Source organism: Anguilla rostrata, chromosome 19 (assembly GCF_018555375.3).
Source record: "Anguilla rostrata isolate EN2019 chromosome 19, ASM1855537v3, whole genome shotgun sequence".
Taxonomy (NCBI): domain Eukaryota; kingdom Metazoa; phylum Chordata; class Actinopteri; order Anguilliformes; family Anguillidae; genus Anguilla; species Anguilla rostrata.
In genome coordinates this window covers 4,468,148-4,610,790 of record NC_057951.1, presented here as the reverse complement: position 1 = coordinate 4,610,790, position 142,643 = coordinate 4,468,148, and the positions used below count along the sequence as shown (strand labels likewise).

Sequence of the window (142,643 nt, the reverse complement as noted above, 5' to 3'; positions counted from 1 at the left end):
ACCGCGAACCAGAAGCTCTCGCGCCGCCGCGCGCCCTTCAGCTGAATGTTAATCAGATGCGTCCTCCCCCTCTCTTAATAGGTTAACGCCGCGTCGAAATTCAGGTCGGCACGGGAACATCACGCCGCCGCGGCGACGGCGTTCGGTCCCCGGACAACAAAGGCTGCTCTCCAAAACCCCCCCCCCCACCCCGGGTGCGGGGACGAGCGGACGCGGTTGTTTACCTTCATGAATATGCAACGAGCGGTGCCCTCTCTCTCTCTCTCTCTCGAACCGGATTAAACCGCCCCCCCGCCCCGCCCACCCCCCCACCCCCGTGTGTACCCGGACGACGGGGGAGAACCGAACGGGGAGCGGCCCCGTCCCTAATCGCGGCTAAATTGCGCCTCAGGTGTTGCCGTCACGCCTGAGACGGTCGGCTAACGAGTCGATGAGCGCGCGCACACGCTAACGTGCTAACGCGGCGCGACGGTCGCCGCTCGTTCGGCGCCGATCGTGCGCGTTCTTTTCGGACGCGGGAAGCGCGACGGCGCTCCCCTCCGTCACGGGAACGTGGAGTCGAACCCGGGCGCGGTGTCATCGATGCGTTTGGGCAGGCATTGGAGGGTCAAAGTGTACCGCTTGATGCTTTATGCGATGCATTGAGACATGTTGATGACTGGGGATAAGATTGGGGGAAGAAAGTGATTGATTGGGGCAGACACTACATTTCCCAGAGTTCCATCTTCACACAACAGGGAGAATGTCCTTTTTTATGCCCCTGCCCTTGAAAGTCCACACGCACCTGTGCCAGCTGGAATATTCATGTATTCGCTGTCATTGAACAGGGTGGCAACCAGGTCCCTGCTCCTGATAGGTTGGGCTTATCATTCTGGTCAGTCGGCCTGGACCTGTAGATTCTAACTGTGTGAACCCTTGGTTGTGTCCTCTCCTGGACCATGAATGCCAGACAGACAGCGTGCCCTCATTACGATTATGTTACATTACATTACATCGCATTACCTTCGGTGTTTTTATCCAGAGTGGCTTACTGTGTAAGGGAGCGTGAATGCCACTTAATTTAATTGCATTGCATTACGGTCACTTGCTCTCATCCAGAGTGAAGTACGGTAGTGGAGAACAGTATTACTCTCAAAAAAAATAAATCACAACAGAGGCCCATGTAATCGCTATGCGTCACGCGAACCTGACAAACAACAACTTCTGTCGTAACGGTTGTACGGTCATTGCTCTTATCCCGTCCGCGGGGGGCTGTCGCGGGGCTCGCGCCGAGGACCTCGGGTGCTGGGCGTATCCGGGGTGTGACCTTTGCTCGGGGCGCTCATGGGAAATTGAGTTCGCGCGCGTTCTCGGAGGGCCACGCGCGAAGCCCTGCTTCCTCCGTTGCCAAGAGGTGCCACGGCTCCCTCCCAGGCCCACGGGGCCGTCGTCATGGCGCCGCTGACCAGCTGTCAATCATTCCGCAAGCCTCCCTGCAAAAATAAAAGGAAAAGCAAATGGAGGCACTAACTGAGCAAATTAATAGCAAATTAGACAAAACTGCTTAAAGGATAGGATATACTAGGTCAGTTACCTTTAAGATGACAGAAAGAGCTGCTCTTCATTCGAGTTTCGTTTGATTTAGTGTTTATTTAGCAGAGGCGACGCAATTAAAATAAAACGACACCCTGTTAGCTTCAAGCTAATTTGCTTCTGCGGTCCCAGGACAGGCAGTTCAATCCAATACAGCACAGCACAGCGATATAACACCTCACAATGCAACAAATTACAATTCTGCAAATATTTAGAAGCAGAAAAATTTTGAATTAAGATAGTAATACAGAAATATGTCCCTTAAAAGCAATTAACGCACCAACTGAACAAATGCATTTTGTCGTAGTTTGTAGTCGAGTTAATTTTTTGTGCAATGTGTAGACACACATATGTATATGCGCAGGTGATTGGGGAAAAAAATCCCATAAGAGGGAAGTTGACCACCTTTAAAAGATTACATTGTTTTGTGTAAATATTTCTTTCCGTAACTATTTCTTTCTTGCCAAGTACATCTGACTGTATCCGAATGTGGGAGGGGCGGGGTTGGATTTTGACGGGCGGGGGTTTAGGATCCAGCCCCGCCCATTAACGTGCGCAGGTGGCTTAAAAACTCCGCCTCCTTTCTAAGCTCCGGGCATGGACGAGGGAATTTGTACGGTAAAGGGGCGGGGTTTGACATCAAGCCCCGCCCCCCTCCCCCCCTTGCAGTCACATGTCTCTCGCTACCGAATGAATGGCGCCTGTCGCGAGAAGGATACAGGAAGTGGCTGAGGGGAAATGGGCTTAACCGGACGGCCCCTTCTCGGGTGCACCGGGACCGTCCCCGCCGAGTTGCGTAACGCACATTAACAGATGAGCCGCGCGTCCCCCCCCCCCCCCGGGCCTCGACGGCGTCCCGGCCTCTAATCCGCCCAAAAAAAAAAACCGGGGTACGCGCGGTGCCGCTGGAAGCACTCGGCTGATTGGTGTTAATCTGACGCGCCGCCTGAGGAGTAAGCACGCCGTCACTCCCCCTCGTGCCTTTTCATTCGCCGGCCCGAAACGTCGCACGGGTGCAGAGAGGTTTCCTCTGATTTGTAAAAAGCGAAAAAAAAAACAAAGAAAAAAACAAAGATTCGGTAACTCCCCGAGAAAGTAGCCTGTCTCGAGAGTAACAAGAGCAGATTGCCCCAGCAGTCACTCTGGATTATTCTTCTTTTATTTTTTGTTATTCTTAGCAGCTGTCCTTCTCTACGGTGGCTCACATAGCTTGCTTTTTTTACACATTAGAAACAAGCGGTCAGATATTTGCTGCGGTATTCGGGCGCGAAGGCTCAGGAGTTCCTTGCGGAAGTAGAGGGGAGCGATGTACACGGGCCATTCAGCCATATTGGGTGAGTACTGTTGCCTTTAGCACTGGATTGAGTATGTGTGAAGAGCGGTCTAGGTCAGTGGTGCACAGTCTAGGTCAGTGGTGCACAGTCTAGGTCAGTGGTGCAGAGTCCAGGTCAGTGGCACACAGTCTAGGTCAGTGGTGCACAGTCTAGCTCAGTGGTGCACAGTCTAGGTCAGTGGTGCAGAGTCCAGGTCAGTGGCGCACAGTCTAGGTCAGTGGTGCACAGTCTAGGTCAGTGGTGCACAGTCTAGGTCAGTGGTGCACAGTCTAGCTCAGTGGTGCAGAGTCCAGGTCAGTGGCGCACAGTCTAGTCAGTGGTGCAGTCGTCAGTGGCACAGTCTAGCTCAGTGGTGCACAGTCTAGCTCAGTGGTGCACAGTCTAGGTCAGTGGTGCACAGTCTAGGTCAGTGGTGCACAGTCCAGGTCAGTGGTGCAGAGTCCAGGTCAGTGGTGCACAGTCTAGGTCAGTGGTGCACAGTCTAGGTCAGTGGCGCACAGTCTAGGTCAGTGGTGCACAGTCTAGGTCAGTGGTGCACAGTCAAGTTTAGTGGTACACAGTCTAGGTCAGTGGTGCACACTCAAGTTCAGTGGTGCACAGTCTAGGTCAGTGGTGCACACTCAAGTTCAGTGGTGCACAGTCTAGGTCAGTGGCGCACAGTCTAGGTCAGTGGCGCAGAGTCCAGGTCAGTGGCGCACAGTCTAGGTCAGTGGTGCAGAGTCCAGGTCAGTGGTGCACAGTGTAGGTCAGTGGTGCAGAGTCCAGGTCAGTGGTGCACAGTCTAGGTCAGTGGTGCAGAGTCCAGGTCAGTGGTGCACAGTCTAGGTCAGTAGTGCACAGTCTAGGTCAGTGGTGCACAGTCAAGTTCAGTGGTGCACAGTCCAGGTGGTGACAGCTCAGGGGGATGTGAAAGAGTTGTCATTCTGTGGTTTTTGTGTTAATATTTTTACGAATACTGTCTTGTGCTCGGACGGCTGTTAGCTCAGACTGCAGTGACAACTCAGTTCGTTGGGTAATCACAAATAAGATGACATTAGATTAAATTACATATTTTCTGGTTGTTGCCAGTTGGGTGTGTGTGTGTGTGTGTGCGCGTGTGTGTGTCTGTCTGTGTGTGTGTGTGTGTGTGCACGCGTGCATGCGTGCGTGTGCGTAATATATTCGTTACAAAAGTGTTGTCGAATGGAGCTGGGAAAGATTTATCAGATAGGTGAGAAATGATCTGGATTTAGTCAATATGAATAAATAATCACACAAATGTGTTTCAGCACATTTATCATGCAAATGGTATTTCACTGAAAATCACCCAGAACCGGTTTACAGAGGGCAGCGCTCTTCTGAACAGAGTGAAAAGTCATTTTTCTGGTTTGACTGATCAGCGTCGGCGCGTCCCATCGCAGAACGGCGCTCTTCAGAAAGAGAAGGATGATGTGAACGACGGAGAGAGGGAATATAGGGGGAGAGAGAGAGAGAGAGAAAAAGAGCTGGAGGAACAGCTGGTCTGTCTTGTCGGAGGGTGGCGACGGGATCGCCCCCGTGAGCGTTTCCTCTCCTTCGGGCCTGCGATTTTCTTCAGAGCTGTTGCCGGGCAGATTAGGGCGAGAGGAAGCCGGTCGAGCGGCACGCGGGCGCCCGTGACCTGATTCGGTCGCGTTAATGCGGTCGGAGCGGACGATGGGAACGCGGCGTCGTCTCTCTCCGGAGAGAGAGCTGGCGGGGACGAATCCGGGGATCTCTCCCCCGCCAGAGGGCCCGGATTCCAAAATTAGGCCGGCTTAAGCCTCAGCCAGGCAGTTTGACCATGTTTTTTTCCCCCAGAACGGAGCTCCCAGGTCATAGGCTGATTTGAACAGAGCCAGTAAAACGGGTCTGTTGCCTTTAACTGTGCACAGGATATATCTGTGCGTGGGACTGAGTGAGCATTAATTGTGTGGCCTTTGACCTTTAACCTCTTCAAAGGCTTTTAACTCTTTAAAGAATAGGTATTGGGAATTTGTTTTCAATTTCTAAGTCAGTGTTCTAGAACCCCATAGCTTTCAGTTACCAGTAGTGATTGTGACATCAGCATTTTAGAATGTTCAGTTCAGAACATTCTAATCGCATGCTTGTGACCTCACACCTTGAAGGGTTAATTGTGGGCGCACCTTAATTGCACCTGCGGGCTGTGTGTGTAGCGTTTTAATGTTGTACGGCACGTGACTGTTTGCGGTGTTTAAATGGACGAGCGAGCGAACTTTAATTACGTTTGCAGGCTTCACCTGTGTGTAAAGGCGTTAATTGTGTGTGCGCGTTTATATAGCGCATACAGGATGTAAGGTGTTCCATTGTTTAACCGTGTGAACACTCGCAGCATGTGTAGTCCTTCAGCGAATTAAAAGCTGCTTTGTGATTCAAATGATGGCCTCTCACCTTAAGACACCATTACCTGGATTTTAAAATGATAAATGAAGGAGAAAGCCCTCTGCGGTTTGATTGAACCTAGCCCTGGGTGTGTTTCATTGAGGCTTTTTTTCTTCGTTGGCAGAGTGCCCGTTGGGGCAGCTGCGTCGTACCACCACAAATGACCCGTCGGGCTATAAAATTAGCCTTTGATAAAATACCTATTTTACCTATTTACTGTTGCTGACGCCTCTTGGCCAGGTCATCATTGTAAATGAGAATTGGTTCTCAACTGATTTTACCTGGTTAAATAAAGGTCAAATAAAATAAATAAATAAAATAAAAAATAGGGCTGGATTCAGGGATTTCGTTTTCTTTCGGTTTTCTTAAAAAAAACACAATTGCATTGGAATATTTCTGGGCTGTCAGGAACACGGAGGAGGAGGAGGCGCACACAATTCGCGAATGCCGCTTTATTTAACTGGCTGGCTTTTCTGTTACGCGGCTTGAGATGTGAGGGTTGGTCGCTCCTTGGAATAGCAAGGCCGGGTGTTTCGTTTCTAAGCCGTGTTTGAGGCAGTTCTCTCAGGTCACGCAGGACCTTATCTGGATACAGCAGCGTGCTCGGGTAATGTCAGAGCTTCCCGAGATTGGAGGCACGGACGACGGTAGAATGCTACACTGCGGAAGGCAGCGTGGTGTAATGGGTAAAGGAGCTGGTCTTGTGACCCGAAGGTCACGGGTTCGATTCCCAGGTAAGACGCTGCCGTTGTACCCTTGAGCAAGGTACTTAACCTGCATTGCTCCAGTGTATATACAGCTGTGTAAATGGATGCAATGCAATGCAAGTGCCCCCCCACCCCCCCCCCCCCTCCTCGGTCTATTCACGCAGAAGGACACGCCCGAGATACCTGGTGGAGGGCGTGGCCACCGTGCCAGGTGGCAAATGGGCGTACAAAACGCCAAGTGACTGAAATGGACAACGGCCAATCGCCTCTTCTCCTAGAATGAGTAACAAAGTCAAACTCTAAACACTATTTTTTTTTTTTTTAAACCCAACAAAAACCAATGAAGGGCCTAACAAGGGAAACTGGAAATGTGTGGGTTAATAATCAGCCTCGGGTGTGCGTCCCACGGCGATTAAACAGCCTCAGGCGTGCCTGTCTATTGGCAAGTCATAAAACGTATCCGCGTCACAAATCCTTCTCCTCTGATTTACCGTCGTGACACGATTCCCGTGAAGGATTTCACCGACATCTCATCGCGGACAAAAGGCTTTATAATTAACTGTCGGAGCCGGAGGGCCAGGGCAACGTCGGGGCGCTATCTGTCAGTACAGACAGAGACGCACCTGGCAGCTCGGCCCTCTGGGAAAGCGGGACAGGCGTGATGTTGCCGCACGGGCCGTACATGTAATAGAGTCGCGCCTGAGCTGAGAGACAGACGCTTAGGCTCCTGCGCCAAGACCCATCCTGTAGTACCCGCAAAATGGACACCCAAAATGGCTCCCTACCGTTCTCTCTTGTTGGCACGTGCTCAGTAACTTGATTTAGTCGTATTGTTTTTGACACACTTTTCACCTTCTCCCGGCGAAGTGGCCAGTAAAATGTTTTAACGGGATTTTGCGAAACGACGTCGACGTCGTTTGATCGCTGATAGAGGCGCGAGGGTGATCTGCCTCTAAAAGTGCAGCGTTTCCTCCTCATGGGGGGGCGGGGGGGCCTGTGGGGGGGGGGGGGCGCCACGACAAGCTGCTGTCCTGCAATGATGGTATTTTTGAATGTCCGGCGAAGATTATGTCAGTCCTTTCTCAAGTACAAGTATGGAGATGGTGTTGATGATCACTGTCACTGATGGTGGCTGCTTCTTAATGTCATGGTTTTTGGGAGAGATAGTGAGAGGGGGGGGGGTTGGTGGCGGGGGGGGGATTTGGTTTGTTCTCTGATTCACAGTGAATGATGATGAACATGTCAATATCGCTTCTTGATATTTCGTTTTATTTAATTGAATTATCGGGAAAGAATGATGGTGGACATGATAGGAACAGGATGGGGAAAGTAGAGAGAGAGAAAGAGAGAGAGAGAGAGAGACAGTGAGTGAGAGAGAGAGAGGGATAGAGAGAGACAGAGAGAGAGCGAGAGGGGAGAGAGAGAGAGAGGGACATAGAGAGAGAGTGACAGTGAGTGAGAGAGAGAGCGAGAGGGAGAGGGAGGGAGAGATAGATAGAGAGAGAGAGACAGTGAGTGAGAGAGAGAGAGAGAGGGGGACATAGAGAGAGAGGGAGAGGGAGGGAGAGATAGATAGAGAGAGAGAGACAGTGAGTGAGAGAGAGAGAGAGAGAGAGCCAGAGAGAGAGAGACAGTGAGTGAGAGAGAGAGAGAGAGCCAGAGAGAGAGAGACAGTGAGTGAGAGAGAGAGAGAGAGAGAGCCAGAGAGAGAGAGACAGTGAGTGAGAGAGAGAGAGAGAGAGCTGCTGTGACCTCAATCCCAGCATGCTGAGGGCGGTTCAGCGCAGAAGGATCTCCCCCCGCCGCGTTAAGGGCTCCTCAACGGAGGCTTTAATCAACGCCGATTCAGTCAGGTCCCCCGGCTCGGCGGGGCTGCGGGGAGGCGCATTATACCGCCCCCCCATCCCCCCCCCCCCAGAGCTCCGCTTCCTGCGCGTTACATCCCAGCTGCGTACGGCAGGGGGGGTGGGGGGGGGGGGGGCGCCACCCTAGGGCGCCGTATTTCGGTTCTGTTGTCGGAAGCTTTCTTACTCGCCCAGAGGTGGAAAATCCAGGTTCAGAAAGTAAAAGTCCTCCCCGGTATTTTCTTCCAACCGCCCGGATTTGCTAGTTGGCACGATTCTTCGGCCAGGTGGTTGGAGCTAAGCCGTGAAATCGGCCGGCTGGAGTTCATGGGTGGAAGAGAAACACGCGGCAGGACTTTTACTCTCTGACCCCTGGACTTTTCCACCGCTGGTTTATGAGTCAGTGTGCCTGTAATAGTGTCTCTGCAGTAGCACCAGTAAACAAAGTTTAAATCCCTGGCAGTAGAGGGCAGAATGTTTAGGCCACCTCATCATAACCCCCCTCCCACCAGTTCTACACGTCTCATATACCTTATGATGATTAATGGTATTAATATCTTTTTTTTTTTTTGGCTTTATGCCGGACCCTTTAACCTGGGAGCTTCATAGCGGGTGGTGTACAGTTCTTTCGTACGTGTGCATTAAAACTGTCCCCCATTTACCTGTATTTGCTTAACGCACTTGACATTCAAAACGGGTCCGTTGGGGTGCGGTCAACAGGGCGACGACGCTACGAATGTGAAGCGACCCCCGAGCCGCGGGACCGCTCAGACCGTTAGCGATGCTAACCGCGCTCCGTTGCCGTGGCGAAGGTCAACGGAGCTGCTTCTGGGCAGCGCGTCAGTGCTTCTGGGCCTGGTGGCATCGCAGAGCGGTTTGTTTTTCGCTGTTTAATTCAGCTGCTGGAGGAAAGCTTGTGAAATTTCTAATCAGAGGAAGAGTGCGCTCTCTATCTCTCTCTCTCTCGCTCCCTCTCTCCCTCTCTCCGTTTCTCTCCGTCCTCTCTCTCCTGTTCCGTCGCCCACCCTGTATGGAAATATAATTATGAAACATACACTCGTGGACCGCGTCGCGTATGAGTCTGACTAATTTGCCTGAGATCGGAGCTGGAGCGGTACGCAACGGTACGATGTTTTAGCGTCGCCGGGGTCGGCGATGCTAATTCGCTAATATTTATAGCGGGAGCGATGTGCGCCGTGGACTTTCCTGCAGCTGTTCACTGGCCAGATTCCTCTGCAGTTCTACCGCGTAATTTTTCCATACAATTTCACATGTGAATCTCATTGTTTCGTGCATTTTTGAATTAGAGATTCGTTTGAAAGATCGACGGGGGCCAGACAGTTGGCCCCTTCGAACCCGTACACCCGACTAGTCGCGTTTCTCGGTGTTGCGCTTTCCCGCCTTTTTTGAGCGCTAACCGGTCTTCGCCGGCTTTTCGGAGGGCGGTCGGCGAACGGCCCGTCGTTGCCCGGGGAGACGCTTCCGGCCAGCACATCTGGGAGGCCTGCGGGGGGGACGCCAACACCGATCGGCCGGGAGACGAGAGCCCAAACGCGGCTGCCGTGGCGACTGCGCTTTGTGGGCGGGGCTGTGATTAATGCGCCGTTGCCATCGGCCGTCTGAACCTGGGGGCGGGGCTGCGGGGGGGCGGGGGGGAGAGTGGGCGGGGCTACATCGGTCATAAACGACCATGCGATGCACTCATTCTCATTCTTCACACAGACATATTTACACTGTTTACAACTTAAACCACCCTCTCTTTATATCGACTTACGTACCCCGTAGAAGCCTGTATGCACACTCAGTCTCCGTATAGACAGATTTAAGCTGGAGTGGTTTATACGCGCTCTCAGTCCTCATATATACAGCGTTATACTGTATAATCCTGTCTAAACACGCTCACTCCTCAAAGGGATGGATTTGCACTGTGTGTGCAACCTACACACTCCCACTTCTCCTCGCTTTAATGGGAAATAAGAGTCCTGCGTGACTTTTGATGTCAAAGGCTCGTGGGCAACACGGTCCCTGCGCTTTTATTTTGAAAGTTTTTTTTGGGGGGGGGGGGGGGGAAGCCGACGCGTCGACGCCCCCGCGGCCTCCAGATCCGCGGCGAACTCGAGCCCCCCCCGCGGCGAAGCGTGCGGCTTCGTCCGTTTGCGAACCCGAGCTCGAAACGCTCTCCTCTCGCCGGGAGACGTTCGCCTTTCCGGGTTTCGACCGCGACCGCGACCGCGAAAGGCTCGACGGCCTCGACCGCGCCGCGATAAGGTCCGCGGTCGAGTCACGTTTCGGAACCCCTGCAAAAAAATTCCCTCTCTCTCCTCTCCGGGCGTCCGGCGTTCGTTTCGTCTCTTACATAAACGCGGTGAGAGCCCTTACAGCTCGCAAGTCAAGGTCTGCTTATAGCGAGAGAGAGATGAGGCTCGCCGCTGCGCTCTCTTCCCACAATCCTTTGCGGTCCTGCCGGCGCCCGGTGCCCGGCGGAGTTTGCCGACGGTTTGCGCGGCAGCGAGGGAGAGAGAGAGAGAGTCGGCGGGGAAGGTGAGCGGACGAACGACCCCGGGGCCTTCCTCGCCTGTGACGAACCTCCGCTCTGTCTCTACCTCTATCCCAGCAGGCACTGCTCTCTCTCTCTCTCTCTCTTTCTCTCTCTCTCCCTCTCTCTCTCTCCCTCTCTCTCCCTCTCTCTCTCTCTCCCTCTCTCCCTCCCTCTCTCTCTCTCTTTCTCTCTCTTTCTCTCTCTCTCTCCATGTCTACTACTGTTCAATGATTTATTGCTTTGAGGGGCCTCCTGCTTATCTACCCTTAGGTGACTTAGGTGCATTAACTGTCTTAACGACTGCTTGTATTTTTTTTCCATAGATTGCGTTGTTGCCGTTCTCGTTGTGTTAGTGTTAATCAGTTTAACCTTCAGGGTCCAAGTTGAACTATGCGGTTGTTCCCTGTACTTGGACCGGTACTTCTCTCTAGGGGTTTCATCATACTTGTTCCTAGTTATGATTATACACTTTGTTGTACGTCGCTCTGGATAAGAGCGTCTGCCAAATGCCTGTAATGTAATGTAATGTAATGTAATGCAATGTAACCCTAACCCCCAAAATGTGCTTGTCGAATGTCCTCTTCTCCTCACCTGTCCTCACAAAGGTGGTACGGAATCAGTAGTGTGTTTTTCCGCCATTGTCTCCGCGGCGGTCTTACTCACGCTGGCGCGCTGCAGACGGGCGGCCCGCGGGGGTCCGGCCGGCCCCGGGTTCGCGCCGCGGCGGAGCTGCGATGGACAGATTGTGCGGCTGAGTCACGCGGGGGGCGGGGGGGGGGGGGGCCGGGGGGGCGGGATGTTGAACTAGCGCCGTGACAATGGGAGGAGTGTGCCGCTCGGAGTCATCGCCGGCGGCACGGAGGACCTCGCGCCCTGCGGTCGGATAACGAAAAAGTCGACGCGCGTGCGCGTGTGTGAGACGTACGTGTGCCATGAGTGTTCGGGTGTTTGTGTACGTGTGTGTGTGTGTGTGTGTGTGTGTGAGAGACGTATGTGTGTGTCGTGAATGTGTGTTGGTGTCTGCGTAATGTGTGTGCCGTGTATTTGTCTGTTTGTGTATGTACGTGTGTGTGTGTGTGTGAGAGAGAGAGCGAGAGACGTGTGTGTGTCATGAATGTATGTTTCTGTCTGTGTGTGTGCATGTGTGACATGTATGTGTGTGTCTGTGTGTGTGTGTGCATGTGTGACATGTATGTGTGTGCCTGTGTGTGTGTGCATGTGTGACATGTATGTGTGTGCCTGTGTGTGTGTGTGCATGTGTGACGTGTGTGTGTGCATGTGTGACATGTATGTGTGTGTCTGTGTGTGTGCATGTGTGTGCATGTGTGACATGTATGTGTGTGTCTGTGTGTGTACGTGTGTGTGTGTGTGTGTGAGAGAGACGTATGTATGTCCTGAATGTATGTTTCTGTTTGTGTGTGTGTGTGCATGTGTGACATGTATGTGTGTGCCTGTGTGTGTGTGCATGTGTGACATGTATGTGTGTGTCTGTGTGTGTGTGTGTATGCAAGCATGCGCACACATGTGCAGCCTCCTAGGGGGCAGTGTGGAGTGCTTCCCAACCAGCAGGCCATTCACTGCATACAGACACAGGGGGTAGCACTGGCCCAGTTAAAGACGAAACATTTGGGCCGGTTTCGAGCGAACCCCGCTCGCGAGCGGCCAGCGAGGGACAAAAGGAGCCGTTTTTTTTCCGATAATTATCGCAGAACACCGCCCGCTCAGCTGGAGGACGGCGGCCGCGCGGACCGAGCGTTTCCATGGGAACGACACCTTCCCCCCCCCACCCCCCACCCCCCTCCCACGACGGCATCTGTGGAAGTTGAGTTTGCTCAAAACAAACAAAAAAATCTGCCGCCGGGCGCGCTGGCACCCCCGCGTAGTGCGAGATTATCGCCGCTCGCCGTGTTCCGACGCCGAAGTTTCGGAGAGGCGCGGAGAAACGCGATGTCGGGAAAACGCCAGAGCCTCCGACTCAGTGGGCACATGGAATATATCGGAAATATATTGAAAATATATTGAAAAATATATGTTATCGATACATTAATCTGCAATATAGTTTAACGAAATTATAGCTTGTTAACGTTTTCAGATATTGCAATTGTTTTATATTACATTACATTACATTACAGGCATTTAGCAGACGCTCTTATCCAGAGCGACTTACACAACTTATATATGTATATCTTTTCATCCACTGCTGTGAAATATATTTTTAATTTTAAAAACATGAAATATATTTTGGAACATTTCGATCAAACCGCAGTGTATTCGGATTCCATTAGGGTTCCTGTGTTTGCGTTTAGATAGGATCTGCTGGAAAGTGTGACGGTGGGGGGGGGGCTGTGTGGTTTACGATGCATTGTTCTGCTCCTGGCTGTTTCCGCGGCAGGGGTCGGAGGGGCAGGGTACCTCCTCCCGCGGCGCGTGTTTTAAAAGCCGTCTCCGCTCCCCCCCGCGCTTGCCTTTCCAGTCACACGCCCCCGCGTGCGTTTCAGCTGTCCCCCCCCTCGTCCCCCGTGGCGAGCGTTTGTCCAGCCCTCGTCCGCCGGTCCCGCGCGGTAAAAGGACCTTTGATCAGGAGCTGAAAAGCAAGCCGGCGGGGGGGGGGGGGGGCTCTCCCCCTCAATGCCTCCCCTCCTCAGGGGGGGGATTTTGTCACTTATCCAGAGACTGCCGTTCAGGGCTTTTTTCACGACATGTGTTTTTTATTTGGGTGGAGGTTTGGCAAAGCAGCTTGGGGGTCGTTGGGTACTGTCGAGGCTGTGCCCTTCCTTTCTGGGATTCGAACCCGGAGCCCGCTGTGCACGTGCAGATCTCTGACCTCTGAGCAGCGTTGTGTGGTCTGACCAGGACACACCTGCGTGCTGATGTGTGTTTTTATGTGTGTCTGTGAACACTAGGCTTGTGGGGACAAATGTGTGTGTGTGTGTGTGTGTGTGTGTGTATTTGTGTCTGTAAACACTAGCTTGTGGGGACAAGTGTGTATGTGTCTGTGTGTGTTTGTGTCCGTAAACACTAGGCTTGTGTGGACGTATGTGTGCCTGAGCACACGTGTGCGTTTGCGTGCATGGATGTACGTGCGTGGGTGCGTATGTAAGTGTGAGTCACCAGGAGTCACGCATTGACTCAGTGTACTTCCTGTGTTTTGTAGTCGTTCCGATGACCACGAATGACCGCTTTCGTACGTCGCGTTGGATAAAAGCGTCTGCTGAATAAATGTAATGTAATGTAATGTACTAGTACTAGGTAGAGATAGTACAGATAGTTTGGGCATCTTGTTTTCCTTGTAGCGGGACATCTCTTTCATGGAGGGCAGTGTAGTGGTGAGACCTCCCAGGTCCATACTTTCCCTATTCGACACGGCACCGCCACCCGGGGGCCAGCATGACTTGTTCTTTCTCCGCAGGTGTGTGCAGGTGTGAGATGCCCCTTTGCGGTTATTTTGGGTGATCGGAGCCGTAATGACGTCGATCCGGTCTGACCCGGCCTGCCCCGGCGTGACCCGCGCTGCCCCCGTCTGTCGCCGCGGCTGATTAAGCCAGCGCCAGCCGGAGCCCGGGCTCCCTTCCCCTGCTCTGTCGCCCGGGAAACAGATGGGCCTGATGTTCCATGTATCACGTACGGACACACACACGCACACACACACAGACACAGACACAGACATACACACACACACACACACACAGACACACACAGACACACACGCACACACACACAGACATACACACACACACAGACACACACGCACACACACAGACACACACGCACAGACACAGACACACACACACACACACACAGACACACACACACACACACACACACACACACACAGACACACACGCACAGAGACACACACACAGACCCACACGCACACACACAGACACAGACCCGCACACACACACACGCACACAGACCCGCACACACACAGAGTGTGAAGTAGAGTATGAGGGGTTGGAATTGATTAAAAATGCACTCACCATGTCCAAGGACAGCTTTGTGTAAAGTCTTCTGTGACTCTGGAAACGGTGACCACACAGCGTTAGCGCTCTATCACAGCCCTGTAGCAGCGCACAGCGTTAGCGCTCTATCACAGCCCTGTAGCAGCGCACAGCGTTAGCGCTCTATCACAGCCCTGTAGCAACGCACAGCGTTAGCGCTCTATCACAGCCCTGTAGCAGCGCACAGCGTTAGCGCTCTATCACAGCCCTGTAGCAGCGCACAGCGTTAGCGCTCTATCACAGCCCTGTAGCAGCGTTAGCGCTCTATCACAGCCCTGTAGCAGCGCACAGCGTTAGCGCTCTATCACAGCCCTGTAGCAGCGCACAGCGTTAGCGCTCTATCACAGCCTTGTAGCAGCGCACAGCGTTAGCGCTCTATCACAGCCCTGTAGCAGCGCACAGCGTTAGCGCTCTATCACAGCCCTGTAGCAGCGCACAGCGTTAGCGCTCTATCACAGCCCTGTAGCAGCGCACAGCGTTAGCGCTCTATCACAGCCCTGTAGCAGCGCACAGCGTTAGCGCTCTATCACAGCCCTGTAGCAGCGCACAGCGTTAGCGCTCTATCACAGCCCTGTAGCAGCGCACAGCGTTAGCGCTCTATCACAGCCCTGTAGCAGCGCACAGCGTTAGCGCTCTATCACAGCCCTGTAGCAGCGCACAGCGTTAGCGCTCTATCACAGCCCTGTAGCAGCGCACAGCGTTAGCGCTCTATCACAGCCCTGTAGCAGCGCACAGCGTTAGCGCTCTATCACAGCCCTGTAGCAGCGCACAGCGTTAGTGCTCTATCACAGCCCTGTAGCAGCGCACAGCGTTAGCGCTCTATCAGAGCCCTGTAGCAGCGCACAGCGTTAGCGCTCTATCACAGCCCTGTAGCAGCGCACAGCGTTAGCGCTCTATCACAGCCCTGTAGCAGCGCACAGCGTTAGCGCTCTATCACAGCCCTGTAGCAGCTCACAGCGTTAGCGCTTTATCACAGCCCTGTAGCAGCGCACAGCGTTAGCGCTCTATCACAGCCCTATAGCAGCTCACAGCGTTAGCGCTTTATCACAGCCCTGTAGCAGCGCACAGCGTTAGCGCTCTATCACAGCCCTGTAGCAGCGCACAGCGTTGGCGCTCTATCACAGCCCTGTAGCAGCGCACAGCGTTAGCGCTCTATCACAGCCCTGTAGCAGCGCACAGCGTTAGCGCTGTATCACAGCCCTGTAGCGGCGCACAGCGTTAGCGCTCTATCACAGCCCTGTAGCAGCGCACAGCGTTAGCGCTCTATCACAGCCCTGTAGCAGCGCACAGCGTTAGCGCTGTATCACAGCCCTGTAGCAGCGCATAGCGTTAGCGCTCTATCACAGCCCTATAGCGGCGCACAGCGTTAGCGCTCTATCACAGCCCTGTAGCAGCGCACAGCGTTAGCGCTCTATCACAGCCCTGTAGCAGCGCACAGCGTTAGCGCTGTATCACAGCCCTGTAGCAGCACACAGCGTTAGCGCTCTATCACAGCCCTGTAGCAGCGCACAGCGTTAGCGCTCTATCACAGCCCTGTAGCAGCGTTAGCACTCTATCACAGCCCTGTAGCAGCGTTAGCGCTCTATCACAGCCCTGTAGCAGCGTTAGCGCTCTATCACAGCCCTGTAGCAGCGCACAGCGTTAGCGCTCTATCACAGCCCTGTAGCAGCGTTAGCGCTCTATCACAGCCCTGTAGCAGCGCACAGCGTTAGCGCTCTATCACAGCCCTGTAGCAGCGCACAGCGTTAGCGCTCTATCACAGCCCTGTAGCAGCGCACAGCGTTAGCGCTCTATCACAGCCCTGTAGCAGCGCACAGCGTTAGCGCTCTATCACAGCCCTGTAGCAGCGTTAGCGCTCTATCACAGCCCTATAGCAGCGCACAGTATGTATGGAGCTATGCACATGTGTGGTGTGTGTTCTGGTAGATAAGGGATTGCAAGTACATGTGCAGACACAGACTGATAGCCAGTGCTCCTTTGCCAACTCGATTTGTTCTCCTCCTCCCCGGACTCCCTCCCCGCCCCACACCCCCCATCCCCCTGTGTAGCCCGCTGTCTGCACCACTCACTCTTGACACCATCCCTCTGCCTCCCCCCTGCCCGCCCCCCACCCCTTTCCCCCCAAAACTCACAAATGCATCTCAGCGACCCGGCCTGTCGAGCGCCCGATCGATTTTGAATAGAGGGCGCTCCCTGCGGTCCGGAGAGGTCTCCCCGCGGCGAGTCCCGCCCCTGTCACTCAAAGCTCGCAGCGATTGGCCGGTGGGTCTCTCCTCCCTGCTGGAGCCAGGGCCAGCCGGGCTCCAGCGCCTTTAACCCACGGGAGGGGTATTTTTAGCAGCTGTCCGTCACGCGGGCCGCGAGGGATTGGACGGAGCCGCCCCGAGCGAATAGAAAAGGTTCGGTTTCGTGTTTTTGGCTCTTTTGTGTTTTCGTCCCGACGCGCTTCCAAAACGGAATCGGCATCGATCTTTCGACGGTGTTTATCTTTCTCAGATAATATTTCATGTCGCTCACAATGAGCTCAGTATTTGTATGCGGGTTTGGGTCTGTGAGTACTCTCTCTTTCTAACACACACACACACACACATACACACACACGTGTACACACACAAGCGGGGTGGGGTGGGGGGGGGCTTATTGGTGGCAGAGGATACATGCCATCCATTAGTGTATGAAATTCCCTCAGAAGTGCCCCCAGGGTCAGGAATCCTGGGAAATGTGTGACACGCCTGAGGCTCTGATTGGATGGCGGGGTGAAGAGGGCACCTGTAACTGGTCCTCACTTTCTCTTTTTTTCATCCTCCTTCGTTCCTCCTTCTCTTTCGATGGCCCCCTCCCCCAATCGGCACTTCTCCTCGAGGTCTCAGTTCTTTCATCACAGACCTCCTATTCCCTGTTTTAATCACAGACCTGTTCTAGACTCAGTGCTGTTCAGTTCTTTAATCACAGCGTCTAGATAATGCTGTTCTCTTACAAGCTATTCTAGAGAGTGGTCAGTTCTATCACAGACTATCAGACTCAGTGTTCAGTTTTTAATCACAGACCTATCAGACTCTGTGTCAGTTCTTTACAGACCTTCTGATCAGTGCTTTTCATCTTAACGACTTCTAGATAAGTGTGTCATCATAATCACAGACCTGTTCTAGACTCAGTGCTGTTCAGTTCTTTAATCACAGACCTGTTCTAGAGTCAGTGCTGTTCAGTTCTTTAATCACAGACCTGTTCTAGAGTCAGTGCTGTTCAGTTATTTAATCACAGACCTGTTCTGGACTCAGTGCTGTTCAGTTATTTAATCACAGACCTGTTCTAGCTGCTGTCAGTTCTTATCACAGACGTTCTAGAGTCTGTGTCAGTTATTTACACAGACCGTTCTAGGTCGTGCTGTTCAGATTATAAAGCCTGTTCTGGACTCAGTGCTTCAGTTATAATCACAGACTGTCTCGGACCAGTCTGTTCGTTATTATCCAGACTGACTGATCCCAATCGGCACGGAGATCTGATCAGTGTTGGAACTGAGCTGCTCAAGTAGCAGCGATAGGTTTCGTGCCGTGCGGTCGAAGAGCCTGTCAATCTTTACCGCAATGCACTCTGGGAGAAATCGCGGAGCAGCGCGGGCCTGGCGGGTAATTTGTTTACCTAATTTGCCTGGCCTGAAACTGTCACACGGCTCCGTCTCTCCCGCACCTCGCTCAGACGCATAATAAGGATCCCCCGTTTCTGAGGTGGGAAATTATGCCGGCGGAGACGGCGGCAGCCGCTCGCGTCCCGCTGGGTCTCCCCCGAAAAGGCGAGCTGTGGGGAGACCGGGGGGGAGGGGCGCCGTCGCGGACTCCGTCGAAAAAAAGGCCGGCGGGCGCGAAACCCCTCTCAGCCTGGCGACGCGGCGGGGGGAGAAGCGCCGGGGTCGAAGGTCGGGTCTCGGGCGCGGCCGCTTTGGGAAAAAAAGGCGACGGGTGCGTTTGGCGCCGCGCGCTGCCGCCGGGGATCTCTCGGCCCTGACCTTTGACCCCCCCCGTGGACGGTAAACGCCCCCCCTCTTTGCCAGGGGGGGGACGCGGTGAAAAACGTACCGCGCGTCTTCGTTCTGCTGCTGGTCTTTGACAGAGCAGGAGACACTGCATTAAAAACCGAAAAGGAGCTTCGTCTTAACAAGTGTTAATCTTCAAGTGTGTGTGTGTGTGTGTGTGTGTGTGTATGTGCTTGCTCATGTATGTCTTTGAGTGCATGTGCATTTGTAGGTCTGTGTGCATATAGATGGATTTTAGCATTAGTGTGTGTGTGTGTGTGTGTGTGAGTGTGTGTGTGCTTGCTCATATATGTCTTAGAGTATGCTTTGTAGGATCTGTGTCATATAGGATTTCACGCATAGTGTGTGTGTGTGTGTGTGTTTGTGCGCATGCACATATATGTCTTTGAGTGCATGTGCATTTGTAGGTCTGTGTGCATATAGATGGATTTTAGCATTAGTGTGTGTGTGTGTGTGTTTGTGCACGTGCACATATATGTCTTTGAGTGCATGTGCATTTGTAGGTCTGTGTGCATATAGATGGATTTTAGCATCAGTGTGTGTGTGCGTGTGTTTGTGCGCGTGCGTGCGTCTGTGCGTCTCTGAGTATCTCTGTTTACATGCACTTTTTTCACACCATCCGCGCACTCTTCACGGAGCAGCGTGTAGCCGCGCTGTTTTTAGCACGAGGCGCTGTCGCTTTCTGAGGTTCCCCCCCTCGTGAAAACGCTTCACACAGTCTGCTCCTTACAGGAAGCGTGAAGACAACCTGCTCTTCGCTCTTCGCACCACACGCAGACGCATACGCACACACGCACACTCGTGTACAAATACACACGCGTGCACGTGCAAATGCTGAATCCTGATCCCGCTCAGACATTCATAATCTTATATAAGCCTCATGTAAGTTTGACAATACAGTAATCGGGATTCCCTCAGTTAAATCACGAAAATGTGGGTGTGCGGTTGTAACATTTAATTCAGTGTGCAAGTGTGAGAACTTGTGGAATTCCCTTAATATGTTCATTTGGAAAGGGGTTTAATGAAGAACAGTCAAAAGTCTGATGCCCTGTTATCACGCTCGATTATATGGTTTCTCTCCCCCTCCGTGGTTGCAGACAGTGACTAGACTAGAGCAAACGATCAAATCCAACGTGTTCAGTTCGATGCATCAGGCAACCCATTTAGTCCCTCGTCATTTACGAAGTGACACATAAATGCTCCTTGTTTCCGACCAATCAGTTCACTAGTATTTTTTATGAGCTCAACTCTTTGGGTGTCTTTAAAAGAGCCTGACAGAAATTAGACCAGAAGGATTCTGGGATACTTTCTGTTACCGACTCTAAGGGTTACTTGAACATGCTGTTTTATCTTTCTGCGTATCTGTCATTCTTCAAAATTCTCTGACAGGTGGGATTTGTCTTTGTATAGATCCAGGTATGGCAGGTCTGTCTTACGAGATGTACAGCGGTTGGAACAATTTTAATTATGGCGGAAAAGGTACCTCATAAATGCATGACAAGCTAGCAACAATGAGTTAAACAGAAGGCAATCTGCATGATAATCAGCACAGGAGGGTAATCTCCTGCAGGTTTGGGGTTATTATCATATTAATGCCTCCCTGGCCCCGTTTGGTGAAAAGAAAAATAAATTCTGAAAATTCCTTCCCATGGTTCCTTGTTGGGATTTGAGACAAGAGCACACAGACACACAGACTTACACACATGGATACACAGACACACACACACTTACACACATGGATACACAGACACCACTTACACAACTCATCCCTAACAACCAAAGCTCGGCAACACACACACACACACACACACACTCACACAGCCACCCATCACACACAACACACACACAACCTACACACGGCACACACACACACACTTACACCCCACACACACACTCACTTTCACCACACACACACACGGTGCCACTCTCCAGCAGGTGCAGCACATTAAGCGCTCCACACACTGTTATCAGGAGCTCCTTCTGAAATCAAGACCGTCTGAACTGTACCGGCGTGTGCAGCTAAAGGAGTCACATGATATCTGCGGGGCCGAGTGGGCTGGTCCGCACGGTCAGCAGCGCAGGTGATCAGTCAGCGCGCCAGACGCATCAGAACTGCATTGCTTGTACTGACCCAGATCAGTGGCTTCAGACTCCATTCAGAAACTGCATCTGCTCTGTAACTGATCCAGGATCAGCGCGCTTCGGGTGCCATTCAGAAACTGCATCTGCTCTGTAACTGATCCAGGATCAGTGCGCTTCAGACTCCATTCAGAGACTGCACCTGCTCACAGCAGAGCTGCTACCTGGATACTACAGTAACATCTGCTCTATAACTGATCCAGGGTCAGCTGTATCGGCATATTCCGCGGCATTTGTAAGCCCTAGCCTAGGTGTGCTTGTGTGAGTGTGTGTGTGTGTGTGTTTCTGTAAAGACAGACAGAAATGTATTTATTTCTATATTTTAATAGATTTTTGGACAAATTGTACATATTTGTGTTCTGGCCTCACATCCCGACAATAGAGCAATTTTTTTTTCAGATGACAACAACTAAATGAATAAAAAAGACACCGTCCTTGTTTCTGATTTGTTGTTTTCTTGTTCCGATGGCGATTTATGTTTATTTCTTTTTCACCTAAAATGCATGTAGAATTTTTCAACTTGTTTTTTATTTATTTTTATTTGTTATGTATGACTTTTTGTAGTCGAACATATAACCTTCAGCTTGTTCAAATGAACAGCACCGTCGCTCTGACTCACCGTCGCACTGTGAGAGACGTAAATTTAGGCAATGCTGACGCTTAGTGGCGAAGAATAGTGCAACCTGGTTGTTCCGAAATAATTTGTTCATGCAAGCTGAATATTTATAATATTTTTTTTAATGAGAAAAACGAACGCATTTGTGTTAAGATGTGTCATAAATGTGTCATAAATTATCGGCATGTTTTTATAAAGCCGTGCTTGTTGTCTATCACTTTCTTCGCACATCTACATTACTTTTGCCGGCGAATAGTTTCACCCATGTCATTCAGTAAATCCGCGGCATCACATAGTAAAGTTTCTCTGATAAATATGTCCAGTTCTTTCACTTTTTATGAGGTTAAGCTGGCCTGGCCAGTTCGAATTTCTGTTACACCTCATTTGCATGATTTCCCCCCTGCCTTTCAGAACTTAGAAGGGGATGTTCAGAAACCCGAAGAAAACACAAAACTGCATTTTGTGTTTTATTGTTACATGCTGCTTGTTTAAACAGCGTTTGAATTTGAGCGACCGAGTTCCACGAATTTTCCATGGTCATTCCATACTAATTTTATCCCCATCGTGGAGGAATTTGAGGCCGTTGACCATTGTTCAAAGGGCAATACAAAGGAATATAAACACATACTAAATAATAGATTACTTCTTCACTAAGAAATACGATTCAATTCAATTTTGATATTTAATCGGATCGTGTGCTGATTTTAGTAACACAAACACTTAATTAGTTCAACCGACAAATTCACCAGTCATGCTCAATTGTACCGCTAGAGGGCATGATAACCACAGAAATGCTGAACGTAACTGTTTTGACAGTACATTTCTAAATAGTGTGTGGCTGGACGGACATACAGTAGCCTATGTGGCGCTCTTGAGTTTGAAATGGAAGAGAAAACGCAATCATGAGCGAAACCAATCATGGTCACAACCGTTTAAAAAAAAAAAACTATTTTGTTTGATAAAATACGTCATTAAATAATTTATGGGAAGTCATAGGGAATGTAAATTATTATACTACATTTAAATTTGTAAAATCAATTTTAAAAAATACGCTTGATTTAAAGAAGGAAACACCATAGTTGGGCTGTATTATTGGCCTATAGTACTTAATTGCATAGCACAATAAAGCCAATATATTGCTATCACACATATCCAACAGAACTTTTTTGGACTCAAATGGTCAGGGGGACGTGGATGATTTGTACTAGTCAGTTTTAATATAAAAATCTCTCGAAATTCACAGGACGAATGTTCCATGTAAAATGCGTAAAATGGATAAATGCGCATTCTTTGGAATGATTCAACGAAAGATATATGGCATTGAATTGAATTCCGCCTTTAAGGTGCATTCTCCATTATGAGATGAAAACGGCTCTTTTGTCCTTGCGTCCTACGCCATCATATACAAAATACACGTGTCTTATAATATTGCTGCAAAAAAACAAACAACTAATTTCATCTCTGCGCCACGTTGGAATTTAAAACCATTTCTGACGGACAAATATATAGCTATTTAATCACAGTGTGCTAGTGTTCAGCCGCTTCACTGCATTGAATAATTCATTAATAATTAACCCGTGTTATATAAATAGCCTGTCTGCAGCGTTCAAAGGCGTTAAAAGGATATTTTTGAACTTAACTTTTATATGCACACGGGCAACTACTGTGGTCAAGTGGTAGAACAAAACACCGTTAAATTGAGCGTCGACTTCTGGCGTATCCACCTCGCAGTGTTCACTTGGACTACCGTATTGTCTAAGTGTGTCAGAACGTTCCGGGCAGAATGGGAGTCTTTATTCAGCAATAGCTCCGCGAGTGGAAAGGTTCCCTGTTGCTTACTGTCATCCGCGGGCCCTTTAAGGATGCGGTCGCTGACATTGACGAAATTTCCTGGTTCTGAATCGTTGTGGACCTCCCCGAAAATCAACAATCAACGCACACGGGTTTCTCGCATGGAGGTGCACTTGCGTGTGACCCAAAGCTCTGGAGAATTGACCATCGTTTCGGACAACTGAAGGGAGGACGAGATCTTTTATGGAGACGACCGTCCAGGTCTGGGCGTGGGGAGTAAGGAGTCTTTGCGTGATTTCTTAGTGCGCTTACTGTAGCGTTGCCAAGGCGAACCTCGGAATCAATTGCGAAATCCAGTTGTTAATGAAACTTCCCTACCATTTATGTGCAAGGTACGAAACATGTATTTTTTTTGTTACCTTTTCCGATGTTATAACTAGCAGCCGGTGAACGACCGGCAGTGTGACACCAGCTTTTGTTAGTTCGCGGCTCCAAGTACATTTGCTGGTCGATTGGAACGTGCGCGGCGTATTCTTAAACACACCCTGCTCTACCGATTCCACGCCGCTAAGAAAATAGGGAAAATGTCATTCTGCACAACGTGTTTACTTTCTTGCTTGTACTTTAATAGCAGAATACTCTTTTCTCAGAATCCGTAAAAAGATGCTTGGCTGTTAACTGTGCACTCATTTGGTTACATTGTGTCACTGCCAACACAATACTGTTGCACCCGCTTAGTGAATGAGCCGCCCATCTACAGTAGGAGACCGGTGAACTGCAGCTAGCATCAATACCAATAAACGCATTTTAATGCGTAGCCTATATGTTTCTGACAGTTTATCATACTTTCAGAGCGAAATCTGTAAGGACGGACTGTAAATGCGTTTTCTGTCACGTTTCTCCATGCCGGCTTCAAGATAGTTCATGTTCATTCATGTTGCGTGGAGCGAAAAGAATCTAGGGACAAGGCCTTGGAGGCGTATTTCTGTGGTTTCTGACAGTTAACGCAGATTTGGCCAGTCTCAGGTGTTCCTTAATTACGGACATTTTTCGGAAGTCAAGCGGACAGGTGCTTCGTTTTTAGTTTTTAAATAAACGAGTGCGCTTTCTGTGTTTAAATTGTCGATTCGTGTTACAGTTTTCACCGTTTGCTAAACAATGACTTCATTGTTAATAAACTCGTTTCACTTCAAAGATAAGCACAAACAGCCCTAGTAACTCACGCAAGATAGCGAATCCGCCCACGCCCCCGTTTTTACAGATGGACTTTGATAAGGGATGTGGCTCCATGTAGGTCTAAATTGCTGTGCAAGGGTGTTATCTCTTGCAGGGGAGATCTAATAACGGCGGATCGGAGGTCTTAAAGCAAGGTAAAATGCTTAGCCAGCACGACTGATTCATTTACAGCGATATTGTATTACATTTGACTTGCAGTTTGATGTGAAACCGCTCCTCGGAGTCATACAGAGGAAGAAAGCCAGTACATAAATGTGCATTCTTTATGCGCCTTGTCTTTAATACATACAGTATTTATGAAGTGATATAAGTATATGAAGTCATATATAGTCTCAGTTTTGACATTTCCGATCATATTGCGGCCAGTTGAGGATTTAGGTCTTCAGATGTAGAAATGAAGGCTGGCAAAGTGACAGCCATTATTGAGTTGTCACTGTTGAGGCATTTGTTACAAACATAAAACTTACACATAAAACCCACCCAAAAGCCTAATGTGTTCTGTTTTCAGGAAACATGAATTTACACAAGGGGAAAACATTTCCTTGTGAAGCATACTTTCCCATATGTTTATAGACCTTTTGGTGACTTCCTGCAACTTTCTGCACCGTTGGAGTCTTGGGAGTTCGGAACGTTTTCCTCCTTCCTAATTTCCAGACAGCTTAGCAAATAGTTAATTGTCAAACATTTCATGTTGGCTATAGCTGTTAGCCTCAAAAGTGTATTGGGACGTCACAGTGACTTGGGAAAGCACCCTGATAGGGTAGAGGTTAGAGGTCGGAGGTCAGATGTAATAGTAGCTGCACGGTGGGCCGGACACCTGCTGCTGTCCTGGAAATAACTTGGGCTGTGAAAACCCGACAGTTCTCACCCGTGCATTTGAGAACACCCTTGCTTAAATATATGTCCTGGTGTCAACAGTCCAAAATATATAAATAGTCCAAAATGAATAAACCTAAAATGTGATTGAACTTTATTTTCACCGTGAGTAGTTTTACTTAATAGCAAAGAGGACTACAGAATGTTTGGAAGATGACTGTGCACGTTAGCCTGCTGTGCAGTTTTCCCTTTTGAATTCTCCACCCAGCTAGGCTAACATGCATCCTCAGGTGCACATTGAGGCCCTGCTCTGCAGCCGTTAGATCCTTACGTTGACGCAACGTTTACTCAACGTTTGGAGAACTTTTGGAGGGTTTACGCGCAGTTGCGGGCAGCACTGGAAGTGTGGACACGCACACATCAGTTGGACAGAGGAATTAAACACTAATCTTAGCCTTCAGGTTAGTATAGATTAATCATATTATTCAGGGTATTCAGAATAAAAAGCCACGGAGAGTTTATTCTGTAAAGAACAGAGAAAGGAATTGATCACATGGTTCATGGTTCGACCAACCACCTGCATCCCTCTAGGAGCCAGGGAGCCGCAGATTGGTTTTCAGATATTTATCGGATTTTTCCGGAAACGTTTAAGTGACCTTCGATTTCCTGTAAAGCCGGAGTGACATAAGAAAAGGAAGAGAAAAACTGCTGGTCATTTTCACCTTTGCCCCTCCTCCCACACCCTTGCGCGTGGGACTGAGAGACCCTGTGCCTGATGCACCTCCGATGGCTAGTTTATTACTGTCAGATGCCGCGTTCCCTAATGACACATGGCCTGCACTGTAGAAAATGCTGAGATCCTGTCCTACCTGGCCGTCGCTAATCAATCATCAGTGTGGCGTCGTATGTAATCGTTTGTGGCCAATCTGTAGTAAGGAAATGTGTGTGCGTATGTGTGTGTGTGAGAGCAGGTATGAGACTGTGTCGGGTGTGAGTGTGTGTGCGTATGCTTGTGTGTGTGTGTGTTTGTGCGTGTGCTTGTGTGTGTGTGCTAGTGTGTGCGAATGTGTGACTTAGCGTTGTCTGTGTCCCCGTGGGTTATGCTGGCTTGATGCTTTTCTGGTGCTGCTGTGCGGGGAGGTGGGCACGCCTTCCTGCCTCTCAGCGAATAGCCACGGGTTTGAGAAGGGGGGGGGGGGGGGTTTGGGGGGAGCTCTGCTCTGTCATGCAGCAGGTAGCATCAGGGCCTGTACCGTTCATCTGCCCAAAAAGACTGGGCTGAGCCGTGGTTCTCTCCTTAGTATTCATAAATTCATCGATTGATCCCAGGTGTGTGTGTCTCTGTGGTTGTGTGTGTCTGTGTGTGTGGTTGTTTGTGTGTGTGTGTGTGTGTGTGTGTGTGTGTGTGTGTGTGTGTGTGAATGTGTGTGTGTGCAGAATCCAGAATCGCTTGTGTCCTGCAGCAGTCCGCTCAGCGTGAAATTTTACAGGGTTCGGCATTTCTGTGCTTGAGAGGCGGGGCTTCGGGGCCTTCGCGTTTTGATTGGATCTCGTGAGCGTCCGGCCCAGCTGGCACAGCGGGGCCTTTTATTACCATTCAGAGGCCACCTGCTGCCTCTACCTGTGCCGGAGGAGGTGAGAGTGACAGGCTGAAAGGACGTGCGTGATTGGCCTACACAGTGTGCACATCCTTACCATCAGCCAATCAGCACGCACGTCCTCAAACTCTGAAAAGATACAAAACTGCTTTTCATTAGGGCTTTTATATGCTGTATATACACACAGCTTTATACTACAGTATTTACTGCATTAACAAGGGTGTTTCAGATGCTAATTACCAGGGAAACAAAAAAACAAAAAACAAAATGGCAGTTAGATGAATGTTTTCTCCCCCCCTTCCAGAGCAGAGCATCTGTTGAATAAGCAACACGCTAAACCGAAAGTGTAAATCAGCGTAAGTGCGTCTGCTGAGCCGGCGAGGTGCGTGATGCGCTGGAAGCTAAATCTGTTCCTGTTGCAGCCTTCCCTGAGCACCGTCGGAAGCGCGCGGAGTGCCTGTCAGTTATCTGGGGTGTCGCTGGCTGCAGTTATCGGGGTTTTAACTGGCTGCAGTTATCAGGGTTTTAACTGGCTATAGTTATCAGGGTTTTAACTGCAGTTATCAGGGTTTTAACTGGCTGTAGTTATCAGGGTTTTAACTGCAGTTATCAGGGTTTTAACTGGCTGCAGTTATCAGGGCTTTAACTGGCTGTAGTTATCAGGGTTTTAACTGCAGTTATCAGGGTTTTAACTGGCTGTAGTTATCAGGGTTTTAACTGCAGTTATCAGGGTTTTAACTGGCTGCAGTTATCAGGGTTTTAACTGGCTGTAGTCATCAGGGTTTTAACTGGTTGTAGTTATCAGGGTTTTAACTGGCTGCAGTTATCAGGGTTTTAACTGCAGTTATCAGGGTTTTAACTGGCTGTAGTTATCAGGGTTTTAGCTGGCTGCAGTTATCAGGGTTTTAACTGGCTGCAGTTATCAGGGTTTTAACTGGCTGCAGTTATCAGGGCTGTAACTGACTGTAGTTATCAGTGCTTTAACTGGCTGTAGTTATCCAGGGGTGAGGCGGTCGAACCTGGCCCGGTTAGTGTGGCAGTGGGCTGAGTTTATGAGGCTGAGTCAGTGGGGACTGAGCCGAAGCACAGAGCTGTTTGCTGGGCCTACAGACTGTAGGCAGCGGAAATAGAAAACGTTAGGCCAGAAAAGTTCTCTGCATCAACCCATTAAACAGCATTAAAAAGCATTTAGACCAGTATTCAGTAATCAGTTTAATTTTTCACCCATCGTATCTGCTTTGGCTCGAATTTCATTATTATTATTATTGCTATTAATTATAGTATCAATAATAATAATCTGAAATATTACATTTCTATTTCCAAACAATCCCTGTAGAAAGTTTGTCACTGTGAGAAAAAAGACTGTACACTTAACTGCCCTGTGGCAATGGCTTGGACTGAATTTGACCCGAGTCTACTTTACTGCAACCTTCATTAACCCTTTGAAGAGGAGGTTCTTTGGAATGGCGTGTTCTAGAACTCCACTGCTTTCAGTTACCAGTAGCCATTGTGACATCAGCATTAGAATGTTCAGTTAAGAGCCGCTGCTCATCTCACCCAGGGCCACCGGCCGTTCGCCTCTCCCCCCCTCCACCCCCTGGCCCACTCGCAAAAGGACTGCCCTGCGTGCCTGAGAGAGAGCGAGAGAGAGAGAGAGAGAGAAAGGCGCAGCCCAAGAGCGCTTTTATCTAACGGAATTATTTATCAGGCCGGGGCCAGGAGGACGCGTAACAGGTGGAGGAAGCGTCTCTCTAAACCGGGCTCGAGCTCTCCGCCCTGACGGACGAGCTCCGGCGGCTATTCATTAGCGCTCGGACTTTCCATTAGCGCGCGCGAGAGCCGCGCCTCCGTCTGACGGGCGGCCTCAGATAACGCTGGATTACGACGATGAGGATGATTACAATAATATTAACAGTGCTGCCGTTACTGTTATTAAAGGGAATCACCAGCACCACCATCATCATCATCATAAGAACTTTCTTGGCTGCCGTTCGTCCCTCTGGAGCATCAGTGTGGTGTCTTTTTCCGGAGACCAGTTGATCATATCGGGCCATCACCGGGGCCGCGTTACTGCGGAAACGCTCATCGCTAGGGAAACAATTTCAAAAAAGCTGGCCGGCACTCTTTTCAGTTGAGCGTAGTAGAGGCGGCGAGCGGGAATCGGGACGCGACGGCGGGGGGTTCTGGTGCTTCCGCAACGATGCGGAGTGCATTTTTCTGGTCGCCGCGCGGGTTCCTTGCCAGGCAGGGTTAATCGGTACAGAGCGATCGTCCGTGTCGTGCACCGTATACTAAAGCTTTTCTGAAGAGGGGCGGGTTAGGAGATGACGATGCTCTGGTCCACTGAGCACGATTCCTGAATGACCCCTGAGGTGGCATTTATCACACAGATAAACCAAGCGTGAGCTGATGACCTTTCTCGTAGAAGACTGGCGTGGTGTTCCTCCTTGTGGAATTCCGGGCACTGGTAGGCTCTGTGTCGCAGCTCACGGGGGCGGCATTGCCCCATTGTTTGTGGCCCGAAAACCTGTCAAGCGACTTTACTTTCGGGTTTCCAGTTTTTTCACTTCCTGCACCATGCAGTACAAGTCTACGATGAATGCTTTGGAATTGCCTTCCTGTGTGTGTGTGGGTCTGCATGTGTGTGTGTGTGTGTGTGTGTGCATGTGTGTGTGTGTTACACATCCTTCCTCAGGCTGTAGTATGCGGGAAAATGCAGACAAGCGCCACACGCTCTCCTCTGAATCGCGCGACCTTGCCAGCTGCTTCTTTTTCGTCCAGGCGGGCGGCGTTGTGATCCTCGTCCTTTTTGTCCCCCCAGGGTTGCCGTTCGCCATGCTGAGCTGAAGCGGAGGGACGCCGTTGAACATGCTAAAGCGCTTGGACAAGATCCGTTTCAGAGGTCAGAAGCGAGACGAGTTCCTGGATCTATCCGAGTCTCCCAACGCGTCGGACAATGAGTGCGGCGACGAAATCCTCCTGAAGCCCCGCCCCTCCGGCCGAGACACGGAGGACCTCCGGGACCCCGTGAGTGCCCTGCTTCCTGTGATGTCATCGGCGTAGACTTCCTGTTTGTTACTGCTCTCATCTCTGTGATGTCATGAGCGTAGACTTCCTGTTTGTTACTGCTCTCCTCTCTGTGATGGCATGAGCGTAGACTGACTTTCAGTTGGTACTCCATCCCTTAGATTTCATCAGCACAGACTTCCGATCAAGTACAGTCCTCTCTGTGATGTCATCTATATAGACTTGTTTGTGATTGTTAGTGTTCTCCTCTCTGTGATGTCCTCAGCGTAGACTTCTTGTTTGTTAGTGCTCTCCTCTCTGTCATGTCATCAGCATAGATTTCCTGTTTGTTAGTGCTCTCCTCTCTGGGATGTCATCTGCGTAGACTTCTTGTTAGTGCTCTCACTGTGATGCCATCAGCAAAGATTTACTTGCACTCAGAACTCTCATCTGTATGATTTAATCAGCATAGATTTCCAAACTGTCCTCTCTGTTATGTCATTCATTCAGGTGTCCTGCTTTCATTCACTACGTCACAAAAACATTCAACTGTGACATTACCAGCCAATCACAGGAATCTGAGAAAATGATGTAAACATACAGAATTGTATTGCTTCTCTTGAATATTACTCAGAGTAAGCCTAAAAATCCTACTCATATACTGCACCTTGGTAAAGATTCTTAACATGTGGAAGAAGTCAGATTAGATTACTTGAATACCTGAGTGTACGAGCCAATTCAATTAACAAATTAATCAAAGTGCTCTTTAACACTGCTGGGGTGTGCCAAAAGCAGTGTATTTTACACTGTGTATTTCTTAGGGGGAAAATTTCTTAGATGTAAATTTATTGGTTTTCGTCCCTGCATTGTTTAGCTTAAAAAGTTTTGTCTGTTCTACATTCTGTCAAGTTCCTGACAGTCCTCTTACATCTCATTTTGGTCCACAGCTCTCCTATTTAATGTTGTTCTGGTCTTTATCTGTACCTGGTGTCTCTTTGCAGTTAGAAGATTCTATTTGCGAGACGCTGTCTGAGGAGTTTTAGCCAAAATTCCTTTCTGATCTGTGAAGTTGCTGTTTATTCGGTCTGTTCCTGTTGATCTTGTCTTGGACAGCTGTCTTGGACAACAATCGAAGGAATGTTGTCCAAGACAAGATCAGTGTTCCGGACAGCCAGCTGTGTTTAGTATGGTAGGAATTCAGCCCTGTTCAGTGTACCACAGTTGGTCTGGTACTGTAGTTTGCTTTTGACTGATGCAGATGGATGTTAGAGAATTGGGCATGTTACTTAGAGGTTGCAAGTTCAGTTCCCTGGTGGAGCATTGCCATTCTACACTTGAGCAAATTGCCCTGAATTGCTTCAGTAGTTGTACATATCCAGCTGTAAAATAAATGGATTGTATATAAAAAGAAATTAAAGCAGTGTAAGTGCTCTGGAGAAGAGCGTGTGGTAAATGCCAAACTATGATGTCATGTTTCCTTAAGGTTTTCAGATTAGTTACCTTGTTCAAGGGTACAGCCCCAAAATGCTCTGTTCACAAGCCACGCCCCCCCAGTCCCTGCATCACACTGTCACCATGAAACAAGTGAAACCACGGTAACAGAGGGAGGGGCCCAGAGATAAAGTCAGCCCCTGGGCCTGCGTCGTCTCTGTTGCCAGAACGTTGTCAGAAAGTCATGTGACACCTCTTGGAATCTTGGAATAGCGACAGCGTTGCGCTAAGCCGGAGAAAACCATTAAACCTTTCAACACCAATCCACTGGCCGCAGACCAGCAGGAGAGCACACCTGCTTAGCATAGCATAGCATCACATAGCATAGCATAGCATAACATAGCATCACATAGCATAGCATAGCATCACATAGCATAGCATAGCATCACATAGCATAGCATAGCATAACATAGCATCACATAGCATAGCATAACGTAGCATCACATAGCATAGCATAACATAGCATCACATGGTATAACACATGGGCCACTTTTGTCAGGCATGGGTTCAACCTAGTCCTGACCTAGACTAAAAGGAAAAATTCTAGAAAGATTCAATGGAAAAAAAAAAAAAAAGTTTTTTAGTCAACAACTGAGATTGATCCAGGCCTGAGAAACCAGCCAAACATACTGTATATTTCAAATGTAATATGTAAGAACAGGTCTGTCGCAATATTCTTTGAAAGCCTCGGGGTCGGCTGAGGATATGGATGAGGTGATCTCAGATTAATTTCCCAGCATGCCCTGCTCTGTGACAGAGCCGCCCTCCCCCCGCCCGCCCCGCATCCACTCCCACTTTTATACTTGTTAAACATTTGGGTCGGTTCCCATGGAAACAGCAGAGGGGGGTTAGGGAGAGCGCTGCGAGCGGATTCCGGCGCCGCCTGAACCCCATCAAGAGGACAAAGCAGGGAGGGTCGTCTGAAATTTCTCCATCGATCCCTTGTGCGGGGGGCCTGCGGGGGCCTGCGGGGGGGGCCTGCGGGGGGGGGCCTGCCGGGGCTCGCCTCTGCTCCACATCGCGCGAAACGCGTCTGAAATTCAACAAATCGATTCCTCTGGTTTTTTTTTGTCCTCTTGCACGCACGCAGAGAACAGGAAGGTCTTTCCGTTGATTTACTACCGACTCGCCTGCGGGGTTCCCTCTCAGGTTCTGATCTCAGGAGGCAGTTCAGACCAGGCCGCTTTTAACTCATCTGAAGGCCTGCTGTTCTTTGTGCAGGAGCTTTTATCAAGGGCCCTGTTTTTGATGGCACCAGATATTGGTAAAATAGTATTTTCATTGAAAATGACATTATTCCAGATAAAACATTTATTTGTCGTAGAAAAGATGCCTGTTGCAGCAATGTTGCTGTTTTTATGCTGGTTTTTGTTAGTCCCTGCACTGAGGGGCTGGATTGGTCATTTGGGGGTGTGGATTTGGGCTGAAGCCGGGTGCAGTGGTATTTGGGCTGAATAATCTGTGAAAAAAGGACAAATTACTGTTGTTTTCACTACATTGAATAGCTTAATACTACTTTTAAAGATTTAATGTGTGTGTGTGTGTGTGTGTGTGTGTGTGTGTGTGTGTGTGTGTGTGTGTGTGTGTGTGTGTGTGTGTGTGTGTGTGTGTGTTGGAAACGCACACGCCAGTACAAGGTCCTGATCAAACAACCCATTGTCCAGATGCCCTGATTGTACCTCACTGAAAACCCCTAAATGTCATCGCTGGACAACTTGCACAATGGTTTATGCTGTGTTGAACATTATATTTATTGAGATGAACAGGAGATAAACGGAGCTCGCCGTATGTTAATCGACAATTAAGCGGCTGTTGTGTCATCGGCCGATTCGTTTTCCCCTCCCTCTGCAATTAGTCGCTCGTTCATGCGTAGCCATTAGCTCGCGGATGAGCGCTTCTTAAGAAGAGCGTTCTCAAACCGCGGGGCTTCGCGACAACTGCGGGTGACACAGCTGTGACTCCAATAGTTATCTATGATTATAAAAGAGCAGAAGATATTATTTACATATGCACGTTGGCAAGCCCCTATGCTAAGCTTCGCTTTAAGCCTGCAGCCCCAATTTTAAGGTTGCAACGCAACTGGTCCTAGGTTAGCTTAGCTCTGATTTGGAGCGGAGTTTAACATCTAATTTTTCTTAAAGTCCAGGAGGCAGTCTGCAGGTTAGCCGCAAACTAAAGTAAATGAAACGTGTTGGAAGCTAGCCCAGGGCTACAGTTCGCCCCTCCAACCCCAAGAAAGGAAGTTTTAAGATGTCAGCCGTTAATGCCGAACTCTCGTTATATGCAGATATTTTGCAGATAAAAATATATAACTTAATTCAGGAGCACACCCAAGACGCATAGAAAGGAATTCTTTTTTTCCCCTAGACACAGCCACTCATTTAAACGGAATGTGGAAATCGTTATTATTTGGCGGGTACACGGCCACACCTGTGCTACCGTTTTTACAATCGTTAGAGCAGTGGTTCTCAAACACGGTCCTGGGGGAACCACTGTGTGTGCTGGTTTTCATTCCAACCTCAACTGCAATCCCAGAATTTTAACAAGCTGTTCATTTTTTTCTTACTGAGGTGCTTTTCATGTTTCAGAGCTGGGGTCCCCAGTCTGACCCAGAAAGGGCCAGTGTGGGTGCGCACACCTGGTTCTGCTAATCAAGGTGCTTAGCAACGGCTCTGATCGATTAGTAGAATCAGGTGTGTGCACCCACACTGGCCCAAATGAGAACCGCAAAATTAGAGGCTTTCTTTGCCCAGTTTCTGCTTTGTTTAAATTATTTTTCATAACTTACTACATAACAATGCATTTGCACATTTTCAAAAAGGTTCCTGAATATGATTACAGTGCAGTCTGTAAGTATTTGGGCAGTGACACAATTTTTGTTGTGTGCTAATTTTTTTTAAAAATTGCTGGATATTAATCAAATCCATTCAGAATTAGGCTTTTTTTTTTTTTTTGAACATAAGACCTTTAGGTTTGAAGGCCCTATCCCTACGTGATCTTTAGGCTCAGTGGGAGAAAAAACAACTTGTCGTCTTAGTGTTAGTCAGTCTGCACACTGGCCAAACTGGTTCATCTCCTCCAGTGAGTTAGGCTTTATCTTTCTGTGCTTGACTGTGGACCTTAATCCCTTTTCACAGGGCAGAGTTTACCTGTTTTGATGTTTTAAAAAAAATGCTTTTTCTGTCTTTTTTGTTTTTATGTTCCCTTCTGGAAATTTCCTATCCTGTTCAACCCTTCTTCTCGATCAGTCTTTGCCACTGTGTACCTGGTTCTGTCTCTACCTGTAGCCCAGGATTTTTGCCGTGAGATCACATGACCTTCACACCACCCCTCTGCTTTCTACTGAACTTCTCCAAGACTTTTTTTTGTATTAAGTCGGTTCTGTTCTGTGCATGGAAAGCTGACCCAACGTCGGTTTTGTCGTTCGTACAAACCACCGCCCTGATAAATAAATAAAAATCAAGAAATGTAAGTTTCACATCACTCACTGCGAATCAGAGCCCTCCCTCTCCTCCCCCCCTCCCTCTCCTCCCCCTTTTCTCTTCCTGTATGAATCATATCACTCCTTGTGCAAGAAGCTCTCTCTCTCTCTCTAAATGTGCCCCTGCATGTGTGTGGCTAACGCTCGTCTGCTCCTCGTCTGCCCGTCTGTCTCCCGCACGCCCAGGCCAGCCCGGCTTCCCTCGCCATGGCCGCCGCCATCCAGGACCTCCAGAGGACCGAGTCGGACCGCCTCACCGAGGTCAAAGGTCACCTGGAGGTCGCCTTGCTGGAGAAGCACTTTTTACGTGAGTGTGAAAACCATTTCTGCTTCAGAGCGCTCCAGCTGTGTGTGGAACGATTCTCCGAAGGGGTGTGGGGGGGTGGAGGAGGGGGGGGGGTTGAGGGGCGGGGCAATATTAGTGAATTTGTGCCAGCAGATATATAATGTGGGCCGCTTTACTGAAAAATTTCCGGAAAGTTCCTCTGTGCTTTTTTTCTGTGCTGTCTTGATAATGGAATGGAATGGAAAAACCTCACCTACAAGGTAATACAAATATTGTCAAAACTTTGTCTTTGCAAAGTGATACAAATATGATCAAAGCAGGTTGACGGAAGCACACATCTGTGGCTTGGACAGGGTTGTTGTGTTCAAAAAAAAAAAGACTTACTTACATCACCAAACCCTCCTCACCCCCAGCTATAAATATCCTGGCTTAGCTCGTAGCTGTCTCACACACAGGAAGTAGCAGGCATATTGTAAATGAAATAAACTCTGAAGCCAATGGTGTGACCCCCTTCACGAGAGCCTGTGTCTGCCACAGTCTATAGTTAGCAGTGAGCAGCCCGAGACATGCGAAGCCCCTGATTGGGTGAAAGTGGCAGCCCAGGCTATCCGAGGCCTGTGATTGGACAGAAGCAGGAGTGGTGTCCTGAGCCAAGATGTGTTCCTGGGCTCACTTTAAGTGGCTGGGCCCATGCCAGCGTCCGCATCAAGAGCCTCGCACCAGTTCTCCCACTCCGCCCCGCCCACTCGTACAAGTTCAACAATCTTAATTGAGCCAGAAGTTGGCGGTAACAAATGCCAGCACACCCTGCCCCCCCCCCAGGACCTAACGGCACCTCTGGCCAGACGGCTCACTCGCTGGAACAGAGAGGTCATAGGTCGAGGGGAGGCTCTCCTACACGCGCTAGTGGCTTTTAGCGAACCGTTAGCACGCTAAAGCCCTTCGTAATGGGCTCGGCTACGAGCCAACTTTAGCTTTTTTGGTCCCAGCTGCCCCGTGATTTAAGCGGAGGTTCCCCAGCCTCCCCGTCATTACCATGCTAATCCCTCTCCGAAACGACTTCCCGGTTCCCCCCCCCTAACTGTACCGCTGAGCGCCTGCATCTCATCCAGGACACGGCTGCATGACTAGCACGTTCCCAAGCGTGCTCACCTAACAACCCCCCTCCTCATCTCTCTCCGCAATTAGCATTATGGTTTCCGGTTAGCATAGTTAGCATACATTTAGCGCGTGTGCTAAATGTATGCTAACTTAACTGAGAAAACTTAACTTAACTTAACTGAGAAAAAGGTCATCAGTTTTGTCAGGGAAATGAATTACAGCCATTAAAATTACTGTGTTTGTTCCCAGTTCCAAAATACTATTATGTGTGCACTTCTGATTGTTAGATGGGTTATGGAAGCTCTATGATCACGGACCACTCTAGTGCACAGACTGTGGTAGCTCTGTAACCACGGCCCCATATAGTAGAAGAATTACGGTAGCTCTGTGACCATGGCCCACTCTAGTAGCAGAATTATGGTAGCTCTGCAGTCGTGGCTGTCTCTGGTGGAGGCAGCAGATAGGCAGTTCTTTTCGTAAATATTTGATTTCCGTGCAGGCCTGAGGTCATGGCTTGGCACCCTGTTCGTGCTCCACCTTACTGCCAAAACAGAGACTGTGTTGAAGTGTAAGATGGAGCACCAAATGGCTGTGAGCCCCCAGAAACACAAGCTCAGAAACCTACTGAACTACAAAATCAGGATCATTGAACAGGTCTGTTTTGAGACATGGGAAGCATAAAGGTATTTGATATTTTTGTGCCGTTTATCTGAGGAAGAGGCAGGTCCAGGCTGAGGGTTCTTGAATCCTGCTGGTGTCGGGGTTAGTGTTCTGTCATTGTCAGTCACGCCTGGAACTCGCTGTGAGGTCACTTCCTGTCTGAATTATGACCTGGAGAGATCGATAAGGAAATGAGGCTGAAGAGTCGTTAGCAGACTGTTTCAGCAACTGTAACTGTTTTACCGCAGCCTTGTACCCCACCCCCACCCCACCCCCACCCCCCACAAACACACACACCATTGCCGATAAAGAGTCTCTCACCTTAGGGAGCTGATGTCACACCTCTCCTGACCCCGAGGAGTGGCATCAGCTTATCTCCCTGGCGATGGTGATGACATCATGCCCAGAGGAGACAAGGATCATAAATGGCATCAGTGCCAGGGTCCTTGTCTTTGAGTTCTGACAGGAAATGACGTGGTGTCATCCCACCAACCGGTCTGGCTGTGTCTAACATGCGTAATAAACACTGGATAGGAAACACCATGACCCCTAACCTAATCCAACGTTCTCTAGATCGTAAACATGCTTTAAATCAGCAAATCCTCATTTATTTTTTTTCAAAACGCACGTTTTGAGAGTCCAAGGGAACGTGGAGTCAGGCACGGTTCCACCCTGGTACGGCAAGGGGGAGGATGAAGGGAGGGCAAAGGTCATCCTTTTGGACTCCTGGGAATGTGTGAGAGAGATAGAGAGAGAGAGAGAGAGGAAGAGAGAGTGAGAAACACACATTCACGCGTACGGGCAGTATTTTCTAACTCCTCGTTTTCTAAATCCGTGCCGAGTTCGCCCGGCGATGTCATCAATCACATTTCACATCAATCACATTTCCAGATCAAACCCCTTTTAACGTTTGTGAATGAACCGTAGACGCTGTTCTGGCAGTCTGATCAGAGTGGACGTGATTGCAGCTGTTGCATCTTCATTTATTCGAGAGAAAGAAGACCGCACGCGCTCTGTTTGCCTCAGTTTACCGAACGAAACTCCGCCAACGTTTTGTTTTTGTGCGCCTTTGTCAGTGTTGCGATTAAAATGCCGAACCCCTGTTTGAAAAATAAAGAACAACGTAAACGAAAGCAGCCGGCTCAGAGGTCCGACAAAAAAAGCAAGAGGCAGCTTTGTTTGGCATTAAAAGTTTGCGACGTACTGTGCCGCTCTGCTTCCTGCCGAATGTACAGATGTCGACAAGCTCGCGCTGTTTTCCGGACCGCCAAGGAATCGTCGGGATTCCGAGATTGAGCGGCTTTTTGAACAGGGGGCTTTAATCCCCCCCCCCCCCGCGTTTGGAGGCCGGCTCCCCGCGGTACGTCTCCTCCAGCTTGATTCTTAAAGGATTTCAGTTCCTCTGCGCCCCGCGTCGCGGTCGGAGTCTCCGCCAATTTCGGAAAGGGGCGCTCCGGCTCGGGCGCGTCGCTCCGTTCGCGGGAGGTTCCGCCCCCGCCTTCCTTCGCCGTAACCGCGGAAACCGTCTCCGCGGCGATCATGAAGCCGCACCAGCGAGCTCGCCGGGGGTGCGCGCGGGGGGGACACGGGGGCGGCGGATTGGACCTGGAGGTCCTCTACCTGAGAGTCGCCGACAGGATCAGGAGTTTCAAGAGCAGCTTGAACCTCAGTAAGTCCCACATCCCCGTCGTGATATTCTAATATCTTTCGACTCCTAACAAATAATATTTTTAGAGTAGTCTTAGTCTTATTCTTATTTTCATTCTTAGTCTTGTTCTTGTTGTTAGTCAAGTCTCCTGAACTAGTTGGAAATGCTACCTGTCATGTTTACTCAGAAATCAGGGTCTTAATTTACCAGTCCACGGTTGACACCTGTTACACAGGCGTGTGTACAGACCTGTCAGAATCGGTTCGTTTTGAAAGCAGGGGTTAGCTCAGTTCTCAGCGTTTTGCCTCGTGACTGTCAGACCACTGCATTCAGCCTGAGCTGTTTGTAATAGGTTTACCTGCATTGTTTTGCCATAGGGGGCTAAAGAAGCATGGAGCTAAAATCTGCTTAGTTTCATTCTTAGGGTTGGAAGGCCCCCCCCTCTCCACCTTGCTGTCCTTTGATTTGCCTGAGCGATTCCCACACCTGGCACATAGATGAGCTTTTTAAACCTGCCAATCAGTCACCACAGTTGAATATCAATGGGATAGATTGGAGATACTCAGGACCAGTAGTGCTGCTGGTCTTCATTCCTCCCGTCCAATCAGGGACCGAGTTAATCCTGACGCACCAGGTGAGTGTAATTTCTGTCCGAGTGTCGTTATTGGACTGTGGACGACCGGGCAGTCGAGGGAACCTTCAGTACTACCGGCCCCTGGGGGCCAGGTTTGGGTATCCCTTTCTGAGACCTTGGAACCTTCTGAGTTCTCCAACTTTAGCCGCAGAAGACCCACAGCAAAATGGAAGTATCATTTTCATGTTCCTTTTTAGGAACGTTTTGTACATATGCTCAAATTTCATGAATGATTGACATGTATATGTAGACATTATCAGACAATCCTGTCTGGAGTGCAGAATTAAACGACTGGATTCCGGTAACTTCCGTCCGTTGTGTACTTGGCTGTCTATAGCGGCAGTGTCAGGCTGTCTTAACGTGTCACGTCAGACATTCCTCTCGTTCCCCAAACTCGCCCGGCCGTCTGCCCTGCGACGTCACCAACGTCGGCCGTTCCCGTGGCGACAGGCGACGTGGAAACGGGGTCCCCCGCTCGGTCGAACGGTCCCACGGGGACGACGGTGTCATCGTGTTTGTCCTGGGCCGTGCCCGGCAGCTGGAGCGAAGATGCGATTTTCGTTTTGACTGACGGGTTTATTGAGACGGCTGTGGATCCGTGTGTAGTCTCAGTCTTGAACCACGCAGGGAGGGATGATCGCAATGTAAATATCGGACGACAAACAACCCTCTGGCGAAAAGTCGAACTTCCTTGTCGCTAAGGCACATTTTGTCCTCCTGGAAAAAAAAGTCTAAAACAGGCGCAGACACGACAGGCTGTCGTTCTTAAAACCGTGTCGTAAGTGTTGTGTTAAATTAACCAGAGCTTAAATCAAAGCCCTTTTCTGAGTGTTTACGAGCAGAGCTTTCTGAGAATGCGACGAATTGTCATGAGCGATGTCATGTCGGAATGAAAAAGAAAAACAAACGTCCAGCGCCATTACCGAGGCTAACCTCCTCCCGTGGCACTGGGCTGTGAGAATCAAAAGGTTCAAACAATCAGTCACGCTATTGGGCTGCCCCAAGGTCACCTGACCTGCTGAGTGATTCAGCAGCCAATGAGATGAAAGCCACTGGAGGTAAAATGATTTCCTTGTCCACACTCCAAATGAGCCAAATGATCAAAAAGATGAAAAGCAAATGTTGGCTTCACTCCAGAAGTGAGCTGGCTGGTGTCATATGAGGACAATTGCTTAGCAAATGCAGCCTCTTCTTTTGCACAGTGGAGAATGGAGAAAGAGTTCAATGTTGAACTAATTTAGGACTGAATCTATGTACGTTGATTTGTATTTAGCAGAAAATGGGATAATTAATTTTCTGATAGCTTTTTTTGTGTAATGTAATTACAATTTGTTCATTAATTATTACACAGTTGCTCATGTGTCAGTTTCCCTTCATCTGCTGGATAGTTCTATGCATCTTTTCATGTTTAGTTTTTTTTTTTCAGTCCCCAGCTGTTCCCAAGCTAATAGTAATACATCTATATTTTATATGTACTTTTTATATCCAAATATGTAATTGAACTAAAAAAAAAAAAACACTGCAGGGAAGATATGCGGTAGTCGGTCGAAATTTACACTTTAAAGGGAATAGAGAATGAGAATGTCACGGCAGTGCAGCTACATCGCAGAGCATTCAGTCGGTTTGTTATAGCTCCCATTGTAGCGTTGTGGAATGAAGGCAATCGGAAGGGGCGCACTGTCAGAATGGGCGGGGCTTAATGCGTTTACACAGTTACATAAGATGGACTTACTGCATTCCTGTGTTAAATCTGTATTTAGCAAACAAGGATGCTGCTGTGTTTCAATGAGAATTGAGCAAGCAGCAAAGGTGTAAAATTTCTCTTAAATCATTTTTTAGAAGTTTTTTTGGAGAACGTACGGCGTCTCTCGAAACGTCGTCTGACGTGGCGGCGCGTTGTGTTTTCAGAGGAGGAGCTGCGAAAGATTCGGGAAGAGACAAACATCGAGGGCCTGAAGCAGGAGCTGGAGAAGGAGCGGGGGAAGCGGCTCGACCTGGAACAGAAGATGAACGAGGTGCTCAAAACCAGGTGAGAGAGAGAGAGAGAGAGAGAGCCCCTCTGCTACTGCCCTGCTTCAGTGTCTGCTGCACCCCGCATTACAGACCAAACCGATAACAGACCCTAGGGGCCCATCCACACACTGGGACAGAGCCTTAACAGATACTAGACCATGGGGCCCATCCACACACTGGAACAGAGCCTTAACAGATACCAGACCATGGGGCCCACCCACACACTGGAACAGATACCAGACCATGGGGCCCATCCACACACTGGAACAGAGCCTTAACAGATACCAGACCATGGGGCCCATCCACACACTGGAACAGAGCCTTAACAGATACCAGACCCTGGGGCCCACCCACACACTGGAACAGATACCAGACCATGGGGCCCATCCACACACTGGAGCAGAGCCTTAACAGATACCAGACCATGGGGCCCATCCACACACTGGAGCAGAGCCTTATAACAGATACCAGACCATGGGGCCCATCCACACACTGGAGCAGAGCCTTATAACAGATACCAGACCATGGGGCCCATCCACACACTGGAACAGAGCCTTAACAGATACCAGACCATGGGGCCCATCCACACACTGGAACAGAGCCTTAACAGATACCAGACCATGGGGCCCATCCACACACTGGAACAGAGCCTTAACAGATACCAGACCATGGGGCCCATCCACACACTGTTAACTTCATTTCCAACATGTTCGATCTCTGTTCCTCTTAGACTGGAAGACTCGCCGCCCCAGGCCCCTAAATCACCAGCTGCCAACGGGACAGGTAACGAGGAACGCCGTCGTCACAGGAGCACGTGGGGTCACCTCAAACCCCCGTCAAAGCGCTCACCTCACTCAACAGCCAGAGCATGGCTGCCCAACCCTGTTCCTGGAGATATACCCTCCTGTGTGCCAAATTAAGGTTGAAATGAAAACCTACAGGTCGGTACATGCAAATCTCCAGGAACAGGTTTGGGAACCCCTGCTGTAGTGTTTTAACTGTCAGTTTTCCACTTGGTGCGGTTTAGTTTCAGAATTGCATATTTATAGACACAAACACACACACAAATATATAGAAAATTACTTTAGATTGACAGTTTTTTTTTGTTGTTTTTAAAAAAATTTTTTTTGCTTTTCTTGCTCATCATACTTTTCAGCCGTCAGCCCAAGATGTTGTATGAGTACCAGAAGTGCACATCGCTTTGGATGAAAGCGTCTGCTAAATAAATGTAATGTAATGTAATGTAGAAGTCCCCCCTGGCTCAGAAGCGTGACTCGGTGGTCGAGGTCTTTGTGGTGGGCGGGGGGCGGTGCCGGGGCCTCAGCAGAGGCGGCTCTGGAGGCCCCTGAATGCCGTGTGTGTGTGTCCTGCAGCGGACGCCCAGCGCGACACGTTCTGCTCGCGCACGCTGAAGTGGCTGCGCGACAAGCTGGGCGCCTACCTGGAGGACTTCCGCTTCCAGCCAGAAGAGAGCGCCGTGGAGCCGGACGAGCCGCTCAGCGCTAAGCGGTAAGAGAGGGGTCGGCGCGGGTGACGTCTTTCACCGCAGAATGCTCACGCTGAATCGCCATGGCGTTTTTGTGGTGCCGCTATTGTGAGAAGGTTGTAGGAAATGCCCGTAACTTGCGCAGAAGCATTGTGAAAAGTGCAGCTACCATAGAGGTTTTTTTTTTCTAGAAAAGTTCAACGTGAGGGAGAATTGGGATGGCGTCCAAATGCAAGTGGGAGGTTATGGAGAAATTACTGGACTTTGAACTTTTTTTTTTTCTCCCAATCTTTTCAATTTATTCCTTCAACATCCCATAACGTTTACCTGTGTAACGTAATTATACGAAAGGAGTGCGATTCTGCCTTCATTTGAAATGATTCAACCTGAATATAAAATGCAAGTCGACAATAGCTAGAAAATACAATTTGGAACAATTCTACAAAATGATTCTTCCTGCCATTATCGTTGCTAATTGTCTGCTTTCTCGATGAGTGGAGCATTATGGGAAATGGATGGAGTGTCAGGCTTGTTACCTTGTTTGGTTCTCAAACTCTGTCCTGGAGACCCCTGTGTACACTGGCTTTTGCTACAGCCAGTCTGTTGCTCAATTAAGGTTAAGTTCTTTCATAATTTCTTCCTTAAATGTGTTGACACAATGCAGGTTTGTCTCGTTGCCGTTTACTTTTTTTTAAATTCTTCATTATCTGTCATGGTTAGTTTCAGTGGCCAGGTGTCCACACTTCCACCAATTAGTAGCCTGTTGAGTCACCTCAGTCTTTAATTTGATCAGTTAAAAATGTTGTACCTCTTTCTACGTAGCACACAGTGACTATGGGACTTTTATTCTTCATGCCACGTGTGCCTAGTTTGGACATAATGCGGTTTAAGAGGGTAGACAATCCCTCAAAACATGAAAAGAGTAATTAAGAAAAATTCTGGGATTGCAGTTGTGGTTGGAACAGAAACCAGCCGACACAGGAGTACTTCAGGACCGAGTCTGACAACCACTTGTTTAGAGCAACCTATCTAGTGTAATTCTGAAGTCATTTCCCAATGTATAAATTAGCATCAGGGCGCGCTGCACTTACATACCCATTATCTGTTTCTTGCTTTCGTTTGTAAGTGTCCTATTTATCCAGGACTGAAAGCCCCATTTAACTCTCTTCTTAAAGTGGGCCTTGGCCAACAGAACAGCGTACAGGAGTACATATAGACCAGACTAAACCAGCCGCTATTAAAAATGACGTTGCAGATCAATGCAAACTATTTTAGTGCCTGTGCGTTTTAGTGCTCGTCTGGTCAAAGCTCTCGCCGGGTCGCCGCGGTGCCCTGCGGCTACCTCATCGCGGGACGGTGACGGCCAACGGCCAGCGGCCTGCCCACTTAAACCGTAAACCATTTTATGGTCGACATAAAAGCGAGCTAATCATCCCCCCTTTCCTCTGCGCTTCCTGTAGCGTTAGCTTAACGCCTTGGCCGTAGAAGTCGTCGCACTTGGGCTCTGGTGTGTTTTATGCTCGTAACCGACGTGGAGGGAGGGGTTTTAAAACTGGACCGTCTTTAATGGCGTTCGCGTACGACCGCAAATTTTTTACGGGACGTAAAACAAACGGTGGAGTCACACCAGGACGGGGTGGAGGGGGGGGTAAAGAGAGAGAGTCGATTTGCCCCGAAACCTCCGGGTTGGATGAGTTCACAGAAGCGCTGAGGGCATGATCTAGGCTACGGTCTTATTGGCCCGTTCGCACCGAGACTGAGAGGGAAGTCACGTCAATCGCCGCTCGAGGCTGTGCAGTTCATGCGCCGGGGGCGAGTCTGCCCCCTGGTGGCAGTTTGCAAACACAGCAGATGAAGCCAGCCCGGGTGCTGCATTTTCCAGTTTAGTGACTTGGTAGATGCTTTAGCCAAACATCTCACAAAAGTGCACTTCCTCACTGCATCTGACGTCCCGGTTTCTTGACTGTTGAGGCCCAACCCCTTGGAATCATGGGTAACGAGATTTGAAAAGGCAATGTGGGTTCAGGAAAGGACTTACAGTATCTAATTTACACAGTCAGGACAGCAAAGCTGAGCTGTTAGCTTTAGCGAGTCTGTGCCACAGGCCCTTTTCTGTTCAGGTTCGCCCACAGGTCAGGCCTCCTGGCAGCCAGCGCCACTCAAACGCTAGCTGCCTCCATCGCTATTTTGACAGGAGGCTACCGACGGTTAGCCCGCCCTTGACCGTGACCCTTTACCCCGACTGGCCCATTGACGACCGAGGGTAGCCCAGAGTCGTAGGCGCGACGCGTTGAGAAAACCCCAGGAAAAGCAATGCTAGCCAGGCATTAGCGTGGCTAATGCTAACGAGAGGGAGAAACGGACTTCGCCGCCTCCTCGCCGCGGCTCGAGGCCTCCCTCCGCCTCCGAGAATAACACCGCCCTCTGCTTTTCCTTTCAGGCTAACGGAGAACATGCGACGACTCAGTGAGTACTGCCCAGCCGTACGCTTAGCGTTACACACAAAACTGCACTGTCGCTCAGTGATGACACTCACTCCTCTCCATTTCCTTGTCAGCGACGACGCTTTGTGACATCACAGTTGGTGTGTGAGGTCACTGGGCGTGGTTAATCCTCATTGAAGCTAATACTGTTCATTAAATTACATTACATTACAGGCATTTAGCAGACGCTCTTATCCAGAGCGACTTACACAACTTTTTTACATAGCACTTTTACATTGTATCCATTTATACAGCTGGATATATACTGAAGCAATGCAGGTTAAGTACCTTGCTCAAGGGTACAACGGCAGTGTCCTTACCCGGGAATCGAACCTGCGACCTTTCGGTTACAAGCGCAGTTCCTTACCCACTGTGCCACACTCCGTCCTTACAGAGACTGGTCCACCCTTAATGCTTCCGTGGTAACCGTTAATGGAGTGGCTCGTGCTTAAATTGGTTTGTCAGATGTGAGTGCAATGGGGGAGTGTGGGTTAGGCGCATACTTCTGCTCGTGTCTGTTTGCAGAGAGAGGCGTCAAGCCCGTCACAAGCTTCCTAAGGAACCTCTCTGCCTTATCGAGCTGGCACTCTGTGTACACGTCAGCGATCGCCTTCATAGTGAGTATGCTGCGCGCACACACACACACACACACACACACACACACAGCCTTATTTTCGATGTAATTGTTCATTCATTGGAAGTAAAGAGAGTGGACACTGTCTAATTATGTTGTTGTGTTGAGGGTGATTATGAGTGCTGTATCTCTCTGTCTCAGACCGCAGACATACACTAATTAGAGTGCTGTTTCTCGCTCTCAGATCTACACTAATTAGACTGCTGTATCTCTCTCTCAGGTCTACACTATTTAGGGTGCTATATCTCTTTTTCAGATCTGCACCAATTTCAGTGTCATATCTCTCTCTCAGATGTACACTAACTAGAGTGCTGCATCTCTGTTTCTCAGATCTACACTAACTAGGGTGCTGTACCTCTCTCTCTCAGGTCTACATGAACGCTGCTTGGCATGGATGGGCCATCCCTTTGTTCTTGTCCCTCGCCATTCTGAGGTTGTCCTTAAATTACCTCATCTCAAGGTAAACCCCCCGAGCCCGGCACGTTCCGGCACGTTCCGGCGCAGCCCGGGGGCATCCCGGATCACGTTCCCGCAGTCCTCCGATTGGCCAGTATTATAACGGTACTTTATTTGTGGATTTGCTTGCCAAAAAAAAAAAAAAAGGATACTTTTTTTGGCCTCATTTTGAAACTTGGGTGTCTGGGAAGGTGAAGCAATTAAAAATGGAAAAGTTTTATTTAGAAGTGTCTGTGGAATTTGCTGAAAAGTCTTGCGAAAGCCATCGCCAGCAACCCCAACCGCTGCGTATGATAATCGTAGGTGTTGCTGTTGTTGTGTGTGTGTGTGTGCGTTTGCATCGCACGCGACTCCATCTTGTGACTGCTCTCTTCCTAGGGGCTGGAGGATCCAGTGGAGTATTGTGCCTGAAGTCTCGGAGCCTGTGGTAAGGCCTGTCCTGCATCATGTGACTTCCTCTTTGGGTCACGTGACTTCCTGCACACGCCTGCCCGGACAGGAAGTGACCTCTATCCACCGTTTTCATTGGTCGATTCTTGTTTTGCTCTTTTTTGTTTTGCGCAGGAACCACCAAAAGAAGAACTCACCGTGTCGGAGAAGTTCCAGTTAGTCCTGGACGTTGCGCAGAAAGCACAGGTAGCTCAACTCAACCACTGTTTTCACTACTTTTGGGTCTGAAGACAGTGATTTCAAGATGGCGTCTTCTCTGAGCTGTTTCTGAAAGGCTGTGAGCCCTAAACAGTGCTGAGTCGCTGCTTAACGCCGATGCTGTTGCGTTTGCGTCCTCATTCGCTCTGACCTGAGCACGTTGTTTCGACGCTAATGGAAATGCCATCCTGTGGTAACGGATCAGAAACAGCGCCATGGCGTCGATTTTACGCGCAGGAAACGCGGTTCTGAAGTAAAGCGAGAAATCAACACGGAGATCCGTACATTTTTATTCCATTTCTTGTCCTTTAAATCAATTTCTACACCCCCTCTTCTTGTTGTCCTAATCTCGTGAAGCACTTTGAGGTGAGCTCCTTGGAATCGCACCGTGTGAAATAAAGCTGAACGTTATTACTGTTTATTTGGAGGCAGTTTGTGTCCTGAAGTGGGTTGTGATGCTGCTGTAGAACGAAACACAAGCTCCACGCGCTCGCTGCAGGATCCGTGTTTGCTTTGGCGTTGTTTTTATGACTTGTCCTTACGCGTGCGACGCTTCTCCTTCGCAGAACCTTTTTGGCAAGATGGCCGACGTGCTGGAGAAGATTAAGAAGTGAGTGCTTCTTTCAGTGGTTCAGCGATTCTCCTCCCGAGGGTAGGGGTTTATTTCCGGTTCAGCTGTGGGCGAGTGTAACACAGTGGTGAACGACTTGTACGAGGTTGCGGTTGTCCGGTAGGAATGCCGTTGTACTTGAGCAGGTACTTACGGTTGTTCGTATTATCCCCTGATAATGGATACAATGTAAAGCGTGTGTTGTGTAGTCGGGATAAGAGCGTCTGCTAATACCTGTAATAGATATGGCTGTGGGTACAAGTATGGCCTTTTGACGTACCGATCTAGAGTGTCTTTTCCGTGTGTCGTGCGTGTGTGTGTGTGTGTGTGTTTCAGCCTCTTCATGTGGGTGCACCCTGAGATCACGCAGAAGCTGTACGTCGCTCTGTGGCTGGCCTTCATCGCGTCCTGCTTCCTCCCCTACAAGCTCGTGGGCTTCATGATTGGTGAGAGAGCGCAGAGCGCAACGTCCTCTCCTTCGCTCTTATTGGTCGAAACTCGGAGCAGCCGAGTCATTCATAAATCAGCTGTGTTAGAGTTTGGTGAATGTCCTCTGGGCTCTTCCGGTAAGTTCCAGAGAGCCTCTAGTTATTTTTTTTGGCTGAAATACAGATTGGACAGTAATTGCATTGCCAAGGGCCAAAAAGAGAGCGACAGTTCCCCTCCTAGCATGGGGGGGTGACGGGCGACGGGCTGAGCATGGCCGCTCCCTGACCACGCCCCCCCCCCCCCCGATTCGTGTGTCCCGCCCTCAGGGATCTACGCCGGCATCAAGTTCTTCATCATCGACTTCATCTTCAAGAGCTGCCGCAAGCTGCGGGAGAAGTACGACACGCCCTACATCGTGTGGACCCACCTGCCCACCGACCCGCAGCTGAAGGAGCGCTCCAACGCCAACCTGTCCAGACGGGTGAGGAACCCCCCCCCCACCCCACCCCACCCCCAAACACGCAACCCGCCCACCCCAGACCGAGCACCACTTCTGTCTTCGTTTTTAATGTTAATTTAATGACATATGACACAGTTCACCACGGGGACAGACCACCGGGTGGCTTTGGGTTAAAAAAAAGGCATCGCTGCTGTTTGACCCCTACAGGCTCCTCCCCGTCACGGTCAGGGCCAATCAGCTTTCTTCCTTTCCCTTTCAGCTCCAGCCAGTGACGTCGCGCAGCGCCCTGGCGGCCAGCGCTCCCTGCAGCATCGGCCGCGAGGAGGAGGGCGGCCGACTTTACAGCACCAAGAAGGGCGCCTTCCACGAAGTGTTCAACCTGTCGGAGAGCGAGCGCCCCCTACCGGGTGAGTGGAGGAAGCGCAGAAAGGTTTCCTTTTTTAAAATTTTTTTATTCCTTTTTCTGCAGTTTGTGGGATTGATGCGTATATTTGCCAGTGAGAGGACAGTGAGGGTTCATGAACCCCAAAATGGGCGGGGCTAATGTGGAGCCAAAGTGTCGGTCACTCTCTTGAGACGATCGAAATGATTTGCCCTCCACATCAAAATGAAACGATTGGCCCCGCATCCGTGAGCATTGTCATTGGTCTTCAGCGGTGCGCTAGTGTGATTCATCGCTAAGCGGCTGTGTGTGTGTTCTGTGCCCGCAGTGTGTGAGAACGGGTGGCGGTGCTGTCTGATAAACAGAGACAGGAAGATGCCCACCGACTACATCCGCAACGGCGTGCTCTACGTCACGGAGAAGTGAGTCCGCCACACCGCCGATGTCCAGCACTTATACCGGAAGCTGCTGTGTTGGTGTGTTGTAACACAAGTGAACAGTTTCATTGGCGTTTTAAGATGCCCTAGTGTTGCCCTGCTAAACTTTGGGCCAGTGTATTGTCAGTAGGGCCACAAGCAGCCCTAGCGTTAGCCTGCTAAACTTTGGGCCAGTGGGGCCTCACACAGCTCTAGTGTTAGCCTGCTAAACTTTGGGCCAGCGGGGCCACGCGCTGCGCTAGCGTTAGCCTGCTAAACTTTGGGCCAGTGGGGCCTCACACAGCCCTAGCGTTAGCCTGCTAAACTTTGGGCCAGTGGGGCCTCACACAGCTCTAGTGTTAGCCTGCTAAACTTTGGGCCAGCGGGGCCACGCGCTGCGCTAGCGTTAGCCTGCTAAACTTTGGGCCAGTGGGGCCTCACACAGCTCTAGCGTTAGCCTGCTAAACTCTGGGCCAGCAGGGCCACGCGCAGCCCTAGCGTTAGCCTGCTAAACTTTGGGCCAGCAGGGCCACGCACAGCGCTAGCGTTAGCCTGCTAAACTTTGGGCCAGTAGGGCCAGGCACAGCCCTAGCGTTAGCCTGCTAAACTTTGGGCCAGCAGGGGCCTCACACAGCTCTAGCGTTAGCCTGCTAAACTTTGGGCCAGTCTATTGTCAGTAGGGCCACACGCAGCCCTAGCGTTAGCCTGCTAGACTTGGGGCCAGTACGGCCACGCGCAGCGCTAGCGTTAGCCTGCTAAACTTTGGACCACTGGGGCCTCACACAGCTCTAGCGTTAGCCTGCTAAACTTTGGGCCAGTGTATTGTCAGTAGGGCCACACGCAGCCCTAGCGTTAGCCTGCTAAACTTTGGGCCAGCAGCACCACGCGCAGCGCTAGTGTTAGCCTGCTGAACTTTGGGGCGAGCGGGGCCACGCGCAGCGCTAGCGTTAGCCCGCGGAGGCTCACTTCTCCCTCTGTCCTCCCGTCATCCAGTTACCTCTGCTTCGAGAGCTCCAGCTCGCGGTCGAGCTCCTACAAGAAGAACAAAGTCATCAAGCTGGAGGACATCACGGACATTCAGAAGGTTTGGTCTTCGGCCCGTTCCCCCCCCCCCCCAAGCCTCCCGAAACGCCATCTTGGCCCCGTCTGTGTGCCGTGACGCTTGGCCTGTGTCCCGTTTGTCTTTCCCTCAGTACAAGGTCCTGTCCGTGCTGCCGGGATCCGGAATGGGGATTTCCGTAGCCACGCCCTCCACCCAGAAGGTAAGCAAACCGAGGGCGCGGGGACTCGACTGTGTTGTCGTGACTCTTGTTCGTGCCAAAGCGGCTTTATTCATTATTCAGAAGGCTGGCGGTATTTATGGGAAACGCTCCGCTCGTAATGGTGTGATGAAAGCTATCGGGGTTTTATGATCTCACCAGGATATTACTGCAGGAGAGCGTTTGGGTGACAGACTCTCTCTCTCCCTCCCTCTCTCTCTCTCTCCCTCCCTTTCTCTCCCTCTCACCCCCCGCTTCCCAGCCTATGGTGTTCGGAGCCATGATCCACAGGGACGAGGCCTTCGAGGCCATCTACACGCAGTACTTAAAAATCCTGCCCGTGGTGGCCAACCCGGAGACCTAGCGTCCAGCAGGGGGCGCTCTCCCCCCCCCTCCTGAGTCCTCACCGCAAGCCGGGAGGGGGCCAGGGGGGTGGGACGGCAGGTTTACACACCCACCATTTACGGGAGGCACACGCCTCTCGTTCGCTACAGTTGGAGGACTCATTTCAACCGATGTTTCTGTTGTGGGGAGGGAAGAGGAGGGGGGGTGGTCTGAGAGAACACTGTTATATACTGGATCGTGGTGGGGGGGTGGGGGGGGGGGCTGGATCTACTCCCCAACCCGGCGGTGCCATCCTTCCTTCCACAGGGATGCGTGATACTCAGACACGTCCGCCAGAAACGCTTCTTTCTTTTTTTTTTTTTTCGCGGTAAGCCTTCGTCAGGTACCCTCGGTGCGCGAGGCGGACCGGAGGCGGAGCCGAGCCCAAAACCGACCCGAAGCCTTTTTCTTGATTCAAGGCCCCGCCTCGAAGCTGACATTGCCGTTGCCGCGGGCGACGAACTCGCCGCGTCGGAGAAAGCCGGGGCTTGTTTTTTTACAGGGTTGGCGGAGTGCTTCCCGGTGGCGGGGTTTTTAAAGCGCTGAGCTATTTTAAGCAGCGGCTGATTTTCGTAACGGACGTCGACCAATCGAACGAGCCGATTGCGGAATCAGCTGAAAGCGTTGGCGACAGCGTGGAGCGGCGGCGTCTGTTATCAGTGTCAAAGCTCATTTAGCGGGGAACACATTATCGACCTAAATATAACCTGCTTCTGACGGACTCATGAAATAGCACCTGATAGCATAGCATAGGGAAAGTGTAGAAATCCTTAATCAGCCTGCCATAGGCTACTTAGCACTGTACACAGGTTTCCCCGTACAAAAGTGAAATATACTGCCATATATTGTACACTCGTGGACTTTTTTTTGAAAAATATAACAGCAGATATATTTCGCAGCGGTACGTTTCTTTCGAGAAGACGCATTTCAAATATCTGAAAATGGCAGCTTATTTACCCGTGTGTTTTCAAGTGGAGCGTTCTCTCGATACATTTCATTTCAAAACGACACTCAGCATTGATCTTGTGGCCAGGGCTGTGTGTGTAGACCCTATAGCCATATCGGTTCGTCCCAGTACTGACGCCAGGGTGTGTAAGCTCTAGGGCTCCATCCTGAGTCACTTGCGACATAAGGTTTGGGCTGCTCTTATACGTCGGGACGGGTACCCCAAAGTCCTGTTTGTCGACGAAGGGAAATAAGATTGTTTTTCCTTAAAAATCGCTATGTGTGTTATAAATGTTTGTTCTGGCAATGCTAACCAAATGGCCTTTATTCTGGGCAGGTCAACACAGTGAATCGCCATCCTCGCTAAAGGCTCAATGTTTCCTTTAGGTAAAAAGTTAATCATTTTCTTTCAGGAAAGTTCCATGTTTTAAATCGCAATTCCAAATCACAAACTCCGTCACTCCTATTATGACTTATATGGTCAGATTGTATGTACCATTTTCTCTAGACATTTTTGTCATCTGTTTCTATTTGTCTTGCACACACACACTAAGTACCCACATACAATAGAATTATAAGGCTGGAGATCCCTCATATAAAGCATTGATCTGTGAAGTTGTGCCTATATTGAACAAGTAGGAGCTATTTTGAGTTAATTGGGGGTGCCTGTATTGGGGTTTAGTTGCTTAATTTTTGGGTCTATACATTCAGGGTGCCATTTTCAGATAGGACTGTTAAATTCACCTCATGTATCATTATTCTGTCAGATCTAGTCATTCATCAATTCATATATCAATGTGGTTGTCTCTGTGATGATATGTGATTGGCTGTTGTGGGTCACATGGTCATGTCAGCTTTGTCAGCCTGTCTGTGTCCTAGTCCGAATGCACTGCACGGACAGCTCTTCACACGCACACTCATCACTCGCTTGCTTAATTCCAAAAAAGGCCCAGGATCACGTCCCCTGTCATGTGACAGTTGTTTTTTTTATCATCTGATGCCCTTGACAAACATATAGAAAAAGTCTGTGGTAAAGCCAGCTCCTGATTGGCCAATTAGTGGGGACCTCGTCACACTGTGAAGCAGGCACCTGGTATCAGCTTTTGTTTTCTCTCAAGACCTTACACAAGTACTGCTTTTTATTTATTTTTTTGTTTTCAGCTGCAAGTTTTCATTTTTTTAATAAAAATGCTTTCCTCAAACATTTTTTGTTTGGTGTAACCGGGACTACCGACCTTAACATGGATGCCTTTACTTGAAGCTTTTTGTCGTCTTCTTTTTTGGTTTGTTTTAACCTCGGACTTGGAAAGAGTCTGAGCTACCCGCTGCAGTGGTCCGCTGACCAGTCTACAGAAGCACAGAGTGTATCGTGTGAGAAGTTCTAGTTTTTTTTCCCCTAGATGTTTTTGTCTTCCTTTCACAAACCGGTCCTGTTTCCCGGCTGAGCCCGTGTCTGCAAGAGCTCGGCCCCAGCGCAAGCGTCGAAAGACCGGCCAGTCAGAACTCTCTGGAACGGAGCGAGTGGACAGGAAGACTGCACCGCTGCGTTTTTGTGAGCACGGACTTGTGCGTGTCCTCGGAGCCGAAGCGGTCACATGACAACCTCTGGCCACCTTTTTCCAGGCCGTGGTTGGCGAGGCGAAATCGAATTTGAGCAGTGTGGTATTTTTGCCTTTCATATTATATGAGCACAAGCTTGAGCTCGACTTTCAATGTCAGATCTCTTCCCGAAAGTCGGTTTTGTTTTTTGACTGGACGACGCAACTGGCTTCAGTTGGGGTGACTATCAAAATACCAAAGCTGAGATTAGCTGGCCTTTCTCCAGAGGAACTGTGATACATGGTAAGTGTAATACAGGCAACACGTGAACATGGTTGTTCATAATGAGGCTTGATTTCTATTTGACCCTAGGCGGGGGGTTGTGGAGGGGACACCCCAAGGTCTGTTTTATACTACACTGCATTCCATCGCACGTCTGTCCAATGGCGAAACAGGAAGCCGTGCTGCCCTCTGACCTCTTGTGTCCATGGAAACCAGCTGATGTTCCGGTACATAGTCTGAATGGATTTCCCAATAAAGTAAATAAACAAATTGATATTTTTCAGATTTATTGCACACAGCGACACTTGGTTCTTACTGCTGCACTTGCAACCAGAGGGTTGTGGATTCAGGTCCTTGTTTAGAGGTACTTAACCTCAACTGCTTTGGTACATATACAGCGGTACAAATGGATGACATGTGAAATGTAAGATAGTTCTGTACCGCATTGGAAAAGGGTGTGAGCCAATCATAAACATTCATGATTGGTTTTTGAGAAGTTTGTCGTGGCCAATCAGAGAGATGCACATTGAGTGTTACTGTATAATTGTGTGGTAATTGATGTTAAAAAAAAAACATTCTTTCTGATTGTCTGCTAATGTCTGGTAAATGTTTTCAGTGTATTCTCAATCAGTATGTAACTATAAGAACACTAACTGAGGCCACTGGAAAAGTTGTGAATACTTATTTGTAATCCACACCACTGGTGTCTGGAGATGATGAACAATGAGACAGGAATTTATATATAAAATGTAAAGTAAAAAAAAAAATAAAAATCACTGTAAAGTTTTTAAAGAGGATGATGTCTATTGAAAAAATGTGATGTACATTTTTTTAATTTAAGTAAATTAATTTAAAATAATTGTGGTTATTTGTTCTGTACCATCATCAAGCACGGTTTTTAAGATAATTTTCCTAGTTTTCTTTTTGACTCTGTGTTTTGCAGTCCATGCATATGCACTCCTCTGATGCAGGAATGTGTTACACTGCTAGCCATCCGGTGACTGTTGTACACCCACTTGCACAAAATTCAGGAGCCTGGTTATTAATTGCATTTGCTAAATTGTAACAGCAGAGAAACGGTGGAACGGTTGGGGTGCTAACCTCACTCTGACGGGTAGAGCTATAAATAAATGCTGCCATATTTCATCATGGAGAAGCGCTAGCGCGTGTCCAGCCTAGTCACAGTGACCCTGCAGGACTGTGGAATTTAAAAATTGTATATTGATGCCACTTAAGGTATGGGAATGCAGCTTTACCTAATTAGTTAATTTCAGACGCCTCTCAAGGGCAAGTCATTCAGTGAAAGATGCTGACCAAAAAAAAAAAAAAAAATCCAACGGTGATTTAAAAAAAAAAAAAAAAACAGGTACATTTAACATTTACTAGATATTTGCATGCACAGCTGTTACTCGTTTCACCAGCTCAAAGCCATTGGCTAAATCAACGCATATGGGGGCGCTCCCGAGCACCAAATATGAATTAACGAACGAATGAATGATGAATACAATTCACTATTCTAACGGACATATTTATTTTGCATCCTCACATCAGGAACTCACATTCTGCCACGTGCATAAATGAACAGGAGTTAAGGAGTGCTAAATTCAAGGCAGTAAATTCAAAAAACAATATACATTTTAAAAAGGTTTTTGTGCATTGCATTTAATTTCAGCACGTTTTATTTTCAAATTTGAAACTATTAAAATGAACGAAGCTAAACAACCGAAGCTAAACAACAAGGGATTGTCAGCAGATTAAACTTGTATGGCAACACGAAGCGCTATGCACTACGTTTCTAGTGGAACTTTTTTTGTCGACGGACCGTCAAACATGGCGCTCTCCTTGAGGGAACGTGAAGCTTTGTTACTTTTACCTGATTAATGTTTGATATATTTCTTTCTTTGTTTTCAGAATTGTATGAACCGTCATGGGCGTCGTAAGACACGTTGTCTGTGCGATGTCAGGCGGCGTCGACAGCTCTGTCGCTGCTCTTCTGCTCAAACGGCGAGGTAATATTTGTACTGCATGTGGAACGGTATGGATTGTTCGTTTAGAAACGCCCAGCTCACATTGCTGGGTTATTATCAAATATAGGAGCTGTTATTTTGTATACTTACATATTGTTTTGTTTTAGCTAGCTAACAAACAATGGAATGTGCTTTTTTGTGTATAAATAATTATACTAGGTGACGTTACAAGACATAGACTCCTGTAGCAAAAGTTACACCTGTGGTTCTCAAAGTATGTGTGTTTTAAGTCATTCAAGGAAAAGGATGGTATTCGTGTTCAACAGCCCTGCATATAACTTATTTTGAGACTAACAAAAAACCATGTGCTAAAGTGTACTGGGTGTTGGCCGGGAATGTGTTTATCTACAGCCGCGTTAAGCCTGTGCTTCCTGTACAACAGAGGTGGGCAACGTTTTTAGGTTTTCATGCCAACTTCTAGCCTTAATTACTTGACGTGATTTTTAAAGTGCCTGGAAATATTTGATAAACAATAATTTATATGTACATGTCCTACAGTATTATCTGGACACTTCAGGGGGGAAAATGGCAATCGCTTTACTAGCATACTGCCCAAACTTAATTGCAAATAGATCAGCCCCTAGTAACCCACACAGCTGAAATGGACCCGCAATTAGGCACACCTGGGACATTCCAATCAATCAGTTACCTGCGAGACGCTATGCACAGTTAATCCAACAGTCAGTTCATGAAAATGGTGATTATTATACAGAGATACTATTCGTACGTAGGCAGCTGGTTCCCTCTACTGGTTAACAATAGTATATAGCCTAAATTTGCGAAGTAGAAGACCCTTGGTAAGAACCTTATGTCGTTTCATTGTTGTTAAGTTGTCATAAGACCGTTAAATAGTTTCATTTTTAAAATAAGACGATTGATGCTAATGGCTATGCTTTTCTTTCTTTGTTAGACTTGAGAGATATATGGCTGTAAGTAGTATGGTTAATAAGTTGATTGTTAAATTTAAGAAAAATAATATCCGCTGTTTAATGTGTATTAATGTTGAGAAATTAGAAGGTGCATCGTTCTTACAATCTCCCGACCTCTGCAAGTCTGTCTGAATGCTAGTAATAATATGCTAATTCCGATATGGCCTATACATTACATTTATTAGGCAGACGCTTTTATCCAAGGGGACCTACCACAAGCGTTGGTGCATACAGCCAATAAGCTCATTTGTCTGAAGTACTTTGGTTATCTGGGGTAATTGATGTACTGGAGAGGTGGACGACAAAACTTACAATTGAAAGTCAAACGTTCAAATCTGTTTTGAAGGTTATCACGTGACGGGCGTGTTCATGAGGAACTGGGACTCGCTGGACGAGCAGGGCGTGTGCAACGGGGAGCGGGACTGCGAAGACGCGTACAGGGTGTGCCAGATGATCGACCTGCCTTTTCACCAAGTGTCCTACGTCAAAGAGTACTGGCACGAAGTCTTCAGGTAACTAATTATCTCTCCAGGCACGCTGGACAGTGCGTATTAACAACAGTGGAAAAATACTGGACTTAATACCTTTGCCTTTACAGTGCACAAAATTCACTGTCCTGACCGTGACTTTGTATGATGAGTTCTTCTCAACCACTTTGCACCATTTTATTGTTACAATTTTATTGGGTGGACATTACATTACAGACATTTAGCAGACTCTCCTTTCCAGAGCGACTTGCACAACTTTTTTTTACATAGCATAAAAATGAGAGCTTAGGGTAGAATGTGTTATTCCTAAAATTAAATCCGGGCAGTGCATTTAGATACTGCATTATATTTCATGCTGCACCACACAGATGTCAAGATATTATATTTTACACCAGATGCTATACACAACAAGCTGGATAACCGATGCATTGACGCTCTCTCGTAATCTTTCCTTTTTGCAGTAATCTGTTGAAGGAATATCAGAAGGGGAGGACGCCCAATCCCGACATCATGTGCAACAAGCACATCAAATTCAAGCACTTCTTTCAGTACGCCGTGAGCACACTGGGTAGGTGTCAGCATGCGGCCTAGCGCTAGTTTTCTGTGTTAAGTACGGAGTGCTTATTGGTACAGAGGAAAATTACATTCCTGCCAGGTCGCACACAATTTTCTAATTGGCTGAATGCATTTATGATAGTTTAACCGTATTGTCACAAGGCTGGCCGATTCCTCGGACAACCAAAGGTTTATTTTTTATTTTTTTTATTACCAAAGCTCAAAAATATATAAGACAGTTTATTTACACACAAGCCAGAAATGCAGGCAGTGATACTTTACATAGTTGTAGGACATTCACATCTAAATTATTTGGACACTTCAGGGGGGAAAAAAAATTGACAAAAGCTTTACTTGCATACTGCCCAAACTTAGTTGCAAAAAGAACACCTCCTCTGTTGCTCCACACAGCTGAAATAGGCCCACAATTAGGCACACCTGGACACATTCCAGTCAATCAGTCACCTGCTAGACACTATGCACACTTAAAACCAACAGCCAGTTCATGAAAATGGGGATTAAAGCTTATCATACAGACAGGTTTTCTCCAGATATATTTTCATTTTAAAACTAACACGGTTTGTGTCTGCAGTGAAGGTTGCTCCTTCACACATACATTGGACCAATTCAATTTTATTTTTATTGTGCTTTTTACAGAGAAATGTCACACAGACACTTTACAGAGTAGCAAAAAAAACAGTGCAAACTCCAGGCCTGAATAGCAAGCACATGAGGTGAAAAACTCCCAGTGGGAAGAACCCTCAAACAGTTGACCACAATTAATACATTTATTGTTGGGAGTAACACAATAAGATTTAAGAAAAGTATTTAAGGTGAAAGTGTCACATGCTAAAATATAGCACTCAAATAGGCACACAATTATAACTTGATTTAGCAAACGTTTTGCACAATTCCTTGTCCACTGTTTGCGTCGTCTTGGTCCGGGCCTGTTGTGATCGGTTAATAATTGATTTTGTTTTGTGTTTTTTTGCGCCCGTTGCCAGGCGCTGACGCCGTGGCGACCGGACACTACGCCAGGACGTCCCAGGAGGACGAGGAGGTGTTCCAGCAGCGGCACGTCCCGTCTCCGAGGACGCTCTTCCGGGATCGGTTCGAGATCAGAAACCGTAAGACTGATCCCTCAAATTCTTGCTCCATCATTTGATTTTTTTTTTTCCCTGAGTTACTGTGAATGAGCTCATTTTTTGTCGTCATGTTCTGAGGAATGGATATACATGAGAGTACAGCTGTGTGAGGTTCAGACACGGTGTGCTCGGTCTCTGTTTCCTGTAGCGTTAGCCTTTGTTTTTACAAATCCATAAAATACGGCAAAGGTGAGTTAATTCTCTTCATTTTTAGCCCCTCTAAACCTAGCCTGACCATTTTGTTGTTTGAAAAAGTGAATCAGATCAGACTCATCGGTATTTTTACTGGCAATTAATGAGCTTCTAGAGCCAGTTTGCCCAATCCTGTTCCTGGAGATCTACCGTCCTGCAGGTTTTCACTCCAGCCCTAACAAAGCGCACCTCATTTAACAGCTGGGGATATCGTTGAGCTGCTAATTGGTAGAATCAGGTGTGCCGAATTAGGGTTGGAGTGAAAACCTGCAGGACGGTAGCTCTCCGGGAGCAGGGCTGGGCGGCCCTGTTCTGTGTGGGGCCGTTGCTTGGTTTTGACCCTGCGTTGCTTGGTAAATGGTAAATGGACTGCATTTATATAGCGCTTTTATCCAAATTGATGCCTCTCATTCGCCAGAGCGGTTAGGGTTTAGGTGTCTTGCTCAAGGACACTTCGACATGCCCAGGGCGGGGTTTGAACTGGCAACCCTCCGACTGCCAGACAATCGGTCTTACCTCCTGAGCTGTGTGCTTCCGTTCGAAGCGGCCAGACTGCATCAGGGAGCCGACCGCTTCAAGGACCAGACCTTCTTCCTCAGCCAGATCTCCCAGAATGCACTGCGGCGGACGATCTTCCCGTTGGCGGGCCTGACCAAGGGCTTCGTGAAGAAGATGGCCGCCGAGGCGGGCTTCCAGCACGTCCTGAAGAAGAAGGAGGTAACAGCACTGACCTAGGATCAGTTAGCCCCCTGTCCAGGTCCTAACCTCGTCCATTATGAGCTCAAACCCAAAACTGATCTCAGATCAGTTGGGCTCTGTCTCACTTGATTTATATCACACTCCTGTTGCTCTATCCTGAAAAACGTCTATGGTTTTGTCCGCAAAAGAGCTTCATTTGATTCGCTGTCCCACTGAAGCTCTCATCTGCACACTTTAGGGCTGTGCTGCACTATTAGAGTGTGCTGTTTGACTGTGCTATTGGACTGTGTTGTAGAAGTGGGCCTGTGTTCTACAACACCAGGGGTGGTTCTCTATATTAGTGAGTGCTTGCCCTGTATGTTGTAATGTATTGTACCAAGCGTTTCTTAAACTGGTCTGTTAACACTGGGGTCCAGTTTGAAATACCAACAGATTACAGATGTTTGTGTTATTTTAAGATCCAGCAGCATACACAAGTTAATGGTCGAACCAAAGCAATAAAAAAAAAGTTTGAGGGATATTTTTAATGAGGATTGAGAAAAGGTTCTGTGTTTTAATGAGTGTTTCCTGTTTGGCAGAGCATGGGGATCTGTTTCATTGGGGAGAGGAACTTTGAGGAGTTCATACTAGAGGTACGGTTACCCACGCCCTCTCTGTGAAGTGCAGATCAAGAGGAATTAAAGGCGCTATATGGGTCTGATCTTCTGTCCTTTCACACCATTGGAACTATATAATGCCTCATTGCCTTGATGTTGTAGCTTGCTATGCCTCCTAGTTTGATTTAGCATAGGCCAAGTCAGAGAGTAATGTTTAATAATTTGTGAACTGGACTTAATGTGTTCATGGCTATGAATAACTTTTACAAAATGAGTACTGTACCTTATCGGACCTGTGTTTTTGTAGTCTTTCCAATGACCTTCGGTATGCACTTATTGTACGTCGCTTAAAGCGTGGATAAAAGCGTCTGCCAAATAAATGTAATGTAATAGTGGTTTCATCATTGGGACTTTTATTTTGAAAATATAATGTAATGATGCTTTGCTTGTTTGCGGCGACTCTTTGAAACAGTATTTGGAGCCGCAGCCTGGGAATCTGGTCTCGGTTGAAGACGGGAGGATCATGGGAGAACACAAAGGTAAACACTCTCACGCTGATATTTAATAGGAGTCTAATTTGGAGTACCAGTCTAAAGTACAGGGTTTCCTGTATTTAAAAAGGCCCCTATGGTGTTTCAATAAGAAAACCCAGTAAAAGTTTGGTTGTGTAAGTCACTCTGGATAAGAGTGTCTGCTAAATGCCTGTAATGTAGTGTAATATAATGTAGTGTGATGCAGTGTAGTGTAATATGTGATGTAATGTGAAATGTTGTGTAATGTAATGTACTGTAGAATAATATAATGTAGTGTGGTGTGATGCAATGGCTGGGCAGTGCCTGATGGCTTATTTGGGCCGGCTGCGTCCCCAGGCTGGTTCACCTTCACGCTGGGGCAGAGGGCCCGGATCGGGGGGCAGAGGGACGCCTGGTTCGTGGTGGACAAGGACGTGACCACCGGGGAGGTGTTTGTGGTAAGGGAGGGGCGCGGCCGCCGTCTCCTCCGACCCCGCGGCAACGGGACGAGCCTTTGGCCCAGACCGGCCATCTTCCGACACGGACCGGAGCCCCGCCTCTTTAGTCTGCCACTCGGCTCCTCGGCCCCGCCCCCCTCTAGCACTCTTACCAGCCCTAGCGCCTGGTGAAGCGCAACTTCCTTTTTGTTCTCCGAGCCTGTGGTCCTTGGCTGTTATATTATCCATTCAGTGTAGTTTAATGCTCCATAGGATAGTTGCCGAGCTGTCAGTCGAGGGCATTTCTTGCACTTGATGTCTTTATTAGGAATATTGGGACTATTCTTCTGGGTAGTTACTGTGCTTTTATCCCCGATCTTTGGGTGTGTGCGTTTGCTTTCTAAATTGCTCTGGATAAGAGCGTCTGCTAAATGCCACTTTAATTGTGTTGACCTTTGAACCCTGACCCCCACCCCACCCTCTCCCAGCTGTAATCCTGCAGTGGCTGATCATAGTTTGTGTCGGTGGCCATTCTTTTAGCTGCTTTCCGGAAAGATCCGCTTTCTGCGTCTTTAGCCAAGATCGGGTAAAGAACGTTTATTTAAACCAGAAGTGTTATAACGAGAGAGAGAGGAGGTCCGGTTCTGTTTAGAACACGACCGTTCTCGTTCCCGCTCAAAAGACCCTGGCGGGGCGCGACCGCGGCCAAACCGCTCTGAACCGCTCCCCCCCCCTTCCCCAGGCCCCGACCACCAACCACCCGGCGCTGTACCGCGACACCCTGCGGACGGACCGCTTCCACTGGCTGGCGGACGAGCCGCCGGCTGAGCTGGCGCGCCGCAGCATGATGGAGTGCCTCTTCCGCTTCCAGCACCAGATGCCCCTCTGTGAGTCGCCTGACCCGCCTGTGACCTCACCAGCAGGCGCGGTGCTAACTCGCACCATTTTTTTAAAAAGTCTCCAGTGTTAATTCAACTCTTAACAGATGGCATTTGTTTAACGGATCAAATTTTATCTGTGGGGAGTTGAATTGACACTGTCGGGAGTTGAATTGACACTGTCGGGAGTTGAATTGACACTGTCGGGAGTTGAATTGACACTGTCGGGAGTTGAATTGACACTGTCGGGTGTTGAATGAACACTGTTGGGTGTTGAATGAACACTGGACATTTTACTGTGTACGCCAGGGTTCAGTGGTTCATTTGTAGAATTTGAAAACGCAGTTTGGTGAATTGAGTGATCGTCAAAAGTGGCTCTGCGAACAGCGAAACGTGCCCTGATTGGCTCTAGTTTTGGATACTTATGAAAGGTGACGGGTGACTCCAACTTGGTCTCGGTTTTTTATTTATTTTTTTATTTTTTATTTTTATTTTTTTAAATGTCTTATTGAGCCAGCAACAAATCTTACGATCTTAATCTTCTGCACCATTGGTACTGTTCATTCTAATGCAGTATACCTTCACAGATACCAGTATAGGTATGTCTGTCTATTTGACTAATCCCTGGGACTGTGTAGGTGTAGTATAACTAGAATATTGTACTTGTATTACAGCTCCCTGCACTGTGACGCTGAACGCTGACGGATCTGTTTGGGTCACGATGGCTCGGCCAATCAGAGCATTGACACCAGGACAGGTGGGGTTTTTTTTTACAGCAGATAGGGCCATGTCAGTATACTATTATTGAATAAGCTTAAAGGTAGCGTGGAGCCAGAAGCTGAACGTAGCCGTGCCACCGCTACGGTTGCCGAACTACTTGTCACGCTGAGTTTGCTGGCTTCTTGTTCATTTCGTCATGCAATGGCGGAAACGGTGCGAGGCGCTGACCTTGGTGCTGAAAGCAGGGATGTTTAATTAAGGTCCCCCAGGATATAGAATTCCGAGGCGCCATTGACGCGCTTTATAAGATGAAGCAGTGCTTTTATAGCATTGCATTCTGTCCGAATTTTGTGTGCAATAGACCGTACACGTGTTACGATGATAACCCCCATATCGATGAACGTCCCTACAAAAACGGGAAGCATTTTGGCTCGGATATGGTCTTTGTCTTCGATCCCAGCGGTATTTATTTTCCATCTTCATTTGGCAGGAATGAAACGGAGTTGCTGCAATACGGCCAAGTGATCGTTCTCCTTCACAGAGATCTGTTGTTCTTCGGACAACTTTAGCTTCCATTTACGCTCTTCGTTAAATTGCGGTTTCTTCACACGCCCAAAATGTTGCTTTAAATTATCTGGTGCTGCTATTCAAATTGACAAGTGCTCATTTACGTAATTAGCATTAATAAGCTCTAAATAACTAAAAAGATACAAAAAACACCTTTGGCATCCCTGACTGACATTGAAGGATGATTATTGAATGTCTGTGTTGCAGTACGCTGTGTTGTATAAGGGCGATGAGTGTCTTGGCAGCGGGAAGATCGTCCGTCTGGGTCCCACTGAATTCACCCTACAGCAGGGCCGCGACCGCCTGAGAGGCACTCCCTCCGACCCCAACTGCACCCCTGAGCCTACTACCTGAAGGACTCGCGGTCGCTTCCGTTTCCGCTCGCCCGCGTGAGGCGACTGACGGCACTCTCAAACCGGGTCAGCTGACGGGCAGCAGTGACCGAACGCTGGTCGATCTCAAGTAATATCTATCAGTGCCCTCGGGTGAAAACAAACAAGTGCACGGGTTTCTAATTTCTATGATGTGAATTACACCTGTCATTTATTTTGACAGTGACGATATTGCTTCATGGGAAGCAATAGGTAGTTTATCGTGGCATATTTAACATTTTCGCCAATTTATTGTTGTAATTCATCTGATGAATGACTGTGTCCTGTTGGTATCTAAGATACTAATTATGGAAGAGAAATGGAAGTTATTTACAGTAGTAACTGGAACATTAACTGTCCCGAAAACGCATGGTATTTATACAATTTACAATTAATGTAGTTTTGAGTTGGTTCAGTTGGTTCATAAGTACAGGGAAACTATGCAGACAATCTACCTTTGAACTTTAAAAAACACATGAGCGCGAAGGTGTTTGTTTTTTAAAAATGTGAATTTATGACGAAGGTAGACGTCAGTATTTCTGAAGTGCTGCGGTACATGTGCAACATTTTCCATTTTAAGCTCTTACTCTCTTAGGTATTTTTCGTAAAAAAAAATCAAGATTCAAGATTTCTTTGTCAGTTTTGTGTACTTGCATACATAAAAACGAAATGTTGTTCCTCCCCGTCCAAAACAGTGCAAACGAAAAAGACAATATGCCTAGAATAATATGTACAAAAGAAAATAATTATGCTCATTGTATTAATATCCCATAGTCACTTGTAAAGGAGGAATTACGTTGCCGCTGTAGCAAAAGACGCTTACAGAAAAGGAGGCACGCCAATTGCTTTTTCTGATCGTCAGAAACGCCTAAAACTGAATTTTAAGGACGTTGTGTTCCAGTAGGCTTCAGTAAGAGCGTCAACCAGGGCTATAGGCTACGTCTTGGTGGGAAGTGATTAGCCTTTTTCTGGTTGTGTATATGCCTGCGCTCGTCATAATATTTTGGTTTGCATTGACAGGAATTACGGTTGTCCTGAATAAACTGTCTTCCCGACTATTTTATTAAATCAGGCGTCTTGGTGTGAGCACTCTTCATTAATGTGTAGCATTCAGTCTTGTCCACAAGAGGGCGCAAAGCGACAAGTTTCTAATTGTGACAGTTGTGGTGGAATACTGGGTTTACACAGAGACAATTTCATTATTAACTTGGAAGTTTTGTCCTACAATCGCCACTTGCTGGACACAGGTAATGACACTGTGCATTTAACACATGGATTTAGATGAGACGATGAACATAATAGCGTATACGTTTAGCCTATAAAACCCAACCAATGGTGGCCACGTAACTAGAATAAATCATTTTAAAACTGATTTCATATAAATAGCTGGCTTTACGAGCTAAAGAACGTTTTGACAATGTATGGTTCCTTTAAAGAGAGAAAAATACAGGCTCAGACACGGTAAACTGAAAAAAAATTGTTCATTTTGAAATTCTATACCTACGTCGTCATCCGGAGACAATCAAATCGTTGGCCCATCTTTGCAGTCCGAAGTGCTGATTTTAGAGATTCAATCTAGTGCGCATCCATGACTAGGCGATTAGAAACTTTTCATAATGTGTATGGTTATGCAAACGTATTTAATACAGCACACACGTTTACGCGCCTAATCGAATTGTATTCTGTAGCCTAGGTCTATTAAATCGTGCAGGCTATTAGTCTAACAAATGAAAATTTCCTTAAGGAAACCATTTGCCATGCTTCAAGAATATATTAAATGCCCTGCACAAACCGATGACACCGCGGACATAAGAGAGTGCTAATGTGAATATTTAGCCCTTGCATGCAGTTAGTACAACTGGGCCTGCTCCCGTGTGTGTGTGTGTGCAAAACACTTTCTGGTCGTCTCGTTTTAAATGAGGCATTTAAACAGTTCAAATATTAAGTTAAATTAGTTGGAATATTTTAACACTGTCAACGCTTAATTGCTGCATTAACGTCCCAGCTGTAGAATAATCTGTGCGTTAAAATGAAAATGAAATCATTGACACCAGGCTATACAGTAAGAACGGCAGTTTCATTTCACGCTGTATTATCCTGAAATTAAAATAACGTGCTTAAGTTGAACATCCATATATTGCACTGTAGAAACTTCCAAAATCACCGTTGCAACATATTTGTGTAAGTCAATTATTACTGGTAATTTAAATACTAATGAGATAAAAAATGCATGTTTTGAAATGTTGAGTGGATCTACTGACACTTAAATTCGAAGCCAACGTCATTGCAACTTCAATTAGTTACTTTGTCCAGTCATGTACCAACTTTTATTTTATATCTCAAGAAATGTGCACGAGATTTGGCGGTGGTAAAGTAGAGGGAGCTTCCAGAAGCACTTTGTAATGACAGAATACATTTTAAACACAATACATGTTAACAAACTGCCCCCGCAACCCACTGAAGCGTACCGCAATTCTAATATCGAATAGCTTTGCGAATTTCCATGAGAAAGCCCTCTGCGAAAGTTCGCCGTGGGACAAACGCCACAGGTTTATGCTAATCACTTGCAGAGGAGGGGCGCGGCGGAGCCATTTTGTAGTCATTTTAAACTTAACGTGAAATAATGAGACACCGCACCACGGATAAAACGCTGAGGTGATTTTTCAACCTTTAAACCATCCGATGGAAGATAAAACTAAAACGATGAATGGGGACAAGGTGGGTTAAATTCTCTTACGAGGTGTTTAGCCCACGCGGACCAGTGTGGATGCATGGAGTTTTAAACTATGGAATTACAAATGAACTGGATATGGGTTGGTTTTCTGTTCCACGTTCCCTTGATGGGATGTTTCGATTTACACCTTTCGGAAACATCACACCCAGGGGCCGTTGTGGCGAATTTATCACAAGGACCCGGTTGGATTTATAGTATCGACAGAACTTTAACTCCGCAATTAATTCAGGACTTTGTCCGAATAGACAACCAAGACGGACTCCTGGTGCTTTCCAGAAAAGTGGTCTGTGCGCGCTTATCCAGGAACCCCGTGCCACTTCACATCATTGTCAGATCTTCGACTTCTGGGGATTTTATTTTAACGCATTTTAACGTTTATGTGCACGGCCAGGACTGCTTTATTAAATATAAGAGGAAGAACTTCGCAGGTAAGCACGATGTCTTTATAAATTACTTTCTAAGTGCGGGGACAACTTCCTGCTTTTCTGCAGGTCGTGCGCTCGTGAATGTAAAGGAACATTTACCCGTCTTCCTTCGGAATGTACCCTTTTCCAATGGGTCTTGTGCAAAAAATGACTTGAAAGTATTTTTTAATAATGGAAGTTTGACACTGAGAAAAGACCTCTGCTTGCAGTCCGGGCGGCGCGAGGTGGATTTACTTTGCACTCTGCACGCCTCGTTCACAAACCGCGTCTCCCTGCGTGTGAAATTGCGGCTCCCCACAGAACCAAGACGGGGATTGTTTACAGACTCCGGGAAACCGAATGCTTGGAGGATTAGAAGGAAAAGAAACGTGAACACGGCTCCTCAATTTCAGCTGCCCAGCTATCAGGTGTCCGTCCCGGAGAACGAGCCGGCGGGAACCCGAGTCATTACGCTCAAGGCTATCGATTCGGACGATGGGGAGTTCGGCAGACTTGAATACGTCATGGAGGCTCTGTTCGACAGCAGGTCCAACGATTATTTTCAAATCGACCCGCAGACCGGCGGCATCACGACGCTACAGCCCTTGGACAGGGAGCTCAAGGACACGCACGTCTTCAAAGTTACGGCGACCGACGGCGGCGCACCCCCGAGGTCGGCCACCGCTTACCTCACGGTCACCGTCAGCGACAAGAACGACCACGGGCCCGTGTTCGAGCAGACGCAGTACCGCGTCAGCATCCGGGAGAACGTGGAGGTCGGGTTCGAAGTCCTCACGATCAGGGCGACGGACGCCGACGCGCCCTCCAACGCCAACACGATTTACAAGATCGTGAACGACGGAGGGGCGAACTCGGGTTTCGAAATCGACCCGCGCAACGGCCTGGTGAAGATCAGGGTCAGCCCGGACAGGGAGACGCTGTCCCAGTACGAGCTCATAGTGGAGGCCAACGACCAAGGCAAGGATCCCGGACCCCGCAGCGCCACGGCGACCGTGCACGTGACCGTGGAGGACGAGAACGACAACTACCCGCAGTTCGGCAAGAGGCGCTACGTGGTGCGGGTCCCGGAGAACGTGCCGCTCAACAGCCAGGTGGCCCAGGTGGAGGCCACTGACCGCGACCAGGGCAGCAACGCCCGGGTGCACTACAGCATCGTCAGCGGCAACCTGCGCGGCCAGTTCCACATCCACTCGGCCACGGGCGCCATCGACGTCGTCAACCCGCTCAACTACGAGGACATCCGGGAGTACAACCTGCGCGTGAAGGCGCAGGACGGCGGGCGGCCCCCCCTCGTCAACGCGACGGGCGCGGTGGTGGTCCAGGTGGTGGACGTCAACGACAACGCCCCCATGTTCGTCAGCACCCCCTTCCAGGCCAGCGTGCTGGAGAGCGTCGCCGTGGGCCACTCGGTCCTCCACGTCCAGGCCGTCGACTCGGACTCGGGCGACAACGCCCGCCTGGCCTACCGGCTGGTGGGCACCGCGCCGGGCTTCCCGTTCGCCATCGACAACCGGACCGGGTGGGTCGCCGTGGCGGCGGAGCTGGACCGGGAGACGACGGAGTCCTACGCCTTCGGCGTGGAGGCGCGGGACCACGGCGTCCCCCCGATGACGTCCTCGGCCAGCGTCAGCGTCACGGTCCTGGACGTGAACGACAACGTCCCGGCCTTCACGCAGAAGGCGTACGAGCTGAGGGTGAGCGAGGACGCGGCGGTCGGGAGCAGCGTGCTGGCGGTCACCGCCGTCGACCGGGACGCCAACAGCGCGGTGACGTACCAGATCGCCAGCGGCAACACGCGCAACCGCTTCGCCATCGCCAGCCAGAGCGCCGGCGGGCTCATCACGCTGGCGCTGCCGCTCGACTACAAGCAGGAGCGGCAGTACGTGCTGACGGTCACCGCCTCGGACGGCTTGCGCTACGACACCGCCCAGGTGTGCGTCAACGTGACCGACGCCAACACCCACCGGCCCGTCTTCCAGAACGCCAACTACCAGGCCACCATCGGCGAGGACCGGCCCGCGGGCTCCACGGTGGTGACGATCGTCGCCACGGACGAGGACGCCGGCGAGAACGCCCGGGTCACCTACGCCCTGGAGGACAACGTGCCCCAGTTCCGGATCGACCCGGACACGGGCACCATCACCACCCGCACCGAGATCGACTACGAGGACCAGGCCTCCTACACGCTGGCCGTGGTCGCCCGCGACAACGGCGACCCCCAGAAGTCGGACACCGCGTACGTGGAGGTCGTCGTCCTGGACGCCAACGACAACGCGCCGCAGTTCCTCCAGGGCGCGTACCGGGCGAGCGTGCCCGAGGACGCCGAGGTCCACACCAGCGTGGTCCAGGTCGCCGCCTCCGACCGCGACTCGGGCTCCAACGGCCGGGTGAGCTACACCTTCCAGGGCGGGGACGACGGCGACGGCGACTTCTTCGTCGAGCCGTACTCCGGGATCGTCCGCACGGCGCGGAGGCTGGACCGGGAGAACGTCCCGGCCTACAGGCTCAGGGCCTTCGCGGTGGACCGCGGCGTCCCCCCTCTCCGGGCGGCGGTGGACGTCCAGGTGTCGGTGCTGGACGTCAACGACAACGCGCCGGCGTTCGAGAGGGACCGGCTGGACGTCTTCGTGGAGGAGAACAGCCCCGTTGGGTCCGTGGTGGCCCAGATCGCGGCGTCGGACCCGGACGAGGGGAGCAACGCCCAGATCATGTACCAGATCGTGGAGGGCAACGTCCCCGAGGTCTTCCAGCTGGACGTCTTCACGGGGGACCTGGTCCCCCTGGCGGACCTGGACTTCGAGTCCAGGGCGGAGTACGTGATCGTCGTCCAGGCGACCTCGGCGCCGCTGGTCAGCCGGGCCACCGTCCGTGTGCGCCTGGTGGACGTCAACGACAACGAGCCCGTCCTGAAGGACTTCGAGATCGTCTTCAACAACTACGTCACCAACAAGTCCAGCAGCTTCCCCGCGGGGGTCATCGGGAAGGTCCCCGCCCGCGACCCGGATGCTTCCGATAAGCTCCGCTACGCCTTCGTGGAGGGGAACGAGCTGAGCCTCCTGCTCCTGAACCCGGACACGGGCGACCTGCGGCTCAGCAAGGACCTGGACAACAACCGAGCCCTGGAGGCCGCCATGAAGGTGTCCGTCACGGGTGAGCCCCGCCCACGTCCCGCCCCACCGCCCCTCAGGTGGACGCGGTTGTGTCTTTGTCAACGGGTGCCTTCTGGCTCCTGTTTGTAGGTGTGTTGTATAGCATGAGTACCGCAGAAATGCAGCTTTTTTTTTTTTTACCTGTTGTTGTCAAGCGCATTTTAAAAGGAGGCATGAGCACGTGCTGTTTTGTGTGTGTCTGTGTCTGGGTGTGCTTTCGAGTGATTGAGTGTGTGTGCGCTCGTGCACTCATGAATGAGGGTGTGCTCCTGAGTGACTGAGTGTGTGTGTGAGTGCGTGTGTCTGCGTGTGTGTCTGTGTCTGTGTGTGTGTTTGCGCTTCAGGCTGTGGCAAGATCTGGTTAGGCTGCTTTTTTCTCTCTCTCCGTCTTATTGCGTGCTCGTGTTGGTCTGCGCAGGCTGTGCTTTTTTAATCCGTTGCCCTTCTTCATCAGCCTGCGGAGGCTTCACGGCAGATAAATCAGTCAGGCGCACTTGTCTTCGGCGCCTTTGAGTTCAGAGTTTTTTTTATGCGAGCCTCAAGGTGCCTTCGGTTCCGCGAGAATCTTATTTCAAAGACACAAAGCGGTTATAAAACGCTCTATCTATTATATCGCGGAGAATTGTTAGCGTTCACTGATCGCTGCTCGTCATCTGTCAATCTGGGGGTGGGGTGGGGGGGGGCGAGGAGTGCACACTCTTTGCCAATTCAGCGTCTGTCACCGGCTGACATAGGAGTTTCAGCTTTTTTTTTTTAAGTCATCATTTTCCCAAATGCTGCTGTTTCCACGGATCAATAGATGTGGTAAGCTCAAAGCACAGAGGGCCATCAAAAGCAGTGCTATCAGGTTCACTGACGCAGGCTGAGCTAGCGCTGTAGCCGCACGGGGCCGTACGGTGCGCCTTACGCAGCGCTTGCCTCCAGCGCTGCCCTGCTTGTTACTGATGAGATGATGGCTGTCATCAGAGGGCCCAGCCACAGACTTCAGGAGCTTGCGCTCCGGCAATCAGCCGCCCGAGCGTCCGACATGCGGCACGGCTAGCCTGCCTCCGTCTTCTCCTCCCTTTCTGTCTCTCTCTCGCCCTCCGTCTCTCCCTCTTCTTTCCCTCCCTCTCCCTTTCTCTCTCTCTCTCCCTCTTTCCCTCTCTCTTCTCTCTCTTCTCCTCTCATCCTCCCTCTCTCTTTCCCTCCTCTCCTTTCATCCTCTCTCTCCCTCTTTCCTCCCTCTCCCTTCTCTCTCATCTCTCCTCTTTCCTCCCTCTCCTCTCTTCTCCTCTTCCCCCTCTCTCTTCTCAATCCCCCTGCGGCAGGTTTTTTCTGCTTCTCATCCGGAGCCAAGTTTAGTCCCTGGACTGCGTGGGATATTTTTGAGCGCTTCTCGCTCGCCCTGGCGCTCGCTCTCCTGTGCAGGCGCGGTCGGGCCGCTCGGTCTCGCACGCTCGTTTGCGGCGGTAACCCGGCAACCCGCTGTGGAAATAAAGAGACTCTGCAATCAAAACCCTCTCTCTTTAAAAGTTATATTACACATTGAGAACCAAAGAAAACTAAACCGAACACTAGCAGAATATTAAGCCTGTTTTATTCAGTTGAGGTATTAAACTTTTGATTGTATTATCCTGAAATCAATAAGTCTAGATTCTAATACTGCGCACTGCAGGAAAATGAGGTATTGATTATCTGGAAGCTGTGTTTTCTGTGCAGTTAATGCGGTGTTTACATTTTAACCAATCAGCGGCGAGATCGTTTAGAGGGCTGCCAGTTAGGTGTCTTGCTCAGGGGACACTTCGACACGCCCCAGGGCGGGGGATCGAACCGGCAACCCTCCGACTGCCAGACAAACCGCTCTTACCTCCTGAGCTATGTCACCCCGTACACAAATACGTTAATCCGCATGTTCAGCTGGCTCCATCAGCAAGATGCAAACTCTGTCGTTTGGCTAGCAACCGCAGTTAAAAGCTTGCGAGCAGCAGACAGTTTGAGTAGTTGTTTCTCGACTTGGACATAAATGCGTGTTATTTTTGAACGGGTCTACGCGGGTTACGGGGAACGGGGGAGGGAGGGAGGGTTAGGGAGGGGAGTGCATTAGAGATACCCTTGGGAGGGAGAGGAAGTGTGAGGTTATAGATACCATAAGGTTTTAGCTTCTTCTCTTCACTTGTGCAGTTGCTAATTCCAGCTTGCCTTTTCAGAGAACGCTTTACTCATGTTTTGTATCGAGTGAGATTTCTGGCAAATAGGGAATACACAGAGTCTTTGTCCAGTGGCGTGTCGCTTGGTTTGGGTTTGTCTGATTGCTTCCATATCCACATAATTTATGTATTTCATACACTTGGCTTTGCCCTCATGCCAAAAAGCTGCATCTTTTTAAGCGCATGATGTGGAACGATATGATTGTGAGGCAGGGGGTACTGTAAGGGGGGAAGTTAGGATGATTCCAAGGGACCTGACTAACAGGGGCCCTCAAAAAATATTTGAACATAGGATTTTCTGGAGTGGTGGGGCCCAAAGTGAGATTTTTCATGGGGCCCAAAATCCCTGGTGGCCCCCCATTTGTATTTGTGTGTGGTGCTGGTTGGCAGCGAGCATACGACTCTGTTAGCGTGTTAGCATAACTTTGAGTGACACCGGGGAAAGCCTTTGCGATCAGGATGTCATAACAAAGGATCTGCTGTTGATCCGCACGACCTCTGACCTCTGACATCACAGAAGCACGAGCGCGCTCCCATGTGTCCCCACCTGCTCGGGATTACTGCTCCAGGTGTGTGCCAGGCAAGGATTAGCCACTCGGGGCTTCCTCAGAAGTAGGCTTTGGGCTTGATTAAAAGACAGCATACAGCAAACAGCTGAATAAAGGGTGATGATGTCATACCCAGACCAGCCAGAGTTCATCCATCGGACCCGTGCAGTTTTGGCCAGAAGTTGTTAGATTATCCACATTTCCAGCAAGGCAAGGATCTCTGGACCAGGCGTGCCAAACTGAATCCCAAGGGGGCCGCAGTGCCTGTGGGTTTTTGTGGTTTCCCTTCAATCAGCTGCTAATTAATTAATTGGCTTTGCGTGTTCATCACTGGGCCTTCACCAGAGAGCAGTCTCAGCCTTAAAGGGATGGAGTCTTAAAGGGATGGATCTTCCTTTGGAATTTCTTTCTGCAGTTATTGAAATGTTTCTGATGGAATTGAAAATTACATTACAGGCATTTATCCAGAGCCACTTACACAACTTTTTACACAGCATTTCCGTCGCATCCATTTGTACAGCCGGACGTATACTGAAGCGCAATGCAGGTTAAGCGCCTCGCTCCTGGGTACAACGGCAGTGTCTTACCCAGGAATCGAACCTGCGACCTTCAGGTTACAAGACCAACTCCTTACCCATTATGCCACACTGCTGCCCGCATAAGTACACAGAGCCCCCACAGACAGCCATTCCCTTTCGGCTTTGAGATTCTCAGCTTCTTCATGTTCAGTAAAGTCCCTCCTCTGTGGGATGTAGCAGATTGTGTGTGTGGATGGGTGTTGGGGCGAAAGGCGATACCGTCTTTGTTTGGGCCCCGAGGGCCCGGTCCCGCCCCAAGCGTGGCCGGGGTGGTTTGTTCGGGATTAGGGGGGAGCTGCTCGCTCGTGTTCGGGTCCCGCGTTCGCTCCGGGCCCAGGATTTAGACGCTCGTGGAGAAAGTGGGAGTTCTTAAACGCATTCTTCTCTGACAGTTCACACCCCCCCACCTACACACACACACACACACACACACATTGACAGTCCACCCCCCCTCACCTACACACACACACACACACACACATTGACAGTCCACCCCCCCTCACCTACACACACACACACACACACACACATTGACAGTCCACCCCCCTCCTCACCTACACACACACACACACACGATGACGGACAGCCGCCGTGAGCGCAGATACCTTTGTCAGACCCAAAAGTGGGGGAGAAAACATAATCGCGAAGGCACGAATGTAGCGGCCTGGTGCGTGAGAACCTGTCAATGCGCTGTCTCCGGTGAGTTCCGGAACGTTCCGTGACTTACTGGACGCCCGTCCCTTCAGAGGCGGCTCCAGAACCTTCCGCTCCGACCCGTTCGCGGACTGGAGACCCTACGCAAGTCACCGGCCGTGGGTTTGGAGGGGGGGGTGACTCACGGGGATCGGATTGGTGGTGGGTGGGGGGGGGAACCTGTTGCCATGTAACGCGACACACATAAAGCCCTCTCCGTCCTCTCTCTCTCTCTCGCTCCCTCTCTCCCCCGTGCGTACAAAAGGCCTTTGTCTGAGTATCGGGGGCAGAGAAAGTGTGAGATTACACGAGATCAACGGCGAGAATGTTAATAAAGCGCAGCGTTAAAGCCGCTCGGCGCGGACAGGGCGAGAATGCGTTCTGCGACCAAGTGCATCATGGTGATTGGAGTTTCAGCTCATGAGGCGTTACTGGTCCGCATTGAAAAGCCTCAGGCTCACAGCCAGTGAGATGCAAGTAACGCGATATCGCTGTAATTAGCTGCATGCTAACATAATATCCTGTAATTACATGATGGCAAAAATCCCATTAAGTTCAGTTCTAGGAACTGGCAATGTCGGTTAAAAATGGGGTCGCCATGAAACTTCACTCTGTGACGCCTATAGGCAAGCCCAAAGAAAAGATTTTTACGTCTGTCATTTTGAAAGCAATGTTTCTGATGGTTAAAATGGGTAAGTTAACGTTGGTATAGTCTGTGCGATTTTTTTCAGTTATCTTCTGTCAGGTGATATCCTGAAGGTACGTGTTGAATCAGTTTGACAAGTTGAGTCTGGGACACGCCAGTGAGTTTTAAAACAAAAGTGATCTGATGACGTCATGGTCAGAACTCGGCTTATTGATTGGTGGAGGACCGGTGTTGTTCATGCCACATGCTAGGTGGTGCTGTGCTGTGGCGGTCGACCCCGTAGTTCATATTGCTTCAGGGTCTTGTTAAGTTTAGCCTTGGCTTAGGGTCCTAGAACGCTCATAATCCAAAGGTCTAACCACTCTCTCTGTCTGGCTGTCTTGCACCTCTTTTGCTCTCTCTCTCTCCCCCTCCCTCTCTCCATGGCGTTGAGCTGAGGCGGTGTTGGGTTCCAGCCATTGTTCGCCCTGGTTACTGATAAACCGTCGGCTTAGCGCTCAGCCCTCCAACGATTGGCTCGTTCCGAATGACAAAAAAAAAAAAGGGTTGCCAAGGGAACCAAAAAAACCTTGTGTACATTCAAAGAAGAAAACAGGCAGGCGTAACGTGAGCGTGTGGAGGAATTTTTTTTTTCTTCTCCTTCCTACGGCAGTTTCAAACGCGCAGCCGGAGAGGTTAAATTAAAGAGGGTCTCGGTTTCTTCCTTGTATTTGACGCCGCGCAGTTGCCTTTGTGCGATAGGGGGTTGTACGTGAGAACGTTAGCGCGCTTCGGTAGTTTCACTGTGTCATTACACCGTTACACTATTTGGAGTTACAAGAGCTGCGAGCGTGTGGAAGCAGAAGAACCGAAGTTTGGCAAAAGTTATTAACTCGCTAACGCAGGATAGGCTACATTGCTGAATCCCCCCCCCAAACAGCCAAACCAGTTCAGGCAAGCAGACCCGATTATCGAACGAGCTACACGTTGCCGTTCATCACGGTGTAGCTTACCGCCTGCAGCGCTCCCTCTTCCTGAGTAATACTATGTCAGTTAACGTTTGTGCACACAAGTGTGAATGTGGAATGAAAAGAGAAAAAAAAAAAAAACCCCATAAGAGGGAGGGGCGAATTGCAGTATGACTGGGTTAAAAACAGACAGCCGGCAGAAATAGCCCTGAGGTGACGTTTCGCGACACGTGACTCATCCAATATCGAAGTCTGACGCCTGCCGTGACCTCTGACGCCAATTTTACCCGCGCTCCATTTCAAAGCAGGCGCGTACCTGCAAGTGTTCATTCACGGCGAAGCAACTTTGTTACGATTTTGTGCTTCGCTTCAGTGCCTGCCTGTGTCCTCTTAAACCCTCAAGAACTCGACAAAACTGTGCATCTGTTATTCTTCGAAATTTTTCCTAAATGAGCTTATTTATTTTGCTTCTGTATTGGTGCAAGCACACACAGAACGATACTTATTCAGGGGCTTAGATCTTAAGCTGCTTTGTAGTCTGGCAGTTTGGGAAAGCGGTCGTTATATTTCTGTCGGAACCATAAAAAACACACAAGGCCGACCCCCGAGTGTGTAAATTAATTAAGAGACCAAAGGAGGAAGTTGGCACTGAGGAACCAGATACGGACCTGGAGGGAGAGAGATACTCTCTTAGCTTCAGAGGGGGAAATTCCCACCGGGAGTGGCAGTCTGAGTGTCTCAGATATCACAAGGTGTTTAACCCTTTAAAGTGTGAGGTCACAAGTATGTGATTAGAATGGTCTTAACTGAACATTCTAATGCTGATGTAACAATGAATACTGGTAATTGAATGCAATTGAGGTCTGGAACACTGCCTTAGGATTTTGGAGAAAAAAAAAATACATTCCAAAAAAACCTACTCTTGAAAGGGTTAAGGTATAAGATCACAAATATGTGATTAGAATGTTCTTAGCTGGACATTTTAATGCTGATGTCACAATCACTACTGGTAAGTGAAAGCACTGTAGTTCTAGAACACTGGCTTAGAATTTTGGGGTAAAAAAAAGAACATTCCTGAAGACCTACTCGTAAAATCTGGCATTTCTCCAGGAGGAGTTTCAAGTGCATTTAATAGGTATGGTGGAGTGCACGGTGGTACAGAGTTAGCACTGTAAACTGAGTTTGGTGGGATGACCAAAAATCACTCTTAAAAAGCAGGTAAATAGAATCCAGATCAAGGCACTCGGTCTACTTCTCTCAATCTCAAGAGCCCAAGTTTTTTTTTTTTTTTGCCGAGGCTTAATGTCAAGAGCGTTCTTTCCTACACTGTCAGAGCTAATGGGACTGAAGTGCTGCTGAATTTAATTCTGAATTGTATTTAACGGGAGGAAATGTCTTCGCAGCGCAGACAGGCAGGTAACATAGAATAGCCTGCGGTCCGCCAGAGAATTTGGAAGACCTGGTTTGTGTTCCACACCTTCCCATATCCCTGAGGTGCTGCATAGCAATGCTTGATGCAATCTGTGAGAGGTTGAGGTGACAACTGGCGATCACGTGACCGGACTCCGCCTCCCTTTTTTTCCACTCGGTGGGCGGGGCCAGGTGTGTGCGTGCGGCCGGTCCGGAGGCTGAGCCAACCGGCTTTCGGCATTCGCCTCGTACCTGAGGCGACCGGCGCCCCCCGAGGGTTAAGCAGGGCAGGTGGGGGGTAAACAAATTAACGTTCGGACGGAATGCTGACCCCTGCTCCGCGGAGGGGCCCCGGAAGCCCAGTAAAGCTAACGCTAGGCAGGGCCGTCCCGTGCGGGGGGGTGCCCCCGGTCCAAAATCCCGACCGCGCCTCTGTGGGGTGACCGTAGCGTCTTCCTGGTGCATCCCCCTGTGGAAGAGGCCCGGTCAGCTCAGCTGGTCAGCTGCTGTGCGGGGACCCTGGGCTCCTGTCAGTCATTTGCACTCATTTTGATGACTGACTTGGGTCAGTAGCGTGACATTTTACAGTGCTCCAGTACATGTGTACTCCACGTGAGGAGCTCTTGTTTTTCAACCACTCAGGCTCACAAAGAGAAACCTTGCTATCTGTTTCTCTGAGTTAATTGTACATAGTAGCACATTAGGAAATAATCCACCAATAGTGGAACCAAAAGGTTCTTTCATAATGTCACTGTTCTTTGGTTCTGTTCACTCCGCCATAAATAGCAGAACTGTATAAATGTTTGCGCACTGGGCACGTGCGAAAGGGTCGCGACCCTGTCGACGCGTCGAGGGCATTTACCGGCAGCGCGGTGTCTTAAGAGCGGGTTGCCCCGGGCGACGGGAGCCGAGTAATATCCGCGCAGGTGATCAGGTGACTCTCCCCCCCGAGGCGCCGTGCTCACGTAGTCTCCCGAGATCAAAGCCGCCCCCCTCCCCCCCCCCCCGGCGTCGGGGCTGACCTCAACACCTGGTTACCGTCGGCAACGGCGGCCCACTGCCCCGAGAAGGTGTTCAAACAAAGGGCTGCCTTCATCTGCGACCGGGGAATGCTGGACTCCTGTCAGTGCTGGGGGGGGGTGGGGGGAGTGTGGGGAAGGGGAGGGGGCTATGGTGGATGCACCGCGCGCATTTGACGGACAGAAACGGCGGTCAGGAGAGATGCTTGGCTTTATGAAAATTCCTGGGAGTCGCCAGCGGGCGGAGCCGGTCCCTTCGGGTGTGGAGGAGGGCCGGCGGAAATGCAGGTGCGGAGAGGAGGAAAAACAGGGAGGTGCGTTTTTTTTTACCCAGAATCCTCGAGTCCAGAAAATAGACCGGGGCCTGGGGCCTAGCCTATATCACAAAGCAGGATTACTGAGTTAGCTGGATAACTGCGCTGAGTAAAACCCGGAACAGCTCTTCTTTAATGCAGTCCGTGTTCCAGATTTGGGAGAGTTCCAGGTTTTACTCAGCGCGGTTATCCAGCTAACTCGGTAATCCGGGCTTGCTCGGACTGTTCTGGAATCCTGATGTGTCACAGTTAGGCGCCTGCCTCTTGCCCCGCGCCGCGGAACGGCCGCTGCAGTCGTGACAGTTTTACAGCAGCACTTTCATCATTTTTCCGCGTTACCGTTAGGCCAGTTATACGCGCTTCCATGCGTTAAAGTGCCACTCACGCTGCGACGTTGCCGTGGAATCCGTCGTTCGCTCGTGTCCGTTTGTGGTGCGTACGGAATCCGTGCGTGTGAAAACAGATTCGTCACCGTCTTATCTAGTCTGTGAGGCGCTCCGTGATCGACTCTGACAAGCTTAATTTCATCATTTCCTCCTGCCAGCTGGATCGTCCCACTGTTTGTTTTTAGTCTCTCTCTCTCTCTTTTTTTAGAGACATTACGCCCTTAGATCTTGTATGTACTGTATGTATATAATCCCATTTTTCCTCAAATAATTATGCTTTAGTATTATTTTGGCTGTGCTTAAGGAAGCACTTTGCTATAACGTAGTTGCAGTTACTGTGAGATTTATTCAGTTCAACCAGTATGATGTAAAAGTGATATTTATGTTTTTCATACAATTGTGACTAAATGCTAAACAATTAATGTGTTCATATATGCAATCTCTGAAAACATAATGTCTATCTACAAGTGGCTTTGGAGTTATCTGAAGTGTATTTTCTTGCATTTGCATTTGACCACAAACCTCTTCGTTCCCCTATACCAGCCATTGTAAAGCTAAATCTCTAAAATACCCTGAATTGCAGATAAAAAGAAGCTGTCTCGGCAGATTTGAAAACATACAGCAAAACTGAAATAATATTTTTTTTAAACACAGAAAATGACCTATCCTTTTAAGAGATACCAAGTTGTGGGGCCTATCCACACACTGGAAACAGGATGGGGGTGTGGGGGGTGTGGGGGGCGGGGGGGGGGGTCCCATTATTGCTGAGATTATGAAACTTTTTCCTCTGTTAAATCACACAGGATGCCTCAGTCTGTCAGTCAAAAATCACACACAGCGAGAGACACCCCAATCATGCTGGGTGTGGGTGTTATGACAACGTTCAACGTTCTGACCCAACGTTATTTTAATTCACGGTTTACGTACAGTAAAACATGTGGGCCTAGAGTGCTACCCCCCACACGTTTGCAGCTGTGGGATGTCTCCAAGCCAACCAGGGTGATATGTCATAAGTGGAATTCTTCGGGAGCTGTCTGGCAGAAGAATGCATCTGGACTTGTAGGCCTTGGATTTGTAGTCCAAACACAGTCCAGCTAATGGACTCTTATCAAGTTTTATGGGAACAGCGTGAATGACGGGGAGTTTTAGGTTTGAAACACGACTAGATGTAAGCAGTAGTGGCGGGTTAGCGGCAGGGAGTGATAGAATACTCACTTTACAGATTTTATTACTGAAACAATCTGTTTTACAGCACTTAAGGCAACGTTTTGCTGGCACACAGCTGTGGTGTCAGTTTGACCTGACGTGCGAGGCGTTCTGGAGACAGAGCTGGAGCTGAGCCTTCAGGTTCATTTCCACTGAAAACAGGACTGGTGGGGGGCGGGGTCTCACGCTTCTATTTATTGGCTGGCTTTGTTGTCATTCAAAAATTTGAATCGTCAGTTGAAAGCAAGGGATCAGCTGGCTCAGTTTCCTTCAGTAACAACACACTGCAGGGATTACCGCCTCACCTATCTCTTTTTTAAACACGTTTCAGCTTTAATATAAACTTAAATAGCACAATAAATAACAGGAAAGTCTGACAAAGGCGATGGTAATCTGTTGGTTTTATTTTTTGCTGTCGGCAGTTATAAGAAAACGGGAGTGGTGTTGAGTTATTTGCAGATGACTGTCGTGCTTATGTCCCGGTGACGCCCTCTCTGTGTTAACGGTGTGCTCGCTGTGCCATAGCTTCAGATGCAGTGTAACCGCTGTGCTGCGAGTATGCATGGGGTACAGTGTCACTAGGAGGAGGTGGTGACTGCAAGAGGGGTGTGCGGAGAGGTCCTGCCCCGGTCGGAGCTTCCTTTTGTCTCCAAAATCCAGGGGGGCTGAACCTACCAGCAGCACAGCTGAGGCTGAACTTCCATGCAGCACAGCTTAGGCTGAATTTACATGCAGCACAGCTTAGGCTGCACATGAACTCGCACAGCTGACTGGTATTCTGCTTCTGTGTTTCTAGTTTCTTCTTTTGGCCCTTGTGCGTTCAGAGAAACTTTAACGGACCAATCTTCTGCCGTGTTTTATTTTATTTACATGGTTGAATTTTTTTTGTATTTTGGTCTTGGTCTTTTCTCTAGAATGAAGGCACCCTTACTCTGAGCAGTCTTCTGTGAGCGAAAGCCAGGCCCTGTCCCGCTGCTGTCAGTCCTGCACTCTACGCAGGATAAGTGTTAAACTGTCGTACCGCACAAAAGGATGCTTAACAAGCACTCGCGCCTCAATCTCGACGGGGCCAATGATTTAAGGCCGCAGGCGGGACGCTGACCGGGCTCGGAGAGAAAGGGATCGTCTGTCAAACGGCTGACGGGGGTGGAAAGCGGAAAGCCTCAGTGCCTTTTTAGTGCTCTGTGAGTGGCGATACGTCTCCCGAGTCTGTCCGCTCCTCTGAAAGCCTGACTAATGCCCTCGGCCCCCAAATGGTTAATGATGACTCCCTCTCTTAGGCGGGGTGCAAGCAGGTCATTATTGTTATTTTTTTGTCTAAGTGCTTAGCGAAGTGGTGGCTTGTGATAGATGTGATTTTATTGGACGGAAGCACTCGGTGAACCGGTTCCTTGCGGCGGCCGGTTTGATTTGATTGGCTGGGGAGGATTAGGGTCGCAGGGAGGCGTGGGGGGGGTGGGGGGGGTGCGTACGCGCATTAATGTAAAAAGTGGGAGGGCTGTACGGGTGAGTGAACACGCCTGCCACTGCCAGTGGACTGGACTGAAGTCAGTTAATCCCTCGCTATTGAAATGAGTAATTAATTATGAACAAAAGACCCGGAAAGCTTCTGCATATTTCACTTATTTTACGACTTTAACTTTGTTAAATTCATACTGCGTCGCAGCATCTCGCTGAAGGCAATCTTAGAGTGATTAGATGGGTGTCCAGCAACAGCTATGATGCTTGTCAGACTACTCCTCTCAAATATATGCATGGAAATCAAAATGGCCGCCGTGTTGCTGACAGCTGTCGGTTCGAGGCACGCCTGAAGTCCTTACGCTGCTGCAGACGGCCTGTGAGGTGCCCGAGCCTCGCTGTGGGTATTGTGTGACAGAGGGGAAGCCTGACCACTTTGTTCCTTAATTACTTTGTGCTGTGTTCATGTGAGAGCATGCCCTGTCACTCAAAGGAGGGGGGGCGGTGTCTGTAATTGGGAGAGGACCACTGTACTCAGACCCAGTGAAACAGACCCAAAATGGCCACCATGCCCCCCCATCCCCCACCCCCCCAAAGCAGAAAAGGGTGAATGAAGGACACCCCCTATTTATCATCTGCGTTAAAATGCCGAATCGGAAGACCGGTTTTCTGAAGAGTGAGAGAATTTTCAAAAATGTAAATCCGATTGGAAATGACTCGAGCTGCAATATTGCCACCGCGATAAACTTGACAACATATGAATATAAGAAAATGAGGTGACTTTATCCGTCAGTTCCCACCGCATCAGGAAATGCGGCATAAAGTGGGTACTATGCAGTGTACTACTCTGAATGAGTACAGAACCATTGGTTGTACAGGCTGAGAAGCCTTAAGACAACACCACCGCATTCGAGTTGAATCGCCGAGATTTCGCTGACCCTACTAGTAGAGTTTCTGGTGACCATAGAATGCTGTGCTTGATTCTAGTTTTTGGTGGTGCTGTTCTAATGTATTGTGTCTCGTCTCTTGTTCCTGCTGACCTGTGGATGTCATGTCTCCCTGTCTTTGTATGGTGGCTGCAGCTCGGTGCATTACCTCGACTGGTCTCGGATACCATGCAGGCTGTGTGTGCTTGTGAACACACCTTATCTGACAGCGTCTGATTGGCCTTTGGCCTCACGCTGGCAGGCTCTGTATGTAGAACACGGCCTATCAGCTTTCAAGGAGCCTTAAGGTGTTGAAACGGCCTCACAGAGTAAATTTTATGACAGCTCCTGCTATCTGTGTCAGTGTGGCTGTGAATGGTGTTATGTTACGTGATACTTTATGTTACTGTACAATATAACAGGTCCATGTTTTGGATGTTTTGTTATTTTGTTTGTGTCTGTGTGTATTTTGTGTGGTTTTGACTGAGTCTGTGTATGTTCTGTGTTATTTTAGCTAAGTTTGTGAGTGTGTTCAGTGATATTTTAGCTACGTTTGTGTGTGTGTGTGTTCAGTGATATTTTTGTATGTGTTCAGTCAGGGTTATTTTGGCAAAGTCTTCATGTGTTCAGTAGTTCAGTGTCTGTAAGTGTTGTTGTAGTGTCTGTAGATAAAGTGTCGTGGTAGTGTCTGTAGATAAAGTGCTGTGGTAGTGTCTGTAGATAAATTGCTGTGGTAGTGTCTGTAGATAAAGTGCTGTGGTGGTGTCTGTAGATAAAGTGCTGTGGTAGTGTCTGTAGATAAAGTGCTGTGGTGGTGTCTGTAGATAAAGTGGTGTGATAATGTGTATAGGTGACGTGTTGCGTTGTCGTCGGTTACAGACGGGCTCCACGTCGTCACGGCGCTCTGCACCCTGCGCGTCACCATCGTCACGGACGACATGCTGACCAGCAGCATCACGGTGCGCCTGGAGAACATGTCCCAGGAGCGCTTCCTGTCCCCGCTCCTCTCGCTCTTCTCCCAGGGCGTGGCCGCCGTCCTCTCCACCGCCGCCGACCGCGTCTTCGTCTTCAACGTCCAGAACGACGCCGACGCCCACGGCGGCCAGGCGGCGGTGGCGGCGGCGGCATCGGCATCCTCAACGTCACCTTCTCGGCCCTGCCCCCCGGGGCCCCGCCCGGGCGCTTTGTCCCGTCCGAGGAGCTGCGGGAGCGCGTCTACCTCAACCGCACGCTCCTGACGCGCGTGTCCGCGCAGCGCGTGCTGCCCTTCGACGACAACATCTGCCTGCGCGAGCCGTGCGAGAACTACATGCGCTGCGTCTCCGTGCTGCGCTTCGACAGCTCGGCGCCCTTCATCGCCTCCGACACCGTCCTCTTCCGGCCCATCCACCCGGTGAACGGCCTGCGCTGCCGCTGCCCGCGCGGCTTCGCGGGAGACTACTGCGAGACGGAGGTGGACCTCTGCTACTCCGCCCCCTGCCTCAACAACGGGCGCTGCCGCAGCCGGGAGGGCGGCTACACCTGCGAGTGCCCGGAGGACTTCACCGGTGAGCGAGCCGTCTCTCTCTCTCTCCCTTTCGCTCTCTCCCTTCCGCTCTCTGTCTCTCTCTCTCTCCCTTTCGCTCTCTCCCTTCCGCTCTCTGTCTCTCTCTCTCTCCCTTTCACTCTCTCCCTTCCGCTCTCTGTCTCTCTCTCTCTTTCTTTCACTCTATCTGTCTCTTGCTCTGTCTCTCTATCTGTCTCTCTTTCGCTCTATCTGTCTATCTCTGCTTGTGTGTCTCTCTCTCTGTGTTTGTCTACCTCTGTCTCTATCTGTCTCTTGCTCGGTCTTTCTTTCGCTCTATCTGTATCTCTGCTTGTGTGCCTCTCTCTCTGTGTTTGTCTACCTCTCTCTGTCACTCTCTTTCTCTTTCCCTCTCTCTCTTTCACTCTATCTGTCTCTTGCTCTGTCTCTCTTTCGCTCTATCTGTCTCTCTGCTTGTGTGCCTCTCTCTCTCTCTGTTTGTGTACCTCTCTCTCTTTCCCTCTCTCACTCTCTCTGTACCTCTCTTTCTCTCTCTCTCTCTCACTGTACCTCTCTCTTTTGCTCTATCTCTGTCTCTCTCTCTTTCATTCTGTCTGTCTCTCTGTGTACCCCTCTCTCTGTCGCTCTCTCTTTTGCCTATCTGTCTCTCTCTGTGTGCCTCTCTCTATCCCTCCTTCCTTATCTTTCTCTCTCTCTTCTGTTTCGTTCTTTCCCCCTCTTCCGTCTGTTCCCAGGTTCTCTTTTTCTCCTCTCCTCCTTTTGTCTGTGGGTCGCACACGTTCTCTCCTGTCTTGCTCTCTCTCTCTTATTCTCTCTCTCTGTTCCTGTGTGGGCCTCACTGTTATCAACTCTTCGAGGATCATTACAAAAACAGAAGAAAAGCACTGTAGGCAAAAGCCTGGCTTCCTAGCAGCGCGCCAGACCTGTGTTTTAATAGACTGCGATTTAATAGAATGTTGCACTTTGAGTCTCCACCAAGTTAAACATTTATCTGGTGTATCTTTTAAACAATGGTTGTGAATACAGCCTTCGCAGCTTATTGGAATTAGGTGACAGTCCCGAGGTGTTATGGGAAGAATGGCGTTTGTGCAAAGGAGGCTCAAGCTCAAGGCTCTGAACTTTTTCTTTTACTCCCAGTGCATCATGGGATTGTGTAGGGAGGCCTTTTTAGAAGGCCCTGTTTCTCAGCCTCCAGTTTCTCTCTGTTTCTTTATCAGTTTTTCTCTTTCTTCCTTTCTGTATATGCCAACCACCCCCCATCAAACCTGTATCTGTTATGGCGGCCTCTGATCCCACAGCCATCAAACCTGGAAGACCCCCATGATCATGGATTGTGTAGGGGGCCTGTTAGAAGGCTGTTTCTCTGCCTCAGTTCTCTCTTTCTTATCAGTTTTCTTTCTTCCTTCTGTATATGCACCACCCCATCAGAACCTGTTATCTGTTATGGCAGTGCCTCTGATCCCACAAGCACATCAAATACCTGTAGAGACCTCCCCCACAAGCTTTCCCCCTTCACGGGGGCAATTACCTGCTAATCGCCCTGTGCCTTTGCAGCTCCTGCCTTTTTGAAGGTCGCAGGTTCAACCGCTGCCGTTTCGTGGTTATTACCAGGGGCGATGACAGCGCCTCTGACAGCGTCCTCCTCCGCTTTTTCATACGGGCAGAAACCGGAGCCCTGCGACTCTTCAGAAAGAGGGGGGGGGGGGGGGGGTGGTGGTGATTACGGGGGGGGGGGGGGGGTAATAAGGGTCAGCTTCCTGTGAGCCGCTCGCTACCCACGTTTTGTGGCGGTAAAATGGCCGCCCTGCGCTGGCCTCCACCAGGCTGACTGCAGACCGGTCCCTTTCACGTTCGCGTGAACCCGCTCCTGGTTCCCAACGGTCTTAACTGACAGCGTCTGCTTATTGTCCGTCGAGCTCAGCCTCGAGAAGGAAGCCGCTGAATAATTCCCTCCGTCTAACGGCCGTTAATTAAGTAAACACGGAGGAACGTCGTAAGCTGGTTGATAAATAGCGCGGCGTGGCGAAAACGTAACTCGCTACGCTACGCTCGCCACGATTCCCCCGCCGCTCGTTTCGCGGGACGATGAAGACGCCGGTCGACCCGCAGCCCGGGTGACACCCCCCCCCAACATTCTTTTCCGCCGCTCCGGTTGCCATGGAAACTGAAACGGCTGAAACGGCCCCCGCGTTCTTTCTGGGCTCTCCGGCGCACAGCCGCGGCTCCGTCTTCGCTCCGCGGCCCCCGCCCTGCCGATTAGGCCCTTCTTCAAGAGGGAACGCACGGAACTCTGGGAACTGACCCCTAACGCGTGGCGTGAGTGTGCACGCGCTGATGGAGATAGTCAAAGGCGACCAGATGCTCAGCGCTCAGCAGCTGCCAGTGTCCAGTCTTAACTGTGGGGGGGGTGCTATACTTACAGTGCGAGTCCTTTCTTTCCATCTATAACTGCTTTCTGTGCTGTCTAATCGGACAAAAAAAACTTGAATACCAAATATATATATATAGTACAGGCCACCTGTAGTTAAAAAAGGAATTCAGTTAATATATGCATATCTATTGAATAATAAACCAAAGTACAAAGATTATTTTTCAGTTTTTACCTACAATAACACAAAAGGACTACTTTGACTAATTAGAGGAAAGTCGTGTCTAAGGTTATTAAAAGATTAAGTAAAACTCATTTTTTGAGTTATTGTATGAAGAAATAGGAAATAAATGTTTATACTTCCGTTTGTTATTTTATAAAAGTGCATATATTAACTGAATTCTTCTCTACTTAATGTTATTTTTTAAGCCACAGGTGATATCCCGGACTTTAATCACGGTCACACACAGTAACTTGACCAGGCTGAAACAGCCAGTAACTCTGTAGTTGCCGGGGAGCTGCGGTTCCCAGGGTAACGGTCGAACGCCGGCCGCTTATTGGCCGGCGCGTCGGCGCTGCTCGAAGGTGGCGGGACGGGGGCCATTGTTCCGCCGCCATTGTGCTGCAAACCGTCCGCCTTCCCCGGGAGGACAGGGGTCAGCCGGGGTCAGGGCTGCGGGAGTGACAAAGATGGTTTATTTTGACAAGATGGGTCCGTCGTACGCGGAGGGGGACAGAGCAAGACTGTCACTTCGAATCAGAAAAGGGCGCTTGGCCTGTTTCAGCGTGCATGCAGGCTTCAGGACAATTTGGGCTCACCAGTGACAATAATGATATTCATATGAATCTGACTCGGTAATAACACCCACTGACAGTCTTTTTATTCTAGGATTTGACGAGGATGACATCAAGGTTTCAAGCTTTTAAGCAATGCTTGCAGCTGTGCAATATCTTTATGAAGATTGTTAAGAACTAATCTATTGCAGCGGAGTTTTAAGGGTGAAATCAAAGTGAATTTCAGATTTGGTGGTCGTGAAATACTCCCTATGAACTAATGTTTCATACATGCAAGAAAATGACCAGTATTTTATCTGATACTTCTTTTTCATGGCTTTCCGAGCACTTTGTGTTTTACTCAAAAGGAAAAAATGGTACATTATTTATGTTTTAAACACTAATATTTGATGTATGCTTTCTTTTAATTGTTTTTTAGAGCACCTTTAAGGAAAAACCTCAAAAACAAAAAATCAAAACCATTAAGCAAAAAATATAAGATGGAGTACAGCATTAGTTTTCAAACATCTTTAATACTAAATGTTGAGAACTGGCAAATCAGACACCTAAACTTAACAGAATTTAAACACTGCTTCATGTTATCTTTTGTTCTAGTCTAATAACCATCACCCTTCGCATTATTGATGTAACCAGACAAGAATGTTCCTGACTACCTGAGTTCCCTTTCAATTGCTACTGGTGAACAGTTTCAAATCTAGATGCTTCTATTCTGTTCACCAACAACGTTGATTTAACTAAGATAGAAGGGACATAGTAGAACGGAACACCTTTCACTGTCAGTTAACCACAGGTTTTGGTTTTTTCGGAAGTTAGGAACAAATGTTAAGTTTTATTAAAATGAATGTTTTCTGTTCTTCTGCTGCATTCTCCGTTTGGCGGCCATTTTGCTCATTAGCCGCCGTTAGCCCTGTCGAGCCGCCTCTCGGCTGCGCACATGCCGGTGCGGTCGGGGTTTCTGTGGTTTCCCCTGAGGGGTGTTAGTTAACCTTTTCGGGGCGCCCCCCTCCCTCCCTCCCGCAGGCGAGCGCTGCGAGGTGGACGCCCGCTCGGGGCGCTGCGTCCCGGGCGTGTGCCGGAACGGCGGGACGTGCGTGGACCTGCTGGTGGGGGGGTTCGCGTGCCGGTGCCCCGCCGGGGCCTTCGAGGGGCCCTACTGCCGCGTGGGCGCCCGCGGCTTCCCCGGCCAGTCCTTCATCACCTTCAGGGGCCTCAAGCAGAGGTTCCACTTCACCGTGTCTTTCATGTGAGTACCCCGCCCGTCCAACCTCCGTGTACGTACCCCAAATATCTCTGTGTTCCAGCCCCCAGTACTGCCCCAAAATCTACCTCTCTGTGTACCCGTCCCCAATCGTGCACACCCAAATCACCCTGTGTACCGCAGCACCCCAGATATCTCTATGTACCCCTGTACCCAAATCTCTCTGTGACCCCTGTACCCAATCTCTCTGTACCCCTGTACCCAATCTGTGTGTATTCCTGTACCCCAAATCTCTCTGTACTGCTGCACCCCGAATCACACTGTGTACCGCAGCACCCCAGATATCTCTGTGTACCCCTGTACCTCAAATCTCTCTGTGCTGCAGCAACCCAAATCACCCTGTGTACCGCAGCACCCCAAATATCTCTATGTACCCCTGTACCTCAAACATCTCTGTGAACCCCTCTACCCCAAATTTCTCTGTGTACCCCTGTACCTACCATCTCTCTGTGTACCCCTGTAACCCAAATCTCTCTCTCTCTCTCTGTCCCACCCAGATTTCTCGCTGTATCCCTGCAACCCAAATAGCTCTGTACCCCAGTACCTCAATCTGTCTCTTTAGCCCCGCTCTTTATGTCCTGTACCCCACTGTCCAAAGCTCATCTCAACAAAACCTCTTCAGTGGGTGGATAGACTCGGCTGTGTCACATGACCTGCGATCACCATAAAATATACTACTAAAACTAAATAAGTAAACGACTAAAAGAAAAAATAAATAAAATGGGGGAAAATGAATAAGTAACATAATAATAATGTCATATATTTATATTATTAATGTATTTATTATTATTTAACCAGACATTTGTTTGGTTTTGTTGACTTTTCACATTTTAAAATTGATGTGTTTATTTAAAGGTGATTACCCCTCTGTTAAAATGGCTGTTGAAAGAAGCCCGTGCCTGAAATGGCGGTGGGGCGATTTTAATGGGGGTGTTTTGAGTTGCTCCTCTGCCGCGTCACACTCGCCGTTGCTGATGGGTAATAAACGGGGTGCGAAGGACGGGGACGACGCGCCCTGGCCCGCGGGCTCCCGCCGGCGCTGGAAACAGGAAGTGGCGCTCCGCGGCGGGCCGTTTATCAGTGTTGTGCTTTGCTGGCGGCGACTTCCTGTCGGCCCGGACCCGCGGCAGCTGTCCTGTGACTCCTCTGCCATGGCAACCTGAGACCACCCCCCCCACCCCCCCCGGGTCCGACCCTCCCATCCTGGGGACGTGCGCTGGCCTCCGTCTGGCCGTGTACCGTAGTCTCTTCATCTACCTGCTCCTCTGTTTTCTCTCTCTTTTAGCTGTCATTTCATCCCTCTCCCTTCCTCCTCTGTCCATCCAACAGTAGTAAAGGAAGGGGCGAGTCGATCAGTTCTCAGACCCTGCTGCTCGGTGCTGTGCATGTGGTCTCCTGCATGACCCTGCATGATACAGTGTTTCTCTGGGATATAGTCACAGTGTTTGTCTGGGATAGAGTCACAGTGTTTCTCTGGGGTACAGTCACAGTGTTTGTCTGGGATAGAGTCACAGTGTTTGTCTGGGATAGAGTCACAGTGTTTGTCTGGGATAGAGTCACAGTGTTTCTCTGGGGTACAGTCACAGTGTTTGTCTGGATAGTAACAGTGTTTGTCTGGGGTAGAGTCACAGTGTTTGTCTGGGGTAGAGTCACAGTGTTTGTCTTGGATATAGTAACAGTGTTTGTCTGGGGTACAGTCAGTGTTTGTCTGGGGTACAGTCACAGTGTTTCTCTTGGATATAGTAACAGTGTTTGTCTGGGGTACAGTCACAGTGTTTCTCTGGGATACAGTCACAGTGTTTGTCTGGGGTACAGTCACAATGTTTCTCTGGGATACAGTCACAGTGTTTGGATAAGTACATGTTCTGGGATACAGTCACAGTGTTTCTCTGGATACAGTCACAGTGTTTCTCTGGGATACAGTCACAGTGTTTCTCTGGGGTACAGTCACAGTGTTTGTCTGGGATACAGTCACAGTGTTTCTCTGAGATACAGTCACAGTGTTTCTCTGGGATACAGTCACAGTGTTTCTCTGGGATAGAGTCACAGTGTTTCTCTGGGGTACAGTCACAGTGTTTGTCTGGGATACAGTCACAGTGCCTCTGTGTGATATAGTCTCAGTGGCTCTCTGTGACACAGTCGCAGTGTGTCTTGCTGTCGTAACTGTCACGGTGACCGCATCGCTACGCCTCCTCAGGTTCGCCACTCGCGAGCGGAACGCGCTGCTGCTGTACAACGGGAGATTCAACGAGAAGCACGACTTCATCGCCCTGGAGATCGTCGACGAGCAGATCCAGCTCACCTTCTCTGCAGGTGAGGGCCTGGGAGAGAGAGCGTGTTTCCATTGGTAACGTCATTAGCGTCACCCTCTACCGTTGCCTCTACGGTACAGGTGAGGCACAGGAGGAGAAACCAATCGTGTTGCCACGTGACAGGTGACACGCTGTTTGAAAGGTTTCTGTGTTTGCTGATGATTGACATTTGACACACATCATTTGATACGCAGATTAAAGCAAAGCAGCAGTTCTACTTTGAAGCAGTATTTGTTTTACTGGTTAGAATTATCCATATGTAAACAATGTTATCAGGTGAACCCCATTGTGACGATCTGTGCAAGTATTTGAGGAGTCGGGTGAAAGCTTTTCAGTATGAGGTCGGACTGCGGTGGTTGTGGTACTGGTTCTACTGCAGGCTGATGGACAAGTGTGTGTGTGTGTGTGTGTGTGTGTGTGTGTGTCTGCATGCCTGTGTTATACACATGTCACAGTGAGGGAGAGAGTGTTATGAATATCACAAACACAGGTGCACATACAAGCATACACACACACACACACGCATGCTGATAAGCAGTGAGACAAAGCCTTGAGTAACTCACACACACACCCAAAACAAAACATGACCTGTTTTGATGCAACAGACCTCCATTTTTGTCAGGTCAACAGAAAAGTGAGCACTTTTTCTTTGAGAGGATATCTGTGGTATCTATATGAAAGTGAGACACACTGTTTTGTCAAAAAAACACACATGTCGTTTCTCAAAGAGGTAAATCAGAAACTGAGAGTCCTCATGTTTTCTGCTTCCTTTATTGTATTCCCCATTTCCTGTTTCCTCCCTCCAGGAGAGACCAAAACTACGGTGTCACCCATTGTCCCCAGCGGGGTCAGCGATGGCCAGTGGCACTCTGTTCAGCTGCATTATTACAACAAGGTAAGTGACCCCGGTGGGAGGAGCCCTGCGTGTCACTCACACGCGTCGCCGCGGCAACCTTCAACCACAGGTGGGAGAAATTCCGTTTGGGTCGACTACAAGTCTGATTGGCTGTGCAGCACATTCGAGTCGTTGCAAGTGGAAGTCGACCAGGAAGAAATTTCAATAGGCGTTTTCGGTCCTTATTTGTCATAAGTGACACAGAAACGAGTTATGAGGAGATGTGTAACGTACACAAGCAGTGTATTTTTATCTTTGTGCTGTCGTCGTTCTCCGTTTTCCGCTTTTTGTTTGTCCTTTGAAAGCGTTCGTCCTCTGCTTATCCCCCCGGGGCCTGGCCATACAATGAAAACCTGTCTGTCCGAACACCAGACTGAATGGAGATTGATGCGGCGAGGGAAAATTCTCGATAGCACGGGGGCTTGCTTTTTAGGCTAACGATTCCGATTTTGTGTGCCCGTATTCCACCTTGGAAGACGCCGTCTGGTTTTCCGCGAGTCGTTTTGGGTTCTTCCCAACGCGGCCGGGACGAGGTGGACGCCGAGCGCGCGGGGGGGGGTGGGTTGTTCCTCCGCCTCCCCCCCGTTTGTCTAAGACGACCCGGTTCGTGTTTCGGAGCCCGTCGAATGTCTCGCGCTCTTTTCCCCCCGGCCCGCGCGCTTCCTGGGAACGCGGACAGCCCAGCCCAGTCCCTTTCCGCTCCGCCAGGCGGCGTGAGGCCCGGGGTCGTTCGGGACGACCCGTCGTCGATTTAAAAAAAAAAAAAAAAAAGGGCTTGCCCCCGCGTGACAATCTCTTTCGGACGCGGGCGGCGAAGTCGACGGCTTCGTTCGCCCGCCCCGTCCGTCTGCGACGCTCCACTTCGCTGTTCGGCGGTTCCTCTCCTGCCTGTTAAGAGACACCCCCCCTCGGGAAAAGGGCGGGAACAACGTCCTCGCTTACGATTGTTATCACGTTTTTTTGTTAGTTCGTTAGTTTTTTTTCTTCTCTCTCTCTTTGAGACGTTGTTTGTCGCGGGTTTTGTCTGCTCGCCTCTGTGGGGGCCGCGGTCAGGCCGAGCGGGTCTTAAAATGGGAGTCTGGCTAGGCCGGAACGTTCTAGCTCTTTCCTTAACGCGTAAACATACTAAGAACTGGAGATAGAAACTAAAAACTGGCCTTATTAAAAAGGCCCTGGACTGTTTGTTGAAAATTAGCTTTAGTGATTGTCATCGCTCTTGTGTATATGTAATAAACAAATGTTCTTCAGACAAGCAAATAAGTGTCTGAGTATGAATACAAGGGATGGGGTTTGTTTAAACTCACTGAGCACAAGCCAATACCATGGAGCCATAAGCATGTAGTCTGAACTCTCTGCAATTGGTGTGTCCAACCAAGCACTTTCCCTGAGTTTTTAATGTTCTTGCACAGGGGGGGGGGGGGCTGTTTAAATGCACATTTCGGGGGTGGATTTGTCAGGGTTTTGGGGACTGCCGACGTTGAGACCTGCTCTGTGAATTCCTCAGCCTGCGGTTCTCCGTGTTTAAGGCCCAAAATGGTCGCCATGAGGATTTCTCGAGGAATCCCATCGGGGCCACCTTGGCCTCTCGAAGCGCCGCTGAGATTAGAGGGGCTCGTAAATCAATATGAGGGCCCTCGACCAGCGCCGAGGACCCTGATACAGGGGTCAGAGGTCAACAAAGCTGGGGTCTCCAGATTTAACCCCTGTGGGGGCTGTGTGGGGGCCTGGTTGGGGGGGTGGTGGGTGGTGGGTAGGCATAGAAAGCAGCGGTGCAGGGGTTGAGCATGGTGGTCGCCATGGGAACGCAAACGAGTTCTCCTCGAGGGGCAATTCCTGCTGTGACACCCTGACGGTCGGAGAGAAGGAGAAAAAGGATTCCTGGAATTCCTGATTCGTTCGGGACGTTCTCGGTTCTCCTCGTGACCGGAGGAGAGCGTGGCGTTTGGGCTGATAACCCCTCCCAGACAGGGAGGCCCATGGGAATGAGCTGGAGTCCACCTGGCAGCGTCTCGGAGTAAGAGGGGCGATCTGGGATCAGTTGTGCCTTTCAGCTCATAAGGGATGAGTGTGGGTATGGACAGGGGGTCAACAGATCCTAGATCAGTACTCCTGCTCTCCTGCGCTCCTGTAGGTGCTCTGTGTTTACAGGCAGGGAAAAGAGGGTCACCTGACCTCAAACCTCATTGGGTGGATATAAATGAAATGGCTTTAGCTGTCTTCACTCCAGTAGTCCAGCACTCGGTTTGTTCTTGCGCATTTTTTTCCTCTGGTTTATGAGGGATGTTTGTTTTATATTTTTAAGTTTAGCATTTTCAGCAGATAATTCGAACCTCCTTCTCCATAGAATCATAATCGTTTAATCATTCTGAATTTGAAAAATATTCAATATTTCGTGAGCGTTTTATTAGGAAATCATAAGTGTTTGTTCTTTTGTGATGTAGAGCACAGCCGGTGTCTTATGGAGCCCCGTCTGCCTAGAGCCAGTTTATCGGCTGCGGTCAGGTGACTGTCTGCCCCACCCACACCCCCACCCCCACCACCACACAGCTGTCGTTACATTAAAAACAGGCCTGCTGAAATGACGTGTCTTCAGGGCAACTGAGGAACTTAGACAAAGGTGAGGTCAGACTCTGCGCGGGAGGCGGGGCTTGCTGAAGTGGGCGGGGTTACGGCTCCCTACAATTCTCTCTGCCCTCAGTTTTTTTTTTTTTTTTTTTTTTTTTTTTTTGGAACGCTGGAATTTTCTGGGTCAGTCTGGAATTTTCTGCAAGTCTGAATGAAAAGAGCCACGAATGAGCATTTCCTCTTCACGTAAGCGCTGATATTAATATGCGCTAGCGCTAATATTATCGAGCCGGTTATGTAAATGTTGCTAAAAACAGACGGAGGGGCGAAACGCGACCGGTTGAGTATTTAAACCGGAAATGTAAGCCGGTGTGACCTCACAGTACCGTCCCACGATGCCTCTCTCTCGGCAGCCCCATTGTGATGTAAATCGGTTCGTGTTTATCTCCGCGGTGACGGGAAAACAATGCCGACCTCCCACCCCCCGGGTGGGCCGTTGAGTCAGGATAATGGCCCCCGGCCTGCGTCTGTCAGCGTCCGCCAGCCCGCTCTGAGCTCCCGCCAAACTGAAGCTCTGGCGGTACTGCCGCACGCGTGAGTGGAGCGCGCCTCGGATGGCGGGTGCAGCAACACCGCCAAGGGCTGTTAGGGTGTGAGACTACGGCATTTATGCATGGGCAGCAGTGGCCGTGCTGAGGGTTCTTAAGTCATTTATCATTTTTCTAAAAAAAAAAAAGAAATGATATATATATGTGTGTGTGTGTGTGTGTGTGTTTGTTGTAGTAATAAGTTTACTATACATATGATTGATATATGTGTATAATACTGGTATGCTAATCGTGTCCACAACTTTTTACTGATTTGCTCTATGAATATGAGTCGTAGAAGTCCTTCTGAAGCGTAACCAGGTGACTTCCTGACACATGGGTCGCTCTTCTTCATAAACAGACAGGAGACTGAACGGAAGCCAATACGGGGGCCCCCTGAATGTTTTAGTAGCTGCAAATGCACGGAACGTTCCGGGAGCCCTAATGGCTCCCGGATCGCTGGGTTGCCGTTCTCCGCACTGCGCTCGAAGGCTTGTTCCGCTGCTCAACTGCGGCTCGTTAAAATGCCTTTTAAGCTTCTTTTTTTCCCCCCCCCTCCCTCGGTCTCCCACTACCACCCACTCTTCTTTATTGAGCACCTGAGTTACGTTTTTAAGAGAATTTTATCGGATGATGAGACGGCGCTCGCCTGTGAGAGGAAACGAGGCCTGTAGCAACAGCTCACTGCGCGGGATGCTACTGTGTGTGTGTGGTGTTGTGTGTTTGTTGTTGGGTGTGTTGTGTGGTTGTGTGTGGTGGGGGGGTGTTTGTGTGTGTGGTGGGGTGTTGTGTGGTTGTTGTGGTGGTGTGTGTGTGTTGTGTGTGTCTGTGTGTGTGTGTGTGTGTGTGTGTGTGTTGTGTTGGTGGTGTTGTGTGTGTGTGTGTGTGTGTTTGTATGGTCATGGTTTTGTGTGTGTGTGTGTGTGTGTGTGTGTGTTTTGGTCAGGTGGTGTGTGTGTGTGTGTGTGGGGTTGTGTGTGTGTGTGTGTGTGTGTGTGTGTGTGTGTGTGTGTGTGTGTTGAGTCATGTTGTGAGCATGTGTGTTTGTGTGTGTCTGTGTGTGTGTGTGTATTTCTGAGTCAGGGTGTGTGTGTGTGTGTGTGTGTGTGTGTCTGTCTTGGTGTGATGTGTGTGTTGTGTCGTGTGCTGTCTTTGTGCATGCTTGCTGAGTGTGTGTGTTTGTGTGTGCTGAGTCGTGTGTGTGCATGTCTCTGTGCATGTGTTGTGTTGTGTGTCGTCATGCTGTTGCTGTGTGCAGGGGGGGTTTGCAGTGTTGCATCATCTCCCACATTCTAAATTCTCAGGCTCTGAAATGCCCCTCTTCCCTTGGCCAATCAGATGGCTGGAGTTTAAGGAAGTGAAATACGCTGTTAGTTTCGGAGTCAGGATTAACTGAATGGAAACAGGGCTGTCCTTCTTCACTTCATCTCAAAGCAGCCTCTCCCTGACCTCGCACAGCAAGGTTATCAATAGAGCAGTCCAGAGCATCGCAGTAAAACTGTCCAGCTGAATTCAGTCTGCACCGGCTTAACCTCAGTGTTTTAGTGCTACCTTTTATCTCGTTTAAGCACCTTATTTTCATTTAAGATATTTTATGGAAAGTGGTATTTACTTCCCCTCCAATCCACACATTCACATAAAGATATTCAATTTCCGGAAGGCAAAGATAATTCAGTGCCAGGAACAGATGATTCAGTGCCGTGTAAATGTTAGCGTCTCGTTAGCGTTAGCTACCGGTGTTCGCAGTTCTTTCTTTGTGGAAAAAATGATTTCATGAAATGGTGTGAAAAGGGGAACTGCTGTGGCAGAGATTGTCACAGAAAGAGGGCGTGGCTTTGGAGTAAGTGGGAGGAGCTGTAGGGCCAGTTGGGGGGTGGGGCAGAGGACTTTTTAAAGAGGGGTCTAACCCATGCTTTCTCTCCCATGGTCTACCCAGGATAGCCTGCACCTCCTGGACTCCAGCGGGGTGCTGCGTATCCCCCTTTACACAGCTTGGCTGGAGCTGACACACAAGGAGGTACTGTGACCTGCCCTCCTCTGCCCAGAAAGCACCACCCACCCAGCCCAGAAAGCCATGCCCCTAGCTCATAAAGCCCCACCCCCTCAGCCCAGAAAGCCCCACCCCCCAGCCCAGAAAGCCCCACCCCCTCAGCCCAGAAAGCCCCACCCCCCCAGCCCAGAAAGCCATGCCCCCTGCTTATCAAGCCCCACCCTCTCAGCCCAGAAAGCCCCACCCCCAACCCAGAAAGCCCTGCCTCCAGACCACAAAGCCCCACCCCCCCAGCCTAGAAAGCCACACCACAGCTCACAAAGCCCCACCTCCAGACCCCAAAGCCGCACCCTCTCAGCCCAGAAAGCCCCACCCCCACCCCAAAGCCGCGCCCCCATCCCAGAAAGCCACACCCCCAGCTCTTAGGGGAAGGTGCTAGCTCTCTGGTCCTTATGTCCCAAAATCTCATGGATTTTCCCTGGCCCCATTTCCCGCCTGTGAAAATGGGCGATTATCCAGGTAAATTAGATACATTAGCGTGGGGTCAGGGTGTGGCCTTGTGTGGGACTGGATGTGGTCTTGCATGGGGGGGTCGGGAGGGGGGCTTCAGCGTTTGGGTGTAGGGTGGAGTGTTGTGTCGGGTGTGGTTTTGGGCAGAGTCAGGGTGTGGTCTGGGGTGAGCCGTGGGCGGGACAGAAGCTGGGAGGTAGAACAGGCGACAGATAGCGGAGATAACTTATCTATTTTGCAAAATTGATTAGCCCGAGAGATACTACAATTAAAAGCATTTACATTACGGAGAAAAGCATGAACACACAAAGAACTTGCATTGAGCCTGTGGGTATTGCAGCACACAAACCAACATGGCGTTTCATGTATGTGTCCAGTGTATCTTTGTATGTGATGTGAAATGTTTTTAATACCTAAGAGTGTGAGTGAGTGACTGTGCAATTGTGTGAAAGGTTCAGTTTGGGCTCTGGGCTGTATGTACATGGCAGGCTGTGACTGGGGGGTCGGGGGGGTGATGGTTTGGGGGGGGGCGGGGGCGAGAGAGGGGCGCCAGTCTGTACCCCGGCACAGATATCTCACTTCACCGTTTTGAGGGTGCTGAGTTTTCCCATGACCCCCTGGGGCTCAGCTGCCCCGTGACCGCACGCGATAAAGCCGCGATATCGCGCACGCACGCTCACCCCGCTGTGACCCCTGACCTCTGACCTCCTTACCTGATTCCATGCTCCGCTTCCTGTCGTGTCAGCAGATTGAGGGTATAAACCTTCACCACCCTTCAGTCTTAATACTGTTCGTTTCCAATATCTCCACTGGTATCTCAAATCTAGAACGAACCGGAACTAACTTTTTTAAACATAACATTAACATAACATTTTGTCAGTCGCTAATTTGGAGGTCCTCCCACATTTTCAGAAGGAGGTGTAAGTACTTGTACCAAAACAACGGCTGTAGTAATCATTACATTGAACCAATCGTGGAGTGTGATATTGCTAGCTCCACCCATTAAGTGGGATTGGTTGGCGGCTGCATGTTACCAAATGAGGAGCAAGAACAAGGGCCTCAGTGGAAACATGCAGACCTGGGAACGTTCTCTGATGTGTTGTTTCTGGCTCAGTGTGCGTGTGTGTGGAGAAAGTGTCAGATTTACGGCTGTTCCTGGATCAGTCGCTGAGGGCGCGCCGCGTAGCTACGGTCGTTCTCTGATGACCCGGGTCATCGCATCGCTGACGCGGCGTCCCGCACGCGTGGGATTTTTAGGGAGCGATGCTTTATTTTCGCGGCTCCGAAGGCCGCGGGACGGGCGCGTAAATCACTCGGCGAGAGATTCGTCCGCCCGCTTCCTCCGGGCTCCGCCCCTCTCGGCTCTAAATAAACCCCCCTGCTCCCCCCCCCGCCCCCCGGGGGGAGGAATCCCGGCCGGCTCGCCAACCCCTAAACCCGCTCGTGGGGGTTTCCGCAGACGGCGTGTTTACATTGGGGGGGAGCGAGTGCGAGTGCCGAATGTTTCGCGCCCCCCCCCCGACCCCCCCACCATCCACAACGTTTCTAACCCACGTCAACAGGGTAGACGGCTCATTCTCTCTGGCTGCATGTCATTCATTCTTTCCCACCGACCGGAGCGCTAGTTGTTTTTCGATCGGGGCAGTTTGCCGTCGAGGCCGTCGACGGTGCGTGGATTCGCTCAATCGTGGGGGGGGGGGCACAGGTGTGTAACGCCCTCCTCTCGTTGCCAAAAAAAACGCCGGTGACCGACAAGGCTCTGGCATTTCTGCTTGACGCCCGTGCCTCCCCGGCTCCTTGGTTCGAGAGCGCCGGAACGAATCTGCGTTGACGGGCGGAATGAATTCAGGCGTGACGGACAGAGAGCGAGTTTGTGAGAGAGAGAGAGAGAGAGAGAGAGAGAGAGGTTGAGTGGAGACATTTATGTGCGGGCTGGAGGGGGAGTGGGAGGGAGGGAGGGAGGGAGGGAGGGGGGTGGGGGGGGGTCGGGCAGGTGTAGGACACGCAGGTGCGAGACCGAACGGCAGACGAGGCGGGGCGGGGGCCGTCTTCCCGAGCGAACGTTGCCGGAAAATTCATCGTTAAAAAAACTTTCCCCCCTCCCCATCCCCTCTCCGCTCCACCTCCCCGCTCCCCCCCTTCAGAAAAATCTCTGCTTAACCCCCCTTCCCCCGGTGTCTTTGATTTGCCACCTTTTCCTAAATAAATTCTTTTTTCGGCTCCTGCCCCCCCCCCCCCCCCGTGCAGCAGGAAGAGATTCCGCACGCTTTGTGTAGCGTGACTGAACGCTCGGAGCATCAAATGGGCCTGGCTGCTCTGGCAGGATTTACGTCCGCTGCGAACACCTGGCACATCTGACACACACGAGCTGCGCCTCTGTGCATGCGGCTGTTCGCCTGTCTCTCCTTCTCTCTTCTCTATCTCTTCTCTCATCTCTCTCTCTCTCTCTCTCTCTCTCGTCTCTCTCTCCCTCTCTCTCGATGTCTCTCACCCTCTCTCACCTCCTTCCTGTCATGCTTTCTCACATTTGCTCTTCATCTCTCACACGTCCTCTCTCTCTCTCGTTCACTTCCACTTCTTTCTCTGCCCCTGTCCCCCCCACCCCCCACCCCCCACCTTCTCTCTCTCAGCAGCACTGACGTGTTTCAGATTTGCGCTTGGCCTTCCTGCTGTCTTTTTGTCTCTTTGAATCACGAAGTCGTTTTTTTTCGGCTGATGCAACCACAGAACCCAATGCACCTTCTACCTGCGAAACAGCCTGAGCCAAGTCTGAAGCGTTTCACTCTGTTTTGACAACGGTTCTTGCTCTTCTGATTGAAGATTGTAGCTTTCAGCGGACAGGGGGTGGGTCTCGCACAGTTTATGGTCTAAGGTTTTAGGTTTAAGATCTTCTGGCCTGGCGAGAATGTCGCCTGGACAACAGCATGTAATTCCCTGGCTCCCTGGGAAATGTAGTCCGTCCGGTCTGCAGGAGACGCGAGCGCAACACCGCCTCTGCTAGACGTTTGCGCCAGTCGTAAAGTTATCGCGGCGTCGAGCGAAAAGCCCGAAGGACGCGGGAGCTTTGCTTGTTTGCCAAAACGTGCACCGCTTCCTGTGACAATTACACCCGCGCTGAATGACGGGGTCGTCCCGGGGGAGGGCTTTTTGGGATGCGGGCCTCGTTCCCGATCGTCCCGTTTCTCCGAGTTCCCGAGGAGCCCGGCGTTAGCGGGTTGCCATGGCGCCGGCGAGGCTATCGTCCCCCGGGAGACGGGCGTGGAGACGAAGGGGGGGGGGGGGGTTGTCAACGCCCCCCCGGAGACCAGACTGCAGTCTCTGAAAGGCTGCGTCTCCGAGCCAAGTTTGCCGTCTCCGTGGGAACAGACAGCACACACAGCGCCCGCTGTGTCTGCCTGTTTGATGCCATCAGAGCAGTGAAACGTTCAAAGACCCGATCAAAGTCGTCATTTTATACATAAAAAAACAAATAAATCTAATACTGTGATATTAAGCAGTCCTGTTTTATTCAGTTTGAGATTTAAGTTGAGTTTTTATATCCTGAAGCCAACAGTTGTCTTATACTGCCAGCCATAGGAGTGTTTAGTACTGGTAATTCAGAGACCACGATTCTTGTGTAACTAACATGACATTTTAACCAATCAGAGATGCAACCATTTAGTGGGCAGCCAATTAGGAGCGAGCTCAACGTGAATACCCGTGCAGAAGGGACATGACCTTTCTGAAGTCGATGAGACTTTATGAGACATGAGGCTTTCCGCTGGTGAATTGGCTCCGCTGTGCCGAAGGAGGGGCCATGGGAGCTCCGCCCCTACTGCAACCCGATGATTGACAGCCCGTGGCTGTTCATTCAGGGCTGTTGTTGGAACGGTGTTGTGCGACTTGGGGGGGGAAGCACTTGTGGCCGGGCAGCTGGGCAAATTGATTTATATTGAATCTCCAGAGCTTGTGTTACTGAGGGATGCCGTTGGGCTTTTGGGGGGGACACGGAGCAGCCATGCGCAGGGCCAGAGTCCTGGCCAGATGTGCCACATCTGTGCCCACATCTGTCCGGCCTGAGCGCGCGGCCCACATCCGCTGCGGATTCTGAGCACCTGCGGCGTGACCTCCTCCGATTAATCTCCCCCCCCCCCCCCCCCGGGGGAGGTGCTGGTTTAGCCTCATGAGAACCGGTGCAGCCTCGCGGGCCGGCTACTCTCCGTCAGCGTTTCCCTTCCCAGGGTTCCTCTGTAGCTCCTCGCATCTGAAAGTTTCCATGGTAATGTGTATTGATCTCTCAGCATTCCGTGGTACTGCCATTCAATGCATTAGCGCTCTGTCTTAGCATAGTACGATCTTTTTGCATTCTAGGTTGTTACCATTCTGTCGTAGTGTGATCCACTCGCGTTCTCATCGTTTAGTTTGCTCAGAGTTCTCCAGCTATGTAGACTCCTCTCAGAGGCTTCCAGCACGTTTTTGCTAAACAATGCCCCCCCCCCCACCTGTTTTTTTGGAAGGGGCGGCCACTGTCCTTGTCCTGCCGTCAACACGGGTGTCCCCCGGGCCTCAGACAGCAGGTGCTAGGATGCGGGGGGGGGGGCAGGATTGGTTCAAAGGCCGAAAGCCAGCCTGTGTGCGGCTCTTTCTCGACCCCCCCTCCCCCCCGCGTGTGTGGGGTTGGCGGGGCTCCAGGGGTTTTTAACGAGATTCCAGGGCCGCCCCGTTTCCCTTTCATGTGGAGCGGGGGGGCCGTCGGGGAGCCGAGACGGGAGAGGAGGAGGCTCATGGGAAGGCCCCGCAGGTCCCAAGGTCCTCTAAAAATAACGCCTGTTGGCTTTGGTCTGCGTCTGACGGAATCTCAGATTTACTGGAGATGACGCAGCCGTCATCGTGAGCTTGACCCTTTGCCCTGTTATTTTGTCATCGTTCTCTACATGGAATAGTTCATCCCTAAAATAAATGTTTATGTTCAGTAAATTAATAGGAAATTAATTGTTAATTAATCATGGCCACTTGGTAGATTTGTCGCTGATAGATTTGAGAGAGTTGAAGGATTCTCTGTTGTTGTTTTTTCTGGATGGGCACTCATAGTTGGCTACTTGATTTGTCCAAAAATAGATGTGAATGTGGTTAATACCTTCTGCTGCTTTCATCATATGATGTACTCGTTGCTTGCATTCTGCTGAGTCATTAAGCAAGGTCGCGACCTATTAAAACGCTTTATGGCGAACTCGGGAATCGGCAGTTTTTTTCCACATTGCTTATTTAGAGGTTTCCCATGGTGCACTGCTCTCCACGGTCGACACCAGCGGGGCCATTAGAGGGTCCTCTCTTTCGCGGCCACGCCCCCCTGACAGGAAAGTAACGGAAAGCAGGGGGGTTGCCAGGCAGGCTGCCGAAAAACACAGCCAGCAAACCGCGGGCGTTTGTTTGGCAACGGCTGTGGAAAATTGGGATGTTTTTTTTACTGTAATGGGTGTGGAAGGGGGCGGGGCCAGCTTTGGGTGGAACGTACGCGCCCCCGCTTACTGCCAAATGATGGAAACTGTGTTGCCCCAGGAGAGACCATCCATCTCTCTCTCTCTCTCTCTTTTGCTTTCTCTCTGTCCTATTCAAACTGCCCTCAGCAATAGAGTGTCCTGTCTTTGGCTAGGAGAAATGCCTTAGTCCGACTTTTACAGTTGAGTTTTCGGGAACAACACAGAAACCGCTTTGTTCCCAGAGCGGGATTCGCTCCTCGGGCCAATCATTACAAAACTTTATTAGTCTCCGACTGTTTAACTGGTGCGGTGACCTGAAGTAGAAGGATGTGGCTTGATTTAACCACAACAATGTAGTCTGGTTTTATTTTAACAGTTCGGTTTTATGTACACAGTTGTTCTGGACTTGAAGAGAAAAGAAATATTTCTCAGGCCAGATTATCACGAATGGAATTGTGAAATGTTACAAGTCATATATGACCACTTTCCTTAATGAGAAGTTAACCCTCAAAGACTGAAGTTTGTTCTTTACTAAAGATTAACCCCATTAGTCATGTTGAGTATTAATCAGCTAGTCTTGTAAGGGTAATTATTTAATGCTGATTGCTTTCTAGTGCACTTTGTCAAGTTTAATAGTTGTACGAGACTAATTAATTCAGTCTTAATCCTGGTGGCTTTCTGGGACAGCTTGTCTCAAATAATCCTTGTATTTAGTAGTTGAATACATAGAACCTGTCCACAGTTGTGTTGGTTAAATGATGACATCACCGATACTATATTGACTATTTAGTGTAAATAGCCATAGGCACTTTAATATGATAGAAGTATCTTTTTGAACTGTAGTTGATCGTTTATGAATGTGTATTTTTCTTTCCTGTCAGTATATCCCCTGGTTTAATGAATAATTGGCGTGCCCGTGTGATGTGTTTTGCACATGGCCTGGTTACTTCCTGTTGTGGTCACATGATTTCACTTTCTGTTCCAGCCCAACATCGGACGCTTGGGCATTCCTCAGGGACCCTCGGGGGAGAAGGTGGCGGTGGTCGCCGTGGACGACTGCGACATCGCCATGGCGGTGCGCTTCGGGAGCCAGCTCGGGAACTACTCCTGCGCCGCCCAGGGAACACAGACCGGCCAGAAGAAGTGAGACTGCCGTTCCTGTCAGTGCTGCTTTCTGTCTGTGCCGTTCCTGTCAGTGCTGCTTTCTGTCTGTGCCGTTCCTGTCAGTGCTGCTTTCTGTCTGTGCTGCTTTCTGTCTGTGCTGCTTTCTGTCAGTTCTGCTTTCTGTCTGTTCTGCTTCCTGTCTGTGCTGCTTTCTGTCTGTGCTGCTTTCTTCTGTTCTGCTTTCTGTCTGTTCTGCTTTCTGTCTGTGCTGCTTTCTGTCTGTTCTGCTTTCTGTCTGTTCTGCTTTCTGTCTGTTCTGCTTTCTGTCTGTTCTGCTTTCTGTCTGTTCTGCTTTCTGTCAGTGCTGCTTTCTGTCAGTGCTGCTTTCTGTCAGTGCTGCTTTCTGTCTGTGCTGCTTTCTGCCTGTTCTGCTTTCTGTCTGTTCTGTTTTCTGTCAGTGCTGCTTTCTGTCTCTTCTGCTTTCACTCAGTTCTGCTTTCTGTTGGTTCTACTTTCAGCTGGCTCTGCTTTCTGTTGGTTCAGTTTTTAGTTCGCTCGGGTTCCTGTGAGTTTCCTCCCACTCACTCTCTGGCCCTCCCTCTCAGGCCCCGCATGGTGTTTCTGCCCCGCTCTGTTGCCCCGCTCTTCCTCTGGGGTAGTTTTTGGAGGAGTGCCGGCAGCGTGCTGAGAGGCCGGAGGAGGCGCCCTGCTCTGACGGGAACGCTCCGATAGATTATCGACCGTTCCGGAAAATCGCCCCCCTCTCTCCCCGCCCCTCGCTCCCCGTACGGCGTTCCCGGACCCTACGTGCGGAGCGTCGCCGGGCGAGCTCTCGCTCTCGAACCCTTATCTCTTCAAAGAGCTGCTCTCCTTTCCCCCCCCCCCCCCCCGCCGCCGCGTCTGAAGGCAGGGGCGAGGGAGGTGGGGGGGCACGCGTCCAAAAAGCTTGGAAAGGAGCCTCCTGACGGGGCCTGGACCCCGTCCAGCGCAGATGAGTCGGGACAGGTCGGGCGGCTCGCGCTGCTGAGCTCTCCACTTAAGCTCGATATCCGCGGCCCCGGGTACGAGGGAAATGTACACCCCCCCCCCTCCCCCCCCCCCCCACCACCCCAACCCCCGGCTTACTTGTCAGTTCGTCCTGGTGACAACAAAATTGCAACGAGACCCGAAACACGGACAGCTTCTTCAGTAGGATTTTGTCTCAAATAGTAACAGATATATAATGCTTTTTTTTTTTTTTAATTACGTGCAAGCTCATTTTCTGTACTCGACCAGTATAAGAAAAAAGCATTATTTTTTTGTTTATTGTTTTATTGGAGCAGTAGCGGGGGTTTGTCATTATTATCAGCAGATTTGATTATTTTTCTAAATGCTTTTCGCCAGTCTTTCACCGGTCTTTCTACTGAAGTGTTCAGTGTGAGGTGAGTGATGTTTGGCAGCGGCTGCGCTGGTGACCTGCGTGACCCGCGGTGACCTGACGGGCCCGCTGCTGCTGGGCGGGGTTCCCGACCTCCCCGAGGACTTCCCGGTGCGGAGCGCGAAACTTGTGGGGTGCATCTTGCACCTTGACCATCGAACGAGGCAGTGTGACATGGGGGTCAGTCGCCACACGGGACCACGGCGGGTACTGCCATTCCCACCAGCCTCACCCTCCCTGACCCCCCCCTAGCCTCACCCTCACTCACCTACCCCACCCTCACCTCCCTCACCTTACATCCCCCGACCTCCCAGCCTTCCCGTCACTGCACCTCACTCACGCCTCACCTGCCACCCTACCCCAGCACCCTGGCACTGCTCACTCCCACCCAGCCGACCTCCACTCGTCATCCCCACCTCCCCCCACCCCTCACCCTTACCCATCACCCTCACCTCCACCCTCACCCATCACCCTCACCTACCCATCCCCCTCACCTCCACCCCACCCTCACCCTCACCCCCACCCTCACCCATCACCCCTCACCTCCACCCTCACCCCTCACCCCTCACCTCCACCCCTCAGCCCCACCCTCACCCATCACCCTCACCCTCACCCTCACCCCTCACCTCCACTCCTCACCCCCACCCCACACCCTCACCCTCACCTCCACTCCTCACCCCCACCCTCAGTGGTAACCACCCTGTTCCTGAGATCTACCGTCCTGTAGGTTTTCACTCCAACCCTAACAAAGCCACACCTCATTCAACAGCTAGAGATCTCACTGAGCTGCTAATTACTAAAGTCAGGTGTGCCGAATTAGGGTTGGAATGAAAACCTACAGCAGTGGTTCTTAAACTCGGTCCTGGGGGACCACTGCGTGTGCTGGTTTTCATTCCAACCTCAACTGCAATCCCAGAATTTTAACAAGCTGTTCATTTTTCTTACTGAGGTGCTTTTCATGTTTTAGAGCTGGGGTTCCAGAAAGGGCCAATGTGGGTGCACACACCTGGTTCTGCTATCAGCCTCTAGAGTTGTTGCTAAGCACCTTGATTAGTAAAATCAGGAGTGTGCACCCACACTGGCCCCAGTTTGAGAATCACTGCTGTAGGTTTTCATTCCAGTCCTAATTCAGCACACCTGACTTTAAGTAGCAGCTCAACAAAGATCTGTTGCTGTTGAGTGAGGTGTGGCTTTGTTAGGGCTGGAGTGAAAACCTACAGGAACGTAGATCTCCTGGAACAGGGTTGGGCAGCCCTGCTCTAGCTGTTGAGTGAGGTGTGCTTTGTTAGGGCTGGAGTGAAAACCTACAGGAACGTAGATCTCCTGGAACAGCGGTGGTTACCACCGTACTATGGGCAAAAGCGCTCTCTCGCTCTGTGGCTGACGCTTTGTGAGGGTCGTTGTCTTTGTTTGGGTGATCTACCATTTTGATCCGCACCTCTGATCTCTTTCCCTGTGCTCCCGGTGGAACGCCCGGCGCAGGCTGTGCGGCGAAGAGGGACTTCTGCACAGGGAACCTGTGCCAGAACGGCGGGCTGTGCGTTAACCAGTGGAACACGTACTCCTGCAGCTGCCCTCTGAGCTATGGAGGGAAGAACTGCGAGCAAGGTCAGTGTGTGTGAGAGAGAGTGTGTGTGTGTTTATAAAATGTCCCCCTGCAGCTGTATCACCAGTGCAGCTGGTTGACTGGTTTCCGTGGAAACGGTGGGAGGCGTAACCCCACCCCCCCCGCCCCCCCACTCGGCCGGTGGTCCTCGTTCGCCGGATTCACCCGAGGCTCACGCACCGAGGCCCTCCGTTGTCAAAACCTGCTTATTTGAGGACGTCGCTCCCTTTTGTGCGCGGGCCCTGTCGGATAAGGCTAATTGCAGCCTTTGGCTGATTTATGGATTAGCCTGCGCTTTGAGGTTGCATGCCGTTTTGCACCGTAATTATGAGCTTTTTTGGCTGCCGTGGAGGAAGATGATGTCACGCCTGGGCGGCTTTGACCGTAAAAGTAGCTCACCTGGGTCCTTAGCCGTCTGAGACCGTGAGCTCATAGCTGGGAGACGCAGGAGCTCTTGCCCGGTCGGACGCCGGCTGGGGAACTACAACTCCCATGATGCACCGAAACGATTACGATTGGTTTTCTGTGTCGGGCCCCTCTTTTTTTTTTCCCAGCAATGCCGTCCCCCCAGCTCTTCGACGGCCGCGCCCTGGTGTCCTGGAGCGACCCGGACGTCACCATCGGGGTGCCCTGGTACCTGGGCCTGATGTTCCGCACGCGGCAGGGCCACGGGACGCTGATGCAGGTGGACGCTGGAGACGCCTCCCAGATCAGCCTACTGGTGAGAGAGAGCTCGGCCCCCCCAGAGCGACGGTGGAGCAAAGCCTCACAGATGTGTCAACAGGGCTTCCTAACCTGAATCTGTGTGTGTGTGTGTGTCTCTCTCTCTCTCTTTCACTCCTTCTCTGTGTCTCCTCGCTCTCTCATTCTGTCTCTCTGTCTGTCTCTTTTGCTCTCCCTCTCTCTCTCATTCTGTCTCTGTGTCAATTTATCTGTCTCTCTCTGTCTCTCTCTGTCTCTCTCTCTCTCCCTTTCACTCCTTCTGTGTCTCCTCGCTCTCTCTTTTGGTCTCCCACTGTCTCCTCTCTGTCTCTCTCTCTCTCATTCTGTCTTGCTGTCTGTCTCTTTTGCTCTCCCTCTCTCTCTCGTTCTGTCTCTGTCTCTCAATTTCTCTGTCTCTCTCTATGTCTCTTGCGTTCTCTCTCTCTCTCACTCTCTCTCATTCTGTCTCTCACTATCTCTGTCTTGCTCTCCCTCTCTCTCTCTCTCCCTCTCTTTCCTCCCCCTGTTGCAGATCAGGGACAGCCTGCTGTGCTTCGAGGTGGCGCTCGGGGAGAAGGCGCTGGCGTCGCTGGCGCTGCCCCAGGTGCGGGTGAACGACGGGCGGTGGCATCACGTCCTGGTGGAGCTCAAGAGCGCCAAAGATGGGAAGGACATCAAGTACATGGCGCTGGTGTCTCTGGACTACGGCATGTTCCAGGTAATGTGTGCGGTGTGTAACTGCATGTTCCAGGTAATGGCGTGTGGTGTGTAACTGCATGTTCCAGGTAATGGCGTATGGTGTGTAACTGCATGTTCCAGTGTTGAGGGTAATGTGTTGGTGTGTACTGCATGTTAGGTAAGGTGTGTGGTGTCGGTAATGTGTGTGGTGGTGTGTAACGGTGTCGGTAATGTGGTGGTAATGGTGTGTGGTGTAGCGGTAATGTGTGTGGTGTGTAACTGCATGTTCCAGGTAAAGGTGTGTGGTGTAGCGGTAATGTGTGTGGTGTGTAACTGCATGTTCCAGGTAAAGGTGTGTGGTTTAGCTGTAGTGTGTGCGGTGTGTAAAGGTGTGTGGTTTAGCTGTAGTGTGTGCGGTGTGTAAAGGTGTGTGGTTTAGCTGTAGTGTGTGCGGTGTGTAAAGGTGTGTGGTGTAGCGGTAGTGTGTGCGGTGTGTAAAGGTGTGTGGTGTAGCGGTAGTGTGTGCGGTGTGTAAAGGTGTGTGGTTTAGCGGTAGTGTGTGCGGTGTGTAAAGGTGTGTGGTTTAGCGGTAGTGTGTGCGGTGTGTAAAGGTGTGTGGTGTAGCGGTAGTGTGTGCGGTGCGGGTAGGCCAGTAAATGGCGGCTGTGCTCCACAGAGGACGGTGCAGATCGGGAACGAGCTGCCGGGCCGGCGGCTGAGGAGCCTGTCCGTGGGCGGGGTGCCGGGGCCCGACGGCTCGGTGCTGCGCGGGTTCCAGGGCTGCATGCAGGTGAGCCTCCGCCCGCACCTCCAATTGTGTGTGATTAGAATGTTCTTAACTGAACATTCTAATGCTGATGTCACAATCACTTATGGTAATTGAAAGCAATGAAGTTTCATTCTAAAAAATCTGCTCTTCAAAGGGTTGAATGAATGCTTGTGCTTCTTTGGGTCTCTCTCTCTATAAGAGCCTCTGCTAAATGTGTTCATGTGAACGTTAAGGGGGTGCGGATGGGGGAGACGGCCACCAACACGGCCAACGTCAACATGCAGCAGGGCCGGAGGGTGGGGGTGGAGGAGGGCTGCGGCACGGCCGACCCCTGTGGCCCCTCCTCCTGCCCCCAGCACAGCCGCTGCAGCGACGCCTGGAACGCGCACACCTGCGTCTGTGAGCCAGGTACTGACCCCTCGCACTGACCCCGGTACAGCTCTCCACTGACTGACACTGAGCCCCTTTGAACTCAGACACCTTACAAGGCTGATCCCAGTACAGCTCTGTGCTGACTAGCAGAGTCCCTTTGAATTCAGACACCTTACAAGGCTGATCCCAGTACAGCTCTGTGCTGACTAGCAGAGTCCCTTTGAATCCAGACACCTTACAAGGCTGATCCCAGTACAGCTCTGTGCTGACTAGCAGAGTCCCTTTGAATTCAGACACCGTACAAGGCTGATCCCAGTACAGCTCTATGCTGACTACCAGAGTCCCTTTGAACTCAGTCACCTTACAAGGCTGATCCCAGTACAGCTATATGCTGACTACCAAGTCCCTTTGAAACTCATCACCTACAGGCTGATCCCAGTAGCTATGTGACTACACCTTAAACCACCAATAGTGTCTTTTGTGCCCTTTATGGTGACTGAATTTGGCACTGTTCTGATTCCGGTTCTGAGCATGCTCTGTCGCGCTCTTCCCAGGGTACTTTGGGAAGGACTGCGTGGACGCCTGTCAGCTCAACCCGTGCGAGCACGTGTCCAGCTGCGTCCGCGCGCCCAGCTCCGCCCACGGCTACGCCTGCCAGTGCGGGAGCAGCTACTACGGGCAGTACTGCGAGAAGAAGTACGCCGCCGCCCTGCTACACCTGTACCTGCTCCAGCACGCCCATTATCACCGCTCTGCCTGCCCGGGGCCTCATTAAAGAGAGAGAGTGTGTGTGTGTGTGTGTGTGTGTGTGTGTGAGAGCGTGTGTGTGAGCGTGTGCGCGCATGCGTGTGTGTCTGTGTGAGAGTGTGTGTGTGTCTGTGTGAGAATGTGTGTGTGTGTGCGTGCGTGCGTGCGTGTATGTGTGAGTGTGTGTGTGTGTGCGTGCATGTTTTATTTGTTTGAATACTATCTATCTATGGTGGTAAGGTGCCCACTATCGGACTATAGCAAACTCCAGCTGTACTATCACCTTGTGAGGTTTCACTACCAGCCTATTTTTCCAGATTGCAGAGCTAATGGTTAAAATGAGCCTGCTGTGTTCTGGGGGCATGTTCTGGTGTGAATGCAAGCTTTACCCTAATTAACACCAGTGCAGAGCCTGCCTCACTCCTCAGCTACAACGTGTGCTTTGCCATTCATTTTCACATTGCCTTCGATAATGTTAACCTGACAGACTTAAACTTCGTTGCCTTTAACGCAGAATAGTTTTAAAGCTAATGTTCCGGTAATGAGCTCCATGTGGGTGTCGGTGTTCGCTGGTTCCTTCTCACCGGGCTGGTTCCAGCGCCCGTGTTTACCGATGGATCCCGGTGATTTTTGGCAGAGCCGAAGGGCTTCAAGTCAAGCAAATCAAGCACTCCTGTCTGTTAGAGGCGTTAACAAAGCCGCTTACTAAAAATATGTCAACGCCTCATTTATAAAACGGAGAAGCGCAGCAGATCCAAATCTCATCTCATTTCTTTCCCCTTGGGGGGTTGGTTATATAATTATCTGAGTTACACTTAGTTCACTCCATTTTGTTTGTCTGAATAACACCATCTGCTTTCTGTAATTGTTGTATGCATTAACTGGGAACATTAACTTTAACGTATTTAGGGTTTTCAAAATATGTTCTAGATAGATTTCAGCTTTTTGATATTTTTATACTTTCAAATATTATTTGTTCTGGAAGAATTTTTTAAAACTTTCACAACATTTTTCAGTGTTTAAATATTGAAACAATTACTAGCTTTTGTTGAACTTTTTTTTTTTTTTTTAATTTCAACTGTTTTTTTTACATTTCAATGATTTGAAATTGACATTGGAAGAGTTGGCCAGTGGATCAGTGCGATGCCTGTGGCCTGGTTGTGGAGGGTGTAACTGGAGGTTGGGGGTGCTCTCTCCCCGCAGGGTGGACCAGCCATGCCCCAGGGGCTGGTGGGGGAACCCCGTGTGCGGACCCTGCGGCTGTGACGTCAAGAAGGGCTTCAACTCGGACTGCAACAAGACCACCGGAGAGTGCCGGTGCAAGGTGAGGCGGCAGTGTGTTTAGCATGGGCCCTTATGACATCACAAGAAGCCTGCAGTGTGTTTGGCATGGGCCCTTATGCCATCACAAGAAGCCTGTAGTGTGTTTAACATGGGCCCTTATGACATCACAAGAAGCCTGTAGTGTGTTTAGGATGGGTCCTTATGACATCACATGAAGCCTGTAGTGTGTCTAGGATGGGTCCTTATGACATCACATGAAGCCTGTAGTGTGTTTAGCATGGGCCCTTATGACATCACAAGAAGCCTGTAGTGTGTTTAACATGGGTCCCTATGACATCACATGAAGCCTGTATTGTATTTAGCATGGGCCCTGATGACATCACATGAAGCCTGTAGTGTGTTTAACATGGGCCCTTATGACATCACAAGAAGCCTGTAGTGTGTTTAGCATGGGTCCCTATGACATCACATGAAGCCTGTATTGTATTTAGCATGGGCCCTGATGACATCACATGAAGCCTGTAGTGTGTTTAACATGGGTCCCTATGACATCACATGAATCCTGCAGTGTGTTTAATATGGGCCCTTATGACATCACAAGAAGCCTGTAGTGTGTTTAGCATGGGTCCTTATGACATCACATGAAGCCTGTTGTGTGTTTAGCATGGGTCCCTATGACATCACATGAAGCCTGTATTGTATTTAGCATGGGTCCTTATGACATCATATGAAGCCTGAAGTGTGTTTAGCATGGGTCCTTATGACATCACAAGAAGCCTGTAATGTGTTTAGGATGGGTCCTTATGACATCACATGAAGCCTGTAATGTGTTTAGGATGGGTCCTTATGACATCACATGAAGCCTGTAATGTGTTTAGGATGGGTCCTTATGACATCACATGAAGCCTGTAATGTGTTTAGGATGGGTCCTTATGACATCACATGAAGCCTGTAATGTGTTTAGGATGGGTTCTTATGACATCACATGAAGCCTGTAATGTGTTTAGGATGGGTCCTTATGACATCACACGAAGCCTGTAATGTGTTTAGGATGGGTCCTTATGGCATCACATGAAGCCTGTATTGTATTTAGCATGGGCCCTTATGACATCACATGAAGCCTGTATTGTATTTAGCATGGGTCCTTATGACATCACACGAAGCCTGTAATGTGTTTAGGATGGGTCCTTATGACATCACATGAAGCCTGTAATGTGTTTAGGATGGGTCCTTATGACATCACATGAAGCTTTCCTCTTTCAAGCGCAAATCCAGCAGGGGGCGCTGTCTAACGCTTCCCTTTGTTCCACAGGATAACTACTACAGGCCGGAGGGAGAGGACGCGTGCTACCCGTGCGAGTGCTACGCGCTGGGGGCGCTGGGGCGCGCCTGCCACGCCCGCTCGGGGCAGTGCCGCTGCAAGCCGGGCGTCATCGGCCGCCGGTGCAACCAGTGCGACAACCCCTTCGCCGAGGTGGCGCCCGGCGGGTGCCAGGGTGCGTCTGCCCATCTGTCCGTCCGTCTGTCTGTCTCTCCGTTCCCCCTCCTCCCAAAAACCCGCCCTCATCCCATCACCCCATTCCTGCAGTAGAGTCTGCCATGAACATAAAACCCAGGGAGCATGACTGGCTGGCCAGCAGCAGGAATTTTTCAGGCACCTTACTACTGTGTTTGCTACTGAAGGACAGAGATTATATCTTATTTTATTATATACATAATATAGTGTTTTGATTTTACAGTACACAGCTCTGAGTTCCTCTAGCTTGTTTGCTAAGCACTTCACGAGATGTACATTTATAGTATAACTTATGTTACCCTTTCAATTACACAGTAGCCTAACATATCAATGATGGAAACAGGCCATTCAGCCCAACGATGCTCACCATTTTCCTGACTAAATTAGCGCTCTGATTACCTACAGACTAGATGGTATCTAACACTGTATCGAGCCTAGTCTAGCCTAGTTTCTGCCTCTACTCTGATACCTGCTTAGTGACTCGATTCAGGGTTCATCATTAACGGCTCTGTTATTTCAGCTTGTCTGTGACGGTTAGTGACACGTGTCGGACCGTTGACCATCGACCCTTTTTCGTGTCCGCAGTCGTTTACGAGGGCTGTCCGAAGGCGTTCGAGGCGGGAATCTGGTGGCCTAAAACCAAATTCGGACTCCCCGCCGCCGTCCCCTGTCCCCCGGGGTCCGTCGGTGAGTTAATGCGGCCGAATCTCTCCCTTGTGCTGGGATGGGGCGAGCGTTTCAAGTTTTTGGAGCCGGAAGCTTTAATGCAGGGGCTGGGCCAACCCTGTTCCTGGAGATCCACCGTCCTGTAGGTTTTCATTTCAACCCAAATTTGGCACACTTAATTTGACTGATTAGCTGCTCAACGAGATCTCCAACTGTTGAATGAGGTGTGTGTGCTTTGTTAGGGTTGGAGTGAAAACCTACAGGACGGTAGATCTCCAGCAACAGGGTTGGTTACCACTGGTTTAAACCGACTCTACTTGTCTCCCGTGCATATTCCTGCCATTTTGGCTCCGGTTTCCTGCCGCTTTCCTCTGTACCTCTGTGTCTCTCTCAGCATGTAGCTCAATACCGCCTTGCTTTCCTAGTGTAATGTAAGACCAGTGGTAACCAACCCTGCTCCTGGATATCTACCATCCTGTAGGTTTTCATTTTAACCCTAATTCGGCACACCTGATTCAACCAATTAGCTGCTCAATGCAGATCTCTAGCTGCTGAGTGAGGTGTGGCTTTGTTAGGGTTGGAGTGAAGACCTACAGGATGGTAAGTCTCCAGGAACAGGGTTGGGGCAGCCCTGCTGGAACTGTTGAATGGGCTTGTGCCTTGTTAGGGTTGAAATGAAAACCTACAGGACGGTAAGTCTTCAGGAACAGGGTTGGTCAGCCCTGCTGTAACTGTTGAATGGGCTTGTGCCTTGTTAGGGTTGAAATGAAAACCTACAGGACGGTAAGTCTGGGTTGATGACCGCTGGCTTAAACCGACTCCTCTTCTCTCCCGCGCGTTTTCCCCGCCTCGATCCAGGCACCGCGGTTCGGCACTGCAGCGAGACGCAGGGCTGGCTCCGCCCGGAGCTCCTCGACTGCACCTCCCTCACCTTCTCCCGGCTGGCCAAGATGGTGGGCGCCCGCTCGCGCTTCATTCGCTTTCCCCCCCCCCCCCCCCCGAGAGGTTTTCCGTCCAATGGGGGCGCCCCCCGAGGCCGCGTGCGGTAGCGGCTGTCCCTCTCGTCCCGGGGCAGACGTTCCACACGGTGGAAGGCTCACGGAGATCTGTAGATTATGCGTATTGATCTTATTCCCAGTGTGGCTGGTGCATCCAGACCTTCATTCTGTTTCACTGTGTCTTTTACACTGTTTGTAGGTAGAACAGATGTGGTCATGCTGTGTTTACAACACACTGTTCATCCTGGGTTTTAACTACCTGGCTATTCATTCTTTTATTATTATTCTGTGACTTCTTGTCTGCCATTTTATCCAATTATTTATTATGTTATTGATTTAATTATTATCATTTATTTTTAAAGTTATTATTTTAAAAAGTAGTCTGCATATTTTGTATTATTTATATGGCTGTCTCTTCAGTGACCTTTTTTGTTTTTGTCTTTGTTTAGTCTTCATTTTATGTTCTCATTATTATTATTATTATTATTGTTATTATTATTATTAATGTTATTGTTAGTGTTATTATTATTTTTATTATCATTATTATTGTGTTGACCTTCTTACCTGCTCTGTCGCCAGAGCGACGAGCTCCACGGCAACCAGACGGCGATGGACGGGCAGCGGTCGGAGAGCGTCGCCCGGCAACTGCGGAACGCCACCGACCACACGCGCGGCTTCTACGGCAACGACCTGCGGACGGCGCACCACCTGATCTCCCAGGTGCTGCGGCACGAGGCCCGCCAGCGGGGCTTCCTCCTGGCCGCCACGCGGGACGCGCAGTTCCACCAGGTGCGCCAGAGCTTCGCCGGGGGTCCGGTCGACCGCGGCTGTGAGGCAACACTGCCCCCTGCAGGCCGGTCGTGTGTAAAATTCATTCTGTTAAGTTTAGGAGCGCATCGCGTGAGCGCTTTAGCTGCCAGCTCGTCTTTGACAAGTTTGACACATAAATACAAGCATTTCTTTTTTTTTTCCACAAATGTGGCTTGGCAGGTTGGTTTTAAATGGTAAATGGTAAATGGGCTGCATTTATATAGCGCTTTTATCCAAAGCGCTTTACAAATTGATGCCTCTCATTCACCAGAGCAGTTAGGGGTTAGGTGTCTTGCTCAGGGACACTTCGACACACCCAGGGCGGGGATTGAACCGGCAACCCTCCGACTGCCAGACAACCGCTCTTACCTCCTGAGCTATGTCGCCCCATACTTTTGCAGATCTTTGGTAAATTAATTTCTTGGAATTTGGGTGAAGGCTTTGGCAGAAAACTCTTGGCATTGTTTGCTGGGTTTTTTTTTTTAAACTGGAAAACGAACCAAAAAGGAGAATGTGAGCTCATTCCGGACTTTTCTTCTTCTTGTGGGTATTCCGTCTTGAAAACCCCAAAAGCGGAAGTGCTGATGTGTGTCTCCTCGCTGGTGAACGTTCCAGAATATCGTCAGGGCGGGAAGCGCCATCCTGGACCCTAGCAACAAGGAGCACTGGGACCTGATCCAGCGGTCGGAGGGAGGCTCCGCCCACCTGCTGCGTGACTTTGAGGAGTACGCCGGCACGGTGGCGCAGAACATGAGGAAGACCTACCTGAAACCCTTCACCATTGTGACGGACAACATGAGTGAGTTAGCTATCCCTCTTCCCCACTCTAACTCTATAGAGCTGTGTGTTTGATATTCCTCTTACCCACTCTGTAACTCTATAGAGCTGTGTGTTTGATATCCCTCAGCCCCACACTGTAACTCTATAGAGCTGTGTGTTAGATATCCCTGTTACCCACTCTGTAACTCTATAGAGCTGTGTGTTTGATATCCCTCAGCCCCACACTGTAACTCTATAGAGCTGTATGTTTGATATCCCTCAGCCCCACACTGTAACTCTATAGAGCTGTGTGTTAGATATCCCTGTTACCCACTCTGTAACTCTATAGAGCTGTGTGTTTGATATCCCTCAGCCCCACACTGTAACTCTATAGAGCTGTATGTTTGATATCCCTCAGCCCCACACTGTAACTCTATAGAGCTGTGTGTTAGATATCCCTGTACCCACTACTGTAACTCTATAGAGCTGTGTGTTTGATATCCCTCAGCCCCACACTGTAACTCTATAGAGCTGTTGTTTGATATCCCTCAGCCCACACTGTAACTCTATAGAGCTGTGTGTTTGATATCCCTCAGCCCCACACTGTAACTCTATAGAGCTGTTGTTTGATATCCCTCAGCCCCACTCTGTAACTCTATAGAGCTGTATGTTTGATATCCCTCAGCCCCACTCTGTAACTCTATAGAGCTGTGTGTTTGATATCCCTCAGCCCCACACTGTAACTCTATAGAGCTGTGTGTTTGATATCCCTCAGCCCCACTCTGTAACTCTATAGAGCTGTGTGTTAGATATCCCTCTTCCCCACTCTAACTCTATAGAGCTGTGTGTTTGATATTCCTCTTACCCACTCTGTAACTCTATAGAGCTGTGTGTTTGATATCCCTCTTCCCCACTGTAACTCTATAGAGCTGTGTGTTTGATATCCCTCAGCCCCACACTGTAACTCTATAGAGCTGTGTGTTTGATATCCCTCTTCCCCACTCCGTAACTCTATAGAGCTGTGTGTTTGATATCCCTCTTACCCACTCCGTAACTCTATAGAGCTGTGTGTTTGATATCCCTCAGCCCCACACTGTAACTCTATAGAGCTGTGTGTTTGATATCCCTCTTCCCCACTCTGTAACTCTATAGAGCTGTGTGTTTGATATCCCTCAGCCCCACACTGTAACTCTATAGAGCTGTGTGTTTGATATCCCTCAGCCCCACACTGTAACTCTATAGAGCTGTGTGTTTGATATCCCTCAGCCCCACACTGTAACTCTATAGAGCTGTGTGTTTGATATCCCTCTTACCCGCTCTGTAACTCTATAGAGCTGTGTGCTAATAGCATTGTAGCGGTAAGCTGTAGGTTCTTGACCCAAGACTCTCCCTGAAAGACAGGCTGTTACAGGATTGTTTGTGTTCTTCCTCGTCAGTCCTTGCCGTGGATTACCTGGACTCCTCCGATCCGGACCGCGCGAAGATGCCTCGCTTCCCCGAGATCCAGGAGCCGTATCCCGAAGACCTGGAGTCCTCCGTGCAGTTCCCGGAGTTCACGGAAAACACGGCGGACGGCGAAGGTAGACATTCGCCCTGGGGGACGCGCACCGTCCCGCCTTTTCGTTCTACTGGGGTACACCCCCTCAGCTCTCGCGTCTATAGAAAACCCCGCTCACAAAAGCCAGTGTCAATCTCCACACACAAACTCAGAGCTGTAGCGAACTGTAGCTCTCATAAATAAAATGTTCAGCTCAAGCTAATGCTTAGTCTTAGTTGTAGCTATTATTCATAGAAATAGTACACATTCAGACCGATAAAAGCTGTAATCTTAGTTTTCTGTTAAAACTCTGCACACGAGCATTTCATCCTTTGTGTATATTAAAGCTGCATATGTGGGCTCACAGCAGTCAAAGCAGTGGTTTTTATTGGATAATATTACATGTTACAGGTGATTGGCCGTCTTATGGCGTACAACAGTGTATACATAACGGACAGTATTAGAACTGAGTAGCTGCTAGTGGGGAACCGCGCCTGTATGGTTAAACCGTTACCCTACAAACGCGGAACCCACGGAGAAATTACAGTCGTTGACAGAACCTAGCCCTGACGAACCGCCAGACCCCAGTTGTCAACGGGGGGAAGGGAGGGAGGGGAGCGCCGGTTGCGGTGGTGGTGTCGTTCTGAAAGGGAATGCTGGCCAGCTGTCTGCTGCTCCGAGCGCTAAACCGCCGCGCCTCCAGCACCGCGAGAGTTGCCGCTCCCTCTCTCCCTCTCAACCCCACTACCCCTCGGTGTCCGCGCTCGCGTCCCCTCAGGCCGTCCCCTCTCCCTCCTCGTTAATCGCTCTCAGTCGCTCTCCTCTGCTGCCCTAGCGCCTCGTCCCGCTCCTCGCAGCCTACTCTCCTCGCCTCTCTCTCTCTCTCTCCATCTCTCTCCATCTCTCTCTCTCTCTCTCCATCTCTCTCTCTACCTCCCTCTCAATCCCTCTCAGTCTGGAGAGAGTTAGAGGTAGAGAGCACAGGCGTGATACCTAAGTTTGAAGTCACTCTAATTCCCTTCATCGCTGTTATCAGCTCTTCGACAGACGGACCATATCTCCCTATTTAAGTCTCTTCAAATGGAGGTGGAATATGCAGAAAATATATTGAAATATTTTATCAAGATATTGCTACACTTCATTATATTTGGGCAAATATACAATATCTTACTTCTTTCAGACATAACAAAATAAATATATTTTTTAAAATATATTTTCTACCTGAGAGAACATACTTACAATATATTGCAGTATATTTCTGTAAGGGTCTGTCCAGTGAAGTGCACTGGCTCCTAGCCTTTCACTTGGCTAAGTTCAAGGTTGCCAGGCTACGAGGGCCCTGTGATCTAAGCGTTTTGTGCCCCGCCCCCTCCAGACTGCCCATGCGGCCCGTCATCAACACGGCCGTGGTGAGCGCCGTGGTGCACCGCGAGGGGGGGCCCCTGCCCGCCCGCCTGGAGCGCCCCGTCACCCTGGAGTACCGCCTCCTGGAGACGGAGGAGCGGAGCAAGCCCGTCTGCGTCTTCTGGAACCACTCCGTCCCGTGAGCGCGACGCTCCCGCGACGCTCCCGCAACGTCCGGGGAACCCTCTCACAGCAATGCACACGATAATCTCACAACATAAACACAACACTCTCACAGCATACACATAACACTCTCACAACACACGCACAACGCTCTCACAGCAATACACACGATGCTCTCACAACATAAGCACAACGCTCTCACAACACACGCACAACGCTCTCACAACACACGCACAACGCTCTCACAGCATACACATAACACTCTCACAGCATACACATAACACTCTCACAACACACGCACAACGCTCTCACAGCAATACACACGATGCTCTCACAACATAAGCACAACGCTCTGGCCACCACCGCGACACGCTCTCCGAGCATCCAACGTGGAACACTCTCACGCAATACACACATGCTCTCACAACATAAGCACAACGCTCTCACAGCATACACACAACACTCTCACAGCAATACACACGATACTCTCACAACATAAGCACAACGCTCTCACAGCATACACACAACACTCTCACAGCAATACACACGATACTCTCACAACATAAGCACAACGCTCTCACAGCATACACATTACACTCTCACACAGCAATACACACAATACTCTCACAACATAAGCACAACGCTCTCACAGCAATACACATAACACTCTCACAACATAAGCACAACGCTCTCACAGCAATACACATAACACTCTCACAACATAAGCACAACGCTCTCACAGCAATACCTCACACATACATTCACACACAAACACACGCTCTCACACAGCAATCACACATAACACTCTCACAACAATACACACGTCTCACAGCATACACATAACACTCTCACAACATAAGCACAACGCTCTCACAGCAATACACATAACACTCTCACAACATAAGCACAACACTCTCACAACACATGCACAACGCTCTCACAGCATACACATTACACTCTCACACAGCAATACACACGATACTCTCACAACATAAGCACAACGCTCTCACAACACACGCACAACGCTCTCACAGCATACACATTACACTCTCACAGCAATACACACGATACTCTCACAACGCTCTCACAACACACGCACAACGCTCTCACAACATACACATTACACTCTCTCACAGCAATACACACAATACTCTACAACAACACACGCTCGCTACACCTACTTCCAACTACGTGCAGATATACCATAGCAGCCCTCTCACACTGCTTGTTTAACGTTTGTACAGCGTTCGCGGCGCCTGCCCGCTTTTAACGTGCTTTAATTTCTGCGATCAGGGTCGGCGGGCCGGGCGGCGGGACGGGCGGCTGGTCCTCGAGGGGGTGCGCGCTGGCGTCCCGAAATGCCACCCACGTCAGCTGCCGCTGCAGCCACCTGACCAGCTTCGCCGTGCTCATGGACGTGTCCAGACGAGAGGTTAGCGCCCCGCGCGCGGCCGCCATTTTACTGAAGCCTGAGATTACAGAGCCACCCGCTAGTTACATATACTGTGAGGAGTAACATAGCAGACATAGCGCTAAGGCTCTCCAGTTCAGACTCCGAAGCGCCATTTTTGGTGTGGGCGGTGTGGGGGGGTGTGGCGCTGTCCGTACGTTTGGCAGAAGCTCAAGCCTTGAATCAGGGCTGCCCAACCCTGTTCCTGGAGATCTACTGTCCTGTAGGCTTTCACTCCAACCCTAATTTGAGACACCAGATTCTACTAATTAGCAGCTCGGTGAGATCTCTTGCTGTAGAATGGACTGAGCTTTGTTTGGATTGGAGTGAAAGCCTACAGGATGGTAGATCTCCAGGAGCAAGGCCTGGGCGGCCCTGCCTTAAATGAATCCCCCTACGTGGGCGGGGCCTCGATTCCTCACCATGTCGCCTTCTGGGCTGTGATCCCTTCCCTGTCTGTTACCCTCTCTGCATTCCATCCATCAGAATAAAGGAAGGAACAGGAAGGGATGGCGGTCTCTCCACTATCCTTTTACATAAAAAATCACTGCGTTTCTTTTGAGTGATTTTTTTCCCCTAAAGCTGCCGTCTCCACCCCCAGCACGGGGAGGTCCTCCCCCTGAAGGCGGTGACCTACGCCTGCCTGGCGGTCTCCCTGGCGACGCTCCTGCTGACGCTAGCCGTGCTAGCCGCCCTCCGCGCGCTGCGCTCCAACCTGCACAGCATCCACAAGAACCTGCTGGGGGCGCTCTTCCTCTCCCAGCTCACCTTCGTCGTCGGGATCACCCAGACGGAAAGCCCGGTGAGAATGGCGACTCCAAGGGGCCCTGACTGACGGGGGGCCTTCAAAAAAATGAGAGCATAGGATTTTCTGGGGGTGGTGGGGCCCAATGTGAGATCTTTCTTTCCCAGGCTCAAAATCCCTGGTTGGGCTCCTGTGCATTATGGGTGCAGTAGTGTTGTTCTCTGACCTCTGACCTGTGACCTCTGACCCCCGGCCCCTGCAGCTGCTGTGCTCGGTGGCGGCCATGCTGCTGCACTACTTCCCCATGTGCGCCTTCGCCTGGATGTTCGTGGAGGGCCTGCACGTCCACCGCATGCTGACCGAGGTGCGCAACATCGACCACGGCCGCATGCGCTTCTACTACACCGTGGGCTGGGGCCTCCCCGCCATCATCACCGGTGAGCGTCCCGCGCCGCCATTTTGGCTCCTGTTTCCCCGCTGCTTTCCTCTGCATCTCTCTCGGCATGTAGCTACATATTGCCTTCAATTTGGCAACACTTTTTTGGTGTAATGTAAAACCAATGGTGACCAACCCTGTTCCTGGAGATCTACCATCCTGTAGGTCTTCATTTCAACCCTAACAAAGCACACCTGACTCTACTAATTAGCAGCTCAATACAGACCTTTGAATGAGGTGGGCTTTGTAGATCTCCAGGAACAGGGTTGGTTACCAGCGTATTAGACTGTGTTGCCTACTATGGCAACAAACAATTCTATAGACAAACTTCAGGAGGAAAAAAAAATAGTAATTAATTGTAATGTAGAACTCATCTCAATCATGTCAATGCCTCTTTATTACTCTCTCTCCCTCCTTCTCTCTCTCTCTCTCTCTCTCTCTCTCAGGCTTGGCTATGGGGCTGGACCCCCAGGGCTACGGGAACCCGGACTTCTGCTGGCTGTCCATCCACGACACGCTCATCTGGAGCTTCCTGGGCCCCGTCGCCGTGGTGGTTCTGGTGAGCGTTCCGGAACGTTCCGGAGTCGTGCGTCTGTCTCCCGGACCCCCAGAAAACCAGGAGCCTCTCTCTCTCTCCACTCACCCTGTCACTCTCACCCTGTCATTCGCACTCACTCTGTCACACCAATCCTGTCGCGCTCTTCATGACGTACGCACAGGTTTAATCTCAGTCTCTCTGGCCAATCAGACACCGTCTCCCCTCCTCCTCCCCGCCGCAGGTCAACGTTGTCGTGTTTGTGCTGGCCGGGAAGGCCGCCTGCGGTCGAAGGCACCGGCCGTTCGAGAAGTCCGGAATCATGTGAGTGTTGAGGAACGTCCAATCAGAAGAGAGATCTCTGTCAGCTATGTAGCAGAGGTTCCCGTGCTCTCCAGAGGTTCTGCTGGATTAATTACATCATAGCATTTACAGTTCCCATGGGAACAGGCAAACTAATGTTATGTATTTGCCCATTGGCCGGGTCATTGGCTCAGGTAGGGTTTCGTGTGGAAAGGCTGCTGGTTTCTGAGGTTTGCGTGTCTGCGCTCTCTCCTTCTCTCCAGCTCGGCCCTGCGGACCGCCTTCCTGCTCCTGGTGCTCATCAGCGCCACCTGGCTGCTGGGCCTGTTGGCGGTCAACAGCGACGTCTTGGTCTTCCACTACCTGTTCGCCATCTTCAGCTGTCTGCAGGTATGGCAAGCTAAAGCTTGTGTTTAAGCACTGCTGTTGAAGGGTAGTCTAATAGAGTAGCGACTCTGACAGTAGCTGTTCTGTTTGGAGAAGGTGTTTCCGCCAGCTCAGCTCCCTCTAAACCTCAAGCGCTTGAGGTTCAATTACGATTTAATGTTTTTTTTTTTCCCCCACGGAGCTGGGCTGTCGGTGAGTAACGGCGGTCTGGCCCGGAGCGAGTTTTTAGATGAGCGGTTCTGAGCGGGGAAACGAGCGAAGGAATTCCCGTCCTCTTTTTTTTTTTTTTACATTACATTACAGGCATTTAGCAGACGCTCTTATCCAGAGCGACTTACACAACTTTTACATAGCATTTTACATTGTATCCATTTATACAGCTGGATATATACTGAAGCAATGCAGGTTAAGTACCTTGCTCAAGGGTACAACGGCAGTGTCCTTACCCGGGAATCGAACCTGCGACCTTTCGGTTACAAGCGCAGTTCCTTACTCACTGTGCCACACTCCGTTCTTAGGGCGTGTTCGCGTTCCTCTTCTACTGCGTGCTGAACAAAGACGCGCGGAGGGGCCTGAAGGCTGCCGTCACGGGGAAGACATCGACGACCGTTCCGGAAGATTCCACCACGACCCGCGCCTCCCTCCTGACGGTAAGGCCGTCGGCGCCTGTCACGCGTCTGTCTGCCGGAGAGGCCGAACCCAGGACCTCGCGAGGTCAAGATGGAAATCGATTCCCGTCAGTCTATGGGCGAGTTTTCTCTGTTTGTGGTCCTGGTGCAGTGCAAAAACGACACTTCAAAACGATTGGTCTGTGATTAGGATGCTGGTTGATGTAAGCTGTGTTAAGGATACTGGGAGTTGGAGTATGGTGTGCTGAGGGTGCTGGGAGTTGGAGTATGGTGTGCTGAGGGTGCTGGGAGTTGGAGTTTGGTGTGCTAAAGGTGCTGGGAGTTGGAGTATGGTGTGCTGAGGGTGCTTGGAATTGGAGTATGGTGTGCTGAGGGTGCTTGGAATTGGAGTATGGTGTGCTGAGGGTGCTTGGAATTGGAGTATGGTGTGCTGAGGGTGCTGGGAGTTGGAGTTTGGTGTGTTAAGGGTGCTGGGAGTTGGAGTATGGTGTGCTGAGGGTGCTGGGAGTTGAAGTATACTGAGGCCAGAATGAAAGGTGGTTCCCATCACTCAGTGTGATCCCAAACGACACATCAAAATGACAGGTCTGCCTAAGAGTATGATTTATGTGGTGCATTGCCAAGATTGCCAGAATTCAGTGAATAATTTATTCTTTTGTGGATTTTTTCCTTGATGATGAAGAGGTGGAGTGGATGAGGCGAGAGAACTGAGGATGATGTGAGACAAAAGGAAGGAAAGAAGGAGAGAGAGATCGTAGAAGAGGATGAGGAAGGATGAGGCTGAAGAGTGAGAGAGAAAGACAGGGACAGGAGAGATGAGGGAGAGGAGGATGGGGAGGAGGGAGGATGCTTGGTCAGAGAGGAGGATGAGGAGGAAGAGGACGGCCTGGCGTAATGGCGCGGTTTGCCCCCCGCAGCGCTCGCTGAACTGCAGTAACACGCACACGGACGAGGGGGCGCTGTTCCGCACGCCCATCGGGGAGTCCACCGTGTCCATGGAGAGCACCGTCCGGTCAGGACAGAGCCACAGTGGCAGCTACCGCATCTACACCCTCAGGTAACCAAGCAACAAAATACTAAAGTGAAAAGTAAATAATTACACACACACACACACACACAAACTCAGACACACACACACACACACACACTCAGATGCGCACACACACACACTCTCACACACAAGCACACACACACACACACTCACTCACAGGTCCTCTCTCTCTGTGCAGGGACGGCTCCAGGCAGAAGCTCGGCGGGTCGTCCAGCGCGGCCAAAGCAGCCCGCGGGGAGGGAGAGCCCGCCTCCCACCGCCGCCGCACCAAACGCCGGGGTAAGAGGGCGTGGCCACCGAGGCCTCCGCGCTCCCCGAAACGCCCCTAACGCCCCTCCCCCTAACAGTCTGGTTAGCTTTAGGTGTCGCTCTGTAAGTCTTCATTCCCAATTTCTCTACTTTGTTGGAATGTCTGGTCATCGGTAAGAGGCCCAATCCTGGGGGTAAGAGGGCGTGGCCATCAAGGCACACCCTAACACCCCTTCCCCCCCCCACACCTGAAGCCCAGCTTTAGGCTTTCATCAACTGTGTTAGAGAATTAATTTTATTCCCCACGTTTATGGCCATATTTACTTCATAGCCAGGTTTAGAACGTCCAGTCTTCAGCGAACGGCCCAATCCTGCAGCATCCCCGCACCGAATCAGGAAGCGTTCTCTTTAAATACACACAGCCAGATGCTGCTTCTCATTCTGTGGTCCGCTGTGTCGTTAGCGCATGCTAACAGTGCGCGCCTGGTTAAACTGAGAAGCTCCTAACGGCCAATACAGTCTAATACACTGCAGCCAATCACACGCCACCCCCACAGGACTCCACCGACAAGGTCAGCCAGCCTGATTTTTTTTTTTACATTACATTACATTACAGGCATTTAGCAGACGCTCTTATCCAGAGCGACTTACACAACTTTTACATAGCATTTTACATTGTATCCATTTATACAGCTGGATATATACTGAAGCAATGCAGGTTAAGTACCTTGCTCAAGGGTACAACGGCAGTGTCCTTACCCGGGAATCGAACCTGCGACCTTTCGGTTACAAGCCCAGTTCCTTACCCACTATGCTACACTCCGTCCTTAGCTGCGGGGTGCTGGTCCTTGTACAAAACGGAGGGGGGTAGTCCCGGTAGCACTGCAACCACCCACCCGGTGGTTACCGTAGGAAGTTGAAGCCGTGATGACAACGCGAGGTCAAAGGTCAGACGTGCGTCTCCTCCTCCTCCTCAGGCTCCGATTCGGACAGCGAGGGCTCGGGGGAGGAGCGGAGCGGCTCCTACGCCTCCTCGCGCTCCTCCGACACTGAGGACGGCGGGGCGGACCCCGAACCCAAGTGGAACAACGAGCGGGAGCCCCTGCACAGCACCCCACGAGGTACACTCCCAAAATAATCACACCCCAAAATAGTGTTTCTTCACAGTTTGCCAAGCTAGCCATGACTAAAACTAACTGTAGAAAAAGGCTGCATTTACTCCTCATCAAAGTTAAGGACAAACATTGATTTAAATACTGGGACCTCGGATGGTATCTATTGAAAAATAATTGTAGTCGTAGTAGCAGTAGTAGTAATATCAACAATAATGGTCCCAAGGACAGATCGTACATTAAAGCACTGATTGGCTATTATTTCCCGTCCGCGTGGTCCCAGTGGACTCCGTGTCCAATCACGTGAAGCCTTACTGGCCGGTGGCCACGACCACGTGCAGCGACAGCGAGGGCGTGGGCGTGGGCGTGCCGGACGAGCTGAGGGCGGAGACCAAAGTGAGGGTGGAGCTCCACCCGGAGGGCAAGCTGAACCACGACGGAGACCCGCCCCCGCCGGACAAGGAGCTGCCCGCGGAGCCCCCCGACCAGCAGGGGGCGCCCACGGCCCAGCCCAACAGCAAACTCAAGCCGGAGCACAGGAAGGGTGAGAAAGAGAGAGGGGAGGAGCAGACACCTGCACGGGTTGAGGCTTTGGCTTTATATGGTAAATGGTAAATGGACTGCATTTATATAGCGCTTTTATCCAAAGCGCTTTACAATTGATGCCTCTCATTCGCCAGAGCAGTTAGGGGTTAGGGGTTAGGTGTCTTGCTCAAGGACACTTCGACATGCCCAGGGCGGGGTTTGAACCGGCAACCCTCCGACTGCCAGACAATCGGTCTTACCTCCTGAGCTATGTCGCCCCGAGCTTGTACCACAGATGGCCTCTGTTTGTCGTTGCCAAGCAGAGGTTTTCAGCTCGTAAAAATCCAATTTTGTCTTTGTCATTTCATCACAATCCATACACGTTGCATTTCTGAAACAGAAATATGCTTCCTAAAAACTTGTAGGCTACTTTACAGATATAATTATAGACAGACTCAGATGGTCAAAATTCTGTCAGTCTTTGATTGATGCCTAAACAACCACAACAATACACATTTCAGTAGATGTCCAGAAGCGCCAGAAGCTCATTACTTGTGAGAGTATCCTGTAAGAAGCAACATAGGAGCTGACCATCTGGTTGATCTATAATATCTTTATTCAAACCCATTATACTCTGGCTAATATGGTGCAATGCACTGAGGGCACTCAATGCGTATAAATTAAACAGTTTTTCTTGTCAAAATCACTGTTTTAATGAGAGTCTGATGGTAGAGGTGGTCGAGCACGTGAGTTTTCCGGTTGCCACTCGTATCAATTTCTTTTATTTTGCTTTTGTTTTGTCCTCTCAGGAATCCTGAAAAACAAGATCGCCTACCCTCCGCCTCTTTCGGACATGAAGAACATGAAGAACCGCCTCCGGGAGAAGCTGTCGGACTACAACCCCCCCGCCATCGCGCCCCGGACGCCGTCGGCGGGGTCCGGCGAGGGGCCCCGCCCCAGCAACGGCACCAACGGCGTCCTGATCAAGCCCCCCCGAGAGCGGCCCAACGGGGTCGTCGTGGCGCTCCAGGGCGGGGTCGTCAACGGAGGCCACGCCTCCGACTCAGAGTGAGTGGTCGCGCGACCTCGAAAAATGGCCGCCACGCTAAGTATTTTGTTTGTGTTAAAAAAAGTGGGAATTTGCCCGTCGTTATTCTGGCAGTGATAGATACAGGTAGGTAAAGAAGAAAAGTATGAAACTTGCCTGTAAGAAAATTCAAACTTATTTTAAAAAATGACATTTCGGCCAATCTGACTTTTCAAAAAGCTTTAAAACACTCTTTTCCCGCATAGTATTAATATATATCAAATATTGTTTGATTTATTTTCATAATCTTTAAATTGAACATTTTTTTACGATTCCCTCAAGCTTCGTAAAACCGGTATTTTGCTTTAGGACAATGCAGTGTCCATCGATACTTCAGTAAAATCTCATTGACGTCATCGACTCTGGCTTTACAATGAACTATGGGAAATTGAGGCAAACACAAGTACATGCACGTGTACACATACGATGGTTTTTAAATTGCAAAGATGATTGGTTGCAGAGTGCATGAATGCTGAAGCACATCTCTTCTCTCTCTCTCTCTCTCTCTCCCTTCCTCCCTCCCTCCACTCAGTGGCAGTAATGAGACTTCAATCTGACCGTGCAGGAGAGGAGTTTCGACTAGACCGTGCACGCGGGGTGCCCCGCCCCCTGCAGACACTGCAGGCCACACCCCTTCAGCTCCCATGGAGACCAGTATTATGGCGGACTTGCGCCTGCCAGATTATAAGGGAATGTGATAGACCTGTGCCAAACTGCGGGCGGAGGTGGAAACTGCATCTCCCAGCATGCAACTGTGATCTTCAGACTGAAGCCTGGGATGATGAAAGAGGGACGGAACACTGGCATAATCACTTTTTTATACAGAAACCCAAGCGGAGCCAATCACCACCAATCATAGAGCATGTTGGTACTGATAAACAGAGCAACGGCAACTGTAATTGGTCAATAACTTCTGGTTATACTGCCTTTATATAATTAGAGACCTTGGATAACCAAATAGTGTTCCATCAAATAGTGTTCCATTACCACTGGCTTGGTTTGTTTGTTATTGCCAATATACTGTCTGATTGGAGGGGTTCCTCTTTGGTTTATGAGTGAGAGGTGACAACAACAGAGTCCGTTTTCCATCTCTGAAGACCCAGGAAGTAGATGTAAAACGTCAAATACACGACTCAGTGACCAGGCGGCGCCGTTTCGCTGTTGCTCACCCCAGTTTGGTGCCAAGCGTGACGGACAGAGCCAGACATCACGGCGACGCCAGGATGGGACGTGGCCCCCGCATGGTCCCATAGGAGCCACCGGAGCAGGGGTCATGGACACACCCTAGGCGAACTGGGACTGCCGGATTTCTGCAGGGCAAACTGTCCTAAGGGGGCTCCCTCCCCCAGAAGGAAAGAGCCCCCCCTGCCCACAGAACCGAAACAGTCCCAACAGTGGACCCCCCCGTGTAAAAATGTGTAGATAATTTTATGACGGTATATTTTTGTATTCCGTTTGAAAGGACGGAGAGAAACGTTTATTATTTGTATCTTGCGGTAAGTGTTCTTAGGGTTACGTCGTGTGCCCTCGCTGGACCTTCCCCTGTTGGGTTAATAGGAGGCTGCTCTTAGGTGTTTAGTTTGCACGTTTGTCCCTCGGCATCGACTTGTCCAGTCTAAAAATGGCATTCGTCGTGAGGCAAGAAAGAAAGAAAAACCACCGAGACGACCACGAAATCTTTCGGCGTGCCCACCTGTCGGGCAACGTGGCGCGACTTCTCCAGACTCGTCCTGCCACCCTGAACGCCCGCTCGATCCCGTCTCTGGTGAGACGTCAGCCTCGTCACCCTCCGCCCACCCGTTGCCCTCGAGCCGATTATCAGTCGCCTTGTCGCCGCGGCGACGGCTCGGCCGGCGATCGCCGTGCTCTGCGGAACGGGAGCCGGTAGCGCTGACCCAAACAGAGACAGCGGTGTGTTCCTGCCACGTGGATTCTGCAGCTCCTTATTTGGTCAGATGTTCAGTCACGTAACTAAGAACCAGACCCCGGGTCAAAATACGTCATTGTTGTTTTGGATTCAAATACTTTTCTACGCTTTACCGATCTTGCCCTGGTGTATTGGAACCAATGAAATACTCTCGAAAAGTGCAAACCCCACCTTCTGGGTCATATTGATAGGCTCAGTTACGCCAGGCAAGATCAACAGAGCACAGAAAAATATTTGAATATTTGAAACAAATGCGTATTTGAGTCAGGGCTGCTAAGAACCTGGGGAGCCTAAAGACTGCTGTCTCATTTCAAGTATTCTTTATCGGTGGCAGCTGCACTGGAACACGAGAGAAGCTTTCCTCCGTCTCGGTTATTTGGGCTATCTCGTTAGCCGTTAGCGCTCTGTTTGTGTGTCTCCAGATGGACTTAAATGAGCAGTCCTCTTTATGTGAAGTCGGTTGGAATGGGCTGTGGGGTCCAGAAGTCCTTCGTAAGGCAGCAACTGTCACGAGGCGAAGGGTCGCCCTTCTCCCCCCCCCCCCCTTTTCAGATGGGGGGGGGGGGGGGAGGGGGTGAACATGAATGTAGTCCGTCGTGTCCCTGTGTGTCATTACCCACAATTCCTCGTTTTGTTCTTCCTCTTCTCGTGTTCTCTCGATACTTTGCATTTTTTTTGTACGATGGTAGACACTGGAATCATTTTGTAACATTGTGTATTTATTTGTGTTGCTCTGAGACACTGGAAAACAAGCAATTGAAACTGTAAAATTGAAATGAAATTATACTTTTTTTTTTTAAAAACAGATTGGTATTTTTAATGATTTAGATAGCCTCATCTGGGCTGCAATACAGGGGAATTGGAATAATTGGGTGAAGGTAAGTAATTTTTAGAGTGATGTGCATTTTTAATGCGCTTGGTTTAAGATGTGGATAACGTGTGGATGGGAATCTATTGAAAAGCAGTCTGTATAAAAGTCACAAAAAATCCACAGCACATTTTTCCCAAAAACGATTCGCATAGGATAATCCAGGTGTGAGCATTACAATCCACTTGGATTTAGATCTGTATGTAACATGGATTAGTTAGTAAAATTAGTTTTTAAAAATATCATCATTATCTACTAAGCATGAATTCTGTAACACACTTGGCTTTAGATCTGAATTTCATTTGGATGGGAATTATTAGAAATTAGTTGCTGTAAAACATTAAAAATCAATTCAGTTAAAAAATACTAATTCTTTTAGCATGATCTAGAAGGCATGCACTTGATAACACATTTGGTTTTAGATTTACATGTCATACGGATGGGAAGCTATTAAAAAAGGAAGTTTCTTTAAAAAATAAAAAAGTTTTTGCAAAAGTGACAGAAAGAGTACAGTACGTGTGATCTAGGCATAATGCACTCAAGCTATTAAAATTAGATACTCATTTAAAACATTTAAAATATTATTCCAAAAAGGAATTTATTAGGATGGCCGAGAAGGCCCGCATATTATAATGCACTTGATTTTAGATCTGTTTGTCATATGGATGTAAGGCCGTTAAAAATTACGTAATTTCAAATTAAAAAAACAGGACCCTTTGTCCAAAAACAAAGGCAAAGAAGGCACGAGCTTTAAATGATCTTGGGTTTAGATTTGCTAATAATTTGGATGGGAGGCTATTTAAAATTGGATATGGCAAACAAAAACAAAAAAACGAAATCCAAAAAACAATTATGACTAAGACTCGTGTTATGACTGTTTCAGTTTATGGTGCACTTGGTTTTACCTCTGCATGATATATTGAGGATAAGCTATTGAAAATGATATGACATTGAAAATAATTAAATATACAAAACTTTTTTTTAAAACTGTTTCTGTAGCATATAGTCTGGTAGGTATGAGATTAATAATGCAGCTCGTTTTAGATCTGTAAACTTGCGCCAAGAAAAACGTATGAAAGCAACAGAATTGTTTTCCAAAATGTTCGTCATGTGGATGGGGACATTATTGATAAATGTTTGTTGTGATATTCACGGGAAATTTATGCACATTGCACTTGACGGTCCTTCATTTTGTTTTCTTATTGTTTGCACGCCAAATGTCCTGTTCTAAGTTGCAAATCAGAAGTAAGTAGCGCGAAATTCACATGACACACCGCTACCTATTTGTTCACCGACAGGTGAAAGCTAACTCTTTTTAAACAAATAAAAGGTGTTATCATTTTAGGTGAAATTTTAAGTGAGATTGTGGGAAATTGGCGTTTAAATTTCTGCTGGTTGCAGAAATATCCTTGCAAGGTATTTTTGTTCTAACCATAACTGAATTGTGCGGAGCTGGTAACTGTTCTTAAATATGTTTTGAGAGATTTTCTTAACCCTTCTAAGGTCACGTTGTGTATGCCATGAAGAATCTGGGTCCCATTTTCACAGCCCAGTACTTTTATTTTCTATAATTAGATGTATGGAAATTAATTGATTTAGAGTTTACATATGTAATTGATTAAATTATAGACCGACAGATATAAACCAGTGAGGTCCTAATGCCGAAATTGTCGATGCCTGAAACTAACATGTTTCTCGGAGAGTTTAAAAGCAGAGGAAGTAGCAACAGGCAAATTCTCCGCTGTGGTAAAATAAGTTGAATTTGGAGAGGAACCAGGTGTGGGGTTGCGAACCGCTGACTCACCTCGTTTGTCTGTCGCAGAAGCACCGAGAACACGGGTACAGAGAACTGTCTGAAAAATATTCCCCGATCTTTTGCTGCCATTTGTCTTTAATATGGGCGTCATGTTTGTGTACTCATTTGCTGTATCTATGAAATAACAGGTGCATATTATTCATTTTCCTTTTGTTTTATACAGGGATATTACTGGTGCCCAGTAAATATCAGTCCTGTCACAGTTTTGAAGAGCTCAACTGGAGATCTGAGGTACTGTTGCATTTATTTTATGCATCCTTTGTAAACGATCATAACACAGAATATTACCCCCCTCCCCCCTGCCCCCTCCCCCAGACACACACACGCAAAGACACACTTTCATGAATGAAAGAACTACTGTTTCACTAAGGTCTCTGCAAGAATAAGTGTTCTGGTTTGCCGAACAGAACATGTATGGCTTGGGTATAGACATTCAAATTATTTAGCAAGACTGAGCTTTGAAGCGATTCTGTGCTTGCGTTCATAAATGATAATGGGACTGACAGATGGAACTGAATAAACCTCAGTCTGATGTCCTTTTGGAAACTAAGTGGGCAGCATTTAGCCACAAAATCTTCTAAATACGTGAGCATTTCACATATTGTACACGTCAACAAGGCTGCTGAAACAGTGCTGAGCTTAATTACAGCGGAGTGCACTGCATGTTGGGTAATTAGGACAGGGAAGGCGTCGTAATCATTCCTAAACATAGCCCTCATTAGGAGGAGAAATTAAGAATGACAGAATTATCACAGTGTAAAAAAAAAAAGGTTTGCAAAAACTTGTTTTGACTTGTTAATGGGAATCAGGATTGTTGTTTTGACAGAGCGAATGACACATGTTTTCAAGGCTGTTCAGTTATGTTCTCGTACTTGTTGGTAAGGGAAGTGTGTATGTGTGTGTTCACAATCTTCTCACATTGTCAGAGCTTTGTTCCAAAATGAAGATGAATTTCACTTGTGAATAGTAAACATAGTCTCAGTCCTGAGTTGGCACAAAAGTCATGCTTAAAAGTGATAAAATGTGCAAGGAAGCAAAATAACTTTGGAACAGATGTGATTGAATGAACAGCCCCGTACGCTTGTTTTCACAGCTGTCATACTGCATTATTCAGAACGGCGGAAAAATATTTCTTTAATTAGGAAACACGAATGCATTTGGGGTGGGGGAGTTAGCGCTCTGTGTTGTAAATAAAGTGTCCTCCTACCCTGTCAAAACGCATCACTACCCTGGCCTGTATATATAGTGAGTGGGGGGGACTGCAGTCAACTCTGACCAATGCCGTGACGGGAGATTCGCGTTAATTCACCATCAATGGACGCAATTCGAATGCTTGTTTTGTCGTGTCCTCACCGGAGGGCATTCGATTTAAAGAGAGGCGTATTTTGAATGCGGCAACAGGACACAGCTTTACGTAACCGATTTCCCGGCCGAGGACGTCATGCGTCAATTTAATTCGCAGGGAGGGAGAACAAGAGATGTGATAAAGCGCTTTCTTTTGAGCAAACAGTCGTCCCGCTTCTGTTTCGGCTTTTTTTTTTGTCCGCCCGCGAATGAAATTCGTTCCGAGTAATCATTTTTCGGACCTGTGTTTGAACTAACAAAACGCTTTATTTCTGCAGAGGTGACCGCTTCGAAAATTGAACTCTCATTTTGTCGAAATTATTTTTTTTCCCTACCTCCGCGGTTGCCATGGCGCGGGCCGTCTTGTTTTTTATGCGTTTACACATGAGGCTGTGGGACAGAATGCCAGACTGCTACCTGTACCTCAGATAGAGTTTGAGTGTTGCTACTGTACTACTGCAAAGCACTGTGCCTTACCATGCAGCCCTGCCCTAGAGCTGTCACTCGGCCCTGCCCTAGTGCTGTCACCAAGCCTCGCCCTAAAGCTGTCACTCGGCCCTGCCCTAGTGCTGTCACCAGGCCCTGCCCTAGTGCTGTCACCAGGCCCCGCCCTAGTGCTGTCACCAGGCCCCGCCCTAGTGCTGTCACCAGGCCCTGCCCTAGTGCTGTCACCAAGCCCTGCCCTAGTGCTGTCACCAAGCCCCGCCCTAGTGCTGTCACCAAGCCCCGCCCTAAAGCTGTCACCAGGCCCCGCCCTAGTGCTGTCACCAGGCCCCGCCCTAGTGCTGTCACCAAGCCCCGCCCTAAAGCTGTCACTCGGCCCTGCCCTAGTGCTGTCACCAAGCCCCGCCCTAAAGCTGTCACTTGGCCCCGCCCTAGTGCTGTCACCAGGCCCCGCCCTAGTGCTGTCACCAGGCCCCGCCCTAGTGCTGTCACCAGGCCCCGCCCTAGTGCTGTCACCAGGCCCCGCCCTAGTGCTGTCACCAGGCCCCGCCCTAGTGCTGTCACTCGGCCCCGCCCTAGTGCTGGCACCAGGCCCCGCCCTAAAGCTGTCACCTGGCCCCGCCCTAGGCTGTCACCCGGCCCTGCCCTAGTGCTGTCACCAAGCCCCGCCCTAAAGCTGTCACTCGGCCCTGCCCTAGTGCTGTCACCAAGCCCCGCCCTAAAGCTGTCACTCGGCCCCACCCTAGTGCTGTCACCAGGCCCCACCCTAGTGCTGTCACTAAGCCCCGCCCTAAAGCTGTCACCAGCCCTACCTGAACCTCATCAGCCCTAGTAGGGCTGTTTTAACACAGAATGGCATGTTCTGAGTGGGAAAGGTGTTGCAGTTCTGAGCAGCATAGCAGCCAATCTGTTGGACCTACCCTGTCAACCTAAGTGTAACCAATTGCCACTTTGCATTAGAACATTCTCAATTGGTGAATGAGTGCCTTTTGACTCTGAAGCATTAATGGCAAGTAAGGTCAATCGTTGGATGGTTCGTGGGTTGAATACTTGTTGTGAGGATCTGTACGTTGCTGCTGCTCTCTGTAAGCTCTGGTAAAGCTCTCTTTCAGCTGATTTGACCTCTGACCCCTGACCCCTGACCCCAGACTGTCATCTGGTGCATTGAAATGGCGGCATGGCTTGATGTTACAACCCCAGCACGCACATGTGTATATGCATCCATTTTAGGCCTTGCAAACAAGGTGTGGGGACCCTTTAGCCAAATCACTTCCTGAAATGAAGCACTTAAGTGACAAGACACAGTTTGGTGGCTGTGACTGCTGGAATTTTCCCCCCCTTGCTGTATAAATGTAGGTCCTCCCATTCCACAGCAATGTATGTTATTGGAGAGGATTCAGGCTTCCGTTTCGTTGATTCAGATGGAATATTACAATTCAACAAACGTCGATTATGAAAGCATTCAATTTTAGCTTACATCATATTATTCTGAAAATTAAGGCAGGTGGGTCAATAACCTAAACTTTCAAATGAAAAGTTCATTAAGCATGCTTACTTAAATATGCAAAAGTTGCAGTATCGATTGAAAGAGGTTGAACAGACCTAATGTTGCTCGTCTAATGGCGAGTTTCCTTTTTGTCTCCGGCTGGGTAGCGCATCGTCCTGGGAGCTGTCCATGGTGCTTAATTCCGCAAGACAACTCTTTTTCCCAAATGTCTGAAAGAAAGCGCAAAGAACTACGTCGGGTGAACTGTCACCAATAGGCTCTGGCCAACCAATTTCGGTCTCATCACAAAAACAAGAATGTCAAAATGTGACGTAACTAGGTTCTGACTAGTGCTGCTTCTGGAGAGCAGTCTAAATGGATATATTTTCAGTTGAATAGCTATTATCGTGGTCGGAGGGGTTAAATACAAGAGAGCAAGTGATAAAAAAGACGGTCTGGACGAACTTCTCCCAGTGAAGGGACGAAAAGAACTTTGTCGTTTCTTTTTATACTACCAAAAGTAACTTTGGAAGTGGGTAAGTTTTCTTTTTTATTTAAAAAAATGTTTTTCAGTTGAATATTTCGATCGGCAAGCCTTCGCAATTTAAAAAACAGTTGTTTTATCCTTATGTTATAAGACAAATTTCATAATATTTTATATTGCCTTACACCTATCCTTTTTAAAATACGCTTTGGTACAACATGAGCACGTGCAACCAATGCAGTTGGCTTTACCTTTTGGAAAGTGTGCAAAATTGTATAGATCGCTTCATGAAAGCAAATTTAACATCCATTATTTTTCTGTACGAACTGATCGATTGTTTTTGGTACTTGAATCCCTTGGTCCATTTACAGTGCATGTTTTTTTCTTGGCGTAGGAATTATGCAGTGAGTAAATTCAAACAAGTATAACAACTTTTAAACCGATTTACTGCCGTCCGTGTTCCAGATTATATGGAGGGGTTCGGGCATAAGTTTTGTGCAGAGTATTGCATTTTTCAAAACACGGCTCTCCGTTTCAGTTGCTGTGCGTTTACAATTTCTGTAGACAAGCAACGTAGTTACAGATCCCCAAACCAGTCCCCTTCTCGTGAGCGCGTGGATATAACAGAGGTCTTTTGTTGACATTGTTCCGACAGCAGTTTGCCGTCGTTTCTGCTAACAGTCTTTGCCATTTAAGTAAATACATAGCTTGCCATTTAAGTAAATATATAGCTTGCAATTGCGTTTTAGTTATTGCCTAAAACTGTTGTATAAACTCAACCGTCGAAGGACAGAAGTTGTTTAAAATGCATAAACTCACTAATAAACTAATAAGAGGCAAAAGTGCTGAGGACTTAAACGCATTCGTTCTAATTGTATTGGTTTGCCAAATCAACTTCATTGTGATAGCCTGATTATTTTTCTGATTAATGCACCAAATTTACATCTGATGCCGCAGAAAAAATCTCAGAATTAAGCCGTCTAATACATTTAAACTTGCGTGTTAATTTACTTTAATCTGGATTAATTTATTTTATGGAGGCATTCTTTGTATTATTTATAACAGACAAAAAAAGAAAGAAAATGCCTAATCAGATTTCGCTGTCATTAAGGTTTCGGAATTGTTCAGCATTTGTGTGGTTCTCTCTCTCTTTAGCCAACGCAGCCAGGACAGTATGACGTCATGTACGAGATGCCTTGTCTTTTCCGCCGTCCTGTGTGCGCAAATTTCCAGTCTCTGCTGCAGACTGTATACCAGTGAATCGACCTTGGTCAAGAATGCTGTTCTCTCGGGCACCCAAAAGAGCGAGCAAAACAGCGAATTGCTACCGGACGAACGGGCCGGCTTCTTCCTCCCCGGAGACATCATGTCCTCGGTGGAGTCCCGACAGAAAAGGATGTTTTTCAGCAACAAGTACCACATCCGGACGCAGCAACGCGGTAAGGTGTACCAGAACAGCGCGAAGAGTGACCATTGGAGCAAGTTCACCCTCTCGCTTGACGTTCCCACCACACTGATGAATATTCTCTTCAACATCGCTAAGACTAATACCCTGCGCGCGAAGGCGGAAGATAACGCGCGCTTGATGGCACGGATCGGAAAACGAAAGTGACGTCGGTTTATACTATTGAGTCGTGTAAAGCAGCTCAATTTGTCTTGTAATTATTGGCCTACTTAAATTGCACAGGTGATCTACACGATTGTATTAATGAACTATGCTCATTCACGCTGCTGATGTTTTGCTGAGTTCCCAGTCCTCACTTGCTTTCTTGCTCTTGTATGTACAATGTTTAAAACAAATATACTAACTAATGTAGTCTTTAATAATTTGAGTTGCTTGATTTTTATAACTGCGTTGCCTAGGCACGTGTACATCCAGTCCCTGTTAATTCTAATATTGCTGTTACCGAAATTATGCTGTATATAATATAAATTGGGCTATATACGCTAAATGTCTAATCAGGAATGGTTTTTTATCTTTAAATTGTGTTATGATTTGTATATCTGTGTGTGGGCGTGAGTGTGTGTGTGAGAGAGAGAAAGAGAGAGAGCCTGTGTTTGTGTGTATGTTTCCGAGTGGATTTTTGCATGCTCTGTGTATTTGTGTATGTGAGTGCATGGACACATGCCCGTGTGCGTGTGCGCGTTTGTATGTGCAATGTTTAAAACAAATATAGAAACAAAAAAAAACATTATGATAATCAAGCAACTAAATTATAAATTAATTTAGTTGCTTGATTATTATAATTGCCTGCATAGCCTCCGTCTGTGTACATCCAGACTCGGTTAATTATAATATTGCGGTTTCCGAAGTTATGCTATAAATGGGCTGTATGTTATAAAAATGCAATTGGGAATGTTTCTGTTTACTTTAAATTGTGTAATAGTTATATAATAAAATCAGACTTGATATTTGATTTTGAATGATTCCGATGGCGTTTAAGTAACGCGTGTACGTTCCCGAGACTTCTTCACTGAATTACGCGCGGACATGGATTAAGTCTAGTCCAGGACTAATTTTTCATTAAAGATCTTCATTGAATTTTTCTTTTAGTCTTGATTTAGGAACAAATCCTTGTCTGGGAACCTAGCCCTAAGTCTTACTTCCAGCCAAAGTGTAATATATTTTCTGCTACACTTTTTTTCCCCAAATGTTCCATTATTCACAGTTAAGAGTGTCCGCCCTGTTTCTTCGCCACAGTTCTCGCCTGCCAAGCGCCATTCGCGATTGAAGTGCTGCTTGTCGTTTTCCATGCTTTAATGAGCTGCAGCGTACTGCCCTGCTGTAGAGGCGCTTTATTTCCAGCAGAGGGAGCCAAACCCCTGGTATGTCGTGTCCCTCCGTGATTCCGGCACTTAGCAGATTCAAGCCAAAATGCGCGAGCCCAGTTGAAATCAGAATGTCAGTTTAAAGGCTACCGCAGTTTAAAAAGATGTTACTTTAAACGTGTATTTTACATATATTGATTTCGAGTCTTGATTTGAAATCTGATCCTTTAGATGATTCCCTGTCTTGAGCTAACAGATTACTCCACGGACATGGGGCGCTGTTTGAGAAAGACCAGCTGCCCTGCTGTGTTTCCTCTGGCCCGAGTGATGACTCGACGTGATGCATCATGGGATCGTAGTGCATGGGTGGGCAGGTGGGGCACCGATAGCATGGGGGCAGGCCTGTGCAACCCTGTAAAAGTGAGAGGGGAGGGGCTGTTGGAGGTACAGTATGGACCGGTGCCTAATGCTCTCCTTTAATCCTTGGTGGGGGTGGGGGTGGGTGTCGGGGTGTGCTATCACTAACGTTTAAAGCTAGTCAGATGCTGTGACAGCCTATTGGAAGAGGCTAAATTTCTCGCTCCCTCGAACTGTGGCAAAAATCCATGATACTCTCCTCCAAATATGGCTGTCCGGTGCGCTACATCACCCTATAACATTTCACAGGTCTTTGGTTCTCTTCCGTTGGGCACTCAAACAGTTTTGGCAAAATAGTTACCCCATTTGAGGCATTTAAATATCTATTTAATACTTTTATTACATGCAGCAGTTTGTGCTCTGTCCTGCTAGTTGCCAGGTATCCCACGATGCCTTTGGGCAAGAGTGGGCCGTCCCACAGTGGAGCGTGCCACGCTATGGGATGTTTTGTCAGGGGGAAAAGCGGGACTTGGAGCTGATAGCGGGAGCCATTTTAAGCCTCTTCTGCAGAAGCCGGTCTCACGGAGATAAAGCGGTAGTCGCAAGGGCGTGCGGAGGTTCTGTTTGAGAGGAGCGGTTTACCTCTGGACGTGTCCCTGAACCCCCCCCCCCCCCCCTCAGGAGGGAGGGAGGGAGGGCGCTCGTAACTCCTCAGGACAGAGACGAGCGGGGAGAGAGCCGGTCGCGTTCCTTCTGTCCGTGTTAACCCAAGTTATTAAAAAAGTGTGTGTGTGTGCGCGTGCGTGTGTGTGAGAGTGTGTGCACATTTGTGTGTGTGTGTGTGTGTGTGTGTGTGTGTGTGTGAGTGTGCTGTGTGCCGTGTTGTGTGTGTGTGTGTGTGTGTGTGTGTGTGTGTGCATGTGTGTGTGGCAGTTTTGTGTGTGTGTGTGTGTGTGTGTGTGTAACTTCAGAGAAATCACTCTGACATGTTGAGCCACAGGGCACGGTGCTCTGGGGTACTTGCAGGTACATAAACAGAACGAAAAGGCAGGAGGCCGAGCTCCTCTCAGATAAGAGACATTCCACAGACACATTCCGCACGGAGAGCGAGATTAAGGCCCTCTCCTCCTCAGGCTGACCAACCTCCCCCCCTACACCCCCCCCCCTTCAAAGTACAAAAACAACCTATCCACCTACTACAATCAAACCACCTCTCCCACTTAAAGAAACTGCCACACATGCACATACATACATTAAAAAGTCAACGGTAAAGTCCGCTTTTTAGAGTGAGTGGCTACATTGTCCACATTGTATCTCTTCTAACTTCCAAGAAAGGGTTAGAAAATTACGGTAATGGTGTTTGGAGTCTCCGGGAACACCTTCTCGCCAAAGGTTTCCTGCCTGCTTTCCCTTTCATCAGCCTGAGGATACATTTTGTCAGCTGACGTTTGATTTGTCCTGCGAGCCTGTGTCAAAGGGCGTTTGAAGAGTCGGGCTTGTTCATTGGTCAAGAGAGCCCGTGTCAATTTAGGCAACTTGGTCACCCTTGCAGTGGGTTTCATTAATTGTGTAATATTTAGAATTATATTATTGTGCTGACGCATTAGAAAATAAACATGCTTATTTGTAGCATGTCGTATGTGGAAGAAAGATTTGAAACGGATGATGGCACATATGCCTTAGCATGTTATATAAATATTTGTGCACATCTGTAATAAATTGGTTCGGCAGGACATTTTTTTGCCAGGCGTAGGGGAGGCACTATAGATACTACCCTCAGACAGCAATGGAAATTTACTGAAGAAATTCCTTTAGGGTGAAATATGATTTACTGTTTGACCCTTTATGAGAAAACGGTGCCCTGTATACCCTGTTGCAAAGAGAGATGATGCTAATGCACTGATCTCATTATAGTCTATGTATGGGGGTCTGTGGTCTGGTCCCACCAATGCCAGTGTTGACTGGCTGGTAGCCACACTTAGCGGCACGTGATTGGACGTAGCGTCGGTCTGGGATAGGGAGTGTCCAGGTCAGCAGGGATCTGCGTTTCACCGCTCTCCGGCGACCCCTGCTGGCCGGTCGGGTGCCTGCGAGTCTGCCTGTTGAGACGCGTGTGAAGCAGGGCGGCAGACCCCCCGAACGCTGTAGCGTAGCGTGGGTATTCGTGATTTCCTTTCGATCGCCAGCCAGTTAAGGTCTGGCAAACTATGTGTGTGGAGCCCTTTAGCCGGTCAAAGGCTTAAATCACTAGCGCTGAGAGACAGGACTGGAGGTTGACGCCCCTGGTGCAAAATGTCTTCCTCTGACTGGCGTCTGTGCGAGCCGGACTTGAGGGCTGCGGTGGGGGAAAGAGAGCTTGCTTGTCTGCGCCGCCCTGAATCGATAGCCAGGGGTCCAGGTATGAGCGCTGATATTCAATTTGGTATTCCAAATCAGAGAAAAAGGGGAGGTGTAAGACCAAACTGATGACGAAGGGCAGCTTTTGAAGTGCTCCAAAGAAAATATAACTTGAACAATTTCGACAGTTTTCCTTTGACTTCCCGTCCATTTGTCCTTGTGGCTGTGTCTTGAGTCTCAGTGGTATTGAGTTCCTGTGGACTCCCATTGGCCCCCAGCTTCTATCGTATTAAATTGTCGGATGCGTCAATCGCGCTACGGCGCGCCTTCCTGTGATTGGACGAGCTGGGTTCGGCGGCGCCCCCCGATTGGCCGTTATTATTGTTTCTCCCGCATCAGCGGGGCCCCGGGGCATTGCGTCAGGGCGCAGACTGGAAGTCCGCCCTGGCGCGCTCACGCCCCCACGCCCCGTTTCCTCCCATAGAGACGCAGCGCTGCCCACTTCCTGCGCCGCGCCCACTCTGTGAATAAACACCACGCTTCTCCTTCCTGCCGGCCCGCCCGGCCCTGCACCGCCACCACGTCGCTCACAGGACACGCTAAAAATAACACACACACACACGCGTGCATACTCATACACTCACACACACACGCGTGCATACTCATACACTCACACACACACGCGTGCATACTCATACACTCTCACACACAGACACACACGTGCATACTCATACACTCACACACACACACACAAAAACACACGCACAAACATACACAAATACATATAAACATATGCACAAACACACACACATGCATGCATACACTCATACACTCACACACACACAAATACACATGCACACACACACACACACTTGCCTACACTCACACACACATACTCACACACAACCACATACGCACATACATACCAAATTGAACACACACACACACACACACACACAACTTCGTACATGCGAAACCAACACACACACACACACACGTGACGCCGGGGCCTCGGGGGGGAGGGGGTCACCGCCGGGGGCCATTGTGCTGACCCCCATCCTTCTCCAGGGCGGGGGGCGGCCGCGTCACCTTCCCATAAAGCTCACAGCCAAATCCTTCCTGAGAAAGATGGATGTCCACGTCCAGCCCGGCTTTACCCAGCTCTGTTTCCCCTCAGGGCTTAAAGACCCCCCGCCCCCGCCCCCACCCCTATAATGTCCGAAACTCCCGGAGAAACTTCCATACCTGTAAAGCATGATCCCCCTGGAACTCACTTGTGCCGATCACAACAACGTTTTCAGTGTCCGAGCGTTTCTATTTGACTTCAAAACGCGATTCAAACGCTTGTGATTCAAACTTGAAACGTGATTAAAACACTCCTGATTCAAACGCAAAACGTGATTCAAACACTTGTGATTCAAACTCGTAACATTAATGAAACACTTC

General features: G+C 49.5%; 3 protein-coding genes across 5 annotated transcripts; all 3 read left to right on the top strand.

Annotated features, from left to right (window-relative positions):
- The first annotated feature begins 22,836 nt into the window (after window positions 1-22,836).
- On the top strand, window positions 22,837-54,142 carry LOC135245515 (GRAM domain-containing protein 4-like). The gene is given in 20 exon segments (XM_064318602.1): window positions 22,837-23,365; window positions 29,445-29,477; window positions 29,479-29,650; window positions 34,788-34,908; window positions 40,839-40,959; window positions 41,674-41,726; window positions 42,317-42,452; window positions 44,870-44,895; window positions 45,438-45,529; window positions 45,915-46,006; window positions 46,381-46,429; window positions 46,567-46,638; window positions 47,217-47,260; window positions 47,597-47,706; window positions 48,016-48,170; window positions 48,409-48,556; window positions 48,860-48,953; window positions 49,941-50,031; window positions 50,141-50,209; window positions 50,469-54,142. Coding segments are annotated over 20 exon segments (1,809 nt in total). The 5' UTR covers window positions 22,837-23,336; the 3' UTR covers window positions 50,571-54,142.
- Window positions 54,143-54,827: 685 nt separating this feature from the next.
- trmu (tRNA 5-methylaminomethyl-2-thiouridylate methyltransferase) lies at window positions 54,828-64,540 on the top strand. 3 transcript variants are annotated; one of them, XM_064318616.1, is made up of 12 exons: window positions 54,828-54,968; window positions 55,268-55,365; window positions 56,659-56,824; window positions 57,262-57,368; window positions 58,360-58,482; window positions 59,237-59,409; window positions 59,970-60,023; window positions 60,460-60,526; window positions 60,857-60,957; window positions 61,679-61,823; window positions 62,489-62,571; window positions 63,309-64,540. In XM_064318616.1, exons 2-12 carry the CDS (start codon window positions 55,284-55,286, stop codon window positions 63,453-63,455), a joined length of 1,248 nt encoding a protein of 415 aa, XP_064174686.1. In that variant the 5' UTR covers window positions 54,828-54,968; window positions 55,268-55,283; the 3' UTR covers window positions 63,456-64,540. The 3 variants fall into 3 exon arrangements, with proteins under 3 accessions (XP_064174686.1, XP_064174687.1, XP_064174688.1); XM_064318617.1 differs by having other exon boundaries at window positions 54,905-54,943; XM_064318618.1 differs by lacking the exons at window positions 54,828-54,968; window positions 55,268-55,365 and adding an exon at window positions 56,012-56,180.
- A 129-nt stretch (window positions 64,541-64,669) lies between these two features.
- On the top strand, window positions 64,670-129,002 carry LOC135246033 (cadherin EGF LAG seven-pass G-type receptor 1-like). Its single transcript, XM_064319526.1, is given in 38 exon segments — window positions 64,670-69,781; window positions 82,980-83,227; window positions 83,230-83,647; window positions 87,809-88,031; window positions 90,244-90,359; window positions 91,165-91,253; window positions 96,342-96,422; window positions 103,350-103,508; window positions 104,934-105,066; window positions 105,069-105,092; window positions 106,368-106,493; window positions 107,046-107,212; window positions 107,726-107,911; window positions 108,548-108,661; window positions 108,874-109,048; window positions 109,567-109,708; window positions 110,963-111,083; window positions 112,356-112,539; window positions 113,145-113,246; window positions 114,084-114,178; window positions 114,803-115,012; window positions 115,649-115,832; window positions 117,229-117,506; window positions 118,108-118,127; window positions 118,705-118,872; window positions 120,150-120,288; window positions 120,908-121,108; window positions 121,314-121,488; window positions 121,934-122,046; window positions 122,267-122,346; window positions 122,589-122,715; window positions 123,231-123,362; window positions 124,259-124,398; window positions 124,571-124,671; window positions 125,619-125,762; window positions 126,037-126,297; window positions 127,088-127,346; window positions 127,898-129,002. Coding segments are annotated over 38 exon segments (9,183 nt in total). The 5' UTR covers window positions 64,670-66,258; the 3' UTR covers window positions 127,923-129,002.
- Window positions 129,003-142,643: the final 13,641 nt, after the last annotated feature.

Coding starts and splice junctions, on each gene's coding strand:
- trmu (XM_064318616.1), top strand. CDS start 55,284: ATGGGCGTCGTAAGACACGTTGTCTGTGCGATGTCAGGCGGCGTCGAC. Junction 56,825..57,261: donor TACTGGCACGAAGTCTTCAG/GTAACTAATTAT, acceptor TCCTTTTTGCAG/TAATCTGTTGAAGGAATATC. Junction 60,024..60,459: donor TTGAGGAGTTCATACTAGAG/GTACGGTTACCC, acceptor TCTTTGAAACAG/TATTTGGAGCCGCAGCCTGG.